Source organism: Balaenoptera borealis, assembly GCF_965194805.1.
Source record: "Balaenoptera borealis genome assembly, chromosome: 3".
Classification (NCBI taxonomy): Eukaryota; Metazoa; Chordata; class Mammalia; order Artiodactyla; family Balaenopteridae; genus Balaenoptera; species Balaenoptera borealis.
This window is the reverse complement of record NC_138866.1, coordinates 136765710-136909888: the sequence shown is the minus strand read 5'-3', so window position 1 is coordinate 136909888 and position 144179 is coordinate 136765710. Positions and strand designations below refer to the sequence as shown.

At 36.5% G+C, this 144179-nt stretch overlaps 1 long non-coding RNA gene across 1 annotated transcript; it reads right to left on the bottom strand.

The window, feature by feature from the left end:
* Positions 1-45166: 45166 nt before the first annotated feature.
* On the bottom strand, positions 45167-132410 carry LOC309626431. Its single transcript, XR_014243191.1, has 3 exons — positions 127824-132410; positions 107739-107798; positions 45167-50751 (listed from the first exon to the last, which is right to left on the bottom strand). It is a non-coding gene; the product is annotated as an uncharacterized lncRNA (long non-coding RNA).
* Positions 132411-144179: the final 11769 nt, after the last annotated feature.

Sequence of the window (144179 nt, the reverse complement as noted above, 5' to 3'; positions counted from 1 at the left end):
GCAATAACTTGAGCTACAAACTGTTGACATAAAGTAGGACTATTAGCCATACCCTGAGGCAGCATTTTCCATTGATAACGTTGCATAGGTTCTATAAAATTTAAAGAGGGTAAGCTAAAAGCAAATCGCAACTTATCAGCCGGAAATAGAGGAATAGTAAAAAAGCAATCCTTAAGATCAATAATAATAATCATATAATTTTTAGGTATGGCTGCAGGAGAAGGCAAACCTGGTTGCAGAGCTCCCATAATTACCATAGTTTGGTTAACAGCACGTAAATCTTGCAATAAACGATATTTTCCCGATTTTTTCTTTATAACAAATATAGGAGTATTCCAAGGGCTATTAGACTTTTCTAGTCTGCCCAAAGCAAGCTGTTCATTAATTATATTATGAGCCGCCATTAATTTCTCCTTAGAAAGGGGCCATTGGTCCACCCAGACAGGATTATCAGAAATCCAAGTTATAGGGTCAGCATGTGGTGGAGGAGAATCCAAGGCCCCTAGAAAAAACCCAAGCCTGTTTTATCCCGTTTATTATCAGTCTGTAAGGGTAATTTATTTCCCTGTTGATTTTTTCCCAAACCATTCCTAGGATCATAACCTTGATTTAACAATATATTAGTTACAGTAGGGTTGGGACTAAGCAATAGGATTCCCATTTGTTGTAATATATCTCTTCCCCAAAGGTTAACTGGCAGTCCGGGCAATACGTAGGGTTTGAATATTCCTTGATTACCTTCAGCATCCTGCCAATGTAGGTATTGCGAACTTTGTTGTGGAGAATTAGATTGGCCAATACCTTGCAACTGTGTAATGGTTTGGTGCACGGGCCAATTTTTTGGCCAATGTATAAACGAAATAACAGAAACATCAGCACCAGTATCTAATAACCCAGAAAAAGGCCTTCCATTTATTTTTAATACCAATTGTGGTCTTTCCCTACCAATTTGTTGAATCCAGTAAACTGCATCAGAGGAACCGAAAGCCCCAGTTCCTCTTTTGTTATGTTGTAAAATTTTTCCTTCTGGTATGAATGGAATTAATAGAAGCTGAGCTATTCGCATACCGGGTGTGATAAGAAAAGATCCTTTTGATGTTTGAACCATAACCTTTAATTCCCCTTCATAATCAGCATCAATCACCCCAGGAATAATAGTTAAGCCTTTCATAGACATACTACTTCTTCCAAGGATTATACCAACTGTTCCCTGGGGTAAAGGCCCAAAAGTTCCCGTAGGAAGGGCTTGGGGTCCCATATCCGAGGTTAATAAGAATTGGGTGGAGGCACAGAGGTCCAGTCCTGCACTATTTGGCGTGGCCCTTTGAAGGGAGGAGATTCCATTCCCTGAGGAACAAAGGTCTGAGCTGGAGGCGGTGGAGCAGGTTGTGAGGGGATTATTGACATTGCTCCAATTGTTTGATGGGGCCGGAGCAGGCCCCTCCGGAAGTTTCCCGACAAGGGAGTTCCATCTTTATGAGTCACTGATCGACATTCTTTAGCCCAATGCCGTCCTCTTTGGCATCGGGGACAAATTGTGGGAGGAGGAGATTTACCTTGAGGCACAGAATTTATGATAGGCATATTAGGAGTATCAACAGTACAATTTTTTGCAAAATGACCTGGCTTCCCACATTTAAAACAGTTTTTACTTTTAGCATTTGGGCCAAATCCTGCCTTAGTTAGGGCTGCAGCTATAGCTGCTCCCTGTAAGTAAGATGATCCAATATCAGAACAAACTCGAATATAATCCTCTAAATTTCCTTTCCTTTTCCATGGACGTATAGCTGCTTGACAAATATTATTAGCATTTTCGAAAGCCAATTGTTTGACGATAATTGCTCCAGAAGGACCATCAGAAATAATTCTATTAACAGCCTGTAATAATCTAGCCACAAAATCAGCATAAGGTTCATCTGCCCCTTGCCTTATTTTAGCAAGGTCTTCAGTCCTAGTGGAGGCAGGTAAATGTTTCCATGCATGTAGAGCTATATGATTGATCTGAGCATAAGCCACAAAAGGGAAAGCTAATTGATCCTGTAATAACTGATGTTGTCCTTCCCCAATCAACATCTCATAATTTACTAGCACATTATGTGCAGTATTTCTTTCAGCTTGTTCAGCAGCCTTTTCATAATATTCTGATTTCCAAAGTAAATAGTCGCCACCAGTGAGACAAGCACGAGCAATAGATTTCCAGTCTGCTGGAGGCAATGCTTCTGTTGCAATAGTATCCAACATAGTAATAGTGAAAGGGGCTATAGGCCCATATTGTGCACAGGCTGCTTTTAAATCTTTCAAAACCTTAAAGGAGAGAGGCTGATATTCCCGATTATTTTGTTGTGGATTTTGAGGATTGGGTCGTTCCACCACCGGGCAGCAGAATAAAGGATCCTCCCCTCTATTGAGAGCTCCCCGTACTGCTTGTTGTAAAGGACTAAGCTTAGGAGGGATAGGGACAGAGACATGTAATTGCTGTAACCGCGGAAGAATATTTTCATCAGGATATTTTTCAGCCTCATATTTGGCTTCTTCACCCGCTAAATCAAAAGAAAAGTCATCATCATCAAGTGAATTAACACTTTTTATCCTCGGTGGCAACGGAGGAGCAGTAGCTACTGCAGCAACATGTTCTACAGATTTAGCTGTTAATTTTGGAACTGAATCATAAATTGGATTAAAACAATCTCTTATTAAATTCCACAAGCTAAAAATGGAAACTGAAACAGAAGATGGTCCATGAGCTTCATGATATTTAGATAATTCATCTCCTACACGAGTCCAAATTGCTAAGTCCACTGATCCTCCTTCAGGGAACCAAGGACAAGCATCATATACTAATTGCAAAAATTCCAGAAGTTGTGAGGTAGTTACCTTAGTTCCAGGGGCTTTTAACATTGAAAGCAAAACCTGAGCAAATAAATCACGCTCCTTAGAGCCCTTTTGTCCCATATTATTTTACTTCTGACTCTTTCTCGAGTTACCGTCCTAAAAACGAAATTATTTCTTGTGGCCACACTATCTCACTCGAGAGTTCTACTTACCTGAAATCTTCCAAAATGCCTCACGCACTCAGGTCCCTGTGCGGGCGCCACTTGCCGCAGACCGGCTGCAGAAAGCTAGAAGTTCCTGGTGGTGAGGGGTAAGGAACTGAAAAGCACCAGTATGGGGTCAGAAGGGCCAAGACAACTGATGGTTGCAAGGCTAGTTTATTCAAAGAGCATGAATGTATATATAGGTTTAGTACGGAACGAATACCAGACAACAAATCAGCAAACCTTGTATTTCCACATAATTCTGTCGCCACTATCTATGCGCCATTATCTATGCGCCATTATCTATGCATCACTATCTATGCATCACTATCTATGCGTCAGCATGCCTTATGGGCCATTCTTTGGAGATACAGACTTCCCCCTCAGGGCAGCACGTCCTTCTTCTGGGGAACAACCAGGGGCTCTTAGATCCAGAGCAGGCACCTGGAACGAAACTGGCCGCAAGCCATTTTCCTTTTTTACGCTCAATACCGCAGCGTCAGGAGTGCATACCAAGAAAGAGACAAGCAGTTCTCCGCAAAGCAGAAAGCTGAATAAGCTTACAGCTTGGGGGCCACCACACCAACAAACAAAAGTCCAGGACCGGATGGCTTCACAGGTGAATTCTATAAACATTTAGAGAAAAGCTAATGCCCATCCTTCTCAAACTCTTCCAAAAAATTGCAGAGGAAGGAACACTCCCAAACTTATTCTATGAGGCCACCATCACCCTGATACCAAAACCAAACAAAGATACTACAAAAAAAAGAAAATTACAGACTAATATCACTGATGAATATAGATGCAAAAATCCTCAACAAAATACTAGCAAACAGAATCCAACAACACATTAAAAGGATCATACACCATGATCAAGTGGGATTTACCCCAAGGATGCAAGGGTTCTTCAATATATGCAAAGGAATCAATGTGATACACTATTTTAACAAACTGAAGAATAAAAACCATATGATCTCAATAGATGTAGAAAAAGCTTTTGACAAAATTCAACACCCATTTATGATAAAAACTCTCCAGAAAATGGGCATAGAGGGAACCTACCTCAACATAATGAAGGCCATATATGACAAACCCACAGCAAACATCATTCTTAATGTGAAAAACTGAAAGCATTTCCTCTTAGATCAGGAGCAAGACAAGTATGTCCACTCGCACCACTATTATTCAACATAGTTTTGGAAGTCCTAGCCATGTCAATCAGAGAAGAAAAAGAAAAAAAAAGGAATACAAATTGGAAAAGAAGAAGTAAAACTGTCACTGTTTGCAGATGACATGATACTATATAGAGAGAATCCTAAAGATGCCACCAGAAAACTACTACAGCTAATCAATGAATATGGTAAAGTTTCAGGATACAAAATCTCTTGCACAGAAATCTCTTGCATTCCTATACACTAATGATGAAAAATATGAAAGAGAAATTAGAGAAACACTCCCATTTACCATTGCAACAAGAAGAATAAAATACCTAGGCATAAACCTATCTAAGGAGATGAAAGACCTGTATGAAGAAAACTATAAGACACTGATGAAAGAAATTAAAGATGATACCAACAGATGGAGAGATATACCATGTTCTTGGATTGGAAGAATCAATATTGTGAAAATGGCTATACTACCCAAAGCAATCTACAGATTCAATGCAATTCCTATCAAATTACCAATGGCATTTTTTACAGAAATACAACAAAAAATCTTAAAATTTGTATGGAGACACAAAAGACCCCAAACAGCGAAAGCATTCTTGAGGGAAAAAAACGGAGCTGGAGGAATCAGACTCCCTGACTTCAGACTATACTACAAAGCTACAGTAATCACGACAATATGGTACTGGAACAAAAACAGAAATATAGATCAATGGAAAAGGATAGAAAGCCCAGAGATAAACCCACGCACATATGGTCAACTAATCTATGATAAAGGAGGCAAGGATATACAATGGAGAAAAGACAGTCTGTTCAATAAGTGGTGCTGGGAAAACTGGACAGCTACATGTAAAAGAATTAAATTAGAACACTCCCTAACACCATACACAAAAATAAACTCAAAATGGATTAGAGACCTAAATGTAAGGCCAGACACCATCAAACTCTTAGAGGAAAACATAGGCAGAACACTCTTTGACATAAATCATAGCAAGATCTTTTTTGATCCACCTCCTAGAATAATGGAAATAAAACCAAAAATAAACAAATGGGACCTAATGAAACTTAAAAACTTTTGCACAGCAAAGGAAACCATAAACAAGATGAAAGACAACCGTCAGACTAAGAGAAAATATTTGCAAATGAATCAACAGGCAAAGGATTAATCTCTAAAATATATGGACAGCTCATGCAGCTCAACATTAAAAAAACAAACAACCCAATCCAAAAATGGGCAGAAGACCTAAATAGACATTTCTCCAAAGAAGACATCCAGATGGCCAAGAAGCACATGAAAAGCTGCTCAACATCACTAATTATTAGAGAAGTGCAAATCAAAACTACAATGAGGTATCACCTCACACAGTTAGAATGGGCAACATCAGAAAATCTACAAACAACCAATGCTGGAGAGGGTGTGGAGAAAAGGGAACCCTCTTGCACTGTTGGCGCAAATATAAATTGATATAGCCACTATGGAGAACAGTATGGAGGTTCCTTAGAAAACTAAAAATAGAATTACTGTATGACCCAGCAATCCCACTACTGGGCATATACCTAGAGAAAAACATAATTCAAAAAGACACAGGCACCCTAATGTTCACTGAAGCAATATTTACAATAGCCAGGTCATGGAAGCAACCTAAATGCCCATCGACAGACGAATGGATAAAGAATACATGTTACATATATACAATGGAATTTTAGCCATAAAAAGGAATGAAATTGGGTCATTTGTAGAGACGTGGATGAACCTAGAGTCTGTCATACAGAGTGAAATAAGTCAGAAAGAGAAAAACAAATATCATATATTGATGCATATATGTGGAACCTAGAAAATGGTACAGATAAACTGGTTTGCAGGGCAGAAATAGAGACACAGATGTGGAGAACAAATGTATGGACACCAAGGGGGAAAGTGGCAGGGTGGTGGTGGTGGTGGGATGAATTGAGAGATTGGGATTGACATATATTCACTAATATTTATAAAATGGATAACTAATAAGAACCTGCTGTATAAAAAAATAAAATAAAATTCAAAAATTAAAAAAAAAGTCTCACTGTGTTCATATATTCTTATCCCAAGTTCAGTTAGCATTCTTACTGTTTTAAATTAATTAATTAATTAATTATGTTTTGGCTGTGTTGGGTCTTTGTTGCTCCACACAGGCTTTCTTTAGTTGTGGCAGTCAGGGGCTACTTTTCATTGTTTTGTGCGGGCTTCTCATTGTGGTGGTTTCTCTTGTTGTGAAGCACAGGCTCTAGGTGCGTGGGTTTCAGTAGTTGTGGCATGTGGGCTTCAGTAGTTGTGGCTAGTGGGCTCTAGAGCTCAGGCTCAGTAGTTTTGGTGCACAGGCTTAGTTGCTCTGTGACGTGTGGAATCTTCCCAGACCAGGACTCAGACCCGTGTCCCCTGCATTGGCAGGTGGATTCTTAACCACTGTGCCCCCAGGGAAGCCCAGCATTCTTATTACTAATGCTTTGAATTCTTTATCTGGTAACTTATTTATCTCTACTCCATTAGTTGTTTTTCTTTTTTTTTTTTTTTCCTTGTTCTTTTGTTTGAAAGAAATTCCTCTTTCTTCTCATTTTGTTTAACTTTCTCTGACTCTATGAAATTTGATTAAACAGGTACCCTTGAAGGGTTGAATTAGATAAAACATCTTGAATTAGACTATTATTATTATTATCTTGAATTAGATAAAACAACCCTTGAAGGGTTGTCCTTGTGTGGGAGTGTCCCTATACAGTCTACATGTTCCTAGTGGCTTTGGTTGGAGACCTGGATCTGACATCACACAGATCACATCTTTCCCCAGGGTGTGCTGGCGGCTATCACCTTTGTGGGAGGTGGGGCTGGAGATGGAGAGACTAGAGCCAGAGCCAAGTGTGAGCTCGGGTTTCTCCTATGCTCAGTGGTCATCACTGCTCTATTTTGGGTGTGTTCAAGTCCCAAGCTGCTGGAGCAGAAGCCCTGAGGTTTGTCTCCAAGCTGGTTCCATTCCCTCTAAGTCTGTGCTCTCTATCTTCCTGATAATGGCATATGTGCCCCAAAGGGGATCAGTGCTGGAGCAAGTGGGGTCACAGTAGGCACCTTGTGTGGGCTGGGGAACACAGTGGCATGGTCCTGGGAAACCAGTCAGAGTTTCAGACAGCTCCTGATCTGTCATCTCTGTGAGTGCCAGCAGTGGCCACCCTTGCCTCATTAAGATGTAGTGACAGGTCTGAACAGGGTCTGTCCTCCCCAAGTGTGCATTCTCCTCCTTAGCAACAGCAGCCCTCACCCTTGTAGGGAGCTCTGCCAGAGCTAGAGTGGCAGGGATGCACACTGGTATGTTCATGGGAAACTGGCCAGAGGCCCAGGCAGTTTCATCTGCTTCCTCTACCTTGTTCCCAGGAGTAAGGGAGCTTGTGGGTGCCCTTTTCATGAGCAGAGTGTAGGTTTCTTACAGCCCTTCTATAAATCCCGCTAGTTTTCAAACCAAGTAAGGGACTCATTCATATTCCTGGTGTCAGACCCCAGGATTGGGGTGCCCAATGTGTGGCTTGAAACTATCACTCCCCAGGGAGGATCTCCAAGCCCGTGATATCCCCTTTCTCTTCTGTGTCCCCTCCTAGGGGTTGGGTCCCAACCTGATTGCTTCTCCTCCCTTCCTACCAATTGGGGTGGATCTTTCTTTACAGCCTTGGTGTAGAAGACCTTTTCTGCCAGTCTCCAGTTTTTTTTCAGTTAGAATTGCTGTACATGTACATGTATTTTTGATGTGTTCATTGGGGGAGGTGAGCTCCACGTTTTCCTACTCTGCCATCTTGATCTACTCCCTTCACTACCTCCTTTTAATAGACAAGAAACTGAGGCCTGGGAAGCAGGAAAGACCTGCCCCCAAATCAGTCCCTTCTGAGCCCAGTTTTGTTGAGGTGCAGTGTGAGATGCACTCTTATCAGAGGAAGCCACCTCTTGGATAATTTACCATTTTGCCGAACACTGAAGACGCAGTTGGACCACAACTCAAGTTGCTTTATGTAACAGGATTCTGTTTTGTTTGCCTGAGTTGGCAAAGTTTCTCTGTGAGGACTGGGAAATCTCTGCAGCTTCAGCAGGAGGCCTGCTGTCAGAGAGAGGGTGGTAGGCAGGAGTCACTGGCTGTCAGCCTGTGAGAATGCCTTCAGGTGGCCACTGCATCCTAAACACAGCCCAGGGAGAGCTGACATCTCCTGGAAGGGCTGCCAAAATATCCCCACACAAATATGGAAATTTGAGCCTTTATTAAGTAGCTTACAGTTTCTGCTTCAGCAAATTCAGCCCACTGCTGCTAAGATACACACCATGCCTTGAAAGTGATGCAAAAAGTTTAGCCAAGGAAGAGAATGTTTTGGGGAATCTTCATTCTAGTGGAGAAGTCACCTATCCTGCTACCATTATCTCAACTGGGAAACAAAACTGGGAAAAACAGGTAGTTGTGAGTCACTCTCTCTCTTTCTTCCTCTCTCTCTCTCTCTCTCTCTCTGTATTTGTGAATCCACATTTAACACATAATGCTATTTTTTAAAAAATATTAATTTCCTTGATTTAGGAAGGAAAATCTAAATAGAATTAGCTTGTCAACATGAAAGCATTACTGGTTATAATTTATTTCAGAATGTTGGAAGTATTTGGGGTAAGGAGGCACACTTGGCCAATAATTTGCAATATTTTGTACCCAGTTAATGACCTTTTACATATGGACTTGAGCAGAGTCCATGAGTACAATATATTTCCAGAGTCCCAGTGGGTCAGGCCTAATTGATATCATTAGAGCCCCAGTCCTTTCGCACATGGCCTTGGAGATGTCTCTGTTACTAAGAAAGCTGCTTTTGATTTATTTTGCTTTTCTTCTTCATTCTTTTCCTCTTTCTTTCTTCCTTTCTCAAGTTCTGCTCAAAGGGCAAACTTGTGAAGGTTAAAAACCCACAATCCAACTGCAGGGTTGGAACATTCTGGCTTGCAAATCTGTTTCTATAGTCGGGACATCTAAGGAGATGCCCTTGGCATGTCTAATGGGTAGTGAGTCTTTTTTTTTTTTTTTTAAAGGGGGCATTCTATGTGTAAGACACACTAAAACATTTTAGTCATTTCTCAGATGTTTCTTGTTCCTGTTGGAAGAAAAGTATCTTCTGGCTCAAGCTGCAGCAAAAAACTTGAGGTCTCTAAACGATCTTATAAAACTTTTCTCTGCTCAGGTTCAAGTTCTGTGTCCCCTTAACTCTGATATACGTTTTCATCCTCAGTCTTAAACTCACAATGGAACTTTTATAGTGATTGGTAAAGTTTTTAGGTTTGACTTATTTTTATTTAAGCTAAAACAATCCAATAAATATGTTCAAATTGATGGTGGTAATTAAGCTTATGTGTTTTAGATTATTCTCAAATTTCTCCATCTGTCAACAAGAGGGATTCTGAAAGCCATGAGCCAGAGATCATGAATTTCAGTGGATTCTGGCAGTAACCAATGTTCAAGCATGCCATCTAATAGTAGATTCAATTATTTAGCGTTTTATTTCTGACAATTAGATTGCATTAAAATATTAAATGCATAATTTTTGGTGTTTAATTAAAATGGAGATGTGAAAAATATACCATTCATTGGAATTTTATCCTTGAGATTTTTTTTGGTACTTTTTATATTTATAGAGTACAGAATAGATTACAGAATACTTTCACAAGCTCTTAATTGATGCTCAAAACCATGTAAGGTATGCAGAGAATTCCTGTGTTATATATATGGAGACTGATAATTAAAGAGGCAAAATTTCAGTAGTTAGCCTCAGTCCACACAGCTGAGAAAGAATGGAGACTAGTGCTCATTCCCTGTCATTTCTAGTTCAGGGCTATGTCTATTACCAATAGCAGTCTGTTTTTGGAGGTATGCCAAACTCATAATGTAGCTTGCAAAGCTGTGCAGAGTCTGTACAGGTCAGCTTCCCATGCCCAGGCTTTGTTTATATCACTTCATGTTCTGCTAAATCAAACTTACTATGACAAGTTTTATTTGTTTGTTTGTTTGTTTCTTTTTTTCTGGGTCTTCTCTGACATTCTTCTCTCTGCCGGAAATATTCTTTAGTATATTGCTATATATGCTATGGGGGAAAATAAAGTTACATTCCTGGGTTAGCAAACAGTGTTCTTTATTGCAGGACTTCTCAAGGTCTTTAATAAGCTAATAAATGTTGCCAATCTCCCAGAAGCAGACAGAATATGAAGAGTTTGCCTAACAATCTTGGGAGGTAAGTGATTTGTCCAAGATCATGCAGCCTAATTAGTGATTCCACCAAGTCAGCCTCTGGGTTCTCAGACCAGGGTCCATGTCATCATGTCATACTGACTCCATGATTTCTCTAGCAGTCATTTGTCTGTTCACTTTGGTCAGAATACTGTTTGAAAGTAAGGCAATCATAGAAAGAAGATGGCATTGAGAAGGAATTGAGATGGTATAAAGAGATAGACTCTCTTCCCAGCTTCCATACTGGCTGGTAATTGAAAGTGAGAGCCTTCTGAAGCAGTGAGGGCTTAAGAACATATCTTCAAATTGATAGCAAGTTCTTCAGATGCAGGGGATTGTTTTAAGTGTTCTCCAAATCAGTAGCAATGACCAGATCTAATTTTTCACGAATAGATTGTTCCACATAAAATATTATCATCTACAAGATTAAAATTGAAATAGACAAGCATACACCAATATCCTGCTCTCTCCTCTCTTATAGGGAACATTTTTCTTTACAACACATATTTTAGAGAACATTAGTACCTCCTAAGTCTTATAAATTGGAAGAGTCTGACTATTTGTACATTTAGGAAGAGAAAATAAATGAGAAAAAATCTGACACAGCAAGAGATCACAGGGAACAGAAACTTTATCTTCAAACTCGATATCACTGATAACTTCTGGGTTCCTTGGCTGCAGACTCTAGTCTATTCTACACCTTTATGCAAATTAGAAAAAGATACATCCCTTGGGCAGAAACAACCCCATAGCTAAGGCATCTCTTCTTCCAGGAGAACCCAGCCCTCTTCAGTGCTGAGAGCTTGGTGAGCTGAACTCAGGCTGGATTCTAGCCCCCACCTCCCCCTTAGCTGGGTGCCCTAGTGCAGTGAACTCCCTGAACAACTGCACAGGGAGCACTGCCTATAAGGACCCACTCCTCCTCTTCTTTCTCCTGCTTGCTTCAAAATCTGCTGTGTCATGCTCGGGCAGGGAACATAGCACTATTAGGGACCATTACCACCTAATACATTTTTATGGGCAAGGAGTATTCTATAGACTTCCCCCTTGGGTGCAGATCATATAACTATAAATTTCCCCAGGAGCTTTCAATTTCTTTTTATGATGCTACATCCCCTCTCTACCCCATCGATCCCATTCTCTGGAATTCTCTTTCTTATTCATCAGGTTTCCCTCTGTCCTAGCTCTCTTTTGGCATATGCACTCTGACCCCCACAACCCTACACATATGTAAGGTACAAAGAGCTCCTCGGCCATGATCAACAATAAATAAATCCCAGAGGCAGCATTGAATTACCACAGTTTTATTTCCACCATCATTCTCCCCTGCCTTTGTCCTTCTTCTCAAAGTGTAAAGAACCTTAATGTTGTTGGGAAAACAGATGAGTGGGTTCAGTTAGCAGAGATATAATACTCGCACTGTTTCTTTGGGAGATCTGAGTGCTAAAGTGCACAGGAGCTTCTCTTTTAGGTCAGGGGAGGGCACGTGAGCTATTTGCTTTAGAAGGTATTGTTGAGAATTAATCAAAATGAAACACAGGTTTGCATTTTCTTGGGGAGAGGTTAGAGACAGAAGTGAGGTCGACCTGAGAATAAATCTTGGTTGGTTGCAAACTGCATGGGAGTGGACCAGATGCTTCATCCTGCAGCTCAGTTTCCTAATCTGCAAAATGGGATCTAAAGCGCCCACCGCTGGACTTGTGGGAAGAAATGGACACAGTGTCTCTTGGGATTCCTGACCCTGCTCTGTCCTGTCTCTAGCTTCTCTCTGGCATTTCTTCCTTTTTGACCTTCCCTCTTGCCAATAACATCTCTCTTCTTTGCTTCTCCTCTATTGTCTTCTCTTCCTCTTCTCCCACCTTCCCAAAAGAAAGTGGTATTTTTTTTCCACCTTATTCTTTAGAGGATATTCTTTTGCAGGATGATGTCACAGCCTTTCCCCTCCTGTGAAAAGAACCATTTTGCTCAAGACAAAACCACCATGGGAACCCAGAAAAGGTCACCTGGATCTGCCTTGTATACAACAAGCCCCACAAAGAGACAGCCCATCATGAAGAACTTTTGAATTGAAAAGAATGTTTCTATTCACCAGGACATCTTTCCATCTTAACAAGGGGGAAGTTAAAAGACTCACTCCTGAACTTAAGGAGAATCACACTTTACATATTTTGCTTCATTGTAACCCTAGAACAGTAAACTACTCCTGGAAAAAGGCTTTTATGGCCATTGTAAGAGAAATACCCTGAAACTGATTAAGGACCTGACCCAGATGTAAAGCAAGGGATGAGTTTTTTGGGTGATTTTCCCCCTGGGGTTATTGTTTCTGAGTCAGTGAGAAGCCACTTATGTCTAATAGCTTTATACCGATTAAAAGAAAATAACATTATACCCCATCCACCCCCATCTCTAACCAAAACCCTTTTGGGGCCAACTCAAACCTTGCAAGTGAACAAATTCAGTATTATTTCACAGCATTAAAAAATTTTCCTTTTCTTGCAATTAAAAATATATATACCCCAGATTGAGTATCAGGACATTATTATGTAAATCTGTTAGAGAAATGAGACGTGCCAGCATTGAGTTGGAAGGGAATATTATTTACCATTCCTGTTTCTACCTCTGTCCTAGTTTCTTTTCTCTTTTTGCCCTGGACTCTTCTTTCTTCTGGGCCTCACCAGATATGCTGAATTGTGGTAAGCATGTCTGACAAAGCCTCAGCAAAGCACAACTGCCTTTCCAAGAACCAACATCTTCCTATGAATTTATATGTCGATTCAGTTAAATTGTTAAATCCCAGCTGCTTTATTCAAAAGCTGTTTATTCAAACGTTTTTATGAAGCAAACACCAAAACCACCCACTGTCAGATGCTCACACCTATGCACACTTAGACACCTCAACAGCAGCCCACGTTAACCTGACAGTAGGTATGGCTGCTATATTTTACTAGTCTTCAATACATTAAACATGCTCTACACAAAGAAATATGACTGCAAGAATTATAATAATTAGCGCCTATTAAAGGAGGGGGAAAAAGACATCGCTACCTTGTAACAACTTAATGAAATCAGTATGACCAATTTTTCAAGACTCAGTGCTGAAAGGAGAAATCCCACTCTAAGTTAATATGATGTGGCTCTCATGGTGACTCTTGCCAGCACTATGATATCAACAAATGGTTTTTAGTCCTTCTATAACAGGGAGACAATCTTCTTTGGGATTCCTGGAAGGAGGTGAGCTAGAAAGTAGACTATCCCAGATTCTAATAATTTAATTCCTAGGTTTTGAGGTGTACACTTCCTTTTCTAGTTTAATTTGGTTGTTTGATTTTGTTTTTGAATGCAGAGTAAAATGCACTTATCTGTCAGGATTAAGCCATGTTCCTTCTCTTTCTGCATAGATGTTCATTTCAGTCCATCCCTGAAGACTATGCAAACTTTAATTCTCTGATATGTCTACTATGATGTAGGTTTCCTACTCTTATTTTTCACTTAAAAGAAACAGCATTCAGAGTGGCTGACATTTCCAAATGCAGAGAATGATTTAATGGAGAGGCCAGGCTTATTCCCTAGCCTCTCCCCCAATTCTCCTTTTGGGTTCACAATGTGGTTTTATAAAAACAAAAATGTATTAAAATAATATACTTTTAGCAGACAGTGAACCCAATCATGGAGTCCTAACTGCACAATTTAAGTTGACAGCAATGGGATTTCTTTATACACAAGAGTCAACGAAAATTATGAAATCGGGCCCTGGGTAAGTTCAGGGCATTAACATTCAGAAACACTTTGACATTTGCAGCAGTAATGGTCCAAGCACTCCGTTCAGGACACCTCTTAGTTCATCATGTAAATTCACCTCTCTTTTCTCTTGATTTCAAAATAAGGAGCTCAATGGCTTTGCTTCATCTTACAGGGCTGATTAGCTGGCTAATGGACCACCTTTCCATGGTTGCAGTTTTCTCATATTTCATTAAATACACAAGACTTCTGTATTGCCAGTTGCTCTCCAGAGAACACCTGTTTTGCACACAAAAGTATTTACATCTCTTCTCTGTTTTCCAGAAATTGCATAATTGTTTTAGTCCTCTCGTCACTGATAAATGTCTAGTCCATTAAAATAGGCCCTGAACTTGGCCTCCATTCCCCCCAGATTCTCAGCTAAGTGTCAAGGGTCAGTGGGACACTGTGTCCCTGAAGCCACAGGTATCCCTGGTCCCCAGTGATTGCCTCCTCTGTCTTGCCAAAGCAAGGGACATCCTTCTGCCATCCAAATGGAAACCTTCACCTGAAGCCTTCTCACCATCTCTTCAGAGCTTCACCATCCCCTGAAGTCATCCATATTTCATGGAATGTGTGTTTGAAGCAGTCGACTGGGGAGATAGCGTGGTTTTCTTTCTCTTTTATAATCCTCTATGGTAATTGAGTTCATTATTATGATTTCACACACAGGGATCTGGAATCTTCTGAGAAGTCGACAGAAAACCCATATAAATGAAAATATCAAGACCAACCAAAAACCAGTGTGTGTGTGTGTGTGTGTGTGTGTGTGTGTGTGTGTGTGTGTGTGTGACCTACTTAGCAGCAGCCATTTCTGGGTGCATATGATTTTACCCAGTTGTGTTGGTAAGTATCACATGGAGATGTGTGACTCATGGCCCTGACCTCCAGGACTTTAGAATTACGTTGTAGTTAGGAATCCTACCTATGATGGGTTATTTTCCTGGTTGCAAGGCAATGAGTAATATATCACCCAAATTCAGGAAAACTTAATTTTGTCACAGATGAAAATGAATGTATGGCTATTTCTTGGGAAATGACTCATTGCCCTCTCAAGGCAAATAGCAATAAGGCCAAAGTTAGAAAAAAAAAATGGAGTAAATAAAACTCCAGTCTTAAATGCATTGAATAGTAGAAAAATTACTGAGTTAGGTACCTGAGTTAGAAATTCTAATTTGTTCTTGACACTGAAGAGGTGCATTATTCAATGAGTAACAGAAGAAAAGTTTCTCTCTCTCTATATATATATATGTATATATAAAATATATAAATTATAAATATTATATAAAATTATATATTATTTAAATAATTATATAAAATATATAGTTATTACCTGTTATCATAGAAATATTAAAAAGTAAAAAACTACTGTATCACCTGGTCTTTTCACTACATATTGATAAGCCAACAAACAAACCAAAAGGCCCCGGAAACTAGTAGCTAACAGCTTGCTGTGTACTGAACATACACATTCCACAGAATGTCAATAGTAATTAACCAAGGTCACTCTGAGATTGTGATGAAATTTGACAAAGCAAGGTCACTCTATACCTGAATATACAGCAAAGACAAGGACATCATGCAACAAAAATAACCAATATCTTTCTCTATTGGTTAATATCAGTGACTAGGACAGCAATGGCAGCTTCATTTCTTCCATCTACTAATAAAAACCATTAAAATACCCAATTCCCAAATGCCCCTATTTCAAGAGAGCACCCAAGATCAAGATCAAACCTCACTTTCCTAAGCCCTTTCCAAAACTACCCAACAGAAGCCCAAACCTTATAACAAGCCTAGCTCAACACCCCATCACTGAGAAATACCTTGTGTGTGTTTTCCTGTGTTGCAAAGAGTTAATATAACTTCTACTACAGGTATACTCCCTGCGTCCTTTGTCTGGGGCATTAAAAAAATACACAGTGTACATAACTTTTTTTTTAACAAAATAAGGGTCATGGTTAAGACCTATTTTTAAGCAATTCTCATTTTATCAGTCTTTGCAAAGATGCTTTTTAATGTCTGTTTAGTATCCTATCATATAGATGTTACTCCTTTTGAAAATATATAAAATGTAAGAATTATACAAAAGTGTTATGCTTGCCAATTTATAAAGTATGCCACAAAATTGTCTACTTTTTCTCCCCAACTTTATTGAGATATTATTGATATATAACATATGTAAGTTAAAGTGTATAATATGATGATCTGATACACCTACAGATGTCCCTTGGTATTCTCAAGGGATAGGTTCCAGGACACCTTACAGACACCAAAATTCAAGGATACTCAATCCCTTATGTAAAATGGCACAGTATTTGCATATAACTTAGGCACATCCTCCCTTATACTCTAAATCATCTCTAGATTACTTATAATAACTTAAACAATCTAAATGCTGTGTAAATAGTTGCAAATACAAATGCAAAAGCTATGTAAATAGTTGTGTGTGGCAAATTCAAGTTTTGCTTTTTGAAATTTTCTGGAATTTTTCTTTGAATATTTTTGATCTTTGGTTGGTTGAATCTATGAATGCAGAACCATGGATACGAAAGGCCGACTGTATATATCTATTTTGCAAAATGATTACCACAATAAGGTTAGTTAACACCTCCATCCCCTCACATTATTATTATTTGTGTGTGTGTGGTAATAACATTTAAGATCTATCCTTTTAAAGACTTTCAAACATAATGCAGTACTGTTAATTATAGTCACCAAGCTGTGCATTAGATCCCCAGAACTTATTCATCTTACAGCTGGAAGTTTGTAGCTTTCGACTAATATCTCTCCACTTCCCCCACCCTCTCATCTCCTGGCAACCACAAATCTATTCTCTATTTCTATGAGTTTGGCTTTTTTAGATTCCACATATAAGTGGGAACATACAGTATCACAAAATTTTCTCATAATTTTATCCATGCAACAACTCTGTAAGGTAAGTATATAACTATATAAGTACTTAGCTCCTTTTAAAGATGAGAAAATTAAAATATAGTAAAAAAAAATGACAACACACCAGTAATTGACAAGGATTGGACTTCATTCCATGTAATTTAGTTCTGTTGATGCCATGCAATCTAATATCTCTCCTAACTTAAAAATTCTTCAAGGTCTAGCTTGCCATTTTGTATATAATATGGTTTTTATATTATTATAATGTTACAGATGGCTCATAAATCTGATATTTCATAAACCTGATCATTCCTTTGCAATGGTTTAAGACCTCAAGTGTGGCAAGATAATTTGTTGCATTAAATGAACAGTGTAGAGGTTAAGAGAATAAACTTGTGTCAGACAGCTTGGGTTAGAATCCTGGCTCCACCAAGGCTTAGCTAGCCTTGGATGCTTCTTTAAATGTATTTGTGCCTCAGTTCCTTTTACGTAAAAATAGAGATAATGGTATTTTCCACAAGATTGCTGCTATATTAATTTTTTTTTTTAATTCCTACCTGTTGAATAAAGTAAAACTTTCCTTTTAGGCAGCAAATTACATTTCTGAAGACATTGTAAATTGCTTCATAGCTAATAAGCAGTCCAGTCTAATAGTTCAAACATTGTTACTGGAATTCTACATTTCCAAACATGTATGACCTTTAGCAAATGACTTGGCTACCTCTCAGGTTCATGTCTCCATCCAAAGAAGGAACATAAATGCCCAGTTGCCACAAGGCAAGAGTCACATTATTTCTGAGACCTCAGATTCTACATGAGTCCTGAATGAAATTCTCTCAATGAAGGACTCCAAGATGAGTCCCAGTGTTCCTCCACTGTGGGTGTAGTACAGGGATGCACTCAAGAATTTGGATAGAGGAAGATAAATGACAACGAATAAGTTTTTAGGTGCAAGTAGTATTCTAGTGCTTGCTGGAGAAATACATTGGTACAAACATCAGGCTTACTGTAGATTTCAACATTTACTATTTTTTAATTAATGAAATTTAAACATATAAGAACTGTGTCACACAATGCAGGCCCTATTTTCAATGTCACATTAAAAGAAATATATGAAGAACGTGAGCCTTAGGGAATAATAACAGAATAACACGTATGTATTTACCTAAAAGCTAATCTTCCCATGGAGGTATGCTCATTAAATACAGTGCAGAGAATTAAAGAAAGTTTAGTGTTATTTGTAGTACCATGTATAATTGACCACCATTTGAGGGAAGCGAGGGAGTTAGGGTTTTTTATGTTTGTTACTCCCTGTAAAACATCCTATGTGGGATTTTGAAATAACATAATAAAGGGAAAATCAAGGAAAAACATGTAAAAATAGGTTCATTTAAAGGGATGGTGACAAATTGTACAATTATGATGGTACAATTCATTCATTTTGTTACCAGCCAGAATTTACCTCTGTCCTCCAAAGCCTACAGTGCCCTCACTTCCAATCTCCATGTCCAGGGCAGGTGCACTCTGTGCAAGTGAAGGTCAGTTCTGATGTGGAGAAAGTTCACATAACACTGTAGGTGCTAATGCTGTATTTTTATGGTCATAATGTCCATATTATATACATGTGTACATATAATGTATTTTTAGGTTGTGTATATAATAGTAGCTTTATTTTATAAATTTTATAAATTTATAAATTGAAAATTGAAGCACTTAATGACTTGGCCAGTGTCATGCACTTAGAAAGTCATAGGACTTGACATTACAATGTCCAGAAACAGAAATTACTGACCTAAATTCAGTTTTATTTCCAATAATGTTAGAAAACTTGATTGTATTATTCGTCCAAATGAAAGAATTTTATAACTAGAATAACTAGTTAAATAGTTTATTAAATTTCTATTGAGACTATTAAATAAAATTACCAGGGTGTTTATACAGAGAAGTTTTTTGTTTTGTTTTTTTTCCCTTTTGCATTGTCTGACAAAAAAGAAGAGATTTCCCCTTTGATAGGGCAAAGCCTTTTGCCTTGAAGACAATTTGCCTGAGAAGGCAGTCATCTGAGGCCAAAAACTTGGCTGAAGGCACTGAAAGAGTGAGGCCTCAGCCTTATTTTGTATTAAAGAAATTGTTAGTATAAATGCAATGTTACTAGTCCTCTATTTAACCCATTAGAGCTTTCCCTCATTTTGCTCAAAGGAAATAATTCCAGTCAGTAAAGTATTTTAGTGAATCCTTGTCTATTTGAAGAGTATTTTTCTTTATCAAATCTACGGATTCTGAAAAGAAACCACTTTGTGAAGAGTAAATATTTTTTAAAACTATAAAGTATAAGAATTGTGAGAAATGAAGGATTCTGATTAACTCCATGTTCTCCTTCACCGGGGAACGTGGGGCACGTGTGCCATGCAAGGATGATGGCAGGTATAGATGAGCCAAGGAATGCCAAGGATTGCTGGGGCTGCCAGAAACTAAGAGAGGGCGGGAACAGATTCTCCTCAGAGCTTCCAGAAGAAACCAACCTGCCCACAACTTGATCCTGAACTTCTAGCCTCCAAAACTGTAAGAGAATAAATTTCTGCTGTTTTAAGCCACCACACTTTTGGTACTTTTATACAGCGACCCTGGGAAACTAATACACTAAATAAACTCATTTAAGATATTATATTTTTTTCCTTATTCTTTATGAAAAAAAAAAAACCTTGAAAAGTGAAAATGTCAATTGTCCTCAATTTCTTATTTGTCTCTAATAAATAAAATCTAGTGGACTACATGTTACCATGTTTGATTCCATGTAATAGTTTCTTTTATTAAATATATTTGAAGAGTAATTTGTGCACTTAGACAAGTCACTTTTCCATTTTCTAAGTCTAAATGTCACTTAGGAATTTGGTAATTATCAGGAAATCAATTAAAGTAGAGGTTTATAAATTTGGAATGATAATTCATAGAGCAATGGAATTTAGAACAAAATATCCAATACTCCAAATCTAACACTCTATCTTAAAGATAGTTAACCAACTCAGTTGCGGGGATTTCTACACTGTGTAGCTGTTAAGACTGGGGGACTCTGGAGACTCCAGAGCACTTCTACGTGAATGGAAATCTGTGTTCGCCAGTTTTAGTCACAGAACTTGGACAAGTCAATTAACCTCTGTATTTTTCAATTCCCATTTTCATAAATATGGAAATGATAGCTGTCTCATTGGATGCTGTGGATTAAGTGAGTAAGTACATGTAAAGCTATTAAGAACAGTGTCCAGCATGGAATAAGCTTTGATGTTTACTATTACTGGGGTGACTATGTAACTTATCCACTTTCAGTTGTGAAAGTGGGTGGAGCTCTACTATAATTAACCTGGATGATATAATCTAAGTGTCTGGGGTACCTGAAGCATATGATAACAGAAAGTTTTAATAGCTCTATGGACTGAAAAAATTCATCACAAAGGGCTTAATATAATTTTGAATAAAGTTTTAATAACTTCCTTAGAAAGTCTTTATGGATTTCCAAGTCTGCAGTCTTTTCTGTAATTCTGAAATCCAAACAACTCTGAACCCCAAAAGTTATGAAAGCTTTTCTTCATTTGTTTTGCTTTTCATAAACCTGTGAAATTGTGAACTTAATTTGGACAACTTTTTGTCTTTATTTATTCCACTTAGAAAGAATGCTATTATATTCCATGGCCTGAAATATTAATGTATTTAATACAAGAGACAGGTGAGCCTAGCCGGTGCACCATTTTTCCTTTCTAAAATCAGAAACACTCTAAATTCAAAACACACCTTGCTGTAAAGTTTTCTGTTAAGGAAATGTGGACATGTGTTATTTAAATTCAAATGATTGTTAAAATTCTATTCTACAATTGGCCAATTTATTAGGCATTGTAATACACAATTAAAAGTAACTTAGACATAGTCCAAGGATGTCAGAAAAAAATTTTTAATTACTGGAGGAGGGAGGCACATAAACTTTCATCTGTGATACAAAGCACGTTGTCTAGTTGTTCAATGGAAATACAAACACTGAAGTTTGGACATGAGAACTTATCAGGGAGGGCTGCAAGAAAGAGGAGCCATTTGACCCAAGTTTTGAAAGATGATTAGGATTTTATTAAACAAAAAAATAGGGGAGTGCTTTTGATCTCATGGACCAAAACATATTTGATATGTTCAAGGCATGCCGAGTTTTGAATAGTATGACCAAAGCAAAGGATGATGACAGGAGGTAGTAAAATCTACTGTAAAGATTAATTTCTGATGCCTGGAGAGAAAAATAATATTATTTTAACTCTTTTAAAAGGTAGTTCTTTCCCCTGTTATTAAGAGAAGAAAAAAGACAATTTGGGGTAGATATTTTGTGTGAAATATTTTTCTAATAAAATTGTGTATTTTGAATGGCAGAGTGTGGCATTTTTGATTTGATATTTTGAGATTGCAGAGAGACGTAACAAACAGATAGAAACTTTAAAGCCTATCAGCAATACCATTTCATGGAAGATATGGGATACTGGATATAGAGCTTTGTTCCTCAGGAAGGTTAAGATTGTAGAGTAACCAACTCATCTGTTATGGTGGCCAGTGTAAGCCAGTCTTTGTGGACCAGGAGGTAGTTTTCTGTTTCTGGAAACATTAGAGTATCCTCGTTCCTGACTGGCAAACACAGTGTATAATATAGGAGGGTGATTCTTCTATTCTACCAGGGAAATACCTACATGGGTAACCTAGGTAGCCTTATCATCACAGGTCTCTATGTCTTATAGATTGTAATCTGAGTGATTGAGGGAAAGTAAAGATGCTTTATCTTTTAGTTGAGCTTCTTTGGGTTTCAAGAATTGGGAACCAACTTAAACCAGCATTAATAAAAGTGACAATTGTGGGTATGATCTTTGAATATTCAGTATAGAAGTCAAGGGGTCTCGAAGAATCCCGAAGTTGCATGCTATATGACCTCAGAAGGGATTGCCACGGGGAATTAGCAAACCCAGACAACCTGTTCTTCCTCTTGCTTGTCTCAATTGTCCGCATCTACTTCTTTCTTTTGTCAAGGCAAACTGGTTGTCTCTGCTTCTTGCTTCTCAGCCTTCATGGTAGAAGATGACTATCCCACAATGTCCAAATTGCATGTTTCTCACCACCAGTCACACATAGAAATAACTAATTTTCTCTGCATTCCATTCCCCAAATCCAGAGAGCTTAACTGATCAGTCCAGCCAGGTTGGCCCTGGTGGAAATCTCTGAACTAGTCAGCACTGGCCTGGTACATGGAGAGCAGGGTGGTATCACACAAATATAGCTGCTAGTTCACAAGCATGTAGGAGAGGCTGAGAGAGCAGAGCATTTTCAGTGGCTGGAGATCTAATAAGACATCTTGAAGAATATCTACTCAATAATTTTATTAACTTCTTTGATTCTTTGGATGATATTGGGGAAATAATATTAAAAGTACAGTTTATCTTTTGCCAAATTCTCACCGTGTATATAAGTCAACCTGTTGTGCAATGTTGGTGCCACCACTGGTTTTGGTAGCAGACAGACCTGGGTGCCAGCCTGACTCTACAATTTGGGGATGTGTATTTTTGACCTAGTTCCTTAGTCCCTCTACTCTCAGTTTCCTCATCTGTAAAATGAGGATGATCAGACCAACCATACAGTGTTGTAATATGTATAAAATAAAAAGTGCAAAAAAACATCAAAATAAAATACTCAGCATAGTATCTGACAACAAGTAGGTGCTTGATAAATAATAATTGGTAAAAGTATTGTTTATTTGGCATATGCACCATTATTACAATAAGTTCTTGCACCAAACCCATTATTAACATTGGCCTCACATTGATTGATATTCCCATGGTCAACGTGTCAGTTCCACATATTCTAATGAGATGTTGTGATGGGATCAGTCAGCTAATTCTACTGCTCATTTACCCTTCTACAAGACTCTCCATACAAAAAAGGAAAAACTGCAATGAAATGGAAGAGTCACCTTGGCAGGTAAACAGAGGATAGCATCCATATTTTCTGGTTAAATGTAAAAAAAAGTGAAAAGCAGATTGTCAAAATTCAGCTAGAAACAAGAATCCCCAATTCATATATTGACTCACTGACATTATCACAAAGGGATCAAGTGATGACCCTTCCCCAGATGAGTTCAACCCAGAGCAAGAAGGAGATAACATTGAGTAAACATTTCTTAAAGGGAAAATGTCTTCTACACTCAATAAGCTTTGTGCTGTCACCCCCAAAAAATGGAGGAAGAAGGGAAGAAGAGTAAAAGATAACGTACTGGCATAACTAGTGGTTTCTGTTTGCTTTGTGTTCCAGGATGCAGCCAAGACAAGTCGTCAGGTCTCAGAGTGAATTTTCTAGTTACCATGGATGATGCATTCAGTCAGCTGTGGTGACGGATTGTTGGTATTAGTGGACTTGAGTGTGATTAATAAGGCTGCTCTGTCTCTGACAGAGTGGGAATGGCACCACTAAAATTGAATGGAGGCAATCCTACTAAAATCTGTTAGGGATGCTCCTTGGGGAAAAGAAAATGGTACAAGGGAAATACCGGGAGTAGAAGCATCAGTTCACCAGCTGTAGCCCCATAGATCAAAGCAAGATGTCAAGGTCCCATTAAACAGAAGAACTCTGTGCTTCTCACTTGGTCTTCTTAACAATGAACAAACCTGGATTCCTTACCTCCTTCCACAGAGGCATACATTTATTTATAGCAGGGTCATGTATGTACCAGTGTATATATTTGTGTGAACTGTTACCTGTATGGATGGAAGAAGAAAATCAAAATGATAATACATTTGTGATTAAGTATATTTTTGTTTTAAAATGTGTCAACTGTCAGGTTTGAAATAAAAAGAGAGAGAGAGGGAGAAAAAGAGAGAGAAAGAGAGTCAATCTTTGGTCTATTAACAGATGTGTTTAACATTTAGATACTAGAGCCAGGGTTTTATATGACACAAAATGAAAATATATTCTCTTATGACAGTATAACTTTCATCACCATTAAAATACAATAAAACTGTACAATGGAAAAGAGGAAATATTTGAAAAGCTGGGTGAGGCTGTGTCATATATTGAGTTAATATCTGAGAGTTATGTTTCTGGTTAAGCCTGTATCAGGAGACTTAAAAGGCGTAAAATATACCTTTATCCATCTCTCAGAGTTTCAGAAATTGGAATGTGTGCTTCTAAAATCAAAGACAACTGTTTTTATTGATAGTCTATCTGGAAGAACTGACAGCAAAGAGCTTGCTACTTTGCTGGTGGGCAGAGTAGTGGGGGCTTACAAGGTGCTATTACTGATCATTGCCTTGTATGATCAATGTGGACTTTTGAGAAATGTCAGTACTATCTCAATACAATTGCCCCTTAAGGGTGGTGGAGTCTTGTAGAGCAAAACCTTTAGTGACAACATTATCATTCATAATGAGGGTCTACAAGATGCTAGATGAGCTTCTATTTGTTCTACATAAAATAAACACAATTCTATTGGTCTGGACCTTTAATTCTAAGCAGACACTCTGGAATATTTTACTTTTACAAATAATTTTATAAAATTAAATAAAATAATATTTTATTATGTTTACTTAATCTCTTTTTTTTTAGCTGCAGTTAGGATAATTTAGCAATGGAAATAATCTATATCTTTATGACACTTTACAACTTACTAAGTACTTTGTACACGTACTTTTATTTGAGCATCACAACTTTTTAAAATATATTGGGCTTTTCTAATATTTTTTCCCTTTTTTCTCCCCCACAAGTTATTGAAGTCTGGGAGAAGGAATGGAGAAAATTTGAAGATTTATATTCCCAGAAGATGAAGATGATCTGAGATTTGGAAGTTGTTCAAGGGTAAATTAAATAATGAGACAAGTAAGATGTTAATTCTATATGTTTTTCATCTCTCAACTGGTTATTTCAGCATCATATAAATGGAATTCATATTTTGCTTAAATGATGGAGATGTGATGCTTACTCATTGTACCTGGTGTAATACCCATTTTCTTGCAGATGTGGAGTGTGTTTAATAAATTTCTTATTATTTACTTGTTTGTTCATTTCTTTGTAAACACAGTTATAAACCTCATTCTTGTCACATACAACCTTTCCTAACTGTAAAATCACATCAAATCCTCAAGAGAGCAACATGCAGCAGGTGGCTTTTATTAAATACCAGTTTCTAAAGATATAAGCAGATTCTGTCAAAAAGCTGTCCCTGTATCAAACTCGGGTATGCACTCAATTCTTATAAACACATTTATGTGTTTTATTAAGTCCAAAATAGTTGATATATATTTAATGCTTCAAGTGATAGAAATATAAAGATTTATTTTAAAAATTTTAAATAAATACAGGTATATAAATGCATGTGATTAAAAAAAAAAAAAAAAAACAGTACCCACCTACCATACACCAATTATCAATCAGTATCTATATTTATAAATTAAATTCTTGGTTTCCATGTCACCACTAAACGCTAATACATCCTCATGCTACAGTTATCACGAAAGCAACTAGTCCTTGTTAACCCTCAGGGATTTAATATACATAGAAGAAGCAGCTAGAAGGTGGTTTGCAAGAGATGTCAGCCAATCTCACTCTGCCCCTTCCACACACCCAACATGGTGGCCCAGGCATGCTGAGGTGGAGGTACTGTTTGTAAGTGTGGAGGGTGACTTAGTCCAAGTGTCCAAGGTGGTCAGCATGTTTATTCCAATCTAGGTGGGTCTGTACGGAATGTGTAGGCTGGTCATAGTGTCACAGGGAAGAGACCCAATCCTGTACAGAGACTAACCTACTTTCTCATTTTTTCCTACGTCACAATCCCTTAATCTATGCCCACAGCTGTGCTGGCTTAACAGAAACTAAGGTAGATGCCACAGAAAAAAAATCACAGAACCAGTCTCAGTTAGAAAGCCCCAAGATGGCAACAGCCAACTACCCTGAACCAGTTCCAGCCTGACCACGAGGACAGCGCTTGCGCAGATGAGACCCAGTATCCAAAAGTTGCTTTTGCCTCATTACCATGCTAGGATCTCCACCCAAGGTGGGGACTTGCACTTTGCTAGGCATAATTAGTACCATGTGTAAAGGAGCACAGAGTGCTGTGCATGTTCTGGTTGTTTCTGGAAATCGCCACCCCCTTCCTGGAATTCTGGTGGCACACCCACCTCTAACCGCTTAAAAGCTTCCTGCTTCCCTTCCTCAGGGGGAAGGGATCTTTAGAGCACTAGCTCTCCCTCCCCATCTTTGATCTACAAATAAAGTTTCTGTTCTGCTTTGCTGAACCTGGTCTCATTCAATTGGCCTGAGGGGTACTGGGTAAGGAAAGGTGCCAGTTGTGGTCCCATCTGATCCGAGAGGGTCAGTAACAAATAAGTATTGACCACCTATTTCTCTAAAAGTTTTCTTGGACAAAGTATTAATCCTCAAACAAGGAATAAGATTTCAGGGTTGCTTTGGCCCATGTGGAGGTGAGGCAGGTAGTAGAAAAGAGGCTTCTATGGAAACTCCCATTGCCTCAGCAGTTTGCCACCTTCAAGTAACTTGCACCTTAGAGGATCCACCCCTAGCATGGGAAGAGTGCCACTGCCAAGGACCTGCCCAGGGTCCATGCCACCAGTTCTAACTCAGGTTATGCAAACACAGGAAATGGGAGCAGAGCCTAGTCTTAGAGGGCTCCTCCTCTTCCCTCAGGCATCCCTCTCTACCTCTGGCCCTTTGGGCAGCAAGAGTCCCTGTGACATAGTTTAGGGGCTGGTTGCCCATCAGCTTTAGCAAAATTGTTTTTTTTGGAGTTCTAGCATTGATTGACTGAAAACTCTTGGGCACAAGGCACCGAACTTTAATTTCCTCATCAGAAAATAAAACAGAGGTAATAATAATACATACGTTGTTTTGTCAGAGGAAATAAGTATCATGTTTTAAAATGAGTAAACTCAATAAATGGAATTATTAACTTAAGTTGTCATTAGCATGAATGTGTAAAATCTTTATATATATATTGCTTCAAAGGTTAATCTGGTATTTTTCCCCCACTTGATGTTTGTTTATTGCATGAACATACACTTAATATACATGCTTAAATAAATGTTGGGAAAACAAAGAAAACCATCCTAGTGGGACCTAAGGAATACATAACAAAATATCCCATCAAATGCATTTGTATTAATTGTAATTCAGTCATCCTCATTCAGAGTTTTATACTGTGCAATAAGTGGTCAAACTGATTGTTATTCTCTTTGAATCTCACTTTGACCAAGTTTTATTTTTTTTCTTACTGATTATGATTATTGCTTATTGATTTTTTCTATTAATTATGCTTGATTTTATTTGGCATATAGCTGCCATTTGTTGGAGTTCTTTGCCTTATTTCTAGGCCTGTGGGCTGTATTTGTGAAGTTCCCCCAAGGAAGGGCTCATTTTGTTCAAAGAAAAGAGATCACTTTTTTTTTTTTTTAATTTAACATCTTTGTTGGAATATAATTGCTTTACAATGTTGTGTTAGTTTCTGCTGTATAACAAAGTGAATCAGCTATATGTATACATATATCCCCATATCCCCTCCCTCTTTCATCTCCTTCCCACCCTCCCTATCCCACCCCTCTTGGTGGTCACAAAGCACCGAGCTGATCTCCCTGTGCTATGCAGCTGCTTCCCACTAGTTATCTATTTTACATTTCATAGTGTATATATGTCAATGCTACTCTCTCACTTCATCCCAGCTTACCCTTCCCCCTCCCCATGTCCTCAAGTCCATTCTCTACATCTGCGTCTTATTCCTGTCCTTCCCCTAGGTTCATCAGAACCATTTTTCTTTTTTTTTAGATTTCATATATATGTGTTAGCATACAGTATTTGTTTTTCTCTCAAAGAGATCAATCTTCTCTGAGATCAAGTCATCTCTCACTTTAAACCGATCCTGTTTATTGTTCATTCTTGATGTTACCCAGTATCAGAAATTTTCAGCAGACAGAAGAAAAAAAAAAAAAAAAACTATTTAACACATACTAAAAAAAAAATTCTGTCAAAATGTCAAAATGGGCATGAATCATTCCTGAAGCATTAGCTAGGGTGAGACAAGAGCCAAAAGAAATTGAATTAAAAAGGGAAGGAGTGGGGCTTCCCTGGTGGCGCAGTGGTTGGGAGTCCGCCTGCCAATGCTGGGGACACGGGTTCGTGCCCCGGTCCGGGAAGATCCCATATGCCGCGGAGCAACTGGGCCTGTGAGCCACAACTGCTGAGCCTGCGCGTCTGGAGCCTGTGCTCCGCAACGGGAGAGGACGCGACAGTGAAAGGCCTGCGCACCGCGATGAAGAGTGGCCCCCTCTCGCCGCAACTGGAGAAAGCCCTCGCACAGAAACGAAGACCCAACACAGCCAAAATAAATAAATAAATAAATAAATTTATATTAAAAAAAAAAAGGGAAGGAGGGATCCTTAAATATCCATGCTTAGGTTAAGACAAAGACATATAGGAAAAGGAGGGAAAATCTGTTGTATTCATGAGCTGCAGATAGTCCAACTGAGCAAGAGGAGAGTATTACTATTAAGCTTTCTTAGGTATGACCACAGATTGTCAAATGGAGTAGTAGAATATCCACTGGTGAACAATGAAAGACATTTTGGAAACTCTGCTACTGTGCAAGCTTCCTTTAAGAAAGCTGGTGCTAAATTGCTAAATTGTCAAAACTGCACATAAAACAATTGTTTAACTGGATGTACTGGACATACCAGGAGATAAATATAATACTTGTGTCTATGTCCAGAGCAGAAATATCGATAGTTGAGAGACCTTAGAATCTTTATCATCATATGCCTTAGACCACTGAGTTTAGATACAAGCATGTAAAAAAATTTTAAAAATGTAAAGTAAAGCTTATAAAAAAGGGAAGAAAAAAATCCCTCTTCTGGGCAAGTGATCAGGTGGTGACACCTCTCAGGACCAGTTTTAACAGGAAGGGTGAAGACATAGTTAGGTTAGTGGACTAGACAAACCCAGTGGAATGTGCTGAAACAAGATGAACAAGGCTGACCATTGAGTTGGACACCAGGTTTTATACCCCAGCAGATTTCAGAAAGGTCCTTTAAATAGAGAGCAGACAGGGAAATATCAGCAACAAAGAGTTGAGGTCGAAGGTAGAGAAGGATGAAACAGGTAAGCCAAGGTGGGTCAAGAGTGAAGTGGGAAGGAAGGTGTGGTCTTGAGCAACTGCTTAGGGCAGGCTCTGTTGTTTCTGATGCATTTGGAAAACAAGCAAACAAACAAACACACAAAAAATTTTGGTCCAAATGGGACATGCTTTCTGTGTAACAAAATCATTTAACTCACACTGGTCTTCAAACTTACATTCAATGAAGAGATTCCTTATTGCTCTTGAATTGCTCAGTTTTACCTGTATTAAGCACAAGACAATGAATTCTAGTGGATTACATCTTGCTTCTGAACATCTCAACAGAAGTTGGCATTAACGGAGATGCTGGGACTGGAATTAACATCTTATTAAGGTGTCTATAGATTCCATGACACAAAAAATAACAGTAGACATTTTTTTTTTTTCCCAAACAGTGCTGCTAAAGGATAGCAGGACTTTGTCCAGCCAACTTTTGACAGGAATGAATTTTCTGAAATACAATCAAAGAAAAATTTTGGCCTCCCCTCTCGTCTTTTCAGGAGGATGCATGTACTGTGGTTGTTTGACAGTGTGATCAAATGCCAAATGATGGACAGCTCAAAAGGCATTGTGAACCTAATAGGGATACTTGTTGGTGGAATCTGTTTTTGATGCTATTTGAATAGTTATGAATTTCAAGGATAAGAATAACTAATATTTATTGAGATTTTACTCTAGCTCATGACTTTTCTCATGCTAAAGATTTGACATTGGTAATGTCATTCTATCATCATAGCAACTCTATGAGTTTGTTCTTATCCTCACTTTACAGATTTTCCAAATTTATACAACTAGTAAGTACAATACCATGAAGCTTTCTTCTACCAGATATCAAGAACTGTTTTTTTTTATTTTATTTATAGGCTTTATGTTTAAAACATTTATAGGTTTACAGAAAAATTGAGTAGAAAGTACAGAGAGTACTTATGTACTCCCTCCCCCTGTACACATAGTTTCCTCTGTTATTATTATCATGACTTAGTGTGGTACATTTGTTACAACTGATGCAGCAATGGTGAAACATCATCATTAACTAAAGTTCAAAGTTTATATTAGGGTTCACTCTTTGTCTGGTATATAGTTCTCTAGGTTTTCACAAATGTATCCACCATTACAGTTTTATACGGAATACTTTCACTGCCCTAAAAACACTCTGTACTCCACCTATTCATCCTTCCTGACCTCTCCTCTAGCCCTCAGAAACCTCTAATCATTGTATTATCTCCATAGTTTTGCCTTTTCCAGAACGTCATACAGTTAGAATCACTCAGTGTGTAGTTTTTTCAATCTGCTATCTTACACTTAGTAAAATACATTTAAGTTTCTCCATGTCTTTTCATGGCTGTATAACTCATTTCTTCTCAGTGCTGGATAATATCCCATTGCATGGATGTATCATAGTTTATCTATCCAACACGAATTGAAGGATATCTTGGTTGCTTCCATGTTTGGGCAATTTATGAATTATAAAAGTACTGTTGGGGCTTCCCTGGTGGCTCAGTTGTTGAGAATCTGCCTGCCAATGCAGGGGACACAGGTTCGAGCCCTGGTCTGGGAGGATCTCACATGCCGCGGAGCAACTAAGCCCATGAGCCACAACTACTGAGCCTGCGCGTCTGGAGCCTGTGCTCCGCAACCAGAGAGGCCGCGATAGTGAGAGGCCCGCGCACCGCGATGAGGAGTGGGCCCCGCTCGCCGCAACTAGAGAAAGCCGTCGCACAGAAACGAAAACACAACACACCCAAAAATAAATAAGTAAATGAATAAATTTTTTAAAAATGTGCATAAAAGTACTGTTTTTCATCTATTTAATTCTGATTTGCATTATCAAGTTTTTATCATATCATCTTGAATCGTGTACCTATGTGTGTATATATATATATATATATATATATATATATTATCATACTATACTATACTATTATACTATACTATTATACTATTCTATTAAATAATGTATTAAATACACAATTTCCAAATCTATAGTTTGATTTTCAACATTTAAAATTTTCAGCTTAAGACATAAGGAATTGAATTGACAGGTGCAAAAAATTGGATGGCCAAATAAAAGTATCAACTAATTCTTACATTTTCAAAAAAATTCAAGTTAAAGGTGAATGGACAATTATCATTTGATAATGAAGAAAACTGATGTTAAAAGTGTTTAATATAGTAGTAAAAATACTATAAATGGAAATTTTTCTAGTCATGAAAATTCATATTTAGAATAAAAACCAGAGGAAAAGCCATCTATTTTTCAAGGGATACTTGATAATAATGTAAATTTAGCTTGACAAATTTAGGAAAAGATGAGGAAATTTGAAGAGGAATGAAAGGATGTTATAAAAACATGAAATAATTTGTGTTTATAATGTCAGAATAATTCTGACAGTCATATTTCTTTGTGTAGAGTATCTTTAATGTATCGAAGACTTAGACACCTCACAAACTGTACCTTTCTAGGTGTGGAGGCAAGGGTGTCATTTTACTGATTAAAGATAAATCGGTGCATAGGGGGAATATGTAGTTTGTTTTTGGAAAAAAATACCTTTATGATTGATGCCGCTTTTTATGAGGGTCAAAAACCAAACCAAATAAACAAACAGAACAAAACAAAAGAAAAACCTTCACAGACACAACAGGGAGGACACAAATCTAATGATTTCTGCGTAATGGTAGCAGGTTACTCACAAAATGTCTAGATATGTTTTCCTTTGGATTCTATACTTTCTATCATAGAAATAACTGGTTCCAAATATTTTTACAAATAAAATAAGAGCATATTGATACATATACCCCAAATATAGTGAGAGAGATGGATATATTAAACCAAACACAAAGTAAACTCAGGATTTTCTTCACATTCAAGTCAAATCACAGTGATTATTTGGAGATATCAGCCAAATCAAGTTCACATACAATTAGATTAAAATTGTGAAGTGAAGTCATCTTTTTGCATCCACTTCCCCTTTACTGGAAAAGTAGTGAGTGCTCTCTGCTTTCCTCATCACCGTATTCCTTGTGCCTGGATGAGAGCTTGGCATGGAATAGGCTCTCACTCAGTAATTAATTAATTAATTGTTTCTACACTAGTACAATTCTCAGAATCATGGAGACAGAGGGGAGAGGCAGTGTGTACTACACCTACTGGATACCCAGTAACCTGTCCTCACTGTTACCTTCAAATTAGGAGTGCTATATAGCTTCACAGAGTATTGGTTTGCAAAGTTATTGGTAGATATTCAACCTGTCCAAGCTATCTCCATTGTGAATAAAAGATGTGCTGTCTCTCTAAGCTGGTAAAAAAAATAATCTGAAATTATAGACTAATGGATATTGTCCTTGTCGCTCACTGCTTTCCAAATGCAGATCTTGGCTAAATCTCATGTGTATATACAATAATCATATGCCCACACATAAATGACATCCAATTTCTAGTATAAGCACTCACACAGTAGCATCTGTCATTAGAGGAGATAGCTTCAGGGGAGGGAGGAAACACAATGTACCACTCTGGAGAGGATGGGGACCTTTGACCTAGTGTCCTATGGCTGTGTTATCATGCTCTCCCCATTTCTCTCTCTCTCTTACACTCACTGTCTCTGGGGATCAAGACCAATTCACAGAGTGGTACCGGCTTTAGTAAAAAAAAAATCAGTGACCTATTCTCTTGGTCAGAGCATGAAGTGTTGTGACGGCAGTCAGCACAGCAGGAGACGGAGAGGAAAATGAAATAAAAGGATGCAATATCAAGGGATGGGGGATACAATTATGCTTGCAGAAAAGTATGTTCAATAAGCAGATTGCTGGGGAGTGGCAGAGGCTAGCTTTTCATAAATATGAAATTAGAATTGGGTTGAAAAATTAGGACACTGAAGCTCTTTCTCTGAGTAAGGAAGGCATGATAATAGAGGTTATTTCCACTTCCACTGCTACCTGCCATTTGTCAGTCACCTAATTACACTTTGTAGAGGGGGCTACAGCCAAAGTTCTCCATTGTGCTGAAAGCCTGGGTGAGGCTTCTGTGGGACTCATTTGCTTTGTTTTAGTTTTGTTTTTTGAAGTCTAACAGTTTTTAGGGAACTGAGTAAGAAAAGAAAAGGAAACAAGGAAGTGAGGCAGTGAGGAAAAGAGGACGGAAGGAAGGAAAGAAGGAAGCAGGGAAGGAAGGAAGGACAAGAAGGAGAAAGAAGAAAGACAAGGAGAGACCAGAACAGGCTGTTCATGTCTGGGAGGAGACGTGCATCTGGCTCAGCCCAAGCTTTGGGAACTCGGCCACTCCCCTTTAGTCATTACAGAAAGAGACCTGCCAAGATGAGAAATTACCGCAGGAGGGGCTGGGTATTAGGATTAATTGTCTTGAACCAGAGCAGTGGAGCAGGTACACAAGGCATATCCAGGTGGAGATAATGACACCAATGAGCAGCCCTTACAGCTTTTTTTGCCTAAAGAAAAGAAGAAATTTAAGTAGTGGTACTAACATTTTCACCACAATTTCAGGAACTTGAAGTAAGACAAGATGATGGCCTTTCAGTGTGTTAATGATTTGCATTAAGGGAAGGTGCATCCTTGAGCAGTATGAAATGTCTGTAGTGCTAATTGTAGGTCATCATCTCTTTTTTCCCCCACCTTGCCCCTAAAAAAATTGGTTTTGATATTTATATTGACCACTGACTTATGCCTTTACACATTTAGTTTCCTTTAAATTTTTCTAACCAACAGCTTCAGGAAATTACTTATGGACCAATTGATACTTTAGAGTCATGGATATCAATGCTGAAAGATGAACCTGAATGTGCTGTCTGTAAAATGTTACTCAGTTGAAAATTGTTAGTTTACAAATGAAATAATGTTCCATGTAACTGAGCTGAAAAAGAAAGGGATTCAGGTGATATATGTATTCTGTTGTGTTATCTATTTTTATAAAGGCTTACTACAAAGTTTCATGTAGCCACCTGTTAATTAATGTGTGCTGCTCCCTAAAATCCCTTTGCTCTTTTTCCTGATTTTTTTTCACTTGGAGTCAAGAGTAATGACTGAGATGATCAAGTCATTATGCTCTTTTCCAGCTTTTTTATTAAGATGACTTGTGGATAACCTGGGTACTTCAAATTCAGATGAGCTGTAGATCTTCTTCTTTGTATGACTTATCAGCAAAGTTTTCCAATTCCAATTTCTTCCTGGAATTCTCATGGAAATTAAATACTTGTTGATGAAACTCTCTGTATACCTGTATTGGTTTCTTACTGGTGTTATAAGAAACTAGTGGCTTAAAACAAAATAAGTTTACCACCTTACATTTCTGAGGATCTGAAGTCTAAAATGGGCTGGCAGGGCTATGTCCTTCTAGAGGTTCTAGAAGAGTATCAGTTCCTTGCCTTTTCTAACTGCTAGAGGCTGTCCTCATTCCTTGGCTCATGGCTTCACACCAGGCAAACTTCTGCCCCCATCCTCTCTGACTCTGACCTTGACCCTCCTGTCTCCATCCATAAGGACCCTTGTGATTACATTTGGCTCACCCAGATAATCCAGGATAATACTCTCCTAATCTAAAAAAATATTTAATTTAATCATAGCTGCAAAATCCCCTTTGCCATGTAACACATTCATGCTTTAGTGTGTGGATATTTTTGGGGGTCACTCTTTTGCCTAGCATAGCACTCAATATTCAAATAAATAAATGAGTTTTTTTCTTATTTAAACATATTATGTTAAGAAGAAAAAGGGTCTCTTTTCCTTTCAAAAGCACACAAAAACATATTTTAGTTTAGTTTGGTTGAGTTTCTTAAAAATAAGAATGTGACTTTCTGAAGATATAACTTTCAGCATATCAGAAGCCATGTATTCAGTGTCTCTGATGTACCCTGAGGCACTGAAGATTGTGCTTAGGCCTGTCTTGCTCCCCAAGTTTCTGTGGATGCAAAGGGTTTTGATCTTTTATGCTTATTTAAGGGCATATTAACATTTAAATAAATATAAGGGAAAATACAGCTTTATCTTATTCTAGGGGATCTCTAACGAACTGAGTGCCTATCACTGTATTCCCAGTGTTTAGTGCAGTATCTATTATGTAGTAGATTTGCAGCCAGTATTTTCATTAATACACTGATGATTAAATCATTGGTGATTTCACTCCATTCCCTTAGGTCACCCAAAATTCCATTTTAATGATTGGGTGAAGAGAAAGATGACAAGGCCTTAGAATTATTGGTGTCCTTTTGTGAAGTAGAGTCCTGGGAAAGAAGGAGCTCAGTCTTTGTCAAAAGACAACTCTGATTACTGTCAACTCCCAAAGGCAGGTGGGCATTTCTACTTGAGACCGTTCATAAGAGAAATTCCACTCGTACCTGGGACTGGAACCCAAGAAGAAGGAGCTACCAAAATCAGGGTGGCAATCAAATACGATTGGTTTCAGATAAATGCTGAAAAGGAAAGCAAGACTGGAGTTCAGTGGAGTCGATGGAAACGATTCTGGTAGGGGAAGGGAAGATGATATCTCAGTGAGCAGCAGGTGACAGGTGGGATTTTGCACACTCCCTGGAGGGAATGGAGGTCAAGGTAGGATCAAGCTTGCAGTTTGAATCACTCCATAAAGTTCAGATCAGCTGGGGAAGGCACAAGTTGTCTTGACTGCTTTAGGAAGTATTTGTAAATTGCAGCTATGACCTTCAAAGAAAATTTGCCTTTCCCTCATTGGGAAAGATAATTTAGAAATGGAATAACCTGGAAACAATTGGTACAGCTCACCGGGTATTCTGTCATCATCAATGAATAGACTGTCAGAAAGCAAGGGCTACCCTGAGTATATTCAATTCTCGCCAAAGCCTTTATTTCTTAAAGCAGAGATGAGGGCAGATGTTGGGAAAAGTGATTTGTTCATATCCTCAAAGTCTGTGCCCTAGATCTTAACTAAAGTCGCTGTCTCTTTAAACAGGCAGTGTGGGCTTAGGCTGTGTCCAACAGAGAGCAGAGGCCTTGTCTAATTTGGAAGGGTGCAGGCATCCTTGTCAAAGCCAGGAGGAGCTCCAATCAGATTCTCTGTCATAGCCTGACCCCATCAATCAGAATGGCCTGTGGTCACAATTTTCTGGGAAATGTTGAAAATTACCATCTACAGTAAATCTGTTGCCTGCAATGTCTTTATATTGTCTATATTTTATTTAAAAAATGGGTGCAGATATTTTATCTCTTTTGTGTCTTTAAACTTTGATGTAACAATATCTAGTTGAAGAGTAGCTCAATTGATGATGGTTGAAAATCCCTATAAAGAACAATGATTTTTAAATTTTTATTTAGTTTGAATAAAAATGCTTGGGATAAATCAACACTGTGTAATTATCAAAAGACCTCATATACAGTCTTTTGAGATATTAGCAGGCGTGAGACATGGTGCTGGCCTTCAAGGTCTCTTGGTATTGCCAGAGAAACAGCCATGTTCCTAAAAACACTGCTAGGGTTTGAGAAGAAGAGAGATTCTGAGGACCAATGGAGGAGAGGAAGTTTTGCAGGCCTAGGTTGCATGGACAGAGGTATGGAGAATAGAGGAGATATGGTCCCTTTTTATATGGACAAGTGGCCTGATGTGGTTACACCCAGGAATGCCTGTGAGTAGGAAGCAGAATATGAGACTGGGAAAGTAGGTTGGAACAAGATATGTGAGCCTAGACTGACTTGGTGATGGAAGAGTGCTAAGTGACAAATGGACCTTGGGGTAACTTGAGAATGAGATGATAATGTCTTGTGGCTACTCTCTCTTTGTACTTGGTAGAACTCTATTTCTTGATGTGAAAACACAGTCATCATTTTAAGTTACGTAATAATGCATGTGGTATTAAAACAGATTCTTAGGATCAGGCAGCACCTTAGTTATCAAATAATCCAATTTACTTTACTATTATTCAAGCCACTATCTGCCTAGTGTCCTGAACAAATAGTTAGCTAGCCTCTATTAGAACAGATGTACCCTAGTTCAGTGGTTGGAATTTGACTCTGTTCTCCCTTATATTGAGCTAAATCTGCCTGTGTAGTTTCTCCACCCCAGTCTCAGTCCTGCTTTCTGGGATCACATGAATAGTTCTAAATTTTCTCATACATTATAGATCTGTAGCTATTTTTCTAAACTGCTTATCCCTTGGACATATTCTCTCCTCCATGTTGTTGTTCACAAGACATAATTTAGATTTCCTACTTGCTTCTCGTGCATTTGTTCACCCATCAAAGTCCTTTTCCTTTTAGAGCAGGCCCTAAAAATGAACAAAAAAACTCTAGGTGTGACCTGATGGAAGAAAGTAGAATGTAACCAATACTTCTCCCCATCTCCTGCTCCCCAGAGAGCTGTATATTTCTGTAAGAACTCAACAGCTATAAATTATTGAACAGACACCTCAGGACAGGAATAAAAGAGTCGTTTACAAGCATGATTATCTCTGTTTTACCAGTGAAGAAAGTGAGTACCACAGTGACCATGTAACTGACCTAAGCTCATCCACATAGCAAGTGATGGAGTAAATTTTAAGTCTAAGCCAGCCTCACTTCAAGGTCTATCTCTTTTCATCATGCCATGCCATGTTACCTTTCATTTACTTGCCAAGCTCTATCAGCAGGTCTCTGTGCAATGAATGCAGACACATCTAACAGTACATTATTCAAATACAAATACAAAGGAATAATCAAAACCTCTCAGTCTAGTTCATCTTCTAATTACAGTTTGAATTTGTAAGTAATCCTTGGATGTAAGTAGTCATGGCAAGTGAAAATTACACTAATGGTTTTCAGGACGTGGTAATGTCAAGAAAAGCATTGGGATTAAACAGATTGAGTTGGGAGGTTATAAAATGAAATGGGGCAAGAGGAGGTATGTATGCTATCACCAGTTAAGCAACTAAAGTGTTTTTATTTTTATTTCCAGAAATATGTAAAAAAATGTGGGCAATTGTTGCTTCAGGCTATTTTCCTTGTGCTGCAAAAATGGTCCCATGTAGTGGCTAGTGTCCTCTGGCAAGGCCAGTGTGATTCACAATAGACCTGGGATCCTTCAGCATCCTGCAATTTGTTGTTGAAAATTTGGCCTCAGAGGGGATCATTAGATGACACTTCTATTATTCAGTGGTGATACAAGGTAAACCTATTTCTTAATATACTAAGAAAAAATTTTTAAATAGAAAATTGTTTTAGCGTTGGCATGAGGGAGCAGAGGCATCACCAGTTTTAAGCAAATTATGTGAATATTTTAAGGAACATGTTTGTTTAAGGCATTTTGGAGAACATCCTTTGACCTGTGACCTATCCAAATCTTTAGGGTAATGAATTGTGCTACAATGAATTCTACTCAACCAGTAAGCGTTTTTCTTATCTACTTGACATATAAAGACCAATACAAACTAGTAAATTTGTCTTTTTTTTCAACTTATATTTACAATTTCAGAAAACACTATTTTCCATATCCTCAGTATTACACATATTTGTTGTGGTAGCTGGTATTTTGATGAATATTTGTGGGAAAAATAATTATTTCCACTGACTTATCTTGACCTAAAAACACTAACATAATTGATTATAGCAGGAGAAAATTGAGTTATTGGATAGCATGACCCTGTATTGTGTCTGGGATTCTAATATTCCTGCCAATTACTGCCAATGATACAAAGCTCAATGTCAAATGAATTTTTTTAAATGCTAGAATTAACGTGATTTTGATAGACATTCCAACTTCCACTCTGAAAAGTAATGCCTGAAAAATACGGTGTGTTTTTAGACCAAGCCATTATAGGGAAACTTAAGAGTTAGAACTTTTGCTAAGCTGAGAATGAGTATTTTACTTAATTTTCAGCCTGTGTATAAAAAAAATACAATTCTAAGCTAAGATTTTTTTTGTGTTATTTTATATTTTAAATAAAAATTTTTAATTTCAATAAATGCAAGCATTTAATGATAAAGGGTGTTTAATGTGGTAGTATTTATTTGCTGCTTTTAATTGATGGTGTGCTGATAGTCAATAGCATCTTTATGTCATGAAAATACAGTGGCTCAAGTAAAGAACAGACGTGCTAACTCCATTGTGAGTAAGGTAGCTTTGCAAATTGTGAGACCCTTTGGAATTTTTTTTCTCCTTATGTATTTAAAGTGGAACCAAAAATTAATATTTACCCTTGTGACAGGTGTGTTTTTGTGTTTCTAACAGTTACTGATGGTGACTTGAAAGAATAAGGAGATGTATGCTCCTTCTGGTGAGAAGACCTTGAAGGAGGTGTGATTGGAGGTCCACTGACACTGGACACTCTCAACTTTAGGAAAATGTACTAGTTGTGTTAGTTCAATGATTTCTTGGGAAAGACCTAACCTGGGGAAGGACATATAACAAAAGCGTTTACCCAGGATGTAAAGTGAGAACAGCCAATGCTTGTGCTACATGTAGGGGTCATCTAAAGAAAAAGTTAGCTAAGGGTGAATCGCAGCCCTTGCTTTTAAATAACTGCATGAGTCCAAGTGACCCCACCAGGGGTAGTTTTGGTCCTGAACATGGCCCTGTCACACAAGGACAAGGCTATGATTAAGCCTTCAGTAATATCATCATTAGACCCCCTGGGGAGATGCATTGTTCAAGAGTGGATGTTTCAGGCAGGAAGAATAAGGGAGGATGCCTAGGTAGTTACGTTTAGTTCACCAGAGTGTCCCAACATTAATTATGCCTGAGTAGTTGCTAGGACAGGATTAACCTAGGGAAATAGTGTGCCCACCAACACCATTTGACACAAACTTTTGTAAAATTTTTTATTTCGTATTGAAGTATAATTGGTTTACAGTGTTGTGTGAGTTTCTGGTGTATAACAAAGTGATTCAGTATGATATGTGTGTGTTTATTATTTTTCAAATTCTTTTCCATTATAGGTTATTATAAGATATTGAATATAGTCCTCTATGCTATACACTAGGTCCTTGTTATTTATCTATTTTATATACAGTAGTGTGTATCTGTTAAACCCAAACTCCTAATTTATTCCTCCACTCTGACACCAACTTTTTTGAAGTTACTAACTTTTCAGAGAAAGAGAAAGATCTAGCTTATATCTCCCATAACTCCCTTAAAAGACACCCTGCATATCCATATAAGCCTTTCTGAACTACTTCTGGTTTTCTGATTTTCTCATATTTCTCTTTTCTGTATTTTTACATGTAACATTTTCCAGAATACAATTTTGTTAATTTTTGTCTGGCCAACTTTTAATGATCCTTCAAGATTTTGCTCAAATACACCTCCTGTATGATTCTTTCCCACACCTACTAAAAAAGAAACACTTTCTTCTGTGTACTTCCATAGCACAGAGGCAGATAGGAAAGAGTAAGCAAAAATATAAAGGTGAAAGACAAAAGTATCATGTGTATGCACAGAATAAAATAAGTTGCTTTCTGTGCTGAAATATAAGAAGTGAGTCATGCAATGATAAAAGATAATGCTGGCAAGGTTGATAGAAACAGTATTATGAAGCATATTTTATGTCATATTGAAGACTTCGGTTTATTCATTATTCAATAATTTCTAAACAGTGACTTGACATAGTAAAACTGTTTATGCTAAATGAATGGCTAACATGATGTGTAAAACAGGAAGTAGTTACAATCATTCATAAGAGGAATGAGGGTGTAAAGTAGAGTAGATAATTGTGGAATTACAATTCAGGTGAAAAATATTCAGAAAATAAATATTTGAGGGCTAGTTATTTTATTAGGTAGACAGAGAAGCAAAGAGAAAAATCAAAGATGAACCCTCAGGTTTTAGCTTGAATGATAGTAGCTGTTGATGTCCCATAATTAAGTTAGGGAAAGAAAGAAGAGCTGATTTTGAGAAAGTGGCATGTTAAGTTTGGGAAACGCTGAAGATGAAGTCTATCTAATGAAGAAATAGAAGCAAGGAGATGCATAGGTCTGAGGACGGTGAGGGGAAGAATTTAGACTACAGTGATAGACTTGGGAGAAATAAGCATATAGATGGTAACTAAACATTTGTAAGTGGATAAACTTAACTGGATAAATGCATGGGTATGAAAAGCAGTGTAATAAAGAACTCTAGAGAGTACTAATGTTTCAGGCTAATACCAAGGATGGAATGGAGAAAGGTTTGTAAAAGGGATGCAAATAGTACAAGGAGAAACTCAAGAGGTCTAGAAAGTTTATTAAAATATTCATTACACTTGACAATACCATAATATAAGATACAAAAGAGTTGCAATATTAGTCTCTTCCTAAATGTTTTGTTCATTGCTGTATCCCAAGTGCCTAGATCAATGCCAGGCACACAGTAATCTCTCAATATTTATTAGGAAGTCGCTGATGGCCTTAGGAATGAAAATTTCAATATAGCAGTGAGGTCAAATGCCAGATGGTGAAGCAATAAAGACTCCAGTAGTATAGGCTCTTTTTTCAAGAATTTTATATGGTAATTGAAAGACAGAGAGAGACATTGAGAGGACTTGACATAAATTAAGCATTTTTATTTTAGGGAAGGAGAACCTTGAAATTATTTATAGTCTGAGATAAATTAAAGATTCTGGAGCAAAAGAGCTTGAGTACAGGAGGGCAGTTGCAGAATAAAAAGCAGAGAATAAAATCAAGAGCTCAAACAAGTGAATTTTTAACAGAGGGAAAAACACTTCATCATTTGAGAAGACAAAAGGGAAGGACATGGCAAAGGACAAATTTGTTGGTAGACGATGGCAGTACCATATTGAGAATTTTTTTGAGAGCCTTTCTCTTTTCAATAAAGAGGCTGAGAAAAGGGGGAATGAAATCAAGGACAATGCTTCAGAGGATTGGAAAAGCTTTGTGCTAGAACTTGGAGTTGACCAAGAAATGGGAATATTAGTGAGACCAGTTGACATCCGAGACCATATGTTTAGAGGGTTCCAAGATGCAGAGTAGATGATTTGCTTAATAACCCAGTGCAGGCCAGGAAAAGTACATAAAGGCATACTTTAAGAATACGCCTTGCTTGAAGTTTGGCTAGTTGCATTGGACATCAAGGGAGGGATGGACAGAGGTAGAGGGTTCTGACCAGCTATGTGGACCCAACAGAGATCTTTTACAAGGGTAAAAATACTGAGGCCGAAGAGAAAATTCAGTGGAAGTGAGGTTATGAGAAATGACATACATCCCTTACCATTCAATTAGCTATTTAAATTTAAAGGTCTGAGAGGAATCTGCTGTGGGGGATAACAGAATTTAAATGTGGACTAGACAGGAGCAGAGAAGAAGGGGAAGTGAGGTAAAATGGCAGTGGAGGTATTTGGAGTTCGGAAGCCCAATAAATAAACAAATCATCAGGTAAATGACAAATGCACCTACGTGGACATGTTTTTCTAATTTGGTGGACTATTGAGACACATCAATCAATTTGAAAGACTACAGCTGGGAGGGTGATTAGAGAGCTAAATTTAGGTGAAGAACAAAATAACTAGTTTTCTCTAGAAGACCAGGAGTGAGTTTCTAGCTCTTTTGTCCTCACATGTGAATATAAAACATTTAGTGGTTTGATCTGAGTATTATTAGCCAACATCTGGAGAGTGCTTGTCTCTAAGTAGATTTGTACCCAAAAAAGGAGATCACAGAATCTCATTAGTAACCTTCATGTCCATTTGTAGACCTTGCACAGCACATGCATATTTAAGAGAATGGTGCCTCCCTTACGTGAAGATATTATCCAATCCCTAGAGTCCTTAATACTTTTGCATGATGACAGGAGCTTCAGTTGTTCCTCTTGGTTATATCTTTCTGAAGCAATTTACATGGAACAGCCTCTTAACTTTAGGAACGCTTCCAGGTTTCTTCTTCAGGCACTGGGGTCTATGAAGCATTCAAAATTAGTCTGTGATGGGAGCTATTTTAGCCTCATAAGATGTGCCCTCAGATTTCACTCAACATTGTTTTCCCTTTGAAAAACACTGGCCATAACTATGTTTAATTGGCCAGAAGTCTCTCTGGAGGTTCGGTGTTTCATTACTCAAGGAGACGTCAGAGAAATTTTAAGAGATGAATCTGATGTGAGGAATGCTAACATTTTGTAAGATTAGAAGCCTAGACTGTAAAAGCAGTTTGCCAGGACATGCATTTATAGCTTTTACCTGATGGACCTCTACCTTCTCCTACAGGTAAATCCTTCCCTATTCTCATATGAGCAACATGAAAATGTAAATAATTAGGACTGGAGAGAGACCCCAGCCAATGTTTCTCAGAAATCAGTTGATGGAGTTTTGTGCTGCAGTTGCCATTTTATCTTAAGGATGGCCTGAAATCTAAAGCTGTCTTTAAAGTCAGTTGCATGTGAGGGTCTCTGTAGAAAAGTGATCAAAAGGACTCTCCTGGCTTAGGCGCCCTTTGTCTCCAAGGAAGGTGATCCACAGCATCTGGAGATGATGGGACGCATGATTAACATCACCACAGAGAATGATTAATATCTTCTTAAAGCACCTACTTCCAGATTATCCATCATTTCATTAGAGTGAAAAAAGTTCCCTGTGAAAAGGGGCTGGCCCTCTGAACCATGAATAACTCACCCACCCCTTGACATGTTTACTAATTGAGTAGCAGAGTGGGCTTAATACTTTAATATATTTATACTAAGCAAATTATGACTTTTTTTCAATGCTCAGGGTGAGTTCAGGATTGTAGTGAAATAACAAAGTGCTTTTGTTTGGCAATTAAAGGTCATTTTATGATTAATATCAAACTTAACCCTTATTCTTGACAGAAAGCATTAATTTTTTTGTCATAAACCATTGACCAGATTTTGCTATGCAATATTGGTTAATTTGCACTGTAGATGTGACATTTAAAAGATTCTTCATTAACCAGGGCCTTTGAAAGCATCTAGTTTTTTCGTGGGTCCTGAGTCTATGAATTTATTTAGTGTTTTACTTAAAGAGAGATTATGTATTCAGGAGAAGAAAGTGCTGGAATGATGTCATATTTTCTTTATTTTCTTCATCTCCAATATAGAATGAAATATCTCCTTAACATAATGGTGATGCCTCCAAATACTGAACCCCTCCCAGAGTCCTAAAAATATAATATTAAAACCACACTGAAAGCCACTTCAATACATGTGGGTTATTTAGACAGAGGATCGAGAAAATTATTTGTAAAAGTCAAATAATGGGTCCCTTTTTTATTAACTGACCTTAAAGTATTTATTTCTGTTTCTGTTTTAATAACTCAAATAATAGTCAGTCTTTTCCACTTCATTTAATTAGGGTAAAAATTATGGAAAAATGTCAACTTTTTATTTGTCTTTGGGAACCATCTCCATCTTGTCCCATTCCAAACACTACGGATTGATTTAAGATTTGACTTTTCAACCAGTACCTCTGGGTCATAAGAACACATCAAAGCAAATGGAGAAATGTCTTTAGAAATATGTCCTGAGGAGCTTCAGGAACCAGTGTGGACACCTTACGTTCTTGGTGCCTAAAGATAAGGCTAGAAGCTGAGGTATCTTTAGGCATCAAAGTAAGGGTTTAAGCCAAAGTTGTTTCTCTCATCAGCTGTGTAACTTTGAGTTTGTCACTTCTAGTGTCTTAGGACACATATAAAATAAATGCCCAGGCTAAATGATCACTTGGTTAATGACACAGACTCACTGAACAATTTTGATAATTTTTCCATAATCTTCTCATATGAAATATTGTATTGTAACAAATAAATTCTCCCTACATGCCCAAAAGTGATCATGTTAAACAAACATTGTCTATAAGTGTGTGATGTGCATGTGCATATATGGGACTCATAAAGCCTCAATGCCTAGAAACTAAGTTGACTTACCATTTAATTAAAGTGCCTCAAATATTCTGGATATTTTTTGAAAGGAACCAACTGACTAGAAACACAGTTATTGCAGGGGAGTTCCAAAAAAAAAAAAAAAAAAAAAGCAAAAGATGCTAGAGGACACAATTTATCTCACACTTTTACAAATAAAATGTTTTGTTGATGCAATAATCTAAAAGGTTAGGAATTATGAAAATCAAATTCAAGTGTGTCTCCTATACTGCATTATACCTGCCATAAGTTGGAACTAGACCCAATAACATAAGGTGTAGTTCCTAAGCGATGGTCTATAAAATGCTATTCTGTGGGTCTTCTAGAAGCATAAATTGAAAACAAACTCAAATGCCTGCTAGAAATGCCAAGTTAAATAAAATTAAATAAATTTGTTTATGACACGAGTTTTCAGATCCTTGTGAATTTTCAAGAAGGCAGTAGGGTTCATAATACTTCTCAAACTAATTTGACAATGAAACATTTATCTATTTATTTATTTGTCAGAAAATATTAAGTGCATATAATTGTATTACACAAATATTTATAAATATATATGTATATATATTACTTAATGTCTGTTTCTCTCCATATACATAGCAATAGATAAAGACTGATAATATTTAAAGATTGTGACTTAGGATAGAGAGTCAGAAAATATGTTTTGTAAGCATGAAGAAATAACTGATATAAAATCCAACAAGAAGATTGTGATTCAAAATGTAAACCCTAAAAATAATTTAGGGTTGGCAGAATGACTCCCTATTGTATATAGCTATATCTTTTGACTATTTACTGTATACAGAGATATCTGACTGAGTCCAAGATAAGAAAAGGATGTGGAATTTTAGCCCTTGTTTTTATCTTTAGTAAGCATCTCTCAACTCCCTGAGTGGAGTCGTGGCTTTAGATTCATGTCAACACTGACTTCTTTTCATGATTTGGCCAAGCTTTAGAAGATAATGGGAGAAGGTACCCCAAAACCAACTTTAGTTGGGGAAAGTATGGAGAGCTCTACTATGGCCAAATTAGGTGGCTTTGGCACAATCCCCTTGATTGTGTCAATAAACACCTTCACTCTAAACATCTGTGCCTGTGGACAATAGGAACCTCCCTGCTATTTAGGTGGCTGGGTGCTACCTGGATGATTCTATCTATAGCCAGGTTATTTCTTTCCATCCTACAAGTTTTATAAAAGTTTCCTTTCCTTTCCTAATGTCTAAAATCAATATTCAGTAAACCAACATCTCTAGGTTTAGATAGCCCTTCCTTAATTATTCTTTTTTTCTAACAATATTCCAATGCTATAGTATGCTAAGAAGACTTTTTGGTGGCCTTATGAACATCGCACTATCTTGACCATGAGGGAAGGAATCATCTAATAAAGAAAATGTAAGAGTTATATTTGCCCAAGGACAGAAAGTTCCCCTGTCTTCCACCAGTGAAATAAGAAATATTAGAACATAACAATTTGCTTTTCACTCTGGGTAATCATTGTGTGTGTGTGTGTGTGTGTGTGTGTGTGTGTGTGTAGGTCTGTAAGTAGCAGTATTATAGCTGTGAATGTTTGAGAATCTTTTGTTGATATGTTGAGTGGAAACTAGAGCAAATAGCCAAAGATGAACAACCTATCAAAAGTTTTCTTTTTTATTTTCTGGGGAGTCAGTTTAGTTTGGTGAGGAGAAAGGAAGTTTGTGAGTCCTGGACCCTTGTACCATCTGTTAACTATGTAACTTTGAGAAAGTCACTTAAATTCTCTGACCCTCAGCCTTCCCATCTGAAGAAGAAGAAATTAACCCCATTACTTCATACTGACCTGTGAGAAATAAAAATTTCTGAAGGGAGTGTGTTACTCACACACTAGTTATACCATAAATACCACAATTCTTCAAGATTACTCACTGTTTGAGGAAAGGCACAAAATGTCCTCAAAGATTCAGCTTCGGCTTGTCTTTTCCTCTCGAGATCACAGCCATTGGGGCTCAGATCCACGTGCCTAGAAGGCCCTAAGTATTACTTAAGCTGCAGGTTAAGAAGACCTCTGGCCAGCTCAGACCCCTCCCTGCCGTCAGGCCTCAGCACTCCCATTCTGGTGGCTATTTGTCCTCCTCTTTGCCCTCTCTGCTCCGTTGCGATCGTCCCGGATTTTCCCTCTATGCAACTGCTGTCCAGACCAGCTGCACCCACTACATCTTCAGCAGTGGACCGAGGAGGGTATTAATCATATTTTTGAGGAGGACACTCTGCTATTTATCTCCCTGACACCTCCAGTGCTGGGCCATCCGGGCCTGCCCACAGTCCATTGACTGGTGAGATTACACATTACCCTGCTCCATTGCCTTTCCCTGCCCTCTCCATTGACTAGCTGTTCAACAGTGGAGTTGTGTTTGTTCAGTCAGACATAATTTATACCTTTTTTGTTCTTTCTGGAGAGTGCATGTTAATTTTTAGTGGAAGTGCAGAATTTTCAGTCGAATTTCAAGTTAAACAACACTCATTGAGATGAAAGATGCTAAAAATTCTTTTGTCACTCCTCCCCTACTGCCAGCAGCTACCATGGGAATTATGGGGATGTGTGGGTTTCCTTCAGCAGCTGCATTCACTTAATGTATGATCAGGTTTCCAAGCTCCCATGCTTTGTTATAAATTGTGTATAGATGTGCATTTATACATAGCCTCTACCTCAAAGTTTAGAAGTTGCCTGCAGAGAAGTAGCCCATCTTTCACTCACTTCCTTGTAATTCCTTTCACCCTTTATGTGTTATCTTTCATTACAAGTCCTTCTGGTTGGTTTGCCTTATGCATCTCATAGCTTAATTTGCCACTTATCTTCTCACTTCTTAACCCTCTTACTTTACTTTAAAGTGCAAAGGAAGCGGGAGAGTAGCAGGGCTGCTTAATAGCTGCAATAATCCAAATATGTAAATAGTATTAATAATTAAATTAATTACTGATTAGCTAATAAGTAAGCTCAGTAATAAACTGGCTGCAGAGGGACAGAAGGCTGTGCCACCACACACCAAAGTGACTTGGTTCTTTGTTTTCAAAAGCATTGTTCTCTTGAACGAATTTCCATTTCCAACATTAATAATTGGCTTAAAGTCTGCCTGATTATGCAGAATATGCAAGTTAAAGAAAAGAAAGAAAATATTCAATCAAGAGTTCTCTGACTTGTTCATACATTCATTCAGCAAATATGATGTCCCTACTGTGTGCCAAGTACTGCTCCAACAGCTGAATTTTTTTTGGGGGGGGGTGTTTACACACACACACACACACACACACACACACACACACTATTTTATTTACTTATTTACTTAGTTACTGTAGAACAGTGCTATGGCTTTCAATCTTAATATAAACCTCGAAATGAAAAACTACCAAACTGACTCCTCATTTCATTGTGTAGTTTCTAGGCTGAACATTAGGAGGTGGAAACTTTCATCCTATGGTTAGTGCTTAGTAACACTGAAAATAGTAAAGAAATAGTGGAAAGGGATTGGGAGTCTGATTTGATCATGCTGGAATATTGACTGATCATAATAGGTACGTGCTTTTGTTTCCCTGACCCCCATGAACCTCAGTTTTCACTTCTAAAAAATAGGGATAATACCAACAAGTTAGTGGCTTGTAGCAAGAGAAAATTAAGTGCTTAAAGAGTTAGGCATGTAGAAAACATCCAATCCTTGTCAATTTGATCATTATAACTTTTATTAGTAAGTGGAAATAGACCTAGCTACCCTCAAATAAACATTTGATTAAGCATATGCATTCAAACATGCCCATTTTACAGAAAACTTAGGAAAATATACCATGTCATGTAGAAGTACTAAGCAAATTTTACATTAGTCTCTGCTGTGCCTGTTGTCTCTGTATTGAAGCACCTTGGGGGTTCTGCTAGGTAGACTGGCTCCTTGTCTGCTGCAGTCCCCTCTGGGCATCATTCATGGCTTCCTCCATCATTTTCTGATCAACACTTTTCAGTGCTTTCAGATTCCATAAGTGTGTTGAAATTGTTTGTCTTCTAATGACCCCATCCAAACTGATATTTTATATGTAATTATATCTATATCATAACATAGCTGTGCACACATACATATATATCATTATGTATATCATTATCTATCATTATTGAGATACTAGAAGGAAGAATCAAATAGGACTTAATGCAAATTCTTGAATCAAAATCCACCCTTTTGAATCTGGATCTTCATATCTACGCTCTCCTTGATTTTCTACCTAATTATCAGCTAGAATTGCTCTGATGTATGTGGTTCTCCAGGAAAAAAAATCACAGTTTAGTGGAAGGTGATGTATTGGAGTCAATTTGGCTCAGCATAAATCCTGGCTCCACTCCTTGCTGTGTGATTTTGATGACTTTTCTAAGCTTCAGTTTTCTCGTGTATATATATATATATATATATATATATATATATATATATATATATATATATATATATATATATATATATATGTATATATACATATATACATATATATATATACACAAATATCAATTCTGCTTTTCATTGTTGTGAGGACTGAATGAAGTGACATATAAAAGTGCCCAGCAGGTAGTAGAGACTCGTTAAAATGCTACTTTCTCTTCCTTCCTTCCTTCTTTTCTTCCTTCCTTCCTTCCTCCCTCCCTTCCTTTCTTTTGCATTGCCCTTGTTGTTATTATTGAAAAGACTATGGGATTTGGGATTGGAAAAAAATTTTGTTTAAATCTTAGACTCCCAATTACTTTGGACAAATTATTTTACATTCCTGATCTCAGTTTTCTTAGCTCTAACATGGGTTTAATTACACCTACTTTCTGAGGTTGTATGAAAATTTAATTTGATGGTGGTATTATGCATACCATGTTCCCAGTAGGAAATCAATAGGTTTTTCTCTCTTTTCCTTCTGTATTTCTCAGGAGGAAACATGGACAGGGCTTCCACTCCCATCGTGTTTCTTAGGGCCCAGTTAAATAATCAAATATTTTAAAAATAGAAGTTCACTTGGGCAAGCTCACATAAGAGAGGTAGAGTATTACAAGAGCTTCTTCTACATTGTTTCTGTAGAGGTTTTAGTAAATGGAGGAACATAAAATAAAGAGCTGATGGGCCTACTACACAATGTAATTGGAAAGATGAGAGCTACTGCTCTCCTCTGGTCTCTCAGGGTCATTTGCTTGTCTGATATTCTTCCCACAACTGTCCATTCTTTTGTCTCTCCTGCATATGTATGGCCACCAGCCCTAGTTCTACATAGGTACCGCTCAGCTACCCCCAAATCTGTTTCCTTTTGCATTTTTTAATTCAACCTTTCAAGAAAACAAATGTGATTGACATTGCTCATCACCTCTAGGGAAGAACTCGTATCCTGGGCCATTTTTCCAGTTTACTAATGAGCCTCCTCTCAGACCTGTGATCTAATCAATGGCCATCCACTTGTAAAGACCGGCCCAGAAGATTCTCTGTCCGGGAGTGAGTGTGGAAGTTTAAATCAGAAGTAAAAGCTGAGTTCAACAGACAAATTGATACATATAGCACATGGAACAGTCTAGATATTTTTTACTAATGAAATAAATTGGTGTTCATTCTGTGTTGGTGCTTTAAAAAAATCTCATATAGGTGGGATTACTGTAAATAGAGATAGGGAAAAAGAGAAGAGAGAGAATTTTTAATTACTCCATTGTAATCCCAAAGAAAATCTTTTGACAGTGTCCCATAATTTTCTCTAGAATACCAGCAGATTCTCCATCAATTAACTTTAGTTTAGAAAAAAAATTGTTCAGGCTAAGTTGTAGAAAATTTCTCTGTGGCAGAGATAACATCTAAAAAACCCAGTGAGGCTTTTCTACTCTAATTATAATAAGGTTTTGAACTCAACAAAAGAGCTTGACAGAGGTGAGAAGATACCCCTGCCAGGATGCTCCGGGGTGACCATGTGGCCAAGGCAATCTCCGAAGAAGTTGGAAGGTCAGTGCCACCCTCATTAGAGACCTTCAGCTACTGTAGCAAGGCCTGGGCCATGGACTTCCCATGTGGAGGCAGGGACCTCAAAAGGACACATCAGCAAGGAGGAGAGAAGACCCAAGAAGGCACTAGAGATATTTGAAGAAACGGAGAATAATTAAAGCCTTCTATAAAGTCAGGAGCTGAAAAATATTTATCCTCTGGTCCAGTTTAAAATAGGGATTTCAACCCTACTCCTAATTTCCCTGATTTAGCAAGTAGTTCCAAAAGTATGAGTTCTTTAGGTGCTGTGAATTACCAACAGCATTCAAAAAATACCCATATTTAAGGAAGATGTTTCTCTCTAGTGTGTTTCTCAGTAGATTTCTCTTTTCTCAGGGTTTAATGATTAGGAGCTACAAACAGACTGGGGAAAATAATCCTTTAAGTTAAGGGTTTTAGGTTTTCAGTAAGAGAGAAAAAGGGGGAAAAATAAAATTTTCATTGGCATGATGAAAATTTTGCCCGATTTAATTCAAAACTACTAACATCAAGCTCCCTTGGAGTGTATAGTATCTCTTAAATAAAGGGGATTTTCTTTTCATCTGTTTTCAAATTTGGAGATCAGAGATTGCCTGGCTCCAGTGAGTCAGTTGTAGATAAATGGCCTTAAAATGTTTCTACCACACAATTTTCTAATATCCTTTCTCTTTCAAGGCTTTCAGTTCCAGAATTATGCACTGTGATTGTAGGCCAACTGTTTGGGTATTCAATCTCTAGACTAGGTTAGTAGTACTATAGCAAAGCATTGATAACTTTCTCCTGGTTTGTTTGACAGTGTCTGTATCTATGATTAAAATCTCACTGCAGAGCCAATGCTTCTGCTTGTCCAGGGCATTAAATTCAGGGTTTGCAAACAGGCAATAGAGAGAAAGATTAGAGCAAAGTTTTTTACTTAACCCACTTGAATTGGAATATTTTATGTAAAGTATTGAGGTAAACCTACCTTTCTAAGAGTGACTGTGTCTTCCTGAGGAAGACTTAGCAAGTGTAAAGTTGTGAGGCTACACTTAAGGACATGATTTCAAAAACAGCACCTGAGATTTCATTTGAGAAAAGCATACATAAGGCTTATGAACAGGACTGGCTACATAACTTGTGGGGCCAAGTGCAAAATGACAAGGCAGAGCCCCTGATTCAAAAAAATATTAAGAATTTCAAGATGGTGACAGCAGAACATTAGGTCGAGTGTAAGCTCTTTATGAACATGGGGCCCTGTGCTATTGCCCTGCTTCTAACACATCTATGATTTCATTAAATGTAGCCATTTCTCTTCAGTGTTTACTGAAGACCCAACTGAGATTGACTATAAAACTGATTCATAAAGACAACTGGCAGAGAGATTTGCCTCTAGTTCACTTTTAAAATTTCAGAATCCATTAAATAAGTAGATTCTACCTTGCTGTTTGTTTGTGTACTCCCAGGCATTAGATAAATATCTTAGTTGTATGTGGGCAATGCATGTGGCATTGTGCACTCTTTCTTTTACGAATAAGCCTGAGCTTATTCTCCATTGTAGGTGTAACATCCCACATGGGGCACTGCAATGTTACAGTGTCACACAGTTGATGCCAGGAAGCATAGTGAAGGCACATCGTTGAATAGTCATCTAGTCATCTGAACTGGGGCATTCAGTTCAAGGAAAGCAGGAAGAGCTCTACATGCACAGCATTGAATTAAAGCTGGACCATCCCAAAGGCAAGAACATCAGAGGCACAATTGCAAATGGTTTTCTCATATAGGGGCAAAAAGAGTATCTACCACATAGGTTTTCGAACAGCTCCTAAGAGCTAATCCATGGAAAGAGTTTAAAACAGGCAACCATATAATAAGGCCTCAGTGAATGTCAGCTCTTAAAATTTTAAAACAGAATACTGAATATCTAGTTTCATTTACATTTCCATTAAAAATTCAGAGGAGAATGTTAAAATGGTCTTGTTTGGACCATTCTGTTCCACCTGAAAAGTCCTAGAACAAAAAGTGATTATTTGCTTGTTTGGGAGTTTGGCCACTCTGAGGTCCCTGGAAGTTGAGACAATTTTCATAACCATCACTTTGGAGCAGAAAGGGGCAGTTTTTTAAAATAAACTTTTAAATTATAAAAGTTTCAGATTGACAGAAAAATTGTGAAAAGAGTAAAGGGAGTGCTCACTTACCACACACCAAGTTTCCTCTACTATTTAAATCTTAAATTAGTATATCCACATTGTCATAACGAATGAATCAATACTGACAAATTATTACTAACTAAATAAATCACTTAACCAAATGAAGTCTACAATTTACCCAGATTTCCTTAGTTTTTAATCCACTGTGTTTTTTAACTTTTCTCTTTTTGTGTCACATTTTAGGATGTGATAGTAACAGCATTCCTGAGTATAAGACTCCTGCTCATCTGTAGTCAGGTAAATCTGGTTTGCCTAACATGGAATCTAGCATATAGAAGGCACTCAATAAATGTTTGATTGGTCCATGAGGGAGAAGTGGCCTGGGAGTGTCACTATGTGGAGCACTCTGCATTTAATTTTTACATTCATTTGACATAGTTATAATACAGTTTGCCAGAAACTGGTCTAGGTATTTACATTTAATATTTATTTAATCCTCATAACAACAAGCGTAGGTGAGAAGTATTATCGTTTTAATTTTACAGGTGAGGAAAATAAGACACAGAGAGGTTACATAAGTCACCCAAATTGCAAAGCTAATAAGTGTTCAGGATTTAAACCCAGGCAATCTGGCCCCAGAGTCCAACCTCTTAAACACTGCAGCATCTCACTGCTCTTGTTGAAGGCAGGAATACCTGGCCTGAATTGATCTCTTTTGGAAAGACTCCAAATTTTAAATAATTATTAAGAGAAACCCCTCTACAGGAGTGTGTTCTCTACTGCACAAAAGACATGAAAACAGAATTAACATCTGGATTTTTTTGTAAGTGCTAATACTCTCAACTGCTGAAAATCGTATAGATAAAATATGTCTACACGAAGGATTTATCAAGGAGGTTTCCTGATTGAAGCCTAGGCTTCTATGTTCTTTTAAAAGATGCATTACTGTTGCCTCAGTGGATAAATCTGATTGGAATTTGACAAACTTGGGATCAAGTAAGCTGTAAAAAATTAGGAAAGATTCATAAGAAAGAACAGTACTTAAGAAATATGATTTCAAGTCATATAAATCTATAGAAATTCAGCACTTTTCTAGTTCAAACCTTTACTTATAGGAATGCCATGTTAATTTTGTGAGGACACAGATAAATTTTTCATACTTTTTGAAATACGCTGTTCCTATATACATATTTGACACACCTTTGACCACAAATTTAAAATAATAATTTTCCAGCACAACACATATACAAACATCAAACAGTAAGAGTTTTTTCTAGGTCTTCTTTCGTATAATTCAACAATTCTAAAATAATTAGAGTATGAAGCACATTTTAAGTACATGCCACACCACACACAAACACATGCACACACACACATCCATTAAATATATCATGTATATATATGTACATGGTAGCAACATTCATGCAGTGATAAGCCCCAAATTGCCTTGGCTCCAGATAATACTGATATTTCCCTCCATGGTATTGACAGCTTCTGTATATATTAGCACATTTTAGCATCCTCTTTCTTCAGCTTTATGAGTCAATCAAATTGTATAACATCCTAATCAGAAATTACTCTTCCATTTCAACCTTGTGAAGCTCAAATATAAGTATTGGTACTTACCTATCCTATTTGAAGAATGGATTTTGTTTTCAAACATGGACTTGCAGTTATCATTTAATCACATGATAACTTGCAAGTACAAATTTTGACCCTTGACGCTATCAAAAAATGTCTTAGTCTTCAGATTTATACACATGAATATGTGTATTATGTGTAGTATGAAATCTCATACAAACCTCTACCTTCTTTTTCATTTATTTATATATATATATATTTAATTGTATTTATTCAAGGTGTACAACATAATGATTTGATATAAATATAGATAGTTAAATGATTGCTACAGTCAAGCTAATTAACATATCACTTCCTTACACAGTTACAATTTTTGTATGTGACGAGTGCACTTGAAATCTACTCTCTTAGCATATTTCCGGTGTTCATTGAACATAACATTATTAAGTATAATTATCATGCCTGTACTCTAGATCTCTAGACATTCATCTTAGGTAACTGTAACTTTCTACCCTTTGGCCAACACCTCTCCATTTCTCCCACCTGCTCCCCAGGTCCTGGTAACAACCATTCTACTCTCTGCTTCTATGAGTTGAGTTATTTTGTTTATTTGTTTTTAGATTCCACACATAAGTGAGATTATATAATATTTGTCTTTCACTGAGTACAATGTCCTCAAGCTTCATATACATTGTCACAAAAGGCAGGGCTTCCTTCTTTCTCAAGACTGGAAAATATTCCATTTCAAAAATATATAATAAAATATTTAATACAATGGAATTATAATGTAATATAGCTCTTCTTTAACCATTCTATTTCTTTTATTCCATTTATCCATTAACAGACAACTGTGCTGTTTCCATATCTTGGCTATTGGGAATAATACTGCAATGAACACGGGAGTACAGACGTCTCTTTGAAATAATGGTTTCATTTTTGTAATATATACCCAGAAGTAGATTGCTGGATTATGTGGTAGTTCTATTTTTAATATTTTGAGGACCCTCTATACTGTTTTCCATAATGGCTGTACCAATTTCTGTACTTACCAACAGTGTATATGAGTTCCCTTTTCTCCACATCCTCTCCAACTCCAATTAACTTTGTCTTTTTGGTGATAGCCATTCTAACAGGTATAGGGTGATATATCATTGTGGTTTTTATTTGCAATTCTCTGATGATTAATGATGTTGAACATCACATACTTGTTGACCACTTGCATGCCTTCCTTGGAGAAATGTCTATTCAGATCTTTTACTCATTTTTAAATTGTTGTTTTATTGCTATTTAACTATTTGAGTTCCATATATATTTTGGATATTAACCCCTTATCATATATAAGGTTGGCAAGTATTTTCTCCTATTTCATATTTTGTCTATTCACTCTGCTGGAGTTTCCCTTGCTGTGCAGAAGTCTTTTGGTATTATGTAATCTTATTTGTTTATTTTTTCTTTTATTGCTGTGCTTTTGGGATTATATCCAAAATTCTTTGCCATAGCAATGTCAAACTTTTTTTTTTTCTGTTTTCTTCTAATAGTTTTTAGTTTCAGAACTTACATTAGGTTTTTATTCCATTTTGAGTTGATTTTCTATATGGAGTGAGATAAAGGTACTAGTTCATTAAAATAGAGGTTAGAAAACCAAAAGAAATGATTAATGAAACTAAGAGTTTTTTTTTTTTTGAAAGGGTAAAAGTAAAGCAAAATTGATAAATTTTTAGCTAGACTAAGAAAAAAAGAGAAAAAATCTTAAATAAATAAAATTATAAAAAAGAGGAGATATTATAACTGATACCACAAAAATACAAATATCATAAGAGACTACTATTAGCAATTATATGCCAACAATTTGGACAATCTAGAGAAAAGGATGAATTTTTTTTTGAAACATACAATCTATCAAGACTGAATCATAAAGAAATAAAAAAATTGAACAGACCAATAACTAGTAAGGAGATTCAATCAGTAATCAAAAACCTCCCAGTGAGGCTCCCAAAGTCAAAGCCCGATGGTTTCACTGGTGACTTCAATCAAACGTTCAAAGAAGAATTAATGAAAATCCTTCTCAAACTCTTCCAAAAATTTGAAGAGGAGGAAACACTTCCAAACTGACTTTATGAGGCCAGCATTATCCTCATACCAAAACCAGATAAGGACACTACAAGAAAAGAAAATTTGAGAACAATAGTCCTGATTAACCTAGATGCAAAAATCCTTAACAAAATACTAGCAAACCAAATTCAAAACACTTTAAAAGCATCATACACCATGACCAAGTGGGATTTATCCCTGAGATGCAAGGATGTTTCAATATACACAAATCAATATATGTGATACACTACATTAAAAAAATGAAGGATAAAAATTGTGTGATTGTCTTAGTAGTTAGAGAAAAAAACATTTGACAAAATTCAATATCCTTTCATGATAAAAACTCTCAACAAATTAGTTGTAGAAGGAATACACCTCAACATAATAAAGGCCATGTATGACAAACCCACAGCTAAAATCATACTCAATGGTAAAAAGCTAAAAGCTTTTTCTCTAAGATCAGAAACAAAACAATGATGCTCACTGTCCCCACTTTTATTCAGTGTAGTACCTGAAGTCCTAGCCAGAGCAATTAGACAAGAAAAAATAAATAGAAGACATCCAGATCAAAAGGAAAAAGTAAAATTGTCTCTGTTTAGAGATAACATGATCTTATATACAGGGCACTCTAAAGACTCCACCAAAAAACTGTTAGAACTAATAAGCTAGTTTAGCAAAGTTGCAGGATACAAAACAATATACAAAAATCAGTTGCATATTTATACACTAAAAATGAACTTTCCAAAAAAGCAATTAAGAAAACAGTCCAATTTAAACTAACATCAAAAAGAATAAGATAATTAGAAATAAATTTATTCAAAGATGTGAAAGATCTGTACACTGAAAACTATAAAATATTGATGAAAGAAATTGAAGAAGACACTAGTAAGTAGAAAGATATCCCATGCTCATGGATTGGAAGAATTAATATTTTTTTAAATGTGCACATTACACCAAACAATTTAAAGATTCAAAGCAATCCTTATCAAAATTCCAATGATATTTTTCATAGAAATAGAAAAAAAATCCTAAAATTCATGTGGAACCACAAAAGACTGTGAGTAGCCCAAGAGATCTTGACCCCCCCCCAAAAAAAAAAAAATTTGGGCACATCACACCACTAATTTTAGTAGATTTCAAAATATACTAAAAAACTACAGTAATCAAAACAGCATGGTACTGGCATAAAAACAGACATGTAGACCAATGGAGCAGAATAGATAGACCAAAAATAAGTCCATGCATTTATGATCAATTAGACCTTTGACCAAGGTGCCAAGAACACACAATGGGGAAAGGAGAGTATCTTCAATAAATGCTTTTGGGAAAACTGGTTTTCCATTTCCAAACCTCTCTCATGTGTGGGTACAAAAATGAGACAAGAAATACCAGTGTTCACCTGCCACCTCATATTTTCTTCTCAACTATTATCCTAACTTACTCAGTGGGAAAAACAAAGACAAATGAGTGAATGAGTCACCTTGCTTTAGTGAAATTTAGACCCCCAATTAGGTACTAATAGCCTGCAATTGCTATAAAGTTTTCTGGTTTCTTTCTGCATAACACACGGTATGTTTTCTTTCTCTTGTTCAGTATTTAATGTTTGTCCTTTTATTATTTTAGAATTAATGTTTTGCAAATGTAAGCTACCATTTGGATCATCAACTATAAAAACAATACATCTGGAGCAGGAATACTTGGCAACTGACAACAAATAATGTGTGACTTGGTATAGAACATGACAGCAGATGAAATGGTGCTTTCTCATCATGTCTGATCTAGTGAAGACTCATACTTTGATACAAAATGTTCCAACATGATAAACTTTCTTTGATACGATTTTATTTTATTATTTTTTTTTATTTTTCTATTGAGGAATACATGTCATATAACATTATATTAGTTTTAGTTACAGAGCATAATTATTTGATATTTGTATATATTGTGAAAAGATCACCACAAGACTAGTTAACATGTATCACTTTACATAGTTACAATTTTTTTTTCTTGTGATGAGGACTTTTAAGATATGACAGACCTAGACAGATCTGGGTCAAATCTTGACTTTGAAATTAGCCACGTGCTCCCAGGAAAATTGTTGAACCTCTTCAAGTTTTACTTTTCTCATCTATAGAATGTTGTAAGAGTACTTAGATAAGCACTAAGTAAAGTAACTAAGGGGATGTGAGAACTCAACAATTAATGGCAAGTTAACTATAAATTATTATTGCAATGGCAGCCCTGTCAGGTAATCATAAGTTTACCAGGGTATGTTCCGCACAATGCTCCTGATACAATGCATAGAGGAATCATTGACTCTGATCATTAGGGGAAAAGATAGGGCAGCCTCTTGATAATTTCCAATGCCATATAGTCTATATTATAGAAAGCCATTTAAAGATTTTGGAGTCCTTCCAAATGTATAGTTTATTGGTACATAGTGATACCAATATTTCAACTAATTACTCTATGTAGTTTAGCATATTTAAGTAGAGTGTGTATACAGTCACACATTTCCTATATACCAGTGAATGTATGCATACATATAAAGTGTGTATACATATACATGTAATACAGTATGTTACTGTGTTCTCAAATCCCACCATCATTCAATGTCTTGCCAAATAGCATTACAGGCAATGCGCCAGATCATTTCACTTCCCCACTGAAGTCACTTGGAACATATCTGAACGTGGCAAAATACATTTGCCAAGTTATGTGCATAAAAGCCTCCTTTTATCTTTCAGAGTCATAAATATGTAATAAACTACATGATTGCCCTACTGATCTGTCCAACATCAATCTCACCTTCCCTTTTTTATGGGTTCATCAAAATAAGATATGAACAAGGTACAAAAGAGTTAAAGAAGCTATTTATTTTAATGTTTCCTTGGAGAGCATGCTTGTTATTGTGAGTACAAATTATATATATAATATTTCATGAATGATGCTGAAGCATTAAAAATCACCTCTGCTCTTGAAGTTAACACAAAACTCTGGCTTTCTGCCAATACTCCCCTCATCCCCTTATGGCTTACTACAAGATGCAGTGTCATTTTTCCAGGATAACACCGGAGTGCTTCTCAAAATTCTAAAAGTCATAGTCTAGATTCTTAATATAATCCAACTTTTAATGTCCAGATAATTGCACCCTAAGCAGCTATTTGGTTTGAGCTTAAGAGTGATAACCAAAATTAGGAATTATTCAAATTTTAGCAGATGTCAAAATATGGTTTATGGAAAGAAAAAAAAGAGAGTAGGGTAACAGTAAGGGATCATGTGAGCAAGACATTTTGTTGTTGTCGTTTAATATTTAAAAGCACATATCACTGGCTTCTATGCCCACTTGTGGTTTATCGAGTAGTTTTTTTTTTTACATCAAGCTGCAAATATTGGTTACATAAGGTGATGAGATCTTTAAATTGACTATTGTGAAATATTGTAGAAAAGCAGAAAAATTATGCAAGCTATAAACTGGGTGAGTGATGGAGTAGGTAGTAAAATCTACATTTTCTTTTCACAAGGGAAAAATAAGATTGAACTAAGTGTTTCAGTGTTAAAAGGATGTAAGTTTTACCTTATAGCAGAACAAAATAATGATTTGAGCTTATTCTGATATATTTAGGGTAGTGAAAAAGGATAATTTATGTCAATGGACACATTTTTACAGGTGTGAGTTGTATACTTTCTTCATGGTAGCATAAAAAGGACCGGATGTTCGTGTATAATTAATAATAAATGAGATAATTTTCTCCAATGTACACAATTATTCTATCAGGGAAGGAAGGAAAGACTCTAAAATTATACAATAGAATTCAATAATGTGGAAATACACCACAAGGTTTCAATCTCACTGTCAGTTATGCAATAAGAATTTGGTTTAAAAATTTAGCAAACTGAACTCAGCAACACTTACAACTATTGTATGCCATTGTTATATGATATTTATATCATATTAATAAAATAAAGGATGAACAACATATTCTTTTTGTAGACATAGAAAAAAGCATTTGACAAGATGCAACACATATTCATGATAATAAGTCTCAGGAAACTAAAAATAGAAATTTTCTCAACTTGATAAAAAGAGTCTGTGAAAAACCTACAGTTTATATCAAATTTAAAAGTGAAAGATTGAATGCTTTCCCCCTAAAATTGGGGACAAAACAAGGATGTCTACTCTCACACTTTTATTCAACATTGTAATGGAGGTTCTACCTCAAATAAAATTATTGAAAGGAACCCAGATAGGTAAGGAAAGAGTAAAATGGTCTTTATTTACAAATAACATTATTTTATATTTAGAAAATCCTAAGGAATGCATGATTAAATTAGTAGAGCTAGTAAACAAATTTAACAAGGTCAAAAGACTAAAAAAAATATATTGATAGACAAAAAAACAATTGTACTTTTATATATTAGCAATAAACCATTTGAAGTTGGAATTAATGACTAATTCCATTAGAAAAGCACCAAAAAAATAAAAGACTTAGGATAAATTTAACAAAATAATGCAATGTTGCTTAGAGAAATTAAAGAGGATCAAGGTAAAATGGAGAGCCATCCTATGTTCATAGATGGGAAGAGTAAGTATTGGTTGGATGGCAATTCTTTCCACATTGTTCTACAAATTCAGTACAGTCCCCATAACAATACTAGAAAACATTTTGGCAGAAATTGATAAGATGATCCTAGCATTTATGTGGAAGTGGAAACAACTCTAGCGTCTAAAAATTTTTGAAAGAGAAGAAAATATGGAAGGGCTTATGTTACATGATTTGAAAACCTACCATGAAGCTACAGTAAGCAGAGTGAAGTTTTGGCATAAAAATGGTGGTATAAACAAATGGAAAACAATTGAGAGACTGCAAATTATCATTTATGTTTACAGTCAATAAATTTTGGAAAAGGTGTCCTGAAAATTAAATGATGAAAGGATACTCTTTTCATTAAATATTGCAGGAACATGAATATCCATATGCACACACACAAAAAATCAGCGTAAATCTTTACCTCATACCATACACAAGTGTTAATTAACAATGAACCACAGACATAAAGTTAAACCTATACAATATCTAAAAGCAAACATAAAAGAACATCAGTGTGATCTTGTGTTCTTAGCCAAACAACATCAAAAGCACAAACCATAAAAATAAAAAACTAGACATCATTAAAATTAAACATTTTGTGCTTTGAAAACACCATTAAGAAAATGAAAAGGTAAGTCACAGACTAGGAGAAAATGTTTGCAAATCATGTATCTGACAAAAGACTTGTGTCTCTATGTATAAAATTCTTAAAACAATAATATGAAAGCATCCCAAATTTTAAAATGGACAAATATTTAAACATTTTACCATATCTACAAAACACATAGAAAGATACTCAATCCCATAATTATTAGTGAAATGCAAGTTAAAACCACAGTTTCCTATCCCTATTCATTCACTGAAATGCTATAATCCAAAAGAGTGAAAATACAAGGGTGGCAAGGATGCAGAGAAACTGCAACCCTCATAAATTGCTGGTGGGAATGCTATATTGTGAAGCCACTTTGGGAGACAATTTGGAAGTTTCTTTAAAAATGAAACATAAGCTTTTTATATGACCCAACACTTCCATTTCTATGAATTTACGCAAAGAAAATGAAAACATATGTTCATTAAAGACTTGTATATGTATGCTCATAGCAGTATTATTCATAACAAAAAAAATAAAAATAGTTCTAAAGTACTTCAAATAATGAATGGATGAAAAAAATATGTGTGCAATGAAATTACTCTATAGAAAAACTATCCTGAAACATGCTGCAACATGAGTGAACCTCAAAAGCATTACACTAAGTGAAAGAAACTAGACAAAAATGTCTACACGTGGTATGATCCCATTTATATTAAATGTTCAGAAAAGACAAGTTTATGGAGATGTAGAAAAATAATTGATTTACTAGGCTTGAGTTTTGAAGGAGGAAATGACTTCACATGGGACTCTCAGAATTTATAAGATTATGAAAATGTTCTAAAAATGGATTGCTAGAGAAAATACTCTGATATGATTTAATTATTTTCATTTGTAAAGGATCGTTTGATGGCTCAGGGTATGTTCCATGTTTACCTGAAAAGGCTATGTGTTCCACTGTTCTTCAGTGGAGAGTCTATTAATGTCAAATCCAGTTCATTGATGATAGTGTTTAGTCCTTCAATATTTCTGCTTATTTTCTGTCTACTAGCTCTATCTGCTACTGAGAGATGAATGTTGAGGGTGCCAACTATACTTGTATAGTAGTCTGTTTCTCCTTTAGTTCTATCAGATTTTGCTTTATGTATTTTAAAGCTGTGGAGATAGATACATAGACATTAAGGATGCTATATCTTCTTTAATTAACCCTTATATTAATAAGTAATATCCTGGTAATTATTTTCACTACAAAGTCTATTTTACCTGATACTAATAAAGCTGTTCCAACTTTTTTTGATTATGTTGACAAGGTACATATATTTCTATTCTTTTATTAATACTTTTTTTTTATTGGAGTATAGTTGCTTTACACTATTGTGTCAGTTTCTCCTGTACAGCAAAGTGAATCAGCCATATGTATGCATGTATTCCCTCTTTTTTGGATTTTCTTCCCATTTAGGTCACCACAGAACACCGAGTAGAGTTCCCTGTGTTATACAGTAGGTGCTCATTAGTTATCTATTTTATACATGACAATGTGTATATGTCAATCTCAATCTCCCAATTCATCCCACCCCTCCTTCCCTCCTTGGTATCCATACATTTGTTCTCTACATCTGTGTCTCTATTTCTGCTTTGTAAATAAGATCATCTATAACATTTTTCTAGATTCCACATATATGCATTAATATACAATATTTGTTTTTCTCTTTCTGATTTACTTCACTCTGTATGACAGTCTCTATGTCCATCCATGTCTTTACAAATGACACAATTTAGTTCCTTTTTATGGCTGAGTAATATGCCGTTGTATATATGTACCACATCTTCTTTATCCATTCTTTTGTTGATGGACATTTAGGTTGCTTCTGTGTACTGGCTATTTTAAATAGTGCTGCAATGAACTTTGGGGTGCATGTATCTTTTTGAATTATGTTTTCTCTGGGTATATGCCCAGGAATATCCTTTTACTTTTAATCTACCTGTTTAATTATATTGGAATTAAGTTTCTTGTAGAAAGCACAGTAGGTTCACATTATTTTCCCCATTTTAACAATATTTGTGTTTTAAGTAGTGTGTTTAAACCATTTGCATTAAAAGTATTTATTGGTGTGTTTGGATTTAGGCCCATTTTCTCATCTATTTTATTGCCTCTGCTTTTGGTTACTGCATCCCTTTTCCTGCCTGTCTTAGTGAAACTGCAGTAACAAAATACCACAAATTGGGTGGTACATTTATTTCTTGCAATTTTGGAGGCTGGAAGACCAAGATCAGAGTGCTGGCAGGATCAGGATCTGATGATGGTCCTTTAAGGGATGAGAGCGCTCTCTGTGGTCCCTTTTATAAAAGCACTAGTTCCACCCCTGAGGTTTCTACTCTCATAAGCTAATCACCTTCAAAATCTCCATCTCCTTATGCCATCACTTTAGGCATTAGGTTTTCAACATATATATTTGAGGGGGACACAAATATTCAAACCATAGTGCTTCCCTTTTTTGAAGGGGGGGTTGTTTGAACAATTATTAGTATTTAACTCTGTTTAATCTATTTTGATTATTACTTTGCATAGATTTTATTGGTTGGCCTATTGATTGCAATTTGTTTACTTTTCACAGTCTGCTTAGTATATAGAAAATTTACCATAATTGAAGTTCTTTTGCCCTCTCTTTGTATGTTTTGGGATGATAGAACTATTCTAATTCCTGATTGCAGTGATGGTTACACAACTCTATACACATATTGAAATAGATGAAAATGCACATCAAAATTAATCAGTTTTACTGTATGATAATTAAAAAGAAAGTAATGTCACTGAACAAATGAAAGAGTTTTAAAAAAATATAAAGATGGTTGAACAACTCTAAAATCAATGAATTGTACACTTACAGTGGGTTCATTTTGTGGTATACCTCAATAAAGTATTAAAAAGGTTTGCCATTCAGAGCTGTGGATCCTTGAGTTATGCCTCCTGTACTATTCAGTTAATGGAGTAGGTCTACTGCATAGGCATGTGCAGCAAAATGGATCAAAAATGGATCACTGGAGTGAAAAATGTGAAAACATAAAAGCACTAGAAGAAATATGGAAAAATTCTTTCACAAATATTTCCAACTGGATAGGAATCATAATCCAGAATAAATTATAAATGACTCAACATTTAAATGTAAAAAGATGAAACCATAAAGTACCCTAAGTAAACATGAGAAATTTGCATTACATCTCTAGAGTGTGGAATGCCTTTCTTAAAAATGATTCAAAATTCAAAAGCCAGAAAATAAAATATCAATAAATTTGACTATGTAGAAACTTTAAATCTTCCATATATGAGTGGTTTTATTTTATATAGTAGACCAAAAGACTACTCCCTCTAATATATAAATAGTTTATAGATACTGATAAAAGATCCACAATCCAATAGAAAATGGTCAAAAGATTACAAAAATAAATAAATGTAAAGAAAGATACACAAATGGGTCAACCTTGTCATTATGAGGGAAATACTGATTACTACTAGGAGCCTGGGCAACTCTAGCTCCAAGTAGCAGGAGCTAGTGGAGAATTTCTCTAGGGCTACACTACCGGAATGAATCCCTTTCAATGCACTTCAACTAAGCTTTAAAAGTAATAAAAAGGGAGGGAAAGAACTAAGAGCATCAAGGAAATGATAAAGGTGATTTATGACTTCACTACAGCATGGGGTAAATTTGTCTCTGATGTAAAAAAAAAAAAAGTAAAGAAAAAGAAAAAAGAAAACAAAAGTAACAAACTCTCTGAAAAGCAGTTTGATATTACCGGACAAACTCATTTCAGGGAATCCATCCTAAAGAATAATAGTCAGATTTATTTAGCAAGATAGCTATGACATCAATGTTTATTAACAGTGAGCCAGTTTGCATTTGGCTTAGGTACAGTGCTACTCCTTGGCCAAGGGAATAAGTAAGAGTCCCACAAAACTGGAATGCAAGGGAAAGACGTCTATTTATTTAACAAATGATCTATAGTGTTTATTATGTGTCATACACTGTTCTAATTGCTTTTGCAATTGGAGTAACTGCATAATTAATCCACATAACGTCCTTATAATGTTGGAACTATTATTATACCCGATTTACAGATGATTAGCTGTAAGCACAGAGATGTTAAGTAACTTGTCTAGGGTCACACAGGTAATAAGTAGCAGATTCAAGATTCAAGCAAACCACTGTGACTCCAAAGCCCGTGCATTACATAGTTCTCCCAAAGAGAATCAAGGTGCTATTTCCAGAAGAAGGGGAATGGTTTGTGTACAGGCAAAAACATAGCATCTACCACAGTCAGCAGTATTTACTGCCTAGAGCGGTTCCCCTATCAAAGATTCCCATAAGTCCTAGAGGCTATGATGCTCACATGACTTGGAGCACTGCATTCTAGCTGCCTTGACTATATCTGTCTACTCTGAAGGACCCTATGTGATGTGGCCTCCACAGCACAATGTTCCCAGCACTTACTGAAAAATAAGCACTGTTGTATGGTATTGAAGAGAATTAGGAGGAAAGATTCTTCCTTGAGTTTCACCTTGAAGTTTATATAGACAGGGTCTTTGAGGGGAAATGGAAACCTGTGAATAAATATGGTTCAAACAATATGCAGGGTTTCAACGTTGGGTTCCATTAATTTCTATTCCATTATAATAACAAATTGATCTGAACAAAGCTGGGAATTTATCATACAGTGTGATATAATAGCAGAAGAGACTGAGGAATCTTAATGCACTGGATGTACTTGTTTAAAAGTCAAAATAGTAAAAAAAAAATGTGATAACTATTTGATATACATTAATAAATCCTTGAAATTTATTTATTCAATAGATATCTGTGAGGACCTAGATTGAACTAGCTTCCAGGCTAGGTTCTGGGCACCATTCTAAGCCATATCACTTTCTGAAATTTGATTACTGAAGAAAAGCAGTTACTTGTGGTGGTAACTGTTGATTTAGCCACTTTAGTCAAATACTTCACAATATATTTTGTAGAGAAATGTAATAAATCTGTTGCTTGACTTAAACAGGAGTCAGTTCATTTAAAAATGTTCAAATTAAAAAAAAAAAAAAATTTTCAAACTAGTGGCCCAGACATACCATGTCATACATATCCATTTACATGTAGATGCTCAGAGTGGTAAAGCTGCCTCTGGTGCCACAGCATGCCTCTGGCTGTTATTATACAGGTATAGTTAGTAAATAGAAATTACCAGATTTGATTTGTGTTGGTCAATAATCAGTACAATTCTAATATCAAAACAAACATTTTGTTTGTTTCAGCTCTCAGTAAAGGAATTATTTTTATTTTTTCTTATTTGGGGAATATACAAGATAAGTAAATTTTATACCAATTTTAAGAAATTGTGTAAACTTTAGAATTTTGACTAAGGCTTAAAGAAGAGAGCAAAGAACTGTTATCATTCTACAGAAAATTCATACTCACAATTATTTAAGTGTATAACTGATTATTATTCTTTGACTAGATTCCCTGAAATGAGATTGCCAGAAAAAAAGGTATACAATTTTTAGAGATCTTGTAGACAGTGTCAAACTGCTTTTCAAAATGTTTCTGTTACTTTTATAGTTTAACTGAAGTGAAAGGAAATGCCTGATTTATGGGATTGTTCTGACTCTCATTGCCTCTTGCCTTTTAGACCATTACTATGCTTCGTTCAATAGGAAAAAAATGAAGCTTCCTCTTTTAATTTGCATGCTTTCAAAAAGTGTTTGTGGCATCCCCAACATTAAAAATGTTGAGAAAGATGCTCATATCATAAAGAGCAACATCAACATGTGAAATTAGGAAGCAGAGACCAGGAATGAGAGTTTCTCAAAAATAGAAAACATGGATTTTAAATAATGGGGTAGATATTATTATCTTAAGCATAAGGAGTTTTTCATGCATTCAGCAGAAACTTAAGATACCAAACAAAATCATTAAAAAAAAGGCTTGTTCGTGTTATTATTTTTTTTAAATTTTGAACTTAAAGTATTTGCAAAATGAACTTTTATCCCTGAATATGTTACTGAAATACATATTCTCAGGATACACCTACCTAAATGCCCTGCAAAATAATTTAATAGTATACTGTATTGTGCCTTTACTTACACTGAGAGCCTTACATTTTTAACTGGAAGAATTATGAAGAAAAAAATGTTCCTTTCCAATTCACATATTGTATTAGTTTCCTATTGCTGTTGTGACAAAGTATCATAAACATAGGGCTTAAAGCAACACATGGATCTTATTTTAAACTTCTGGAGGTCAGAAGCCCAAAATTGGTTTTACTAGGTAAAAATTAAGGTGATGGGTAGGTTGTGTTCTTTCTGGAGGCTCAAGAGGAGAATTCATTCCCTTGCCTCTTCTAGCTTCCTGTTGTTCCTTGGCTTGTGGCCACTCCCTCCATCTCCAAAGGCAGCAGTTTCTTCACATCTCTCTCTGACTCTGCTTCCATTGTCACACCTTCTCTGACTCTTCCAAGGACCCCTGTGATTACATTGGGTCCACCCAGACAATCCAGGACTATTGTCCCATCTCAATGTGCTTAATCATATTTGCAAAGTCCCTTCTGCCCTGGATGGTAACATATTCATAGGTGGCATGAATTAGAATCTGGACATCTTTGGGGGCCACTCTTCTGCTTGCATCACCTATATTCCACAAAAATGAAAGATTTTGTGACAAATTGAATGTAAAGTGTCATAAATGCCAGTGTGTTCACTTTGTAAACATTCGTTGAATTCTGTTATGGTTTGCAATATAATCAAAATATACTATATGCTTTGTGATGAACTACAGGAGAATAGTATTTCTTTTCTTTAGTCACTTCCTACTCTCATTTTTCTCACTTCAGACTAAGGTTAGTGCTTTAACAAAAACATACTTATTAGCTGATGAGAATAATGAAATCAGGCTATTTTGTATATTAATAACTGCATTATGCTCAATACACATTGAAGAAATTAGATGGCTAGGATTTGCTATGTACAAGAAAAGATACATTTTAATTATCTCATTTTCTCTTCTTACTATGTGACTTTAATAATAAAAGCAGGTCGTAATAGAAGTAGCTAAGAGCTTTAGAATCAGACCAGTCAGAGTTCTAATTCCAGCTTTTCTACCTATCAGATATTTGCATTTTAAAAAAATTGTTTAATGTTTCTGAGCTTTTGTAATACACTGGGATATTGTAAAAATTAGGTAAAATTGGAAAAATTAGGTAAAATAATGTATAAAAATGATTTGACATGTAATATGCCCGCAAAACTGTTAGCTTTCTTTTCCCTACTGTCTTTGCTTCTAAAATTATATATTCCATCTACTTATATAGATATTCCTTTATGCTAATAGCTAAAAGATTTGAAAATATTTTATTCTATTGACTGAAAAAAGACAGACAACTGGTTTCCTCCTTTACTAAAATCTGCTTTTCCTGCATTTGGAAAAATAAATGTGGCATTGCATTTGTTTGCAGGCAGGTAAAATACATCATTTGAAGGTTATTATATGCCCATCTATATCCTATTTGTCCCCAGGTACTTCTGAGGTAGAGTGATTAGTTTCAGATTATATTCTGAATAAGTGATGGAATTTATAGACTCTCATTTATAGGCATTCAGCAATGAAGAGCTTATTGGGCAAACAGAGCAAGAGATCATTAATAAAAGATGGACATTCTGCATAGAATTTTGTACTCTATGTACATCTGCAACAGATGACCCTACTTTTGAATGCCACCAGAACTTTCCAAAACAAGAAAAGCTACTTGCTATAGGAAATCTTCCTGGGAAAGAAGAAGTGCAACTTCAAGTCAGTTTCCCTGCACTTCTCCCTTGTACATCTTCAGCAAGTTCAAATCTTGCTGAAAATGTTCTTCCAAAAGAATTTTCAGGGCACAGTTATTATATAAACTGAACTATTACATACTTATTAAAAGTTTAAAGTATGTGTTAGCATTTTATTTTCTTTATTTTTATAATACAAGATGGTTTTCCAGGAATATAACCCTTGCTCATAACACTGCATCTTTTCTATATTTGATTTATGTCACTAAATATATAACTATCATTCAGGTGGCAAGTATATACAAAGCTATGAATCACCTAAACTTTAGGAATTCATATGATATAGAATTCATTACAGTTTGTGGATTGGAATAGGCAACAAGATAGTTGAATAGAAATTAGACTAATTATATAATTGCAGATTCTGAAATTTTTGAAAAAGCTGTGAAGTAACCTCATTTTAAACATGGAAAGCAGGTATGTTATAAAATGGAACAACCAATTAAAAACTGACCCGAACTGCAAAGCAATACGCTGAAGCACATTTTAGCTTTTCCAGAATTCCATTTTGAGTTTTTGGCAGATGTCTGAATGAATATATTTTTTTCCTCATTTGAATGTGTTTTCTCATCATTTAAATGAACCATAATTAGGAATCAACTGTCTATATTCCCAATGATTCAGTTTATTTCATCTGTATTTTATATTTTGTTAAAAGAATAAAAAGAAATAGAAATCAATGACAAAGAAGGGAAATCACACTCTTATTACCATCAGCCATTCTTAAAATCAAGGGATAACCTGGGGTGCCAAGCAGACTACAGAGCCTTAGGGATTCTTCTGAGAGTAAAGGAGGATTGCAGATTTGCACCTAATTCCTCATTTTTGAGGTTTGCCATCCAAATCTTGTTATATAAGTTTAAATTATGTTCATTGCAAGTTACTCTGGTGGTTTGTTTTCAAGAGATTTGTAAGAAAAGTATTGCACAGAATTAGAGGAAAAGTTGAACAACCCAACTCCAGTACATTGAAGATCCAGAGCAAATCCAAGAGCCTCAGTTGTAGGTCTTCATGGGTGTTTCTTCTGTCTGCTAGAGACATCTGGCTGATTCTCAGATCCCTGACGCTGCTAGGTTCTGATTGGCTCAGATTAAGCTATGTATCTTGGTGTCTAACCTGGAGCCGATTTGCCTGGAGTCAAGGTCTTGCAACAGCAAATTACTTCTTAAAGCCCACTTTGCTGGTGGAGCTAGAGATATCAGAGAAATTATGTTGGAAAGCCAACCCACTAGGTGTCTTCTAAATTGGTATTATTTGGAGTAGAGGTAATAGGACATTTTTCATATATCCTAAATATTTTCGTAGCCAAGAACTTACTACTGTATTTTCCATATTTTGAGGTACTAAGAGGATTATTTTCCACAGGTTTTAATAAATTGGTGGCTGATTATGATATTTGCAATGGTAATAACTGATAGTTAAGGTTCCAGATGATAACAGAGAAAAATTAACCTGCCTCTAACAAACAGAAAGAGAAATAGGAAAAAAAGAAAGAACAAAAAATAAAGTTTTTCTAAAAAAAATTGGGGGGTGATTTTAAATATTGAGAATTCAAAGACTGACCTGGAAGATTATTGCATTCATTCCAATTAAACTTATTTGTAGGCTGGGCTGGAATTGCAAAAGTTAGGGATATGTAACAGTAGTTGTCTTTCTGTTGCATGCTAAGGATCCTCCTTAAATATCAAGAAGGACTTGAGTATGCACATTTGATGTAAGGAAATTAAGTGCATCATTCCAGCAACTTGTCTTAACCCAAGGTCATTAATGAGTCATATGCCAAGGACTACATCTTAGCATCTTTATGTGTCACTATATTAGAACTTCTTAATCTTTACTAGAAGCAACAAAGGCTGGAAATGCTCTGTTAAAGGAAATATGTTTAAAACTTTACAAAACTTCCATGTCAAATCCTTTCAGTTTCTTCTTTCACAATATGAAAATGTCTTTATTGGAACAGAACCTTCCAAAGTTACAGGATTGTCTTTGGTGCTCCACGGAACCATCAGCAAGGCTGTCATTGAGAGAGACAATGCCGTCAGTACAAGCACTGGGAGAATCCGAAAGCCCAATAGTGGAGCATTCATCACCATGATTCCACCTGACACTTGACTGAAAGCATTTTGCACTAATTTGCTTTGTGCCTGTCCAGACAATCTAAAAAGAAAGGATGAGAGGGCAATAGTTGTCTATTAAACAGAATAAACAGCCTCTGGCAAATGAATACATTTCACACACTTGTGGCTTTTGGAGGGTTGGGGGTGGTGAGGCTAGGGGGAAGGGAAAGAGAGGAAGAGTGAAGGATTAGCCTTCTCTCCAGCAGTGGGGAAGGCCTGTTTCAGGTCACAGGGGTCTGCATAGCCCACACCACCCCCACCTGGAGATTCACACCCGCAGTGCAGAAGGGGGCTGCAGCCAGTGCTTACTTCTAGATGTGCAACTTTTATTTTGAAAGGGTTTAAAACCTACCTGGCAATGACTTCCAAATCTCTGATGAAATAGGTTTGGGTCTCTTTACCTGGATTATATTTTTAAACTTAACCTCTACATACATATAACTGCTCTAGGGTGATTTTAAGCCTCTGCTAGTGGTTCAATTAAAAACAAAAAAGCCTTGAGCTTGTTGTCACAGTTGTCTGACTTTGCTGAGAGCATGCAAGAAAGATTAGGGTAAAGGCAAAGGGAGCGAAAGAACTCACTCTGGGCCCTGTAATTGGCTTCTGTTTTGAACTGTGGAGAGGAGGGAAGAAAGCAAAGGAGCGAGAAGATGGTCTAACAAGAAACACATGGTCTTTTGAAAGTAAACACAGCTGGGATCCAAACCGTGTTCTACTCATTGTCCTAGCCTTTGGCCTCTTCAGGATCACGTTATCTTTGTGGTATTTATGATTATCTGTTTGGATTATCATTAAGAAATGTGGCAATATTCAAGAGAGGATAGATATGAATCTAATTTCTAGGGCTATGGTTAATCAGAAAAGTCAATCATATTTTTCAAAGACTAAAACAATGGACTTTATTAATAATCCTCAGTTTCCTTAGAGATTCTAAGTCATTGGATATTTTCTAAGCTGCTTGCAGTTTGACCTTTACTCATTGACTTTCTAAGTAAATAACATGTGATTCAAGGATTCTTTAGGTCTCATGGAAAAATGGGAAGATTGTAATACTGGTTATTAAACTAGCAGCCCAACCTCTTCCCTTCATGTTGGCAAAAGGGATGTGGAATTTGAGGAGCACCACAGAGTATTCATTTCCATAACTATTTTCTTCATTTTCTGTGTAGCTTTATTCACTCCTTTGGATAGGGTTGTAACACAAGTGTTTTCGAGAAATTGTAAAATAATAGGACAATAAGGTATATAGTAATGTCTTGGTGGAAATATCTTAGTATATGAGCATAGGACAGATCAAGAAAGAAACATTTTTGTCCTGGGAAACATGTGGGAAACCACAGTGGGTAGTGCCCAAGTGGGATTCTTACACTAATAGATTTTGAAAAAAATGTCTACCGTTCCTGGTTCAGCGTCACAACATAAGAAAGAATGCATAGGGGAGAGGTGGGCTTTGTCAGCTTTACAATTTTACCTAAGCCAAATAAGTCTACTACATTGTGTTTTAAAATTATTTTGCTCCTCTGGTTCAGAATTCTGTCTGTAAAAAAGATCCTGATTCAGGATTTTTAGATTTTCTCATAAATACTTTTAGGGTTGTGAATAATGAGTTAATTCATATTTTTGTTTAATAATTTTACCTGTTCATTATTTTAACAAAGCAATAAAGAAACACATTAACAGGAAAAAAGATAAAGGAAACAATTTTTTAAAAAAATTTGTCTACATAGAAATAGCCATTGTTGACATTAGGGAAATGTTACTCCACTCATTTTAATTCTTGTGTGAACATCTAACTAGAAATAGTAATAGAAAATGTAAATATAAACCAACAAAGAGAAAGAAGGAGAGAGAGACTAAATGGGTAGAAAATGGATGGGTGTGTATAGATGGATGAATATTAAAAATGTCATAAATTGCATTTGTGCAATTTTTAAGTGTGAGAGTGTTTCATTTTATTTGAAGTTTATAAAGTATATAGAATTGTGATAAAAATGATTAATTCAGTCAATTTTAGATAACTGTTTTTATCACCATGAGAACTATTAGTTCCTAAAATATATTAAAGACTACAGAAATAGGTAACCATAAAAATTAAATACACTGAAGTCATTCTGTTTTTCTGAAACAAAATATTTCAATTTTAGTCAATGTCTATTGACCCCAAACCAGAAAAAATTTTAAAATTAGCATGCCTTATTCCACAACTAATTCTCTTGTTTTAACATCTATTTTTACCCTTTCCAAATTGATGATGTTTTCTACAACTCTATGTTATTTTTTTACTGATTGCCACAAATGCTAGCATGTTATTTTTATTATGGCTAATATTTTTATTTATTTCTCTGTTGGTTCTTGACTGGCTAAATGTTGTTATTGTTGTTATTTTCTTCTTCCTTTAATTCTTTAAGTTTTTTTTTTTTTTTTTTTTTTTTTATTCCTGGGAAGGGTAGTTCCAAAATTCTTGTGTGCTTGAGAATGTGTGATGCCTATCTGCTCCAGGATAGCTAGTGTATAAAATGTGCATCACCCACATTTCCTTACCTCAGTGCACTATAGACACCGCTCTGCTCTCCTCTGCCATGTAATGCTTCGCTTATCTTTATGCTAGGATGTCTTTCTTCTTCTGAATTTCATTAAGTTTTATATGTGTGTCTTTGTACATTCTTTCATGATACATTCAGACTGTTTATGTCACCCTCATTGGCGAAGGACAGCTTGGTTAGGAATCACATTGTTTGAGGTACTCTTCATCTCCTTCAGTATCTATCAATTATTGTTCCATTGTTTTCTGGCATTGGAGGTTGTTGTGGAAAATTTTGAGACTAACTCAAATTTTTCCTCATTATAAATGACTTCAAATGATTTGCTTTTACTTATTTATTCTGGAAGTTTGATAACTTAAATAAGACACCTGTTGCTCTGTTTCAAGTTTTCCTTGAATGTGACGTACTCATTCAGCTGGAAGTGTTATTTCTTCCTTAATATCAAAAAAAAATTTTTTTTTAGGGGGAGAAATCAAGATGGCAGAGTAGAAGGAGGATCTCTCACTCCCTCTTGTGAGAACACCAGAATCACAACTAGCTGCTGGACAATCATCAACAGGAAGACACTAGAACTAACCAAAAAAGATACCCCACATCCAAAGACAAAGGAGAAGCCACAATGAGATAGTAGGAGGGGCGCAATCACAGTAAAATCAAATCCCATAACTTCTGGGTGGGTGATTCACAGACTGGAGAACACTTATACCACAGGAGTCCACCCACTGGAGTGAAGATTCTGAGCCCCACGTCAGGCTTCCCAAATTGGGGGTCCGGCAATGGGAGACGTAATTCCTAGAGAATCAGACTTTGAAGCCTAGTGGGAATTGATTGCAGGACTTCGACAGGACTGGGGGAAACAGAGACTCCACTCTTGGAGGACACACACAAAGTAGTGTGTACATCAGGACCCAGGGGAAGAAGCAGTGACCCCACGGGAGACTGAACCAGACCTACTTGCTAGTGTTGGGGGGTCTCCTGCAGAGGTTGGGGGGGGCGTTGCTGTGGCTCACCATGGGGACAAGGACACAGGCAGAAGAAGTTCTGGGCAGGACTCCTTGGCGTGAGCCCTCCCAGAGTCTGTCATTAGCCCCACCAAAGAGCCCAGGTAGGCTCCAGTGTTGGGTTGCCTCAGGCAAAACAACCAAGAGGGAGGGAACCCAGCCCCACCCATCAACAGTCAAGCAGATTAAAGCTTTACTGAGCTCTGCCCACCAGAGCAACAGCCAGCTCTACCCACCACCAGTCCCTCCCATCAGGAAACTTACACAAGCCTCTTACATAGCCTCATCCACCAGAGGGCAGACAGCAGAAGAAAGAAGAACTATAATCCTGCAGCCTGTAGAACAAAAACCACATTCATAGAAAGACAGACAAGATGAAAAGGCAGAGGGCTATGCACCAGATGAAGGAACAAGATAAAACCCCAGAAAAACAACTAAATGAAGTGGACATAGGCAACCTTCCAGAAACAGAAATCAGAATAATGATACTGAAGATGATCCAGTACCTCGGAAAAAGAATGGAGGCAAAGATTGAGAAGATGCTAGAAATGTTTAACAAAGACCTAGAAGAATTAAAGAACAAACAAACAGAGATGAGCAATACAATAACTGAAATGAAAACTACACTAGAAGGAATCAATAGCAGAATAACTGAGGCAGAAGAACGGATAACTGACCAGGAAGACAGAATGGAGGAATTCACAGCTGCGGAACAGAATAGAGAAAAAACAGTGAAAAGAAATGAAGACAGCCTAAGAGACCTCTGGGGAAACATTAAATGCAACAACATTCACATTATAGGGGTCCCAGAAGGAGAAGAGAGAGAGAAAGGACCAGAGAAAATATTTGAAGAGATTATAGTTGAAAACTTCCCTAACATGGGAAAGGAAGTAGCCACCCAAGTCCAGGAAGCACAGCGAATCCCATACAGGATAAACCCAAGGAGAAACACGCCAAGACACATAGTAATCAAATTGGCAAAAATTAAAGACAAAGAAAAATTATTGAAAGCAGCAAGGGAAAAACGACAAATAACATACAAGGAAACTCCCATAAGGTTAACAGCTGATTTCTCAGCAGAAATTCTACAAGCCAGAAGGGAGTGGCATGATATACTTAAAGTGATGAAAGGGAAGAACTTACAACCAAGATTACTCTACCCTGCAAGGATCTCCTTCAGATTCAATGGAGAAATCAAAAGCTTTATAGACAAGCAAAAGCTAAGAGAATTCAGCACCACCAAACCAGTTCTACAACAAATGCTAAAGGAACTTCTTTAAGTGGGAAACACAAGAGAAGAAAAGGACCTACAAAAACAAACCCATAACAATTAAGAAAATGGTCATAGGAACATACATATCGATAATCACCTTAAACGTGAATGGATTAAATGCTCCAACCAAAAGACAGAGGTTTACTGAATGGATACAAAAACAAGACCCATATATATGCTGTCTACAAGAGACCCACTTCAGACCTAGGGACACATACAGACTGAAAGTGAGTGGATGGAAAAAGATATTCCATGCAAATGGAAATCAAAAGAAAGCTGGAGTAGCTATACTCATATCAGATAAAATAGACTTTAAAATAAAGAATGTTACAAGAGACAAGGAAGGGCACTACATAATGATCAAGGGAACAATCCAAGAAGAAGATATAACAATTATAAATATATATGCACCCAACAGAAGAGCACCTCAATACATACGGAAACTGCTAACAGCTGTAAAAGAGGAAAATGATAGTAACACAATAATAGTGAGGGACTATAGCACTGCACTTACACCAATGAACAGATCATCCAAAATGAAAATAAATAAGGAAACAGAAGCTTTAAATGACACAATAGACCCGATAGATTTAATTGATATTTATAGGACATTCCATCCAAAAACAGCAGATTACACTTTCTTCTTAAGTGCGCACAGAGCATTCTCCAGGATAGATCACATCTTGGGTCACAAATCAAGTTTCAGTAAATTTAAGAAAATTGAAATCATATCAGGCATCTTTTCTGACCACAACGCTATGAGATTAGAAATGAATTACAGGGAAAAAAATGTAAAAAACACAAACACATGGAGGCTAAACAATACGTTATTAAACAACCCAGATATCACTGAAGAAATCAAAGAGGAAATAAAAAAATACCTAGAGACAAATGACAATGAAAATACGATGATCCAAAACCTATGAGATGCAGCAAAAGCAGTTCTAAGGGAGAAGTTTATAGCTATACAAGCCTACCTCAAGAAACAAGAAAACTCTCAAATAAACAATCTAACCTTACACCTAAAGGAACTAGAGAAAGAAGAATACACAAGACCCAAAGTTAGCAGAAGGAAAGAAATCATAAAGATCAGAGCAGAAATAAATGAAATAGAAACAAAGAAAACAATAGCAAAGATCAATAAAACTAAAAGCTGGTTCTTTGAGAAGATAAACAAAATTGATAAACCATTAGCCAGACTCATCAAGAAAAAGAGGGAGAGGACTCAAATCAATAAACTTAGAAATGAAAAAGAAGTAGTTACAACAGACACCGCAGAAATACAAAGCATCCTAAGAGACAAGCAACTCTAGGCCAATAAAATGGACAACCTGGAAGAAATGGACAAATTCTTAGAAAGGTATAAACTTCCAAGGCTAAACCAGGAAGAAACAGAAAATATGAACAGACCAATCACAAGTAATGAAATTGAAACTGTGATTAAATATCTTCAAACAAACAAAAGTCCAGGACCAGATGGCTTCACAGGTGAATTCTATCAAACATTTAGGGAAGAGCTATCACCCATCCTTCTCAAACTCTTCCAAAAAATTGCAGAGGAAGGAACACTGCCAAACTCATTCTATGAGGCCACCATCACCCTGATACCAAAACCAAACAAAGATTCTACAAAAGAAGAAAATTACAGACCAATATCACTGATGAACATAGATGCAAAAATCCTCAACAAAATACTAGCAAACAGACTCCAACAGCACATTAAAAGGATCATACACCATGATCAAGTGGGATTTATCCCAGGGATGCAAGGATTCTTCAATGTATGCAAATCAATCAATGTGACACACCATATTAACAAATTGAAGAATAAAAACCATATGATCATCTCAATAGATGCAGAAAAAGCGTTTGACAAAATTCAACACCCATTTCTGATAAAAACTCTCCAGAAAGTGGTCATAGAGGGAACCTACCTCAACATAATAAAGGCCATATATGACAAACCCACAGCAAACATCATTCTCAATGGTGAAAACCTGAAAGCCTTTCCTCTAAGATCAGGAACGAGACAAGGATGTCCACTCTCACCACTATTATTCAACATAGTTCTGGAAGTCCTAGCCACGGCAATCAGAGAAGAAAAAGAAATAAAAGGAATACAAATTGGAAAAGAAGAAGTAAAACTGTCACTGTTTGCAGATGACATGATACTATACATAGAGAATCCTAAAGATGCCACCAGAAAACTAATAGAGCTAATTAATGAATTTGGTAAAGTTGCAGGATACAAAATTAATGCACAGAAATCTCTTGCATTCCTATACACTAATGATGAAAAATCTAAAAGAGAAATTATGGAAACACTCCCATTTACCATTGCAACAAAAAGAATAAAATACCTAGGAATAAACCTACCTAGGGAGACAAAAGACCTGTATGCAGAAAACTATGAGACAATGATGAAAGAAATTAAATATGATACCAACAGATGGAGAGATATACCATGTTCTTGGATTGGAAGAATCAATATTGTGAAAATGACTATACTACCCAAAGCAATCTACAGATTCAATGCAATCCCTTTCAAATTACCAATGGCATTTTTTACGGAACTAGAACAAATCATCTTAAAATTTGTATGGAGACACAAAAGACCCCAAATAGCCAAAGCAGCCTTGAATGAAAAAAACGGAGCTGGGAGAATGAGACTCTCTGACTTCAGACTCTACTACAAAGCTACAGTCATCAAGACAATATGGTACTTGCACAAAAACAGAAACATAGATCAATGGAACAAGATAGAAATCCCAGTGATAAACCCATGCACCTATGGTCAACTAAACTATGACAAAGGAGACAAAGATATACAATGGAGAAAAGACAGTCTCTTCAATAAATGGTGCTGGGAAAACTGGACAGCTACATGTAAAATAATGAAATTAGAACACTCCCTAACACCATACACAAAAATAAACTCAAAATGGATTCGAGACCTAAATGTAAGACCGGACACTATCAAACTCTTAGAGGAAAACATAGGAAGAACACTCTTTGACATAAATCACAGCAAGATCTTTTTTGATCCACCTCCTAGAGTAATGGAAATAAAAACAAAAATAAACAAATGGGACCTAATGAAACTTAAAAGTTTTTGCACAGCAAAGGAAACCATAAACAAGATTAAAAGACAGCCTTCAGAATGGGAGAAAATATTTGCAAATGAATCAACAGACAAAGGATTAATCTCCAAAATATATGAACAGCTCATGTAGCTCAATATTAAGCAACTGAATCCAAAAATGGGCAGAAGACCTAAATAGACATTTCTCCAAAGAAGACACACAGATGTCCAAGAAGCACATGAAAAGCTGCTCAACATCACTAATTATTAGAGAAATGTAAGTCAAAACTACAATGAGGTATCACCTCACACCATTTAGAATGGGCATCATCAGAAAATCTACAAACTACAAATGCTGGAGAGGGTGTGGAGAAAAGGGAACACTCTTGCACTGTTGGTGGGAATGTAAATTGATACAGCCAGTATGGAGAACAGTATGGAGGTTCCTTAAAAAAGTAAAAATAGAATTACCATAGGATCCAGCAATCCCACTATTGGGCATATACCCAGAGAAAACCATAATTCAAAAAGACACATGCACCCCAATGTTCATTGCAGCGCTATTTACAATAGCCAGGTCATGGAAGCAACCTAAATGCCCATCGACAGACGAATGGATAAAGAAGATGTGGTACACATATACAATGGAATATTACTCAGCCATAAAACGGAACAAAATTGAATCATTTGTTGAGACATGGATGGACCTAGAGACTGTCATACAGAGTGACGTAAGTCAGAAAGAGAAAAACTAACATCGTATATTAATGCATGTATGTGGAATCTAGAAAAATGGTACAGATGAACTGGTTTGCAGGGCAGAAGTTGAGACACAGATGTAGAGAACAAACATATGGACACCAAGGGGGGAAAACTGCGGTAGGGTGGGGATGGTGGTGTGCTGAATTGTGCAATTGGGATTGACCTGTATACACTGATTTGTATAAAATTGATGACTAATAAGAACCTGCAGTATAAAAAAACAAACAAAAATAAAACAACTAATACTAAACTTTCTTTAGGTTATTTGTATGGAAATATGTTAATATAAATATTTCAGACATTAAATGAAATTTCTAAAAATCTTATATGTTGTGGTATAATGTTATATGTCATAATTCTAGTTATTACTTTAAAATGTATATCTCAGAAAAAAATTTTTTTTGTACCCTCCATTTTGTTCTCTACTTTAAGAATAGTAAATATCCATGTCCTCCGAACATCTTTGTATGCTTCCCATACTTGTTCACTTTTCTTTATTTTTTAAAATGCCTTACCATTTTTTCTGTATTTATGATTATCTCATGCCTTTTAAGCCATGTAAGCAATTTGATTTTTAACCGTATCCATCTTGTCCCTTGCTCTTTTGAATTTATTTAGTTATACTATAAAGATGAGTGCTGATTTTTTGTTCTGTTTTATAATCTTCAATCATTTCCTTAGCTGTGGAATGTTCATGTTCATCACTTTAAGTTGGTTTATCATCTTGTCTCTGAAATGTTAATTTAATTCAAACTCTCATTAGTAATTTTTGAGTGTGAGGCTCCATTTCTATTTTTCCTTCAGTTATGTTTTATTTCAAACTTTTTTTATGGTTCTTTCCTTCTTTGTGTGTGTGTATGTATGTGTGTTGTGTGTGTATGTGTCTTATGTACATAGACATGACATTTTCTCCCATATCTTATTTATACTTAGTGTAGATGTCCTTATTTAGGCTGTCTGCATATTTTATAATGCAATTGGTGAAATTTCCTTGTCACTCTATTTCTTATCTGAGAATGATTTTCTTTGTTGGCAAGCCTCAATCCCCCACTTTTGTCTAAAACAAGGGTGGGCAAACTTTATCTGCAAAGAACCAAATAGAAAACATTTTTAAGTTTCGTGAGCCTATGGTCTCTGTTGCAATTATTCAACTCTGCAATTATAGCAGGAATGCAACCATAGACAATACATAAACAGATGGCCATAACTTTGTTCCAACAAAACTTTACTCACAAAGTCAGGTGGCAGGCCCACAAAGTTTAGCTGACCTCTGTATCTAAGAGATTGTTTAATGCCTTCTCTCAGGTTCACTCTACCTTGTGTGGCTGTTACCTATTTAATGGAGGAATGATGGCATAATTAAGATCAATTCCCTAATTGACCACGGATATGGAAACACAGTAAATCCCTTCAGTCTCCACCAACATCTTCACATAACTAGAATGAATCATTCCTTGCTGTTACCTATGATTAAATGCTCATCTTTAATTTGACTGTCTCCAAATTGTGGGATATTAATAATAACCCTAAGAATTTTGTTGTCTCATTTATATCTCTATTGACACTTCTTGGGAAGGGGGATATAATTAAGGGCTTTAATTAGTTCTTGCTGGCGAACATTTTCCATATTTGTCTTATTATTTTTGTGATATTCCAACTGAGAGACACAGGGAATTGGTTTTGCTCTGCAATTTTACATGGCAGTAATCATGTGTATTTCATCACTCTCTTCTCCTTCAATGTTTCCCAGCCACTTCTGAGAGTTTCCGAGAGGACTGTCAGTTCTACGTTCTCCAGGATACATCCAAGTGGAAGTTTTGCAGAATGGCTGTTTACCATGCCATCCTGCAGCCAACACTGAGACTCCCAAGGTGTTGCTCCAGTGAGCGGAGCTCTCTACACCTTTCCCTTGTCACCACCAATCTGGTGTGCAGGTGGAGGGTAGGCAATGATGATGGTGTAGGAGAACTCTGTTCTACAAACTCTTTCGTATGGTAGGACAAGATCATCAAAAGATAAAGAGAGCCTGCAAATATTCTACTGGCAGTATCAGAACAATTCCAGATGTCGTATGAGGCAAGGACCAGCTTATCCACCACCACCAGGAGAGCTTGGAGAACCTCAGCACCTCAGAATATAGCACCAAATTCCTGATTTTCAGAAACAGGAGGAAATTGTTTCCCCTTAAACCTAACTAACATCTATGCATCAAGTCCCAATAGATTTACACTAAGTTTTCTCACAACCTTTAGAGCAAACCCTATCAACCACAAGGAAAAATATTGCCTAAGGTTGTCCATAGTAAGTTGTCTAGGGTATACATTGTCAAGTAACACCAAGAGTGGGACATCAATAGAAGACCAGGTTATTCTACACCAGCCCCAACTCATTTCTTTTTTTCAGTTTCTACTGCTGTAGCACCTTGCTCAGAAGCTCCAGTCACAACCATTGAAATAATAACACATTTCCCAAAATACAAATATTACTTAACTCTCAAAGAGCAAGTGCAAACTGTGATTGAAAAGCATACTTACAAATCATATTTTCATCAGAAACAATCTGCAGAAAGGTAGGTCTACTAAAAGATGCACTCAATTAACTTGACTATACAAAGCACTTTACTTTTATCCCAAGCACAAACATTCTAATTTCTTCTAGAAAAAAAAAAATCAAAGATATATTCAAGTGTGAAAGTCAGATGCTTGTGATGGGTAAAAGGGCTTAATAGCTTCAGGGAATAAGTCAGTGTTCAGTATATGCCAAAGCATGTGCTTAAACGTAGTTCTTTCTCAAATTCTCACATTCAAGTCCATGGATGCAAATAAAAATATCATTCAGCCAGTTCACTCCTGCTTCACCAAGAAGCAGAACTTGTCTATGACTCTGTCCTGAAGAAGAAGGTATGGGGTTTTCAGTGTTGGAGAAAAATGACTCTGTATAATTTGACTGCATTTATGCACCTAAAGTTACAAGCTTTAAAATTGCCTTCCTCTAAAGGAAAGGGTTGATTCTATAGGACATTTTTTCCTTTTTTAATTTTTAATATAAATATACCACATATTTTACTTTTTTCCTCTCTAGCTATGGGACGAATTTATTTCAAGACATTTTATCTCTTTCATTAGTTGACTAGAAGTAGAATTTTTTATCTGGAATATTTGGAGCTTACTCTGTATCTTATGTCTGCATTGCTTTGAACAGACACATCTTTAAGTAATTCTTTTAAATTAGTTGTATAGAGTTCTAATCTCTATTAATTAACGTGGAATAAAGAAAAATTCAGTGATAGCCATTACTGCTTACTAAGCAAAGAGGTTAAGCTACATGTATATATAGGACCAGATGAATCAGTTATTTTTATCTTTAGGGCATAGTAGCAGAGTAGCAAAGTCTTACATGAAAGGCTCTCCCTCGCTCTCCACCAACCCTGTCAGAAAATGGAGCTGAAATAGCTAATGGTGTTATTAAGAGGGTTGCAGCATCAAGAGGCAGGCAGAGGGAACTTCAAAAGCTGGAGCAGCCGTGGTCCTAGAAGCATTTGATAAGAAATCTGGGCTCCAACTCTCATTTTCTCTCCTTTGAAGAGTTCTAATTGGAGAAGAAAAAACTCAAACATTTTTGACAAGACCTGTGCCAAAGAAAATTATGGGAGGCAAAGATGAAAAGGAATGTGTCCTGATTATCCATTTTTTTAAAGTCCCCAAAGAGTAAGAGTGCCATTGCAGTCACTGATGCTGAAAAGGTTCATTGGGGAGGATGGGGGAGGATTCCTGTGTGTGACCAACCAAACTTGGAGGCTTCCTCAAGACAATGGACCAGATACTGATGGGAAATTACATTACAAATTTTAAAAAAAAGAAGAAGAAAGCATCAAAAGAAGAGAAGCTAAGTCTGCTGTCATCTAAACAGTTTCTTTTTTGATACTAGGAAATAAATACAGTGATACTAAGGTCTGTGAAATTCTTAAAGTTTAACACCTGAAATCATTTTACCACCTCATATTTCACTTGATTAGTTTAGAAATGTGTTTAATGAACAACATGAACAGAAAACAAGAAAACAAATAATAAGAAAAGTTAAACCAATAATAACTAATAAAAGTAAAAAGACAAGCCACAACTATCACACACCCCTGTGATGAGTACAATATATTTTGAAAATGATTACACATGTCATTTGTAAAGAAGTTCTTGGATGAAAGCCATTTTTGTAAATATGATACTTTTTCTTATCTTCTGTTACAGCCAATAATGTCTATGAAAGGGAGTCTGTATAGACATAAACTGATTTTATTTGATCAGATATCTGTCCAAAAAATGCCAATTAAGTAAAAAATAATTTTTAATAATGCTATTAAATTAGTGTTATTTTCCAAAATAGGAAGAAAATCATAACCAATTAAAATACAACATTTTAAAACATTTTGTTTCATATTTTTGACTAGTTGGACAAGGAGTATTTGAGAAATACTTCAGACTTGACCTAAAGTAACCTGAAGGTGGAAACTGCTTCAAGAAAAAACAATTTAATAAAACTGTTTAGGTTAAATATATATTTTCAAGAATACACCTGTTTTGAAAGAAGCCCCACCCTATTACATCATGGTGCCTTGTTTGATAAATGTGTGTTCATTGACAGATTATCAGATATGACCTTCTTAAGAATTTATTTTATAAGGGCAAAAAACAGAGCTTTCAGAAATCTTCCTCCTTCAGGGGTCTAGACACCCACACCCCGTCTTTCTCATTTTACCCTCCAAGGACACTCTCCATTGGCATTTTCTAAGTAAGGCAGGCAGCATACAGATGGGTAGTGTTGACAGAAGAGTGACCATAATATTATTTTTGCTTATCTGGAAATATTATAGGATTTTCTACTTCAAAATTTAACCAAACTTAGGTCACCTTTGGCCCCATGGCTTTGACCCCATAGCATACTAGATATCATACCTTGTTTCTTCAGGTGTCAGCCAGACTTAAAATTCAAAAATCACAGAATTTTTCAGAACTATAAGGAAACATTTTAATTGAGCTTCAACTCCCTCCATTCCATCAGAAAACTCTTACTAAGGTCACTACTAAGCTCCATGTTGTCAAACCCAAGGAGAATTTTTGATCTCATTTTACTTTACCTCTCAGAAGCACTCAAGATTAGGAAAATGTGTAATGTTCTCTTCCTTTAGACTCTGTGACTCATCCTGTCCAGTTTTCCTCGCTAACTCTGACCAATCTTCTCCCCCAGCTTTGCTGGCATTATTTAACCCTCCTCATCACTGAATTATGGTATCCCTCATGGCTCTGTTCTCAAACTTTCTCGTATGCCTTTATACCCTCCATCTCGATTCTGTCACGTGCTAAAATTACTTATCACTGTGTATGTATTGATGACTCCTAAATCTAAGTCTGTGACTTCATCCTAAGCTTCAGTCCCAATTGTCTAAGAGATATTAGGTCCTCCTGAATTAGAGGTCTCCACAGAGATTCATGTCCTTCATATTTAACATGTTCAAAATGACAGAACCTAGAAGCAGATCGATCACCTGGATTCCAATCTTGGATCCACAATTTGCTAGCTATGGGCCATTGCTCATTCTTTCACATTGCTGTGCCTCAGGCACTTAGCTCTGAAAACGAAAAATATTAGCACCGCCCCACACACACACACTGTTGCGAAGATTAAATGAGCTATTGTATGAAAATTCTTTCCAACATAATCTGATCAGATCATTCCCCTGCTAAAAATCCCTTCAATGGCTTCCCTTAACTCTGGATAGAACCATAAAACCCGAATCAGTCCTCAAGGCTATGTATGAACTGAGTTTATCCTCCATCATTGTTCCCCTGCTGACCACAGTATAGTTACCTTCAGTCTACCTTCAGTTCTGACACTACACACCCGCCTTCCTACCTCAGGATGTTTGCACAGCCTGTTTATTTTACTTGGGATGATCTTTCCCTACCATGTATCAAAATTACTGCTATTTACAATTTACTCCTTAAAAGTAATATCATTTCCTCTAGAAATCCTGCCTGACTCACACAGATTGGATAAAATTCCCCTATTATATACTCAGATCATTCTTTATATTTCTTAATGTAATAAACAGAAATCTTTGAACAGTTTCTGCAATATGTATTTATTTATGCTACTATATGACTACCAATTTGTCATTTTGCTAAACTGTGTGACAAAAGATTAGAAGGTAGAGAATAGATCACAAGGGTAATTTGGGCCATGAGAAGGGCTTAAGAATTTATTTCAATGTAATGAACTTTAACTGAGAAGTGACACGGTCCCTACTATGTCAAAAACAGAACCAAACTCTTGAACTCCCCATAAAACTGTTCTACCCTCAGTCTTTTCTATTTATATTAGTGACAACTATGCTTCTCTCATCGCTCAGGAGAAAATTTTTGGAGTCATAATTCACTGTCTTTTTTCCCCTAACCTATATTCCAATTGTCAGGAAATCTTGTTGGTTCTACCTTCCAAGTATCATCAGAGTCCAATAATTTCTCTCCATTTCTACTGCTCTCATTTTGATCTTAGCTAACATCATTTTTGGCTTCATTGCTCCTCTAATGTTCTCCTAGAAGTTTCCTTCTTATAATCTACCCCCAAAACAGCAACCAAAGTGAACATTTAAAATCATAAAAGATAAGGACACTCCTCTATTGAAAACCTTTTATCACTCTCCATCTTAATCAGAAGAAAAGCCAACGAATATAGTGGCACTTCAGACCTGGTATCACTGTTCTCTACCTCCCACTACCTCTCCCTGATTTTGCTTTCCACCACATCTCCCTTCAGTCCTTCTGTTCCAGCCCCAGCGGCCTCCTTGCTGTTCTTCACTTCTTTGTCTCCTCAAGTTTCTGGTCAAATTCCACTTTTCCAACCAGGCCTACCCTGACTACCATATTTAAAATTGTAATATCTCCACATACTCTCCATTTAGAAATCCTGGTTTCTTTTTCATCACTCCTCTCTAGCTTTTTACTTGTGTGTGTGTTTGTTTTTAGCCATAGGATTCATGTCCTTCTAGTATGATTCTTTATTATATTTAATTTTTTGTTAAAGTATAGTTGATGTACAATATTATATGTTATAGGTGCACAATATAGTCATTCACAATTTTTAAAGCTTATACTCCATACATAGTTATAATAAAATATTGGATATATTCCCTGTATTTTAGAATATATCCTTGTAACTTATTTTATACATAGTAGTTTGTACCTCTTAATTCCCTACCCTTATATTATCTCTCCCCACTGGTAACCACTAGTTTGTTCTCTATATCTGTGAGTCTGTTTGTTTTTGGTTATATTCACTAGTTTGTTTTAATTTTTAGTTTCTGCATATAAGTGCTATCATACAGTATTTACCTTTCTCTGTCTGACTTATTTCACTTAGCATAACACCCTCCATATACTCCCACTAAAATGTAAGGTCTGTGAGGATAGGATTTTTTTTTTTTTTTTTTGCCTCTTTTCTTCACGGATTATCCAAAGCCTCTAGAAGTGCTTTATGTTGTCGGCTCTCAATAATTTCTGTTGAATGCATAAATGGTTGAGGACAATCAAAAAAGTGGAGAGACCCACTAAAAGATTATTTTAGCCACTCATATAAAAGAGTAATTTGAATTATGGTAGTGCTAATAGAGATTGAGAGAAAGAGAAAGGATAAGAAATACACTTTGGCAGTGAAAACTGACGGTACTTTTTGGATACAAAGACAGGAAGATGTGGAAAAGGGAAGAATTAATAATTATTCCCTGACTTTTGGCTTAAATAAATGCTTGGATGATGGTGCTTATGGAAGATGTGGTGAAGCTGAGAGAAGGTGGATAATTGAGAGGTGGGACGGATGGGGAAATGGCTGTTTGTATATATATTAATGAGGACATTTCTGAAATATTCAAGTGGGAATGGCACATGTGCATATACACATACAAGTCTGCAGCCCAAAGGGGAAACAGTAACTGCATATGTGGTCAAGAAAAGCTACTGTCAAGATAGGAACTTCTAGGGCATGTTTGGTTTCAATGGGACATTAAGGAGACAAGGAGAGATTGACCAACCATCAAAAAGTGAGAGGGGAAAGGCAGAGCTCCTCAGCATTTGAGAAGATCATGGAAATAAGTGAGGAGAAAAGAGTGGGGCACATGATGTACTATTACAGGAAAGAAGATGGAAACATATTCATGTAGTATTGATTATAGGACTGAGTGATGGTGTCTTTTGACTTTGTACATGGTGCAATATGAGGAGGGCTATGGAGACTTAAGAAGACAGAATAAGTTATGAAATAATCATATCAAAGTGGAAAAATGGGCTTACTAGGAGATCATAGTAGACATTCCATGCAGTATTGAGAGACTTTTCAACATAAATTTAAAGTGAAGCCAATCTGATCAGAGATGGCATAGAAATAGTGAACAAGTGGGCTTACCTGAGCCACAGAGATTTTAATGGGTGTGACCATGATCATATAGACAGGTAGAGTTGGGATCTGATCTTCTGAATTTACTTCTATCATCCTTTGTACCCCTACACGTCTTCCAGGACATGTGTGGCCCAGCTCATCAAATATGGCTTCTCTGTCAAGGTACTTTTAATTGATTTCTTCAACAGATCAATTTATTGAACTCGTATAATGCATTTGTGTTAGGAATACAAAAACATAAGTTTCTTTGTTAATATATGTTGATATGCTGTGGGCAAAACTATTTTTAAATTTGTTAATTTTGGTCCATAGGGAAATAGGGAGATAATATCCTTTGGAACTTTGAGATCAGATTTCAACTTTTTAAAATCATAATAATTAATAAAGATTCTACACATAGACAGAAAAATGCTTGTTACATCAACTCTGTTTAAATTTTAACATTCTTTTACTTGGTTGATACCTTATTTTATATACCATATGAGTTATGTTAGCGATCTGAATTCTATAGTATATTAATGTTCCTACAAGTTTTTAACAACTATTTGAGACCTGTACTGATCCCCTTTTCCTTCAAGAAACAACTAAAAACTGTTCACCTTTCTAAAACAGACATTGGATGATCTCCTCCTATCATGAGGATTACCTGGAAAACCTTTGAATCAATAGTAAGAATTCTTTGTTATTGAACTTCCAAAACTGTAAATTAAATAAACAAAGGTATGACCTAAAGTCCTTTTTACCAGAGTTAAATGTAGAAATATCACCCTGAAGTAACTTTGCTCTTGAGAAAAGTAAGTCTCTTACATTCTGGTGTTAGTTGAGGATTAAGAAAATCAAAAATGATTTCTGCAAATCAGAGCCAGAAATCTATTATGAGGTTGAGGAAAAGGGCTGTTTCTGGAATGATGTAGGATTTTCAGAAAATTCAAGCCAACTAAAGCTTGCAGGGATGGAGTCTTGAGTCACAGAGCTCCCTCACACTGTCTGGAGAGTGTCTTTGATCTACTAGGTAACATCTGATGATAGTTATTCACATCCTTTTTCCCCTTGCCAAAGTTAACTTCCCAGAAGTGAAAATGCCTTTTCTGTTCCTTGGAGCAATTTGTTACAGCAAAATGTAAGGGAGTCATCTTCTTTCTCTGGGTTGCCTTCTCCTGTCTCTCTTGCAAGGATCTCCTTCCATACTTAATGCTCAGTGGAAGTTCCAGGTACCTGAGGGAGATAGTAGCTAGAATAAGACCATGCACTGTCAAAAGAGCAAACAAGTTGCTTTGCTTTTCAGATAGATGTAAAGAAAAATATGGATTTCACTAACTATTTTTGACTACTTGCAGAAATTGGAAGTGAAAATATGCTCAATATTGAAGAAGTTTTGCATTGCAAAGGTTGTGAAGGTTGGCGCATGCTACAGGTCCTTGTGGCTTTGAACAAAGTAGATACAAAATAATCAAACATTTCAAAAATAATACAACAGGAAAACCCTCAAGATGGCAGGGGAGTAAGACATGGAGCCTACCTTCCTCCCCACAAATACATCAGAAATACATCTACATGTGGAACAACTCCTACAGAACACTTACTGAACACTGGCAGAAGACCTCAGACTTCCCAAAAGGCAAGAAACTCCTCATGTACCTGGGTAGGGCAAAAGAAAAAAGAAAAAACAGAGACAAAAGAATAGGGATGGGACCTACACCTCTGGGAGGGAGCTGTGAAGGAGGAAAAGTTTCCACACACTAGGAAGCCCCTTCACTGGCAAAGACAGGGGAGTGGGCACCATGGAGGGAGGGGAGCTTCGGAGCCATGGAGAAGAGCACAGCAACAGGAGTGCACAGGGCAAAGAGGAGAGATTCCCACACAGAGGATTGGTGCCGACTGGCACTCACCAGCCTGAGAGGCTTGTCTGCTCACCTGCCAGGGCAGGTGGGGGCTGGGAGCTGAGGCTTGGGCTTCGGAGATCAGATCCCAGGGAGAGGACTGGGGTTGGCTGCATGAACACAGCCTGAAGGGGGCTAGTGTGCCATGGGTAGCTGGTAGGGAGTCAGGGAAAAGTCTGGAACTGCCTAAGAGGCAAGAGACCTTTCTTTCCAGATGTGTGAGGAGAGAGGATTCAGATCACTGCCTAAACGAGCTCCAGAAACGGGTGTGATCTGTGGCTATCAGCGCAGACACCAGAGACAGGCATGAGACACTAAGGCTGCTGCTGCAGCCACCAAGAAGCCTGTGTGTGAGCACAGGTCACTGTCCACACCTCCCCTCCCGGGAGGCTGTGCAGCCCACTACTGCCAGGGTCCCGTGATCCAGGGACAACTTCCCCGGGAGAACACACGGCGCACCTCAGGCTGGTGCAACATCACGCCGGCCTCTGCCACTGCAGGCTCACCTCACATTCTGTACCCCTCCAACCACCTGGCCTACTGAGCCAGAGCCCCCTAATCAGCTGCTCCTTTAACCCCATCCTGTCTAAGCAAAGAACAGACTCCCTCAGGTGACCTACATGCAGAGGTGGGGCCAAATCCAAAGCTGAACCCCAGGAGCTGTGCGAACAAAGAAGAGAAAGGGAAATCTCTCCCAGCAGCCTCAGGAGCAGGGGATTAAATCTCCACAGTCAACTTGATGTACCCTGCATCTGTGGAATACCTGAATAGACAACGAATCATCTCAAAATTGAGGCTGTGGACTTTGGGAGCAAATGTAGACTTGGGGTTTGCTTTCTGCATCTAATTTATTTCTCGTTTTATGTTTATCTTAGTTTAGTATTTAGAGTTTATTATCATTGGTAGATTTGTTTCTTGATTTGGTTGCTCTCTTCCTTTTTTTTATATATATATATGGATATATATGTTTTTTTTTCCTTTTTCTCTTTTTGAGAGTGTTTATGTGTATGCTTCTTTTTTTGATTTTGTCCGTATAGCTTTTCTTTTAACATTTGTCCTAGGGTTCTGTCTGTCCGTTTTTTTTTTTTTTTTTTTTTTTTTTTTAGTATAGTCTTTAGCACTTGTCTCATTGGTGGATTTGTTTTTTGGTTTGGTTGCTCTCTTCTTTCTTTCTTTTTCTTCTATTACTTTATAATTTTTTTTATTTTTAATAATAATTTTAATTTTTTATTTTAATAACTGTATTTTATTTTATATTCTTCTTTCTTTCTTTTTTTCTCCCTTTTCTTCTAAAGCATGTGGATGACAGGGTCTTGGTGATCTGGCCAGGTTTCAGGCCAGTGCCTCTGAGGGGGATAGCCAAGTTCAGGACATTGGTCTACCAGAGACCTAACGGTTCCATGGAATATCAAACAGCAAAAGCTCTCCCAGAAATCTCCATCTCAACGTTAATACCCAGTGCCACTCAACGACCATCAAGCTACAGTGCTGGACACCTTATACCAAAAAACTAGCAAGACAGGAACACAGCCCCATTTATTAGCAGAGAGGCTGCCTAAAATCATAATAAGGTCACAGGCACCCAAAAAAACACCACCAGACGCAGTCCTGTCCACCAGAAGACAAGATCCAGCCCCATCCACCAGGACACAGGCACCAGCCCCTTCCACCAGGAAGCCTCCAAAACCCACTGAACCAACCTTAGCCACTGGGGCAGACACCAAAAACAATGGGAATGACGAACTAGCAGCCTGCAACAAGGAGACCCAAAACACAGTAAGTTAAGCAAAGTGAGAAGACAGAGAAACACACAGCAGATGAAGGAGCAAGGTAAAAACACACCAGACCAAACAAATGAAGAACAAACAGGCAGTCCACCTGAAAAAGAATTCAGAGTAATGATAGTAAAGATATCCAAATTCTTGGAAATAGAATGGAGAAAATACAAGAAACGTTTAACAAGGACCTAGAAGAACTAAAGAGCAAAAAAAAAATGATAAACAACACAATAAATGAAATTAAAAATTCTCTAGAAGAAATCAGTAGAAGAATAACTGAGGCAGAAGAATGGGTAAATGACTCAGAAGATAAAATAGTGGAAATAACTACCACAGAGCAGAATAAAGAAAAAAGGAATGAAAAGAATAGAGGACAGTCTCAGAGACCTCTGGGACAACATTAAATGCACCAACATTAGAATTATAGGGGTCCCAGAAGAAGAAGAGAAAAAGAAAGGGACAGAGAAAATATTTGAAGAGATTATAGTTGAAAACTTCCCTAATATAGGAAAGGAAATACTCAGTCAAGTACAGGAAGTGTAGAGAGTCCCATACAGGGTAAATCCAAGGAGAAACATGCCAAGACACATATTAATCAAACTATCAAAAATTAAATACAAAAAAAGAGGGGGAGCTTCAAGATGGCAGAGGAGTAAGATGTGGAGATCACCTTCCTCCCCACAAATACATCAGAAATACATCTACACGTGGAACAACTCCTACAGAACACCTACTGAATGCTGGCAGAAAACCTCAGACCTCCCAAAAGGCAAGAAACTCCTCACGTACCTGGGTAGGCCAAAGATAAAAGAAAAAACAGAGACAAAAGAATAAAGACGGGACCTGCACCAGTGGGAGGGAGCTGTGAAGGAGGAAAGGTTTCCACACACTAGGAAGGCCCTTCATGGGGGGAGACTGCAGGTGGCGGAGGCAGGAAACTTCAGAATCAGGGAGGAGAGCACAGCAACAGGGGTGCTGAGGGCAAAGTGGAGAGATTCCCACAGAGAGGATTGGTGCTGACCAGCACTCACCAGCCCGAGAGGCTTGTCTGCTCACCCACTGGGATGGGTGGGGGCTGGGAGCTTAGGCTCCAGCTTCGGAGTTCAGATCCCAGGGAGAGGACTGGGGTTAGTTGCATGAACACAGCCTGAAAGGGACTAGTGCACCACAGCTAGCTGGGAGAGAGTCCAGGAAAAAGTCTGGAGCCGCCAAAGAGACAAGAGACTTTTTCTTGCCCCTTTGTTTCCTGGTGCACGAGGAGAGGGGATTAAGAGTGCCACTTAAAGGAGCTCCAGTGATGGGCACGAGCTGTGGCTATCCGCGTGGACCCCAGAGACGGGCATGAGACACTAAGGCTGCTGCTGCAGCCACCAAGAAGCCTGTGTGCAAGCACAGGTCACTATCTGCACCTCCCCTCCCAGGAGCCTGTGCAGCCCGCCACTGCCAGGGTCCCGTGATCCAGGGACAACTTCCCCGGGAGAACACACAGCACACCTCAGGCTGGTGCAACGTTATGCCGGCCTCTGCCTCCACAGGCTTGCCCTGTACTCCATACTCCTCCTGCCAACACCCCCCCACCCAACCCTGGACTGAGTGAGCCAGAGCTCCCTAATCAGCTGCTCCTTTAACCCTGTCCTGTCTGAGCAAAGAACAGATTCCCTCAGGTGACCTACATGCAGAGGCGGGGCCAAATCCAAAGCTGAACACCAGGAGATGTGTAAACAAATAGGAGAAAGGGAAATCTCTCCCAGCTGCCTCAGGAGCAGGGGATTAAATCTCCACAATCAACCTGATGTACCATGCATCTGTGGAATACCTGAATAAACACAAATCATTCCAAATTGAGGAGGCGGACATTGGGAGCAATGCTATATATATTTTTTTCCCTTTTGCTCTTTTTGTTAGTGTGTATGTGTATGCTTCTGTGTATGATTTTGTCTGTATAGATTTGCTTTTACCATTTGTCCTAGGGTTCTGTCTGTCCGTTTTTGTTTTTGTTTTTTTTTGCTTTCTTTTTTTTTTTTTTTTACTATAGTTTTTAGCACTTGTTATCATTGGTGGATTTCTGTTTTGGTTTGGTTGCTCTCCTTTCTTTTTTTCTTAATTATTTAAATTTTTTTTTTCATTATTTTTTATTTTTTATTTTAATAACTTTTATTTTATTTTATTTTATGTTCTTCTTAATTTCTGTCTTTTTTTTTCTCCCTTTTATTCTGAGCCATGTGGATGACAGCCTCTTGGTGCTCCAGCCAGGTGTCAAGGCTATGCCTCTGAGGTGGCAGAGCAAAGTTCAGGACATTGGTCCACAACAGACCTCCCAGCTCCATGTAATATTAAATGGTGAAAATCTCCCAGAGATCTCCATCTCAACGCCAAGACGCACCTCCACTCAACGAGCAGCAAGTTACAGTGCTGGACACGCTATGCCAAACAACTAGCAAGACAGGAACACAACCCCACCCGTTAGCAGAGAGGCTGCCTAAAATCATAATAAGGCCACAGACACCCCAAAACACACCACCAGACGTGGACATGCCCACCAGAAAGACAAGATCCAGCCTCATCCACCAGAACACAGGCACTAGTCCCCTCCACCAGGAAGCCTACACAACCTACTGAACCAACTTTAGCCACTGGGGGCAGACACCAAAAACAATGGGAACTACAAACCTGCAGCCTGTGAAAAGGAAACCCCAAACACAGTAAGCTAAGCAAAATGAGAAGACAGAGAAACACACAACAGATGAAGGATCAAGGTAAAAACCCACCAGACCTAACAAATGAAGAGGACATAGGCAGTCTACCTGAAAAAGAATTCAGAATAATGATAGTAAAGATGATCCAAAATCTTGGAAACAGAATGGAGAAAATACAAGAAACGTTTAACAAGGAACTAGAAGAACTAAAGAGGAAACAAACAGTGAAGAACAACACAATACATGAAACTAAAAATTCTCTAGAAGGGATCAATAGCAGAATAACTGAGGCAGAAGAATGGATAAGTGACCTGGAAGATAAAATAGTGGAAATTACTACTGCAGAGCAGAATAAAGTAAAAAGAATGAAAAGAATTGAGGACAGTCTCAGAGACCTCTGGGCCAACATTAAATGCACCAACATTCGAATTATAGGGGTCCCAGAAGAAGAAGAGAAAAAGAAAGGGACTGAGAAAATATTTGAAGAGATTATAGTTGAAAACTGCCCTAATATGGGAAAGGAAATAGTTAATCAAGTACAGGAAGCACAGAGAGTCCCATACAAGATAAATCCAAGGAGAAACATGCCAAAGACACATATTAATCAAACTATTAAAAATTAAATAAAAAGAAAAATTATTAAGCATCAAGGAAAAACAACAAATAACACACAAGGGAATCCCCATAAGGTTAACAGCTGATCTTTCAGCAGAAACTCTGCAAGCCAGAAGGGAGTGGCAGGATATACTTAAAGTGATGAAGGAGGAAAACCTACAACCAAGATTACTCTACCCAGCAAGGATCTCATTCAGATTTGATGGAGAATTTAAAATCTTTACAGACAAGCAAAAGCTAAGAGAATTCAGCACCACCAAACCAGCTTTAAAACAAATGCTAAAGGAACTTTTCTAGGCAGGAAACACAAGAGAAGGAAAAGAACTACAATAACAAACCCAAAACAATTAAGAAAATGGTAATACGAGCATGCATATTGATAATTACTTTAAATGTAAATGGATTAAATGCTCCAACCAAAAGACAGTGACTGGCTGAATAGATACAAACACAAGACCCATATATATGCTGTCTACAAGAGACCCACTTCAGACCTAGGGACACATACAGACTAAAAGTGAGGGGATAGAAAAAGTTATCCCATGCAAATGGAAATCAAAAGGAAGCTGGAGTAGCAATTCTCTTATCAGACAAAATAGACTTTAAAACAAAGACTATTACAAGAGACAAAGAAGGACACTACATAATGATCAATGGATCAACCCAAGAAGAAGATAAAACAATTGTAAATATTTATGCACCCAACATAGGAGCACCTCAATACATAAGGCAAATACCAACAGCCATAAAAGGGGAAATCGACAGTAACACAATCATAGCAGGGGACTTTAAGAACCCACTTTCACCAAAGGGCAGACCATCCAAAATGAAAATAAATTAGGAAACAGAAGCTTTAAATGATACATCAAACAAGATAGACTTAACTGATATTTATAGGGCATTCCATCCAAAAACAACAGAATACACATTCTTCTCAAGTGCTCATGGAACATTCTCCAGGATAGATCATATCTTGGGTCACAAATCAAGCCTTGGTAAATTTAAGAAAATTGAAATCATATCAAGTATCTTTTCCGACCACAACACTATGAGACTAGATATCAATTACAGGAAAAAATCTGTAAAAAATACAAACACATGGAGGTTAATCAATACAACACTTAATAACCAAGAGATCACTGAATAAATCAATGAGGTAATCAAAAAATACCTAGAAACAAATGAAAATGGAAGCACGGCGACCCAAAACCTATGAGATGCAGCAAAAGCAGTTCTAAGAGGGAAGCTTATAGCTATACAAGCCTACCTTAAGAAACAATAAACATCTCAAATAAACAACCTAACCTTGCACCTAAAGCAATTAGAGAAAAAGAACAAAAAAACCCAAAGTTAGCAGAAGGAAAGAAATCATAAAGATCAGATCAGAAATAAATGAGAAACAAATGAAGGAAATGATAGCAAAGATCAATAAAACTAAAAGCTGGTTCTTTGAGAAGATAAACAAAATTGATAAACCATTAGCCAGACTCATCAAGAAAAAGAGGGAGAAGATTCCAATCAATACAATTAGAAATGAAAAAGGAGAAGTAACAACTGACACAGCAGAAATACAAAGGATCATGAGAGATTACTACAAGCAACTCTATGCCAATAACATGGACATCCTGGAAGAAATGGACAAATTCTCAGAAATGCACAACCTTCCGAGACTGAACCAGGAAGAAATAGAAAATATGAACAGACCAATCACAAGCACTGAAATTGAAACTGTGATTAAAAACCTTCCAACAAACAAAAGCGCAGGACCAGATGGCTTCACAGGTGAATTCTATCAAACATTTAGAGAAGAGCTAACACCTATCCTTCTCAAACTCTTCCAAAATATAGCAGAGGGAGGAACACTCCCAAACTCATTCTACATGGCTACAATCAACCTGATACCAAAACCAGACAAAGAAGTCACAAAGAAAGAAAACTACAGGCCAATATCACTGATAAACATAGATGCAAAAATCATCAACAAAACTTCGTTTCTGTGCACTTTTGTAAGAATGGGGCTTCAGCAATTGAAAAAAAAAAAAAGACAGAGAGAGAGCAGAACCCCTACTGATACGTGTTAGTGGGGTAGTGAATACCATATATAAACTAAATTGCATGATCTGCTAAAAGTGACAAGTGCTATGGGGAAAAACAGCAGGATAAGTGGGATTAGGTGAGCTGGTAGGGAGGGAAGCAATATGCTATGTTAAGTAGGGTGGAAAGTGATACTGGAGCACACAATTTGAAAAGGGGAAGGACAGAGACATCTGGAGAGCATGTCAGGCTGAGGAAATAGCATGTGCAAAGGTCCCAAGGCAGGAGCAAAGGTGGCATGTTCCCACTGCAGCAAGGAGGCCAGGGCAGCTCAGTGGGCTGAATACAGAGAGAATAGTTGGTAGGAGATGAGAACAGAAAGGTAACGGGAGGGGAAGATTAAGGACTGTGGCTCTTAGGAGGACTTTGACTTTTTTCTGAAATTATATTGATAATGGATAATTTTTTAAATTAGTGTTAAGTACCTGATTGCTACATGTCTAATGGTATGCTAGAGGCTTCAGGTCATAAAGAACTGAGAATACAGAATCACACAATTAGTGCTAAGGATTTCCTACCTTTCCTTTACTCATAGAACCTCTAAACTTTTTATTTAAGTGGCATTTATGTACGTCCTTCATGTGTAAAATTGATGTAAGTAGAGCCATCTTGGTGAATGTGGAGTGCCACAACCCAGGTGTAACAAAAGCCTCTTCAATGGAAGAAGAAGATTATCAATGAAATCATCATCATCATCATCTTCATCACTGACTAAGAGAATGACAGTAGATAATTAGGTGCTAATAATGTGATATGTTCAGTGTGAAACGCTTAGAGAAGTGAAGGAATAAATTTTGATTAGAGTCACAGAGAAGATGCTCAAAAGGTGGTGGGATTTTCCACGTATCCCCTGAATGATGAATCTGAGATTGGGGGATTATCAGCCAGGGAAATACCCATGAGCAAGTCAAATGAGCTGCGTAATCTGCAAGACCCCTTGTTGAATAAGAATGGGCTGGGTGGGATAGAGGAAGAGGTTGACAGAGTCATACAAATAGAGTGGATTGGGTTTCACTCTGCAACTAGAGCCAGGATAACAAAGGAATGGTTTGCTTTGGTAGACAGGATTAATTTGGTTACAAACCCTTGCTTAAGCAACAAATGGATTTTTTTTGAGTCATGGAACTGAAAAGCCCTAAGGAACATGTTTCAGTTATGGCTGTTTTCAAGAAGTCAAGACAATTAGGATTCTGTCTCTAACACTAGATTGTTCTTTCTTTCATGCTAGCTTCATTCTTGGTCAAGGAATCCTCCCACTGGGGCAAGACCAAGAGCATCAAACCGATATCCTACCAAATCTGTAACCCCATGTAAAGGGAGTCTGTCTTTTGGTCCTTACAGTTGTTTACTCAGAAGTCTGAGGACTGACTTTTACTGGACCAGTGATGGATGGTGTCCCAATCACTAATCACCGTGTGGTCAGGCCAAGGTCAAAACCTAAGAGCCAGGTCAGATGAGGAATAAGACCAGCACCCCTACCTCCCCAGAACCACTGGACTGAGGAGGTGTGGTAGTTCTTTGAACAAAATATGAAGTGCTCTTACCAGACACTGAGCATCAAATAAATTATTTTTCTGAACCTTCAAATGTCCATTACACACCATTTCAAAACAAGTTACTTTTTGGACTTTTTAACTTTCTTGGAAACTCATTTTGCCCATTCTTCCTAGTATAGTTTTTCAAAAAAATAAAATTGTAATAGCGTATGAATACATTTTCTTTCTAAGGACAATAATATATACAAATGGCTTTAGTATCTGTAGGAATATACCATCCAGGGGTAGAGAAAAAAGTAATGTTTCATCTTTTGAATTATTTAAAAGGTGGACTTATCAAGCATCATGCTGCCATGTTTTTAATTGTATCTTCATGAACTTGAACTACCTTTTGCAAGCTCATCAGTAAAGTTCTACTGAGCTCCCCTGGCTCACCAAGTTCAAAGCTACAACCCAGGTCGATTTTATTTAAAGTCTACTGACAGCAGGCAGTGGGGAAACATTAAGTACCACTTAAATCTGTTACTGAATACCTCATCAGGAATATACTGGAAGAATAATCTAACTTTGACTTCATTGTAATCCATTACTACAAACTCCCTTTTGGCTCTATTTTCACACAGGTGTCTCTAGCTGTCTCATGAAAAATCCTTAGCTTTTAATATAATGAACAATTGTTCTTTCTGATTCCTGTCAATTAACATTCAAACCTAAACTCAACAGAATATTAACACAGTAGGGCCACAGTATAAAGCTGACACTGCCTAGCTCCTTGGCATAAATATAGAAGACACAGCTCAAAGAAATCCAAGGGGACTTCTAAAAGAATGTTCGTGAGAGAGGACATTCACATTGGAGGACTGACATTTGGTATTAAGTTGGTTTAAAGCAAAGATTTAAGTATGTGGTTTTTACTCCCAGAGTAAAAACTCTCATGTAAATGCCTAGTCTTAAATTCCAGCTGAACCAGGGAACTGTTTTTTTTTTTCAACTCTCCAACTCTCAGTTTCTGGTCAGCTGAATAGGATGAAAATGATACTATCCTAAAGGATTACTGCAAGAATTGAATGAGAAAATGTAATTAATGCCTTCATCATGGAGCCTGATGTTGTTCAAGTTCTCAATAAATCAAAGAGATACTAAAGAAAAAGAGGTGATTTAAGAGTAAACATAGGTTACAAGGTTGTTATACATGAAATGTTCGCAGGTCTATTCTTCCTTGGGAGATGTGTAGCTGACTGTATGTCTATTTGGGAGAAAGGAAATCTCACCTCTTCATGTATGGTGACTCAAAAAAGCCAAAGTAATCTCTTTTTGGTGACTTTGTCCGTTTTCTCCTTTCTTTTTTTCTGAGCTACACTTTTTTTGTTTTACTTGCCCTGAACTACTTCTGGTTGATTAAGTGCAATTTTATCTGAAGGTCTGCAAATTTTTCATTTCAATCACAGCTAAACACCATCCTTTTTTCATTTCAGCACCTATTTTTTCTCTGCACAAACCACAGCGAACCTCTTACTGGGAGGAGCATATTGGTAGTGACTAATCTACAAATTATACCATAAAGTATTATTTTCTGTTATGACACTTGTGTGTGTAAAAGCACTGATTAACCTAGGTCAGTCTATGTAACCCACATAAAACAAGACTGAAAAGAGCAAGCAACAGGACAAGGAACTCTGGCAAATCAGGGATTAAAAAAAACTAGTTCCGTGATGGGCAGCTAAGGAAGAAATGCATTTATTTTTTGTTTTATGCTAGTGTTTTGTTTTTTTTTTAAATGTATGAGACTGAGCAATAGACTTTATGGGAGTCTTTTCAGGCTGGAGATATTTACTTGATCAATGTGCTTCAGACATTTTCAAGAGTGCAATTACCAAAAGACATTCCATGGAGCCTGGAAGGATTGCAAAGGATGCATTTCACAATATATGGTAGCTTCTTCCCTAAATCATCATCGTATTTAGTGATATCACCTCTTTTTCATTTGAAGAGTATTTTATATATGGGAAACCAACACTGCTAATATTATCAAGAAATTGGAGAGTTATGGACTAAAGAAGTTTATGTACATTATGTTCCTTACCAAAAGGTATTGGGCCATTCTTATCAGAAAAGAAAAAATACTGATTGTAATGAATATATGTAAATTACAAATCATTGATAATAATTTTAGAAGTTAATACTTAGATATATCCTAAGATGAAGTAACAAAAAAGTAATGCCTAGTATATTTCACATTCTGGAGCCTGAGGACATATACGCATGGAAAAGCAATTCATACCAAATTGTTTTACAAGTGTGAAAATTCTGCTAGCCTAAAGCAATAGCGCTTCACAATCACACAGGAGAAGCAACACCCCAACATAAAACTTCTGCCCTGGAATTATTCTATAAACCTAATTCAGTTTGCTACTATGGTCTTCTTCACAAATGGGTCTTTTCCTTAAATGGTTGATACTCAGAGGCCAGCATTTGAAATCTGCTACATGTTTTTGGCTCAAACCCAAGCACTCTCTTTAGTTTATAGGCAGAATTCATTCAAATGAATTTTCCACATCCAAGAAAAGTAAAGGTGAGAAAATACAGAAAGGCCAGGGATTGAAATAAAAGAAATCCTATCCCAGAGAATGGATTCATAATTATAATAGCTCATTTTAATCACTGTGATTGTTTAATATATTATAATAATTGTCTTATCAGTCACAATCCCTTTGTTATAACCAGTGCTCATTTGGGATTTAACATTGTATAGCTCCAGTCTGTACACTTCCCTCACATATCAAGTGGCCTTAATTATGTGGGCAGTCAGACACTCTCTGGAGACAAAGATAAGGATGACTAAACATCAGGTAAGAAGGTGATGTTCGCTCCTTCCTTCTTTGTTTCGGCTCAATCCCCTGTAGCCAAAGCCGCATATGCAGCTTTCTCCATCTTCGAGACACTTTAAATGTGAAACGAGTAATTTAGCTGAAAATTTTCAGTTTTTTTTTTTTATATGCTTCATATGCTGGGTTAAAACCATTAGCATATAACAAAAATCTGAGCAGATGCAATGCAACAGATTCCTTAAGGGAATCCATATTTTTACATATTTTGTAATAAGGAAACTGTCACTCCCAGATGGTATCGAGCTAATACTGGTGGTTTGCTTGCTGATAACATATTAAAAAATAAAATTAATTGTATTCTATTTGATGACAATGAAGTCATTATCCTATGTACTGTATATACTACACTTTTAATGAAAATGGATCCAAAAGATCAGCTTCCTGAATGATTTGGTTTATTTAGTTTCTTGGCCTGGCCAGAAAAAAAACAAAAACAAAAATTCAACTTGGATCTTAGAGTTGGAATTCCCTCACACCTGGCACCAAAATGTGCTATGGTTTATAAATGTGGTGAAGTAGAAAAAAATGCTATGCTGAATTGTTAACAATATTAGAGAGAAGCCTGGTGGTATAAATGCAACACATCAGATATTTCCAATTCTACTTCCCAAAAGAGATATGTGCACTCTTGAAATCATTCTTTACTAACTTATAGTGAAGCCATCTTTCACAATTCAAGTCCTGGTTGAAAGCCGTGACCAATTACTGCAAATCATACTTACGTGGAAATATGAATAATAAGCCTTAAATTAAAATCTAATGTTGATACATACTTTGCTGTATTTGCATAGTTATTTTCCATAATAAAACAGTGCATTTTATTGATGTGTCTTTTTACCTGCAATCAACTTAGCATAGTTCCTTTCGCATGTAACTTCATTATTTGGGACTTACAATAATTAAACAATAAAATGTATCTTTACTTAGCATTCTCCACAACTCTTTCTAGATACTACATTCAAAATTATTTTTACAGATAACATTTTCTTAACTTTTACTATAGATTACCTCCTTTTATTTAAAAGCAAACAAACAAAAGGAAAAAGAAAACTCACATGACTCTATACACTGGTATCTGTCTGTCTGTCTGTCTATCTACCTACCTACCTACCTACTTACCTATTTATCTATCTATAGACTTTGTTGTGTTCAAAATCAATGCATTATGTTGGGATATTTTTGTTCGTGGGGAGCTGAGATTACAATACTGCTTGCTATATTGGTTATGGTATTTTTTTCCAAGTTAAGATTTATTTCTGTGTAGTATCATAATGAGTGTGTTCCCCCTATTGGACAGGACTCAAATCTAGCATAATATAGAAAAATAACCATAGTAAATATGGCCAATTCTTTGGGAGATTTGAAAGCCTGGGAGTCAACTGAATATGTCTTCAGAGACTATGAGCAAAATAAAATTTTTTTTACATTTATAAACAGTATAAAGTATATGAATAATAGAACAGATTCATATACATTGAATCTATATATCATAAATGTTTTAACAGAAAGGCAATTTTTAACCCTGAATCAATATTTTTTTTAATAGTTAGAAGTTACTTAGTTAACAAACAGCTATTTAGTTTGTCACAAGCTAAATTGTAGAAGATCATAATTTCTGTGTAAATATCTATGTGTCTATATGGCATAGATGCAGGTTAGAATTTATTGGAAAGTTATTTGCGATAACCTAAATAGAGCTGACTATATTCTTTCAAATCAATAGGCGTTAGATGTTGTCTCTTAAGCAAGATTTCCAGGATGACTAATGCTTGGCATTACTGGACGATGTATACTAAGTTTTCTCATCCATAACACAGTACTCCATGGATAGTCTATGGTAGAACAGTGGTGTCAGACAAAAGTCATAGGCATGTAAAGATTGGAGAGACCATAGAGATCATCGTTCAGTCTTTTCCTTTTGCAGATAAGAAGCTCAAGGCAGAGTTGCATCATGATAACAGAACTGGGACAAGGAGAGTCTAAAGTTTTAATTATTGTTGAAATTTATATACATGTGGGATAGTAAAGGTCAGATAGATGTGATTCACAAAGCAACCGATTAGCAAACAGATCACAGTAGATTTCAAAATTTCAACTGACTTTAATCTTCCTAACTCATAGCAAGGTGGCTACTTTAGGAGGAGTGATCATTTCAAGGATATTTCTCTCCATTCCAGGGCTACTGAAAGGCTTTTTGTTTTGTCAAAATCACCAACAGATACAAGAGGCAAAAAGGAAGTTGATCAAAAAGAAATATAGTAATTATCATCACTAGTACCATAATTATCTATTATATGATTTTATATATAAAATTACATATATATATACTGTAAAGGCTGTTCTAACATGAAATGAGATCTGGAAATTTTTGTGATATAACAGTGATTCAAATCACACTCTGAAGTCTTTTTATAGTCTTTGCACTCCATCTCAGGTCTCAAGGTATAATATAAAAGCTAACTTGAATTTAAAGGCAGAGGCTGTGTGGTATGATGGAATGGTCCTGGATTTGAATCCCAAAAAGAGGGCTTGAGTTTCAGCTGTTTTTTGTTTTTTGTTTTTTTTTAATTAATTAATTAATTAATTTTTGGCTGTGTTGGGTCTTCGTTTCTGTGCAAGGGCTTTCTCTAGTTGCGGCAAGCGGGGGCCACTCTTCATCGCAGTGCGCGGGCCTCTCACTATCGCGCCCTCCCTTGTTGCAGAGCACAAGCTCCAGACGCGCAGGCTCAGTAGTTGTGGCTCATGGGCCCAGTTGCTCCGCGGCATGTGGGATCTTCCCAGACCAGGGCTCGAACCCGTGTCCCCTGCATTGGCAGGCAGATTCTCAACCACTGCACCACCAGGGAAGCCCTTTAGCTCAGTTTTAATGGGCAAACTGTTAATGTCCAGTAACCTCAGTTTTTTCAGCTGTTAAATGGAGATAAAAATACCTGTTTTACTGACCTTTGCTCGACAGTCCAATGAGATAAGTTATGTGAAAGGGATTAGGACACTGTTAAGATTCTATACATATGTTAGGATTTATGAAAGTTACAAGTAAGCAGGTCTGGTGGGAGGGCTTTGAGGTCCATGCAGACAACGTAAAATTCCAGCCAGGACACAGAAGACAGCTCTTTCTCCTCAGCCGTGAGGAGCAGCTGCTTGCATTCCCCAGTTTGGAATGTGCAGGCTTATGAAGCAAGATTTTAACAGACTGTTTGGCACTGAGTAGAATTCTCCCAAAGACCTGGCAGGGGAATTCATTTAAGTAATAGTATGTCAAATACTTATCAAGACAAATACTAATCGAAGTTTCAAGCAAATTAGGCTTTGCCTGGGTAATACTAGAAAGGCAACAAGTTTGTCTTCTGCAATTGATTTGTGGGAGGTCTGCCATGCCTTTCCGAAGCATAAATACTGTACCCCTTTTCAGAGTCTGCACCTGCGCACAGACTTGAAAAGCTCCTCCAATCCTCAAAGCGCTTTCTTAGGGTAGGAACGTATGACGTTAGAAGCAAAAAACACTTTGAAGGTCACTTTATGTCATAATTAAATTGAATTCAGTCGTGTTACATTCCAGCGCCACATTTTTATTGATACTCTTGGTTAGAGACACTATTTCATACTCACACATTTCTATTCATCTTTAAATCCCTTAAGACCTACTCCATAGCACTTAGTAGGCACTCAGTATATATTAAATCAACCATGAAGTCACTAAGTTCATTTGTTGCGTAGTAAATATTCAGCACCCTTTATGTAGCAGGCACTGGGTGAATTCAGGAAGAACCCATTTTACACTTAATTATTTTATAAATTGTGTGAATAACAAGTTTCAAAAGTACCCTCAGTCTTTCATTCCAGTCCCCCCTTTGTGAAGCTTGAGCTTCTTGTAGAAAAGTAATTTTGAAGAGTAGCCAGTGTATTGCAGAAAAGGAAAAGCTACAATTCTGAACTTGCTATTACAAAGCCATGGCACCCTGGCCCAGCAGAGAAACACCTGTTCTGTCACTGAGAAAGAACACCTATATCTCCTTTAATTCACAATACACAGGCATTCCTGGGAAGGGGAGGAAAGGGAAAACTGGGCTAAAAGTGAAAAAATTGGATGCCCATTGGATACCTCTGCCACCTAGTAATTGCTCTTGTCTAAGTACTTATTCTTATAAATGGGATTTTAGGACCCTAAATCGGTGGGCTATGTCTTTGGTAGTGTTTTTGTGCGAGGAAGTTTTAGTGTTCTTCACAAATTCAGTCAAGTGCTTTAGAGGTTTAAAAATATATACCTCGTCCTAAGAAAACTTAATTGGAAAAGACATTTTCTTGTTCATGCCAGTGAGTTATGCAATTTGTCTAAGTCAAGAGGTCTCATGAATGTTTGTTTCAACAATTTCGAGTTGGCATTAAAATGGCCCTATGAGAATTTGCCAAGACCCCATAATAAACATTAAACATGGGGTGTCTTATGTAACCACAATCCTCATGGCAGATTCCTTTTAAATATAAACACACAGCTGGAGTTAAAAAGACACCACATCTTAAGAGAGTTCTTGATATAACTCATAAGTTAAAAAAATTAACTGCTTCCTTTTATAAATCTTTTCTCTAATGAGTACAGTCATGTGCACAGGCCATAGAGAAATTAAATTATCAGACTGCAATAGGAAAAAGAGGGAGGAAGAAAGCTCACAGATTCAAAACAATGAAACCCCTTTGTGTATTACTTTATATGTTTCAAGGTAATTTGATACATATTATCACACTTCAGGCTTCACAATAACCCTTCAAGTCAGATATTACTGTTCTCAGATAATAAGCTAAGAGAAGTAAAGATGGGATATAACCTTCTGGCTTTAACACCACTGCTTTCTTAGTCTGTCATAGCACTAAGCCAAGCCCACATGGACACAGTTTGGATTTAAAAGATCTTTCTGCTTAACCCCTCTGATGTCCTGACTCTCCTCACTCATTCTGGTAACTGAAGCATGAATAGTATTTTCAGCCTAGGGTGTGGTTTTTCTCTTTGTGGGAAATCAACATAATAGGTTGTGAGGATTTTTAAAAATTATTCATATTTAATATTTACTTGAAAAACATCATCACCAGTAGTTTCAGCAAGGTAGGGAACATGCTTTTACCTGACTGGTCCACTGCTGAATCCACAACACAGAGAGAATTCTTAGCACTTAGCTGTGTTCCTAGAAGAAAGGATAAGAGACTGAATCTGAACATGCTCGTAATTCAACTTGGAAGCGATGGTTCTCTCAGCCATCAAGTTTGTTCCTTCAAATCTGGGCTTTTCTTTTCTGCTTATTTACAACATTGGCACTGAATCAAGATAGTTTATCAATAAATAATTTGCATTTATCTTGTTTTCTTTAGTTGACCTACTGCGTAAATCTTCTCCCCATTTGATGTTTTACTTTTGAGTGGTGATAATTCATTCTCAGTAGGCTTCTGATTCTTCTAACATTTATAGCTACCCAAATATGTGGAAAAGATACAAGGTGCTTTACAATTGACAAGGCATTAATCTCCAAAATATACAAACAGCTCATGCAGCTCAATATCAAAAAAACCAAACAACTCAATCAAAAAAATGGGCGAAAGATCTAAATACACATTTTTCCAAAGAAGACATACAGATGGTTTAAAAGCACATGAAGATGCTCAACATCACTAATTGTTAGAGAAATGCAAATCAAAACTACAATGAGGTCAGAATGGTCATCATTAAAAAATCTACAAACAGTAAATGCTGGAGATGGTGTGGAGAAAAGAGAACCCTCCTACACTGTTGGTGGGAATGTAAACTGATACAGTCAATATGGAAAACAGTATGGAGCTTCCTTAAACAGTAAAAATAGAGCTACTGTATGATCCAGCAATCCCACTCCTGGGCATATACCCAGGGAAAACCATAATTCGAAAAAATACACGCACCCCAGTGTTCATTGCAGCACTATTTACAATAGACAGGACATGGAAGCAACATAAAAGTCCATCAACAGAGGAATAGAGGAATGGATAAAGAAGATGTGGTACATATATACAGTGGATTATTACTCATCCATAAAAAAGAACGAAATCATGTCATTTGCAACAACATGGATGGACCTAGAGATTATCACACTGAGTGAAGTAAGTCAGACAAAGAAAGACAAATACTATGTGATATTGCTTATATGTGTAATCTCAAAAAAGGCTACAAATGAACTTATATACAAAACAGAAATAGAGTTACAGATGTAGAAAATAAACTTATGGTTACCAGGTGGTAAGGAGGGGTGAAGGATAAATTGGGAGATTGGGACTGACATATATACACTACTATATACAAAATAAATAACAAATAAGGACCTACTGTATAGCACAGGAAACTCTACTCAATACTCTGTAATGGTCTATATGGGAAAAGAATATAAAAAAGAGTAGATATATGTATATGTATAACAGATTCACTTTGCTGTGCACATGAAACAAACATAACATTGCAAATCAACCATACCTCAATAATTTTTTTTAAAAAATTATAAAGATTTTTTTAAAAGATACAAGTTGCTTTAGTAGACTGAACTCTCCCTGATGAGTTGCTTAGGTCACATTCAAAGTAGCAGATTTCTTTTATTAGCTTTGAGTTTTCTCACCCCATAATATGAAGTGCAAATAAGGACATCCTGAGTGGGAATATTGTACTGGCTGTCACAGTTTTAGTCTTGAGGAGCCAGTCCTGCTTTATTTAAAGCAGTGCATTATTTGAAGCACTGCTTTGTTATTACAAGCTCACATAATATTGTCTGGTTTCCTTTTAAAATATACATTGTTTATTAATCCCATCACTTGGGTTTATTTGTATTTCTGTTAATAACAATATGTACTGCATTTTTCCACAAATAATATGTGAATACGGCCTCTTTGTAAAAAAAAAAATTAAAAAACTACAAATAATGCCCAAGTACTCTTTATATAACTCCCACAACCACCTCCCCCCAGGCACTGTTCCTTCAAGAGAAGCACTGATGTTAGTGTGTATATCCTTCAAGCCTTTTTCTAGGTACTGGGTTGGCCAAAAAGTTTATGGAAAAACCTGAACGAACTTTTTAGCCAACCCAATATATGCATACAATAAACCCAGACTCATGGGAAATATATAATATTGTCGTCTGACTTTTTTCTAAATTTGTTTTTAGTTTAAGAATATCTTGGTGATTTTGTCCATGGTAGCACCTGTGGTACAATTTCATCTTCTTAATTGCTTCATAATATTTCAAGGTATGGATATGCCATCTATGCCAGATAATCATCCTGCTACTGACAAATGCTTAAATTAGTATCAATTATTTCCATTATTACCAATAACTCTGCAATGAATATTCATGGATACCATTCTTAGAGTTTCCAGCTTTAGCAAATAAAAATATAGAAAGGAATGTACTTATACTAAAGCAATATTGTTGTATCCAAAATTCACATTTAATGGGCACCTTATAATTTATCTGTGACACTACTCCTTATGCAGGTGAATGAGTGCATTTTAGACTAGATATCAAAAAATGGAATGGTTAGGTAAATGACACTTGGTTTCTTCAATTTTATAAGTTTGGTCTCTGTCTTCCTGAATCATAACACCAATTGATACTTTGTTGTATATTTCCTAACCTCAAGAATTGAAAAGTAGTTAGATTTACAGTTTAATTGCTTTTTGTGATATGTATGTCTACAAAGATATGTCGACATATATATATCACTAAAAAAGCAATTTAAATATATGTAATTAAAATATATATCATGAAAAGCATGCATATCTTAAGTACACAGCCTGATCTTGCTTTAAAACTGAACATGTCTATACAACCAACCCACAGATGGAGAAATAGGGTGTTACCCTTCCCTCTTCCAGTCACTAATAACCCTCTCCCCAATACACAAACACACCAGAGTGCAATCAGTATTCTGACTTCTAACAGCTTAGATTACTTTTGATGTTTTCTTTTTCTGGGTTTACTTCTTGACATAAATGGAACCATAGTATATGTAGTCTTATGTGTCTGGCTTTTTCCTCTCAACATTGTGTTTGTGAGATTCATCCATATGTGTAGTTTTCATTCATTTTCATTGTTATATGGTATTCATCTAATTTTGATCTTTCTGTGAAAAACACATAAAAGATTATAACTTTTCCTCTGAGTACCACTTTGGCCTCATTCCAAAGACTTGTGTCAGGTAGTGATTTCATTTGTTCCTAAAGCAATTCTAAATTATGTTTTAGAGATTGTCTTTAATCCAATAATTATTTAGAATTGAATATTTTTTTCATGAATGGGCTTTAGACTCTTCTTTCTCCTTTTTGTTGATCAGAATCTAATTTTTCTTGGTGCATATTTCTTTTTATCAATTTCAAAATATTACTCTTTCACCCTTTCAAAATCTTAAATTCTAATTTTTTATGAGGTAAGTATTGCTATTCCTAGGCTGTGTATAGTTGGTGTATAGTTGGATTTTATTTCATTACCCAGTTTTAATCTCTCCCTCCAAGTAGGTGAATTTAGCCTATTCACTCATTTTATGAGTACTGATTTTGAAATATTTTAATTCTATTTTAGTAACTACAGAGAAAATTAAGAAACAAATATATTTTTACACAAATTTTAGAGTTAATCTAGCCAAATCTTCTCCCTGAATCAATCAAGACTCTTGGCCCAAATTTATATGCTAGATTTTTATTTCTACCCACCTATCCTCTTGATGTTCTCTTTTTAGTTCTAGGACATTATTATTTCTTCAACAATTACTATTTACTTACACTTAGATTTCTTTAATATCCATTGCTTCCTATATATCAAATCTTCTTTTGAGCTCCATTTGTGTTCTTATTGAGTATATCTTCTACTGTTTCTTCAAAGAGGACCTATGAATATTACTTATAGATACATGTTTTCCTGGTATTGTTTCATTTTACTTTGCCCTCATATTTGAGAAATAATTTATCAGGATTTAAAATAATAAGCTCCAAATTATATTCCTTGGGGACTTTGAAGATATTTATCCATTCCCTTCTTGTATTTAGTGATCTGATTAAAGTTTGATATCAAGCAAATTCTTTTGCATTCTAAGATGCTTTATGTGCTTTTGCCTTATTGAAACTTTTAGCTTTTTTCTTTTAATTGGTACTCTAAAATTTCACCAAATGTATTTAGGTGCATGAATGTTTTCTTTGTTTGGAAAGGAATTGCTTATTCATTTAGCTTGGCACTCAATGCCCTTTTTCAAACTGGAGATTCTGTATTGCTTCTGTTCTGGGTCAATTTTTCTATCATTATCTTACCATTCCCTAACTTTAATTCTCTGTAGGTTCTCTTTCTGCAATTCCTATTATATGGAAGTCAGAAATACTAGAACTATCCTCATTAAATCCTAATTTGTTTTGTATTTTCCATCGTTTAAACCTTTGTTTGCTGCTTTTGAGAAGAATTAGTTCACTTCTATCTTTTAACTACAAAATAATCTGAGATTGTTGTGTTTATTTCAGTGCTCACTTTTTCATTTCTGAGATCTATTGTTGTGATATAATAGGAATACATTTTACATTTCTTGATGCATTTGTACTCTAAAGTCTTATTTCCCCTGCTTTCTGAGACGGTCAAGTGTAAGATTTTCCACTTGTTGCATTTTTTCTATACCCGTGATTTTTTTTAAATTTAGCAATGTTTGATGTTTTGGTTTTGTCCTTATTTTTGTTTTTGCCAGGTTTTGAAGGCAGGTGGTAAGACATAGGACCTGCTGCACTTTTGCACTTCAAATTAATTATTTTCTTTTTATGATAAATCTATAATTGTGTTTGATGAGCTTCGAGTTTCAAGATCTGAAACTTATTATGTAAAATGTTCACATTAGAATGATTAGCTTACCCATTTAAAAAGATGCCATGTTTTGGTTTTTAATATAAGGTTAAAGGCATTCCTTCTCACCTTAACCTTCTTTTTTTTTTCCTACAATTTAAAAAGCATTTCTTCTTACTAGGATTAGATAAGAATTACAGTCATTCTGTATCTTCTAGTTAGGAATCCTTGGAAAATTATGTGTTGAGTTTTGGGGGCAGGGGGCAGTTTTCCCAAATGTGTCTTCTGAGACCATTGGAAAAGATACTGATTCCTGAGCCCATCTTTTAGAAGTTCTCATATGGGTAGTCCATAGAGATTATTTTTATTCATAGGTGTCCCACATAAATAATCTTACAACCTGGCAAATTTGGGATAAGCAATACTCTTAGAACAGGGGCAGAAAGCCACAGAACCTGAATACTCATTCTTTTGGGGCTGGGACACATTTCATTTGGCCAGAATGATGAGATTACATTGAAGTTTCATCTCAGGTAAAGTTCTGGGTCCTTGTTGGACAAACACTTAGACATCTGCTGAATGTGCTATTTTAATCCCTAACTGGTGAGGTTTACTGTGTTTTGTGGCACTTGTGATTCAAAATCATGTTTCTGACGCTTCACAGAGAAGGTATGCGGTGCTAAACCACTTCCACCTGCTAAAGTAGGTTGTATTTTAAGCAGGGTTAACTGAAGTACACCATTTGGAAATAGTTTGCAGAAATGCTTCAGTTCTCTCAGGGTGGGGAGGCAGCCTGTGTGCTTTGTAGTTTCTTGAGTGTTTCCAGGCTTAAACTTGATCTCTAAGTCAATCAACAAGGGAAAGTAGACTGGATAGCAGTTTTACTAATCTGAACAATTTTTGAACATTGTAGAGTTGTTGCCATTTTGATATCACCCCAAACTAGTTTTAGTGTAGAATTTTATAACATACTGTGTAATATTGTGTCATTCTCAAAGGCTGATTGCCTTGAGAGCGAGCAGAAGCTAATAGCTAATTTCAGCTAAAGCTGATAAAGATAGTGGTAGAAATGGCTTGAATCACGATAGTCAAATCCTGTAGTAAAAAGCTCCCTTTCCACAGTTTATCCTTATCAAGATGGGAGATAGACAAATGTCAAATAATTTGAAGCTTTAATTTGTTTAAAGCAGGAGTCAAAACTTGACTTCTGTGCAGGTTATTTATTTGCTTGTTTGTTTACATGTTGGGTGGGGATGAGAAGTGAAGGGGAGGAGAGGATATTCAAATTCCCTGGGATATGCATGCTGGCAATGGAAATATTGTAACTAAGTCATGTTGTATTCAGCACATGTATTTATTTAACATTAATCAATTAATTTTCAAAGTCATGACACATGAGTTACTATTTGTTAGTTGTTTGTGTAACATTTTCTATATTTTATGGAAATAAAGAAAAAAGAGGAGTAGTTATGGGGAGAAAGTGGAAATACTAGTTTTAAGGGAAAAGAAGTTTAATTTAAACTAACTTTAGGTTGTATCAAAGGTTTTCCCTCTCCCCAATGGAATGATATTATAATCTCTGCTGGTGTAGATCAGACCTGAAAACTGGAGAAGGGCTCATCAGGTAATCCTGGAATCCTGGTCCAGGCTTCAGAAACAAAGGTCCCAAGGTTGTGACTTTAAAGGACTTTGATGTCTCTGATAAATTAAGTTTAATAATTATACCATCATTAATTATAGTGATAAATAATATCATTAAATACATTAAAAATTATAATAAGATATTCATGCTTACAGTAAGAAATTGAATAGCTAAGGAAAAATAGAAAAATATCATCCTAAGTAACTTTGGGGCTCAGGCTGGTATATTACCCTACAGTGTGTTTCCTATGCACATTTCTATTAGAATTCTTTTCTTACTAATATCAGAAAAGCCATCACTAACTGACATTGACTTAGGTGCCCCATGTCCCTGCCTAAGGAAAAACAAAACAAAGCAAAATGAGGAATGAGAGTGATAAGGCTTGATTCAGGACTCAGATGACTAGGACCCAGTCTTCTCTCCAGTGTCCTCTGCTTGCCCAGAAATGCCCACATTCTCACACAGGTCCCTCCCTTAATGAACCAACATGGCTGCTGAGTTCAAAGAGCTTTCCACCTTTAGGATGACTTTATAGTGGTGAAATGTTTATATTGAATAATGCTTAGAAAAGGCTTTTTTCTTTTTTTAAGTTGGAGGGAGAAATGGATATGAATTCTGCTCTCTGAGTAAGAAGTATCTTCTCTCACCTGAAACACTCTTACAGGTGACAGTGCTCAGTGAAACCTAAATTCACAATTGTTGGAATTACTTGCTTTTTAAATTTCAGTTGTCACATCAGGATGCTCATTTGCAGGAGGAATCCTTTACTTAGTGGCATTTACTCTTCCCTCTTTCTTTGAGGAATAATCATAGTAAACTGATGATGACAAAAGCAGTTAATCATTTCTGTGGTTTTAAATAGTTTTTCTCAGCCTGTAAAGACAAGAGAGCTCTGGGCTTCCAAAAACTGAGGGCTCAGGAACTCAATGTTAGACCTTATGTGTGTTAGTTTCTTGAAGCACAAGTGGGAATGATAAAACCACCAGGCCAGGGCTGTGCTGGAGATTGAAATAATGCTAACATAGTGAAGATGCAAATGCTTTTCGCCTTGTTCAAGAGCCATAAAAAATTATGAAATCATTTTAGATGACACAGAGCACATCTACTAATCTTAGGTATAAAGACTTTTCTTTCTGAACATAGCAGGTAGCAACTTTTTAGTATTGAAGTATTTTGGTATATAACTTGCACAAAGTTTCGTTAAAATTCATTACAAATCACAAAACGTAATTCCACTGGGAAATTTGGGCTGTTGCTTATCTTTCTGGGTTCATGGTCAAGATCTCAATCACAATAAGTTTATGTTGCCTTTCTACAGTACAACACAATCTGGTGTTGTGGGAAAAATACCAGACAAGATGTCATAAACCAGAGCTACTTGTATGACCTGGGACTTTATGAAACATCTCTGGAGCTCATTGTCCTCATCTGTAAAATGGGAGGGTGACACTACAGAGTCACTTATGTCACTTTCTCTTCTAGGGTTCTATTACTCTATAGACAATCCTTGATTTACAATGGTTCTACTTAACAATTTTTTGACTTTACTATGATACAAAAGCAATATGCATTCAGTAGAAACCAAACTTCGAATTTTGAATTTTGATCTTTTCCCAGGCTGGCAAGATGTGATACGTTATATTTGAACTGGAACCGCCAGATGATTCTTCCTAAACAAAATATAAGTATTAAACTTTGAGGGAAATTATGATTACAATATCACTAATCCCTATTTAATTCCAAGCACAGGGTGCTACTGCATTTTAAAAATCTTTTCCACTCTCATTATTACCACTACCTTTATTATTATTGTTCTTATATAACATTTATTGAGCACTAACTGTGTGCTTTGCACCCTTCTAGTTACCTTATCTCATCTAATCCTCACAATAGCATTCTGAAGTAGATACTATTACTAACCTCATTTCATCGTTTAGGAAACTGAGGATTAGGGAGTTTAGAAAACATACCCAAGATCATAGAGCCGTTAAACTGCTCCAGGAGGAGTCAAATGCAGTGCTTATCGTCATCAGACTTGAGTTTATATTTCCAAGCTTTTAAAAGTTGAAAGAAACCAGTGTTCCTTGAGTGCTGCTATATACCAGTAATTTTATATTCAATGTCAGTTATTGGATTAAAATTATATTACACTGCCTTAGTCTGTTCGGGCTGCTGTAACACAATTACCATAGACTGGATAGCTTATACACAACAGTAATTTACTTCTCACAGTTTGATGGCTGAGAAGTCCAAGATCAAGGAGCTGGCAATTTCAGTGCCTTGTGAGGGCCCGCTCTGATTCATAGATGGTGTCTTGGCACGGTGTCCTCACATGGAGAGATGGAGGAGAGAGCTCTCTGGGGTCTCTTTTATAAGGGCACTAATCCCATTCATGAGGTCTCTACCCCCATGACCTAATCATCTCTCAAAGGCCCCCATCTCCTAATGCCAACATGCTGGAGATTATGTTTCAAAATTAATTTGGGGGGACATAAACATTTAGTCTACAGCAAATACTAAATCAAGTTTGGAGAAAGGAAACACACAAAGTACCTACAATTTACCAAACAGTGGAAAATTTTGTTTTCCTTTTATATACTCCCTTAGTCTTTATTAATATACATGTAAATTTATAAAATTATAATTACATTTCCTATATCATATTTTGCTTTTCTTTCACTTAGTGTCACACTGTAAACATTTACTGTGGCAACATGGTTGCTATATTTTTTTCCAGCTTTATTGAGAAATAATTGGCATACATCCTTAAAGTTAAACTGTGTAAGTTTAAGAGTCACAGCATAATGGTTTGATTTATATATATTGTGAAGTGATTATCACAATAGGTTTAGTTAACATCCTCCATCTCACACAGATAGAATAAAAAGAAAAGAAAAATAATTCTCCCTGTGATGAGAACTCTTAGGATCTACTCTCTTAACAAGTTCTGTATATATCATATAGCAGTGTTACCTATGGTCGCCATGTATATTACACCCCTAGTACTCATTTATCTTACGAATGGAAGTTTGTACCTTTTGACTGCCTTCATCTGATCCCCACTCCCCTCACCCCCTGCCTCTGGCAACCACAAATCTGATCTCTTTTTCTATAAGTTTGGTGGTTTTGTTTTTGTTTTTGGAGATTCCACATATAAATGAGATCGTACAGTATTTGTCTTTCTCTGGTTGACATTTCACTCAGCATAATGCCTTCAAGGCCCATCCATGTTGTTGCAAATGGTAGGATTTTCTCTTTTATATGGCTGAGTTATATACATATACATATACTGCTCTGTGAATTATTTTGATCTATATTTGCCTACATTATTTTCATAAAAGTATAAACAAGTAATAAAAATACCTTTAAAGCCCATTACATATTTTTCTTTCTATTTTAAACATTTGACTTATAATTTTTTTTTAAATATATATACTTATTTATTTATTTATTTATTATTTATTTTTGGTTGCGTTGGGTCTTCGTTTCTGTGCGAGGGCTTTCTCTAGTTGTGGCAAGCGGGGGCCACTCTTCATCGCTGTGCGTGGGCTTCTCACTATCGCGGCCTCTCTTGTTGCGGAGCACAGGCTCCAGACGCGCAGGCTCAGTAGTTGTGGCTCACGGGCCTAGTTGCTCTGCGGCATGTGGGATCTTCCCAGACCAGGGCTCGAACCCGTGTCCCCTGCATTGGCAGGCAGATTCTCAACCACTGCGCCACCAGGGAAGCCCCTGACTTATAATTTTTAAAATCCATAGTGGTTTTTTTTTTTAATTAATTAATTAATTAATTTATGGCTGTGTTGGGTCTTCATTTCTGTGCGAGGGCTTTCTCTAGTTGTGGCAAGTGGGGGCTACTCTTCATCACGGTGCGTGGGCCTCTCACTATCGCGGCCTCTCTTGTTGCAGAGCACAGGCTCTACACGCGCAGGCTCAGTAGTTGTGGCTCACGGGCCTAGTTGCTCCGCGGCATGTGGGATCTTCCCAGACCAGGGTTCGAACCCCTTGTCCCCTGCATTGGTAGGCAGATTTTCAACCACTGCGCCACGAGGGAAGCCCTAAAATCCATAGTTTTAACAAAATTTTTTTTTAAATCCAAGATAATAGTCTCCAACCATTGACAGAATGTAGTTCTTTGATCTGTAATCCATGGACTGCATACATTTGGGTTTAGTAAGAGAAGCCAATAACTTAGAAAATGACAAACGCTAAAAATTTTACTATTATATTTTGACCAAACTGAATTTATATTACATATTATTATATATTATACATAATATAATCACAATAAAATATATTATTTAATAGTATTATATAATAATATACAATAATATATAACAATGGTATTATATAGTAATGTATTACATATTATTATGTAATATATATTTTTATATACTATGCTAATAATATGAATGTATATACTAATCTCTTCCTTCATCAGTTCTAGATTTAAAGTCATAGCTATGAAAGTTTCCCCATCATCCATGTTATAAAGTCATTCAACCATGTTTTCCTCAAGAACATCATTCATGTAGAATTTATCCTGTCATAAGTTCTGAGGAATAGATCTAATCCTAAAGGCTATCTGGACATCCCAAGACATCTTTTAGATAAAATTCATTTCTTTCCTATTTAATTTTGATGTCACAGTTTATTGTGCAATAAATTTCCATATACAATTAGCTTTCTGTCTGAATTGTCTATTCTCTTACTTTGGTTGCCTATTAGTATAACAATTCCATATTACTTTAATATAAAGTGTGTATAATATGGTTTGATGCCTGGGAAAGCTTCCTCCTTTCCATTTTTTTGTTGTTTGTTTAGTCTTTAAATAAAATTTACAACAAATCTGTCATTGGAAAAAAATGTGATATTTTTAATTGAAATAGGATTAAATTTCCAACTTAACTTATGAGGAACTGACATCTTTATGAATATCCTATCCAACAGGCATAAAGCTTCAGTTAAGCAAGATGAATAAGCTCTAGAGGTCTGCTGTACAACATTGTACTATAGTCAGCAGTAATGTATTGTACACTTAAAAATGGTTAAGAAGGGAGATCTCATGTTAACTGTTCTTGCTAAATAAAAATAAATATATATATATATATATATATGCTTTATATCTTTAAAGGGTTTTTGAAACTTTTCTTAGATTCTGAACATAAAAACAGAAATTCTTTAAATGTAAGAATCAAATTGAAAACATTTCTAATGGATAATAACTTTGTTTATGGTGGTCTAAAACTATAAATGCCTTTACAATGTCACAAGATTAGCTTCATCATCCACATACAATTTCAAAACAAACAGGTATTGTCATCTGCCATTTTAGATCATGAATGTAATCTCTGAAAGTTTTGTTTCTTTTGTGAATTTGTGGCTCTTCAAGCATTATTGGAACATAATTTAATAAACCCACCACATATAATATCCTCAGGTATCTAATGACTTTGCTAATTATTTATTTGCTGAACAGTCTAAAATGTCTCCCTCTTGCATAACCAATGTTAAGGCTGTAAATCAATCAACCAGTACAAGCAAACTTACTTTTAAACTTGATTTACCTGAAGAGAGTGGAGAAAGCACCTTAAAAATGGACCTTCTAATAAGTTGTAATGTAAATCAGCATGAGTTTATAAGCTAGCATCATTAATTATCTTTTTTTAACAATAGCAGGTTGGTTGGAGAATCATAGATCTTCATTTATAAGACAGAGTGGTATAACAATATTATATGAAATAGCATGATTTATTGAACTTGGGAGTTTCAGTAAAGGGCTGAATGGCTTTCAAATCCAGTAAGAACTGTCTCTTTGATTGTCACGTTTGATCTAGTGGGAACTGTCACTGTTTCCTGCCAAGAAAATATGTAATATAATTTCTGCAAAACCTCTATGGCTTCCTGTCTATCACTGAGCTTTGTGAATCATTTATTCCCACTCTCTCCTTAAAAATGTGTGTGAACCAGGATGCTTCCTAGTATTTCCTGACTGGCTGCCTTGTGGAGAAAAATATAGAAAGACTTAAACTTCACAATTGCCAATAATGAGCAATCATTACTCAAATTACTCCAAGCACTGATTAGGTTTAAAGTAATGAAGAAAGCACCATAATCAATCATCATCAACCCAAAGGAAGTCAGTCTGTGTGGAGAAACCCTAGGAACTAGCACAGGGCTCCACCTACAGGGTTCCAGGGGCAGAAGAATGGCAGGCTAACTTCAGGTCGCATGTACCCCGCACAGTGTGCTGCTTCTCTATGCTGGTCACCCCCACTGCCTGCCCAGAACTCTGAAAGGAGGAAAACTAAATTCAAAGTCTCTTTCCAAACAAGCAGTCCTGATTGAATCACAGTGTGAACTGTGGTGTCACATGCCATCATTAAAAAAATAATAATACACAATTAAGGCAATCATACTACACACATTAAAGATTATATAATAGATTGACATAAAGGTAAATAATAAAACTTTCAACTATGCTACAGGGTGGCCAACCACCTTAGTTTACCAGAATTGAGGGGTTCCTAGGATACGAAATTCTCAGTTTTAGAAACAGCAGAGTCCTGGCAAACAGGGTCGAATCGGTCACCCTACTGTGTTACCAGCTTTCCAAGGAAGTGATGTTTTAAAATTCAGTTTATATTAATTATGGGGAGGGCTTAGAAGATCATCAGTAGCAAATTCTTTTGCCTGCTTTTTACTGCAGAAGAGAACAACTTTATTAGTGAGCATAAAATCCTCTTGGTAAGGGCCTGTGCAATATTTGGTCTCCACCATTTAATCAGGAAAGCTGCATAGCCAGGAAATTCTTCCTTGCCATGTGCATTAAGTTTTGCCACACATGCCAATTTATTGGCATTCTGCATATCTGAGAAGCAATTTCAATGACCCCTTTAAGTATAAGCATGAGTCAGTTTAAGAGACCCCAAAAAGGTCACACAAAAAGGAAATTAAAGTTACCAAACACACCTAAAAAATTTATGATCACAGATGGATATATATATATATATATACTGTTGGGGAGACCATACAACAAATAAGCATTTGTTGGTCCATTTGAAAGGTAAGTGGTTGCATTCTGCCTAGTAATATTTTACTAAGCAGATATTATTCAAAAGAGAAATCAACTGATTACCTAATTTAAATGCATATGTGAGTGTGTGTTTAGTTATGGTCTGATCCATAGTGTATAATGAACATAAGACAAAAATATGTGCAATCTTTTCCTAGTTTTTGCCATATTAAGTTGGTTAGAAAAGCAATAGAAAAGCAGGGGGTTTCAAAAAGATGGATTATATTTTAAAATATTCTTGAAAATATTTACAAAATTTCATGCTAATGGTACCCATAATTGAACTGCAATGTCATGAACAGCTTCACAGAGCTAGGTTCTCAGAGACCATGACAGAATTAGTCTTTTTATATGAAAAGTTTCTACATTACCCTTATTTAAAATGTATGTGGACCGTCCATCTTTGACAACAATAATAAATTATTTCCATGGTAACCCAGGGATAGAACCAAATAGATGTCATCTCAGCACAGCGACAAAGGGGACTACAGAGGAAGTCCCTTTTCAATGTTTTGGTCAAGATACTGCATTGTAAACGTTTTAAAACTAAATCATCATGACCGTGACTGAGGGTTATCTGGCTATTAGAAAATAAATTGTCCGAGGAGAGGTAAAAATTAATTTTTTTGGCAAAATGATAAATAACAATAAAGGGAAAGAAAATATCATTTACATAGGGTTGGCATATAAGGATCAGAAACTTATTTGCATTCTTAACAGTAAATTAATAATAAAAACTAATATAACCCTTTGTCAATATGCCAAACCCCAGTGAGGAATCTGTGCTGAAAGAGGTTGTGAAGACATAGATTCAATTTCCATGTAAAACAATCAGCAATAATATTATGTCAACAATTTTTCTGTCATTCTCTTTGGTAGTTTTTGTTAAACTTGAATTTCAGAATATTGCATTATTTGGTAGATCCATTCTTGTTTTTTTTCTCTCTATTGAATTAAGTATACCTACTCTTGACTGGACAATATCCAGATAATGGATCTGAATTCCAGTTACTTAATGTTTATAACCACAACATTTATAGTAGCTATTCACACACACTCTTTCTCAGGTATAAACTAAATTATCTTTCAAGTTCAGGCACTTAATAATGCTAAATTTCAATAAGTCTGTGCTGGGGCTACCAAAAAGACAGCATAGGTTAGGAAAAGAACAATTTTGCAGACTAACTAGTCTTCCCTTATTGATTGATTGTTTGGATTAACTGAATCCAAATCTTCGAGGAACTAGGAAAGCAGGATGGTGAGAAAAGAAATCACATTTAACACAAAATTATAGTTACTATAACAATAACATGAATGATCATAAAATTATGACAATGATGCTGAACAAATTATTACATACGCTGGTCACTCTTCGTGGTACTTTGCATACATTTTCTCATTTAATCTTCACAAAACCATTTCAGTATTACTCCTATTCTCTGTGTTTTCTAAGTAGGAATACTGAATAACTTAACCAAGGTAAAAATAACAATTAAAATAAATTCAGAATAAAATTATCTCTTGCACATTACCTGGATCTAAGTGAATTGTTGCGGAGCTGCATCTGGGATTAGCCCACTTCTCACATATCTGGCACCACTGATGAGTCAAGTAGGTCAGGGAGCCTCCGCCCAGGCCACCAGGACACCTCAAGAAATGACCATCAGACCATTTCTCTCTTTAAAGTGGGGGCTGGAAATTCTGACAACTCAGGGGATTTTACCTTACTGGGGGGCAGTCACAAATTGTTTTTTCATCCCTACAACTGAGAGTTAACCAAAGCTTGGGAATCATAAGGTGATAGCACAAGTGCAGATTCACTTGGGAAAGGAAAGGACTGGGTCAGGAATAGAAGTAAATCTATACAGTGAATCTTGACTTTTGGTTTATTTCCTCAAATGTAATACTAAATCCCATAGCATCATAAAATTTTTAATTATTTCATGTAAATTTGGTTGCAGTTTCATATCACAAAAATTCTTTAAATCAGATGAATAGTGCAGAATATGCAATAAAACAGAAAAAAAATAATAGTTTCCAAAGTCATGGCAGGATTATTAAGGGGAGATCCCTCGAGCATGGGCCTCACATGGCCAAACCATGTGTGTCCTTCTCCCCAGTAATATTTTTTTGTCACAATGTTGGTATGTTATAATATCTGATCTGCTGTATTAGTACCACTCCTGTGACACTTAGACCTGTTGTATAACTTTATATCTATATTAATTGCATCAATGGAAGATATAAATATAATTTAAAGACAATGTTGAGAGCTAAACTTTAAAACTCCTTAACAAGCCAAGTCACCAAGAGAGAAGAAAAGGTAATTCACCTTCATTTAACAATAGTAGAAAGTAAAATCATCTGCCATAAAATGCCTTAAATATAGATGTCGTGTTTTGAAACATAACCCCTTTTTTGCAACATCAATGACCAGCTGTTTTTACATTCCTTTCTCTTTGTGCCTGATTGTCCCATCCCTTTAATGGGAAGAGATTTATTAACTAAGCTAGGGGCCACTCTGTTTCTTGAGGGGCAAGAGAACCACCCTCATCACCAAATGATTCCAACAGAAAGTGGAAAGGAACAGATTGAATCTGGAGCTGAAATAAAAGCCTTACTAGACACTGGAGTATAAAATATCAAGGTTCTGGGCTTGGCCAAAGATATCCAGCTGTGATTATTAAGTTTAAAAGGATCATAGAGTATCTAAATCTAAGGTGCAAATTTCTTAAACCTAGGGAAGATCCTCAAAAGTGTTTGTAAACAGATCACCAAAATGGGAGGCCACTGATCTAACTAAAGTAACCATAGCTGATATTCAGAGCCAGGTAGGAATTTGGGGGGAAACCTTCTTACTTAAGCAAAATGAGGGGAAGTAAAACCTTACAACATAGATGAATGGGTATACCAGTCCTTTGGTATCATTGAGGTGGCCACCCAATTCTTTGAGGAAAAAAAAAAAAGAAGAAAAAGAAATGTTTTTCTGGCCTCAAGGAAACAAAGTCATCCTAGGAGGAACTTATCTCCACCATCTTTTTAAAATGCAAATTTTTAAAAAGGGGGTAAAGTAATTTAAAGCTTGACTTGTCAAGGATAAACAGAAATCCTAAGTGTCTTTTCTGTAAACATTAGTAAAAAGGGTTTAGTCATCTAGACCTTGATTTGTTCCCTCTGCCAGAATCCCAACTTGAATCCAGTCCCTTGTAACTGATAAGTTTTACACTGTTGTACCGGACTCAGGGCTGAATTTTTGAAATGGAAACTGTGAGGTCCCTGTGTTTTTTTGTGTGTTCAAATGTATCAATGTGTGTTGTAGATGTATGGTATTACCAAAATTAATTTGTGAAAGAGCTCTACTTAATTGACTTTGAAAAATTAAGCACTTATATAAATACTAAGGAATATAAAACTGGCCAGAATGATTTTCGGGTTCATGTGACCTAGGAAATATTCAACATTAAATTAATATCTTGTATTGAAGGTGGCTTAACCTTGTTGGTTTGATTAATATAGACGTTTCTTTACAGTCATCAGTGTTAAATATAATACTTCTGTTGTACCTAGGTTTACTAGAGGTCAAATAAGACCTTATTATATCTATTGCAAATTTGTCAACAAAAAAAGTAACTTGATGTGAAAAAAAAAACTTTTAAGGGAAGTAAAATGTATGTTTTCAGTAAAAGAAGGTGTGAGGATTAAAAAAAAAATACTAAAAAAAGGAGTTGTGCATGATCAGGATTTTCTAAGATTGGATTAAATCTAGTTAGGTTAATGGATTTTGTTGGGAATGGGCTAGGACAAGACTGGATTTGGTTCTCCCTCCAAAGTTTTCTTGAAATGCGGCTTTCGATAACAGGTTGTATAAATTTCTCTGCCTTTAAGTGATCTGTATTTGCTTTTGAGATCTCTTTTAACTTTAGTTAAGGAGTAAGTATTGTCTTAAAATGACCTATGATCTTATTTGACCAAATGTTTTAAAATTTTTTGACAAACTTCCCAAATATCAAATTTTAAAGTTCTTTTGATTTTCAGTTAACTTTGGTATGCTTTACAGGGCCCCTGAGGTATCTCAAAAAAAAAAAAAAAAAAAATTAACTAGGATTGTTTTGTATGTTAAATCAAATATAATCAGATGTTTAAAAAAAATTCTTTTAAAAAATAATTCCAAATTCCATTTACATGTGGAAAGCTCAGACAAATTAATGGGATAAAAAACAATAGGGGCTTTCCTGGTGGCTCAGTGGTTGAGAATCTGCCTGCTAATGCAGGGGACACGAGTTCGAGCCCTGGTCTGGGAGGATCCCACATGCCACGGAGCAACTAGGCCCGTGAGCCACAACTACTGAGCCTGCGCATCTGGAGCCTGTGCTCCGCAACAAGAGAGGCCACGATGGTGAAGAGGCCCGTGCATCGCTATGAAGAGTGGTCCCCGGCTTGCCGCAACTAGAGGAAACCCTCGCACAGAAACGAAGACCCAACACAGTCAAAAATAAATAAATAAAATATAAAAATTAAAAAAAAAAAAATACTGATAGCCCTCTCCCCCACACCATACCATAAAATGAAGGGCCAAGAACATGAAAAGGTAACTCACAGAAGTGGCTAATAAAAACAAAAATTGCTTGGTACCATTAATGAAGGAAATAAATATATACTAAAGCCACTATTAGATAACAGCTTATTTGTTGTTTGCTTGTTTTACCTAACACATTAGCAAACATTTAGATTCAAGAGTATTCAACATCGGGACTTCCCTGGTGGTCCAGTGGTTAAGACTTCGCACTTCCAATGCAAGGGGTGTGGGTTTGAGCCCTGGCCAGGGAATTAAGATCCCACATGCTGCGTGGCAGAGCCAAAAAATTAAAAAAATAATAATATTCAACATAGATGGAGTACAGTTAGGCAAATACAACTTTTTTACAAAAAGCAATTTGGCTGATATATTAAAATTTCTAAAATGTACATATTCTCTTATCCACTAATTCCATTTCTAAGGATTAATCATCATAAAAATTTTTATAAATTAGAACAAACTTTACGGCAAAGATATTCGTGTGGAATTATTTTAATAGTGAAAAAATGGAAAAAACAAACAGTAGGCAATAAATATTACTGGAGGTTAATGCAAAAATAATGGTAGTTTTAATATTATTCCTTACTCTCTTTTATATTTTCCAAGGGTATGCAAAATGAGAAATAGCTTTGTGGAGTGCCAAGGACTGTGATTCCACTATGGCCACACTTCAGTTCCTTGGTTGTCTGGGCAGTTAAGGATGACGAGTTTAGCTCTTGTTAACCTAGATTGCACACCAAGTTTATTTTTTGTTTGAATATTAGCTGCCAACTTATTTATTTGTTTTTGACAACCAGTAACAGGGTCATCTCAGCCCAAATGGGCGCTCATTATTTCCATGGCTTCCACTGATCCATGACATTTTCACACCAGATCCCCACAATTCAGCTCCTTTAAATAGCGTAGTTTATCCATTTGAGTTCCTCTTTCTTACGGTTCCCTTGACATGTTCACTTGAGAAAGACAATGAGTTCCTTTTAAAACCACCCAAAGCCTTTCCACACCAACCTCCCAGAAAACAAGCAATTAGAGGAATACCAAGAATTCCAATTTACAAAACTTAGTAAATATGCAAATATACATCTAATTCACTGGTTTTTAAATAATTAAAACTGTGCATTGATTTGTATGTTCTCTATTCCCAACCAGAGTTATTCTTGCACATCTTAGATCATTTTATTAACTCAGTTAAAATTCTATATCATGATTTGTAATTTCTCTGCCACAAAAAGTCAAATTTCTTTTGGTCCAAAAGACTCTGATCTGCCCCACCCCTTCACCCCTGGCCACCCACCCCCAGCCCATCTCTTTCCCTAAGTTCCCCATTGCCCCTCCCAACCCCAGCTGCACTGACTCCCCCAGTATCCTCCAACATGCCAAGTCCACTCGTGGATAAAGTCTCCATCTGCCTGTTCCCTCTGCCTACCATGCTTGTTTTCCAGTTTGGTTAACTTCTTCAAGCTTCCTAACTACCTTAACTACTGTGTTTAAATATGCCACCCACCTCCCTCCACTCTGCACTCCTCATTCCCCTAACCATACTATCTATGATTTTTACTCTGTTTTTCAATAAAGGGTTCTTATAACCTTGTAACATTATATATTTAACTCATTTCCTGTTTATTGTTTCTCTCCCATCATTAGAAGGTAAGCTTCTGGTGGGTAGACATTCTTTCATCTGTATTGTTGACTGATGTATACATCAGCAGCCCAAATACCCATGTGTACCAGAACAGCCTCTGACATGTAACAGGTACTCAATACATATTGCTTGCATGAATAAATATTACCGCTGGCTGATATATAAGTGAAAGTACAGATGGCTGCTTAGTCCAAATGTCTATATCATATCCAAGTCCAATACGAGGCCTTGCTAGTAACTTCAAAGCTATAACCCTATCATGCTCCAGATATTTTTTTAAGGAAATAAACAATCATCCACATCCCTAATCCTGTGCTGCCACCTCACAAACTTATAGTTTGTGAAATACTTGTGGTGGTTGACTTATAGTGAGTTCCTTAAAACGCACATATCCTTCCTGTATAAACTACATGTAAGACCAGAAATTTGAGGAAGCTGCCCCAGTTTCTTACCTTAGCCCAAAATGTAGTCTTTAGTCCACTGTTCTTTCCACTCTCACACATGCTTTTTCTAAGCTCTGGTCTATTCTAGAAAAAATTGTAATCAAAGTAAAGGAAGTTCTTCATCCTCCTGCCCATTGTCAATTAATGATGCCTCATTAGACAAATCATTTGGAACGCTGATGAGGTTTTCCTGAACACAAAGGCCAGGCTGATCGATTGTTTTTCCACCTGTGGCTCTTTGGTGAATAGCCAAAGGTTAGCCCAGTTCTTGGGGGCCTCCACTGTGTCAGCAAAAATTAGCAAGAAAGTGGCCAAGTTGTCAATAGAGCACAGAGACAATTAGTTAATGATTAGGGAGCTAGCAGTTGGGAAATTGATAGCAAAACGAGCCATCTTGGTTACATTTGCATGCATTTAGAAAATCTATAGCACGGTAAAAAGTATAATACCACAGAGAGAGAAATGATGTGCTTTGAAACCAAATTAAACAAGAGAACTTAATCATGAGCAGAAATTTGCACAACTTGGTGGAAGGTCATGGCTATGTCAGAATGATGCAGTAACACTGATCAAATAGATTATTAACCCCAACTGTGAGATTTCTCTTACCTTTACATAAGGCCTTCCTTCTGAATTTGGATTGATTGATTGATTGATTCATCATATATTTATTGAGCACCCATATGGACCAGATGATTTATGTTTTAGGCATCATGGAAGAGTAGGTCAAATGAGATAGGCTTGGTCCCTGCCCTTAGAAAGATGAAATTCTGGTAGGGAAGTCAGATTTTAAAAAGAAAGAAACAATCAAACTACTTACAATTGTTGTAAGTGTGTTTAAAATATCCTAATTATATTCTGGGATGGTTGGAAGGGAGAGTCCCTTCAGATATTTAGGAATGAAGATGAATAATCAAAATTTAAAGTCTATGTTTTAATATATTTTTCTTCTTAGAGAGTGGAAATTCTTAGGTGTCCCTCCGCAGGTCACATGGCATTTCTAACAGAACAGCAACTAGAGTGAGGCTGATGGGACCTTAATTGTTGGAAGTGTCAGAAATGAGGAAGTGGGTCAGCTTGGATTTATCTTGCAGTATTTAAAACTCTGCTGTGGCTTTAGCCTAAGGGTATATCTACAGCCACTGGAAATGACGGGGGTGTCTGAGGTCATTTTTCTTACAGTTTGCAAATCACTTGAACTTTCTGTTATCGATTAAATGGCAGCAGTGGGAAATTGTGCAAATTCAAAGTAACACTGCACATGCGACAGGAAAAGATTTTCAAATGTTAGAAGGATTGCGCCAAGCAGAGATGCCACAGCACTCCCTGTCACCTTGGACAAAAGTCTTCTATCCCACACCAAACAGTGGGTAAATTGTCAGGAAGTCATGAAGTCATGAAGTCACAGGGACAAAAAATCCTAGAGCTAGAAAGAGCTGTCTTGAAATCGTCTACTCTTTCATCATTTCACAGGGAAGTCTCCACGGCCAAGTTCCTTGGGGGAAGATCCAGCCTAGAACCCACTCCTGCTAACTCCAAGTCTGGTAAAGCCCAAGCCAGAGAGTCAAAGGCCAGGTATTGTAATGCCAAAGAAGATGAAATATCAAAGTTTCCAGCTAAATGCAAACCTGTTACATCCTTATACTTAGGTAAGTGTAATTTCATTTCAAACCAACATTGTTCCTCTGACTCGCATACCCAAACCCCTGAGTAAAATATATTCCTGCCAAATTTATTTTTACTTCCTTACAGGCCCATTTATATACAGTTAAATTAGTTATCCAGCCAATTCTCTTCCATATGAAAGCAGAAAACTGATTTAGCTGGTGGTTTTCATCTGTTAATTGGATTCTTACTGCAAAGACACATCTTACTTTTTCTTTTTCTTTCACTTTTATTTTTCATTTGGAGGAAATATGTGAAAAGGTGATGTTTTGTTTATTAAAAATCTCAACTCATTCTCCTAAAAATAAAGCCTTTTATTATTATTATAAAGTTATCTCTAGATATGAATTTATAATAGTGTCTCCACTATTTTCTCAGCTGACAGGGCCAGTGTAGACACAAAGAAAGTCATCAACTCCTTAGATTATTAATAAAGTATACAATTCCATTTGAACTTATTCTATACAATGCCAAATCAACTGATTCATTCAATCTTTCACTCCATTTAGTACATTGCATGAAGGAATAATTTGGTTTTATAGAGATAAACGATGCTTTTCTTTGACTTGACCATTTGTTGTAATTCCATTGAAATGTTTGACTCCATTCAGGTGGTGAAGACGGAAGGTGGGAGAGAAGTATATATGATTAGAGTTTTCCATCTTATCTGTTCTCCATTTTTTAACAATAATTTTAAAAAACTGTTAAAAAAGCTCTATTTCTAGTTGAGCATATGACCAAATACATAAAAACTACATTTCCCAGGTTAGATAGATAGAAAGATATAGATATGGATTGGAGATATAGATATAGACAGATTTTTATAAGGTTTTGGCTCACACAATTATGGAAGCTAAGAAGTCTCTTGCCCTGATGCTTGCAAGCTGGAGACCCGTGAAAGCCAGTGGAAGGGTTATAGTCTGAGTCCTAAGTTCTGAGAACTGATAAGCCAATGGCATTAGTCCCAGTCCAAGGGCAGAAGAAGACAGAGAGAGCAAATCCTCCCTTCCTCTGCCTTTTTGTTCTGTTCAGGCCCTTAACGGATGGGATGAGGCTCACCCACACTGGGAGCACAATCTGCCTATTCGGTCTACTGGGTCAAATGCTAATCTCATTCAGAAGCACCCTCAAAACATACCCATAAATAATGTTTAACAAAGTATCTAGACACACCATGACCAGATCAAGATGACATAAAATTAACCCTCACAGAGGCTTGTTAATAAAAGTCCTGTCCAGTGAGATTAAAGTAAAGACACTAACAGGTATTCTTGAATTTAAGTCATGCAGCCATCTCCACCCTTTTCCCTGTGATATTATCATGATGGATAGAGGTGGAGAGCTCTGTTGAATCATGCTTTGGTGATCACAGAACCACCATGGTAACCCTGGATCTGCCTACATTTTCAGAAGAGGAAAATAAACTGTCTAGTTTAAGATACTGTTATTTTGGGTTTTCTGTCACTTGCAGTTGAGTCTAATATTAAATTGTTTATGATGGAAAAAGAGAAAGAAGGGTGGCAGGAGAGAAAAATACATAAATGTATATTGTGCATTTACTATTGCTTTAAATAGGTTATTGGAATTAATAACCACAGTAAATGACATAATAGCTATTGTGATCCCCATTTCAGGAAGGAAGAGATTGATACTCAGAAAGGTTAAATATCCTTTCTGAATTTATATAACTAGGATGTGACGGAGCTTGGTTTTTCTACCAAGTTCACTGACTCCAAACCATGCTTTGTTTCCTCCAGATGGTACAGCAGTGCCTCCCAGAACTCTTTTAGAAGTTTGTTTTATTACTAAGGTGAAGTGGTAGAATCATTTTTCAGTGCCCAGGGTCTGTAATGTTTCATACCAGACTTCAGTGTCATCAAAAGGCTGAAATGAAAGTGAAGACTGTATTATCAAATATATTCATCCCTTGAGGGACTTCTTAAGTCAGAATATTGCACTACAGGCAAAATATATATAATGTTAATTTTAAAATAATTGAAATGTGTCAAGAAGTGGATGAGTCTCTTATTTCAATATCTTTTGGAAAATAAACTTTGAGTGAAATTTAACAGTTTTTTTTTTCCTCTTCTGTGAGAGCTACATACAAAATTTTGTTATCTAATTACCACATCAAAGTGACTGGTTTGTACTTGTCCAATCATTCTGTTCACCTTATTAGCTTAGAAAAGTTCCTTATGCTCCTTGTGGTTTAGGAATATTTTCAAATACTTTATAGTGTGGGGATTTGTCAAGGTTTGTTTCAGGTTTATTTTCATTCTCTGAGCCTTTACAGATGACTCCTTCCCATTCCAAGGGTCTTAGCTGAATTGTCCAGCACTATTAACATACTATAATAAGAGGCTTTAACTTCATTGGGTTACCAGAGAACACTATGAATTCCAAAGTGAGCCTTTAGAAGACAGACATAGAGAGATATAGAAGATACGGGTTATCTTCTGACCCACTTGCCTTTCCATTGATGTTCAGATACTTGACTTTCTGTGCCTCGCTGCTTTGACCTACAAGCATCCAATTATTTTCAATTTAGATATACTTGTCAGCACCTTTGCTTTTCAACCCTGAGCATGGGTTTCCTAAGTTTCAAAAGGAAATTGATGTTGAAAGGAATAAGGGGAGGCTTGTAGATGTCTGACTCTTTTTCTTCTTCTTCCACAAATTATAGTAGCTTAAATTCTGACCAGGCAGGTTGATCTAACTAAAAAGAAAGTGTGCCATGAAAGCATCCCAAAGGTCATATTGGTTCAAGGAGAATGACACAGGCAATGATGTCATCCTAAATTCTTTCTTCTCCTTGATATTCCACACCTATCCACCATCAAATTCAATTGGCTTCATCTCAGAAACATAATTCTAATTTCCTTTCTACTCTTCAATGCCACTGAATTTGTCCAGAAATTTCAAATATATATATATATATATATATATATATATATATATATATATATATATATATATATATAAGTTAGTTTTCTAGTTACTTTGTGTTTAGATCGTTCATATCAGTTTGGCTTGACCAGACAAGTCAGTCATATCTGACCACCCAACACATGTTTATTGTCTGGCTGAATGAGTTGCTATGTTTAGCTCTGCAGAAATGGTATATGAAAAAGTGTTCAATTCTTGTTATCACACTTAGGCCTATTCAAGGAATAGTTCAAATTTTATCAAAACCTATTTTTTAATGGTCCAATTAGCAAAAATCATAATATTTTCTCATAAGTAGCTGACATACCATGGTGCAGCATCTTATGGGTCTTCCCCAAGGAGTATTGGAAAGTTCAAGTATGCTTAAGAGAGAGATTTAGTACCCCTCTATAGTATTGTGTTACCATCTCAAAAATGCTCTTTGATTTAAAACTGGCAGTTTATGTATGGTTATAAATTATAGAGTAAATCATGATAGGCAAGGGGAATAAATATTACACCTGAGGGTTTGCAAGACAGTCTCTAGACACTAAAGAGCTTTAAATCAGCCAGTCTTGCTTACTTTCTGTTCTCTATAGAATATTGGCCGAAACATGGGGTTTTGAAGGAACACTTCTAAATATTTGATACTACTATTTGTATTACTATGCAGGAAAACTGTTTACTGTAGTTATATAAAGTCTTGGATAAAGATTAGTTCCTATCACTCTTTCTACTAAAAATTACTTAATTTTAATAAGTTCAAAATACTTATGATTGTTTAAGATAAATTAATTTTCCAAGCCTTAGGAGGGTTAAAAGATGCAAATTAATATTTTCCAATCATTAACAGTGGAAGAATATTCTGTGCAAAAGAAAAAGCCACAGTTTCAGTCAGAAAGCAGAGGAATAACAAGTGCTTATTGTCACTCTCTGTGGGCAAGTTAGAAACTCTACAGTAACTACAATTATATTGTTCTTGGTGAGTGGAAGCCCATGTAGATGAACCTATGCAAAATCACAAATACCTCTGTAATAGCCATGAGACCATTGGGCAAAGACAGGGAAAGAAAGCTGAATAACATGCCTAAAATAGACCATCAATTTATTTATTTGTCTGTTTATTAAATGTTTAATTTTTTATTGTTTCTTTTTCTCTTTTATCCAGCTTTATTGAGATATAATTGAAATATAACATTGTATAAGTTTAAGGTATATAATATGTTGATTTGATACACATATATTGCAACATGATTACCACCATAGCATTAGCTAACACTTCCATCACATCACATAGTTGTCATTTCTTTTTGTGGTAAAAACATTTAAGATCTACTTTCATAGCAACTTTCACGTATACAACACCATGGTGTATATTAGAACACAAGAACTTATTCATCTTAAGCTGGAGTGTGTACCCTTTGACTAATATCTCTCCACTTCCGACAACTACCAGTCTCAGTAACCAACATTCTACATTCTGTTTCTACGAGTTCAGCCTTTCTAGAATCCACATATAAGTGATATCCTATAGCATTTGTCTTTCTTATGTCTGACTTACTTCACTTAGCATAATGCCTTCAAGATTCATCCATGTTGTTGCAAATGTCAGTATTTCTTTTTTTCTCATGACTGAATAATATTCCTGTGTGTGTGTGTGTGTGTGTGTGTGTGTGTGTGTGTGTGTGTGTATCACATCTTCTCTCATCATCTGTTAATGGACACTTAACTTGCTTCCATATCTTGGCTATTGTGAATAATGCTGAAATGGACATGAGAGTGCATATAACTCTTTGAGATCCTATTTTCATTACCTTTGGATATATACACAGAAATTACATTGCAAATTATAAAATAATTCTATTTTAAATTTTTTTAGAAACCTCCATATTGTTTTCCATAGTGGCTCTGGTAACTTAAATTCCTACCAACAGTACACAAGGATTTTCTTTTCTCTGTATCCTTACCAACACTTGTCACCTCGTATTTCGTGTGTGTGGTTTTTTTTGTTGTTGTTGATGATACCCATTTTAAAGGTGTTTGGTGATATCTCATTGCAGTTTTGATGTGCACTTCTCTGATGACTGATGATGCCAAGCACCATTACATGTACCTGTTGGCCATTGATATGTCTTCTCTGGAAAAATTTCTATTCAGTTCCTTTTCCCATTTTAAATAAGATTTTTTTTCCTGTTGAGTTGTATGAGTTTTTTATTTTAGATATTAGCTCTTTATCAGATATATGATTTGCATGTATTTTCTCCCATTTCATAGGTTTCATTTCATTGATTCTTTTACTATGCAGAAGCTTTTTAGTTTTTTGTTGTTCCATGTATTTATTTTTGTTTCTATGTCTTGTGCTTTTGGTGTTATATCTAAAAAATCATCTCCAAGACCCATATCAAGGATCATTTTCCTTAAGTTTTCTTCTAGGAGTTTTACAGTTTCCATTTTTTGACATGTAAGTCTTTAATCCATTTCGAGTTACCATTTGTCAGTGGTGTAAAACACAGGTCCAGTTTAACTGTTCTGCATGTGATTATCCAGTTTCCATTACACCATTTATTGAAAAGATTATCCTTTCCCCATTTAATATTCTTGTCTTTCTTGACAAATATTAGTTAACTGTACATGCAGAGGTTTATTTCTATGCTCTCAGTTCTGTTCCATTGGTATATATGTCTATTTTTATGCCAATACCATACAGCTTTTTTTTTTTAACATCTTTATTGGAGTATAATTGCTTTACAATGTTGTGTAAGTTTCTGCTATATAACAAAGTGAATCAGCTATATGTATACAAATATCCCCATATCTCCCCCATCTTGCATCTCCCTCCCAAACTCGCTATCCCACCCCTCTAGGTGGTCACAAAGCTCTGAGATGATCTCACTGTGCTATGCAGCTGCTTCCCACTGGCTATCTAATTTACATTTGGTAGTGGATATGTGTCCATACCACTCTCTCATTTCGTCCTAGCTTACCCTTCCCCCTCCCTGTGTTCTCAAGTCCATTCTCTAAATCTGTGTTGTTTTTTTTTTTTTTTTTTTTTTTTAAATCTGTGTTTTTATTCCTGTCCTGCCCTTAGGTTCTTAATAATCTTTTTTTTTTTTTTTTTTAGATTCCATATATATGTGTTAGCATACGGTATTTGGTTTTTCTCTTTCTGACTTACTTCACTCTGTATGACAGACTCTAGGTCCATCCACCTTACTACAAATAACAGTTTCTTTTCTTTTTATGGCTAATATTCCATTGTATATATGTGCCACATCTTCATTATCCATTCGTCTATCAATAGACACTTAGGTTGCTTCCATGTCCTGGCTATTGTAAATAGAACTGCAATGAACATGTGGCACTTGACTCTTTTTGAATTATGGTTTCCTCAAGGTATATGCCCAGGAGTGGGATTGCTGGGTCGTATGGTAGTTCTTTTTCTTTTCTTTTTTTTTCTTTTCAGAAATTTTCTTTTTTTTTGGATTTTATTTGTTTATACAGCAGGTCCTTATTAGTCATCCATTAGTCATCCATTTTATACACATCAGTGTGTACATGTCAATCCCAATCTCCCAATTAATCACACCCCCACCCCCTCTCCCCACCGCTTTCCCCCCTTGGTGTCCATAAGTTTGTTCTCTACATCTGTGTCCCAATTTCTGCCCTGCAAACCGGTTCATCTGTACCATTTATCCAGGTCTTACATATATGCGATAATATACGATATTTGTTTTTCTCTTTCTGACTTATGTCACTCTTTATGACAGTCTCTAGATCCATCCACGTCTCTAAAAATGATACAATTTCGTTCCTTTTTATGGCTGAGTAATATTCCATTGTATATGTGTACCACATCTTCTTTATCCAGTCATCTGCCGATGGGCATTTAGGTTGCTTCCATGACCTGGCTATTGTAAATAGTGCTGCAATGAACATTGGGGTGCATGTGTCTTTTTGAATTATGGTTTTCTCCTAGTACATGCCCATTAGTGGGATTGCTGGGTCATATGGTAGCTCTATTTTTAGTTTTTTAAGGAACCTCCATACTGTTCTCCATAGTGGCTGTATCAATTTACATTCCCACCAATAGTGCAAGAGGGTTCCCTTTTCTCCACACCCACTCCAGCATTTTTTGTTTGTAGATTTTCTGCTGATGCCCATTCTAACTGGTGTGAAGTGATACCTCATTGTAGTTTTGATTTGCATTTCTCTAATAATTAGTGATGTTGAGCAGCTTTTCATGTGCTTCTTGGCCATCTGTATGTCTTCTTTGGAGAAATGTCTATTCAGATCTTCTGCCCATTTTTGGATTGGGTAGTTTGTTTTTTAATATTGAGCTGCATGCGCTGTTTATATATTTTGGTGATTAATCCTTTGTCTGTTGCTTCATTTACAAATATTTTCTCCGAACCTGTGTGTTGTCTTTTCGTCTTGTTTATGGTTTCCTTTGCTGTGCAAAAGATTTTAAGTTTCATTAGGTCCCATTTGTTTATTTTTGTTTTTATTTCCATTAGTCTAGGAGGTGGATCAAAAAAGATCTTGCTGTGATTTATGTCAAAGAGTTTTCTTCCTATGTTTTCCTCTAGGAGTTTCAAAGTGTCCAGTCTTACATTTAGGTCTCTAACCCATTTTGAGTTTATTTTTGTGTATGGTGTTAGGGAGTGTTCTAATTTCATTCTTTTACATGAAGCTGTCCAGTTTTCCCAGCACCACTTATTGAAGAGGTTGTCTTTTCTCCATTGTATATCCTTGCTTCCTTTGTCATAGACTAGTTGACCATAGGTGTGTGGGTTTATCTCTGGGCTTTCTATCTTGTTCCATTAATCTATATTTCTGTTTTTGTGCCAGTACCATATTGTAGTATAGTATGATTCCTCCATCTCTGCTTTTGTCCCTAAAGACTGCTTTGGCTAATCAGGGCCTTTTGTGTCTCCATAAAAATTTTAAGATTTTTTTTTGTTCTAGTTCTATAAAAAATGCCATTGGCAATTTGATAGGGATTGCATTGAATCTGTAGATTGCCTTGGGTAATATAGTCATTTTCACAATATTGATTCTTACAATTCAAGAACATGGTATATCTCTCCATCTGTTGGTATCATATTTAATTTATTTCATCAGTGTCTTATAGTTTTCCACATACAGGTCTTTTGTCACCCTAGGTAGGTTTATTCCCAGGTATTTTATTCTTTTTGTTGCAATGGTAACTGGGAGTGTTTCCTTAATTTCACCTTCAGATTTTTCATCATTAGTATATAGGAATGCAAGAGATTTCTGTGCATTAATTTTGTATAATGCACCTTTACCAAATTCATTGATTAGCTCTAGTAGTTTTCTGGTGGCATCTTTAGGATTCTCTACGTATAGTCTCATGCGATCTGCAAACAGTAACAGTTTTACTTCTTCTTTTCCAACTTCTCTTCCTTTTATTTCTTTTTCTTCTCTAATTGCCATGGCTAGGACTTCCAATCCTATGTTGAATAATAGTGGTGAGAGTAGACATCCTTGTCTTGTTCTTGATCTTAGAGGAAATGCTTTCAATATTTCACCATTGAGAATGATGTTTGCTGTGGGTTTGTGGTATATGGACTTTATTATGTTGAGGTAGGTTCCCTCTATGCCCACTTTCTTGAGAGTTTTTATCATAAATGGGTGTTGAATTTTGTCAAAAGCTGTTCCTGCATCCTTTGAGATGACTGTATAGTTTTTATTCTTCAATTTGTTACTATGGTATATCACATTGATTGATTTGTGTATATTGAAGAATCCTTGCATTTCTGGGATAAATCCCACTTGATCATGGTGTATGATCCTTTTAATATATTGTTGGATCCTGTTTCCGAGTATTTTGTTGAGGATTTTTGCATCTATATTTATCAGTGATATTGGTCTGTAATTTTCTTTTTTGTAGTATCTTTGTCTGGTTTTGTATCAGGGTGATGGTGGCCTCATAGAATGAGTTTGGGAGTGTTCCTGCGTCCACAATTTTTTGGCAGCATTTGAGAAGGATGGGTGTTAGCTCTTCTCTAAATGTTTGACAGAATTCACCTGTGAAGCCATCTGGTCCTGGACTTCTATTTGTTGGAAGATTTTTAATCAGTTTCAATTTCATTACTTGTGATTGGTCTGTTCATATTTTCTATTTCTTCCTGGTTCAGCTTTGGAAGGTTGTACCTTTCTAAGAATTTGTCCATTACTTCCAGGTTGTCCATTTTATTGGCATAGAGTTGCTTGTAGTAGTCTCTTAGGATGTTTTGTATTTCTGCGGTGTCTGTTGTAACTTCTCCTTTTTCATTTTTATTTTATTGATTTGAGTCCTCTGCCTCTTTTTCTTGATGAGTCTGGCTAATGGTTTATCAATTTTACCTTCTCAAAGAACCAGCTTTTAGTTTTATTGATCTTTGCTATTGTTTTCTTTGATTCTATTTCATTTATTTCTGCTCTGATCTTTATGATTTCTTTCCTTCTGCTAACTTTGGGTTTTGTTTGTTCTTCTTTCTCTAGTTCCTTTAGGTGTAAGGTTAGATTGTTTATTTGAGAGTTTTCTTGTTTCTTGAGGTAGGCTTGTATAGCTATAAACTTCCCTCTTAGAACTGATTTTGCTGCATCCCATAGGTTTTGGAACCTCTTGTTTTCATTGTCATTTGTCTCTAGGTATTTTTTAAATTTCCTCTTTAATTTTTCAGTGATCTCTTGGTTATTTAGTAACATATTTTTTAACCTCCATGTGTTTGTGTTTTTTATGTTTTATTCCCTTTAATTGATTTCTAATCTCATAACATTGTGGTCAGAAAAGATGCTTGATATGATTTCAGTTTTCTTAAATTTACTGAGGCTTTAAGTATAACCCAAGATGTGATCTGTCCTGGAGAATGTTCCAAGTGCACTTGAGAAAAAAGTGCAATCTGCTGTTTTTTAATGGAATGTCCTATAAATATCAATTATATCTGTCTGGTCTATTGTGTCATTTAAAGCTAGTGTTTCCTTATTAATTTTCTGTTTGGATGATCTGTCCATTGGTGTAAGTGAGTTGTTGAAGTCCCCCACTATTATTGTATTACTGTCAATTTCCTCTTTTAGAACTGTTAGCAGTTGCCTTATGTATTGAGGTGCTCCTCTGTTGGGTGCATATATATTTATAATTGTTATATCTTCTTCTTGGATTGATCCCTTGATCATTATGTAGTGTCCTTCCTTGTTTCTTGTAACATTCTTTATTTTAAAGTCTATTCTATAGCTACTCTAGCTTTCTTTTGATTTCCATTTGCATGGAATAACTTTTTCCATCCCCTCACTTTCAGTCTGTATGTGTCCCTAGGTCTGAAATGGGTCTCTTGTAGACAGCATATACATGGGTCCAGTTTTTGTATCCATTCAGCATGCCTGTGTCTTTCGGTTGGAGCATTTAATCCATTCACATTTAACGTAATTATCAACATGTATGTTCCTATGACCATTTTCTTAATTACTTTGGGTTTGTTTTTGTAGGTCCTTTCCTTCTCTTGTGTTTCCCACTTAGAGAAGTTCCTTTAGCATGTGTTGTTGAGCTGGTTTGGTGGTGCTGAATTCTGTTAGCTTTTGCTTGTCTGTAAAGCTTTTGATTTCTCCATCGAATCTGAATGAGATCCTTGCCAGGTAGTGTACTCTTGGTTGTAGGTTCTTCCCTTTCATCACTTTAAGTATATCATGCCACTCCCTTCTGGCTTGTAGAGTTTCTGCTGAGAAATCAGCTGTTAACTTTATGGGAGTTCCCTTATATGTTTGTTGTTTTTCTGTTGTTGCCTTCAATAATTTTTCTTTGTCTTTAATTTTTGCCAATTTGATTACTATGTGTCTCGGCTTGTTTCTCCTTGGGTTTATCCTGTATGGGACTCTCTGCACTTCCTGGACTTGGATGGCTATTTCCTTTCCCATGTTAGGGAAGTTTTCGACTATAATCACTTCAAATATTTTCTTGAGTCCTTTCTCTCTCTTCTCCTTCTTGGACCCCTATAATGCAAATGTTGTAGCATTTAATGTTTTCCCAGAGGTATCTTAGGCTGTCTTCATTTCTTTTCGTTCTTTTTTCTTTATTCTGTTCCACAACAGTGAATTCCACCATTCTGTCTTCCAGGTCACTTATCCGTTCTTCTGCCTCAGTTATTCTGCTACTGATTCCTTCTAGTGTGTTTTTCATTTCAGTTATTGTATTGTGCATCTCTGTTTGTTTGTTCTTTAATTCTTCTACATCTTTGTTAAACATTTCCTGCATCTTCTCAATCTTTGCCTCCATTCTTTTTCCGAGGTCCTGGATCATCTTCACTATCATCATTCTGAATTCTTTTTCTGGAAGGTTGCCTATGTCCAGTTCATTTAGTTGTTCTTCTGGGGTTTTATCTTGTTCCTTCATCTGATACGTAGTACTCTGCCTTTTCATTGAATGTGAATGTGGTTTTCATTCCACAGGCTGCAGGATTGTAGTTCTTCTTTCTTCTGCTGTCTGCCCTCTGGTGAATGAGGCTATCTAAGAGGCTTGTGCAAGTTTCCTGATGGGAGGGACTGATGGTGGGTAGAGCTGGCTGTTGTTCTGGTGGGCAGAGCTCAGTAAAACTTTAATCCACTTGACTGCTGATGGGTGGGGCTTGGTTCCCTCCCTGTTGGTTGTTTGACCTGAAGTGACCCAACACTGGAGCCTACCTGGGCTCTTTGGTGGGGCTAATGGCAGCCTCTGGGAGGGCACCCGCCATGGAATACTTCCCAGAACTTCTGATGCCAGTGTCCTTGTCCTCATGGTGAGACACAACAACGCCCCCCCCACCTTTGCAGGAGACCCTCCAACACTAGCAGGTAGGTCTTATTCAGTCTCCTATGGGGTCACTGATCCTTCCCCTGGGTCCCAATGCACACACTACTTTGTGTGTGCCCTCCAAGAGTAGAGACTCTGTTTCTCCCAGTCCTGTGAAAGCCCTGCAATCAAATCCTGCTAGTCTTCAAAGTCTGATTCTCTAGGAATTCTTCCTCCTGTTGCTGGACCCCCAGGGTCAGAAGCCTGACATGTGACTCAGAACCTTCACTGCAATAGGTGGACTTCTGTGGTATAAGTGTTCTCCAGTTTGTGAGTCACCTACCCACCACTTATGGAATTTGATTTTATTGTGATTGTGCCACTCCTACCATCTCATTGTGGTTTCTCCTTTGTCTTTGGATTTGGGATCGCTTTTTTGGTATGTTCCAGTGTCTTCCTGTTGATGATTTTTCAGCAGTTAGCTGTGATTCCGGTGTTCTCACAGGAGGGAATGGGAGCACATCTTTCTGGTAGTTCTATTATTAGTATTTTAAGGAACCTTCATACTGTTCTCTGTAGTGGCTGTATCAATTTACATTCCCACCAACAGTGCAAGAGGGTACCGTTTTCTCCACAACCTCTCCAGCATTTATTGTTTGTAGGTTTTTTGATGATGGTCATTCTGACTTGTGTGAGGTGATACCTCCTTGTAGTTTTGATTTGCATTTCACTAATGATTAATGATGTCGAGAATCCTTTCATGTGTTTGTGGGTAATCTGTATATCTTCTTTGGAAAAATGTTTATTTAGGTCTTCTGCCATTTTTGGATTGGGTTGTTTTTTGGTTTTGTTTTTTTTTTTTGATACTGAGCTGCATGAGCTGCTTGTAAATTTTGGAGATTAATCCTTTGTCAGTTGCTTCTTTTGCAAATATTTTCTCCCATTCTGAGGGTTGTCTTTTTGGCTTGTTTATGGTTTCCTAGGCTGTGCAAAAGGTTTTAAGTTTCATTAGGTCTCATTTGTTTATTTTTGTTTTTATTTCCATTTCTGGAGGAGTTGGGTCCAAAAAGACCTTGCTGTGATTTATATCACGGAGTGTTCTGCCTATGTTTTCCTCTAAGAGTTTTATAGTGCTGGCCTTACATTTAAGTCTTTAATCCATTTTGAGTTTATTTTTGTGTATGGTGTTAGGGAGCGTTCTAATTTCATTATTTTACATGCAGCTGTCCAGTTTTCCCAGCACCACTTATTGAAGAGGTTGTCTTTTCTCCATTGTATATTCTTGCCTCCTTTATCAAAGATAAGGTGACCATATGTGTGTGGGTTTATCTCTGGGCTTCCTATCCTGTTCCATTGATCTACATTTCTGTTTTTGTGCCAGTACCACACTCTCTTGATTACTGTAGCTTTGTAGTATAGTCTGAAGTCTGGGAGCCTGATTCCTCCAGTTCCGTTTTTCTTTCTCAACATTGCTTTGGCTATTCGGGGTCTTTTGTGTTTCCATACAAATTGTGAAACTTTTTGTGCTACTTCTGTGAAAAATGCCATTGGTAGTTTGTTAGGGATTGCATTGAATCTGTAGATTGCTTTGGGTAGTAGAGTCATTTCCACAATGCTGATTCTTCCAATCCAAGAATATGGTATATCTCTCCACCTGTTTGGATCATCCTTGATTTCTTCATCAGTTTCTTATAGTTTTCTGCATACAGGTCTTTTGTGTCCTTAGGTAGGTTTATTCCTAGGTATCTTATTCTTTTTGTTACATGGTAAATAGGAGTGTTTCCTTAATTTCTCTTTCAGATTTTTCATCATTAGTGTATAGAAAGGAAAGAGATTTCTGTGCATTCATTTTGTATCCTGCTACTTTACCGAATTCATGATTAGCTCTAGTAGTTTTCTGGTAGCACCTTTAGGATTCTCTACGTATAGTATCATGTCATCTGTATACAGTAACTGTTTTACTTCTTCTTTTCCAATTTGGATTCCTTTTGTTTCTTTTTCTTCTCTGATGCTGTGGCTAACACTTCCAAAACTATGTTGAATAATAGTGGTGAGAGTGGGCAACCTTATCTTGTTCCTGATCTTACAGGACATGGTATGAGTTTTTCACCATTGAGAATGATGTTGGCTGTGGGTTTGTCATGTATGGCCTTTATTATGTTGAGGTAGGTTCCCTCTATGCCTACTCTCTGGAGGTTTTTTATCATAAATGGGTGTTGAATTTTGTCGAAAGTTTTTCCTGCATCTATTGAGATGATCATATGGTTTTTCTCCTTCCATTTGTTAATATGGTATATCACATTGATTGATTTGTGTATATTGAAGAATCCTTGCATTCCTGACATAAACCCCACTTGTTCATGGTGTATGATCCTTTTAATGTGCTGTTGGATTCTGTTTGCTAGTATTTTGTTGAGGATTTTTGCATCTATGTTCATCAGTGATATTGGCCTGTAGTTTTCTTTCTTTGTGACATCTTTCTCTGGTTTTGGTATCAAGGTGATGGTAGCCACGTAGAATGAGTTTGGGAGTGTTCCTCCCTCTGCTATATTTTGGAAGAGTTTGAGAAGGATAGGTGTTAGCTCTTCTCTAAATGTTTGATAGAATTCGCCTGTGAAGCCATCTGGTCCTGGGCTTTTGTTTGCTGGAAGATTTTTAATCAGTCTCAATTTCAGTGATCTTGATTGGTGTGTTTATATTTTCTATTTCTTCCTGGTTCGGTCTCGGAAGGTTGCGCTTTTCTAAAATGTGTCCATTTCTTCCAGGTTGTCCATTTTATTGGCATAGATTTGCTTGTTGTAATCTCTCATGATCCTTTGTATTTCTGAAGTGTTTTTTGTTACTTCTCCTTTTTCATTTCTAATTCTATTGATTTGAGTCTTCTCCCTTTTTTTCTTGATGAGTCTGGCTAATGGTTTATCAATTTTGTTTATCTTCTCAAAGAACCAGCTTTTAGTTTTATTGATCTTTGCTATCGTTTCCTTCATTTCTTTTTCATTTATTTCTGATCT